Raw genomic sequence first — 144179 nt, forward strand, 5'->3', positions numbered from 1 at the left:
CATTTTAGTGGCTTGCTGATTTAAAAAAATGGCAAGAAAACTGTGCTGATTTTTATGTATGGTTAAAGCTATTGAGACAGACTACTGAAGCATTAAGGTTTTAACTTCCTTTCCTAAATATCTCTTCAAGAAAATTGTCCAGTTTTGATAGAGATTGGTCATGCCAAAATCCAAAGGGATATGTTATGTAATGGAAAATAGACTAAAAGGGAGTCAGAAAACATGGATTTTGGTCCCAACTCTGTCTCTAAACTTACTAAGTAACCTTGAGAAATTCTCTTAGAATGATGGGATCTAAAACTGGAAATGACCTTAGAAATAATCTAGTTCAGTGGTTCCTGACTTCTGGCTGTAGACCCCTGCGGTGGAAGGGGTGTGGGATGAAGTCATTGCAAGGACATCACAAATTCACGTATACACCAAGCATTTTAATTTTGATCTTTACTTAGATTCACCAAAATATGCATTGTGCTTCAGCCTAATAAATCAGCAAACATATCTTCAGTAGACTGATTCAACAATGTCTTGCACTCATGAATATTACTAATTTTCAAATGTATATAGATGCTGTTGTGTTTAACAAAAGAGAAACTCATTTTAAAATGTTGCTGGATTGGTGATAACTCTTTGTCGGTCAAAAAGGATTTATTATGCACTTACTATGTGGCCAGGTCTGCCATCATATGCTTTCTCAATCAATAGATACCAATAAAATTATTATAATGGGGGAGTGACATTTTTTCATGTGAAGATCATCCTCAGAGGCTATTAGAAAAGGTTTGGAATCAGTGGTCCAATCCCACTTCTTCACTTCAGAAATGAGGAAACTGAGACCAGGGAGATGAAGCAATTTGTCTAAGGTCAGGTACTGAATGTTGGTATCAGAGGCAGAATTGGAACAGAGGGTCCTTTTGACTCCAAATCCATTGCTCTTCCCACTGTGCTATAGTCCTAAAGCTTTACTTTCCTCATCTTAAAAAGGAAGTTCCTTCCAAATCTAAATTTCTGTGATTCTATGAATAGGATAATCTCCAAAGGGCATACTTTCCTTAAGTATTATTGTGGTGTCCTCCCCCTTCACCATATGTCCAGCTGTTTCCTTTTTCCCAAGGATACCCTCTCTCTAGGCTGCACTTCTCTTTCACTTCTGTTGCTGCTTAAAGAGGCTCTTCTTAAGAGAGAAATTAGGATCTCGGAGGGAAAATAATCAGAAATTACAACTTGTTAAGGAAAGGCTTACCATCAAGTCTCTCATCTTGTATAATCAGAAGAAATCTGAAAAAGCCTGGAAGGTTGCTGTTTTAGCTAGAAACTGGGACAGCTGTTGGAAGCATTTTGTATGGGATAACAAATTCCCTTTTGCCCATAGGTCTTTACTGTCAGCACAATATGGTATTTACAGATTTCTCTGTTCACATAGATCTCTCTAGACTCTATCCTTGTGACTAGGGAGGCTACCTTTCTTTTCTTTGACCTCTCTCTCCCAAACCAACAAATAGAATACCAAAACTTTCAACCCTTTTCTTCTAGAGTTCTTAGTCTATTTCGTGAATTTTAGCCTGGCTAAGGTTACACAATCCTGTCAGTGATTGAACAGGACTTGGGCCCTCAGCCCGCAAGCTGCCAGGGAGCTACATTAGCTCTCTGAGCCTGAATGAAATGGAGGCCCTCACTCTGCTTGCAGGTCAGTTTCTTTAGGGGGAGTGGGGGAGGGTATGGTTCAAGAAGCTGGCTGTTTTGTATCTTCCATTTGTCTGTAGCTTCTATGTTCCCTGTTGTTATCTTTGGCTCTGTTGCTATGGGCGGTGGAGTATTTTTCGTCCTTACTTAATAATCGCTTGGCTGCTGGAGGACCTCATTTCTCATTGTATTGGTGGAGGATTAGCTGAAATGTTGGAGATATTTCCTGTATTAAGCAGGGGGTTGGGGGGGGGGGTTTGTTGGGCTTGTGCCTTCTTTTAACATAGCGTCATGCATTTTATTATTTTTTTTCCCCTTTCTCTCTTGGAATGTGCTGAGGCTGGTCATTTGCATCCAGAGAACCTAACCCCTCCCTGACACTTCACAGCTCCCCATCCCTGTTCCGGGTACCCTGGCCTAAGCCAAGTTCATTTCTTGGGAGAATTGGGCGGCTCCCCAGCTGTCAAATGTCTCAGATGCTTTTTAGAGTACTTGGGGCTCAGCAGAGAAAGTAGCTCCCCAACTTGCTTTCTGACTTGATTGCCAGCAAAGCAAAAAGGAGCTCAAGGGGAAATATCAAGCACATGTTTCAGATTCATGGCCACTTAACTCATCAGCCTTCTTTAGGAAGCATTACCTCAGCTCCAATTAGCTTTGAACCAAGAAGCCGATCTCGCCTAAATGTAACCCAATACCAAGTTCCAAGCTTTGGGCAACACTCTGAACCCTAGAAGGACCAAATCTAATTCTCTTCACTGAATTGTCCCTCCTGGTGACTCAAACTTCCAAGATCAAGTATCATCAACCAATAAAGAAGTTAAACTAGACAACTTCTCAAGTCCCACTTAGCTCTAACTCTCCATGATTCCATTATTATTTCCTAGTCCAGACTCAAGTAGAATCAGGGTACTCAGAGCCAGTTTCCCAACACCAACCCTGCAGTTTTGATCATTCCTTTTGTCAACTCAAACAATGGAGTCAACCATCAACTCTGGCCTTTTCAAAGAAAGAATCTTGATTCTAAATTTAAAATAGAGGTGGCATTAGAATATATAATCACATGAAAATGTTAACCAATATATTAGGGAAAAAAATTCAATGTAAGAGTCAGAAGGCAGCTTCTAATCCTGATGGAATCACCATTACCTGATTCTGAGGTCTTAGATAAGGAAGATTCTCAGTCTATCTGTATAAATCAGTTTATAAGCCATGTTCTATTGTTTTATTATCACACCACATTTTGGACCAAAAAATTATGTTCCTCAGCTTGCTTATGCACCATGTTTACCCAATTCAGCTCTGAATAACCTCCAAAAATCAAATCTAATTTCAAAGGATTTCATCTAATTTCATCTAATCTAATCAAATCTAATTTCAAAGATTTACCACCACTGAGCAATTAAAAAGCATGTACTCTAGGTTCTAAAGCCAATTTCAAAAAAGTTCTGATTGCTCGCAGTATATTTGAAAGAAGGATATATCTTTCTACAATGACTACTTTGAAGGGAAGATTTACAGTGTAAAAGAATATTCCGCTTAGTACCAGATGAGTTTTAAGTTCTGACTCCAACACTTGCTTCCTGTGTGTCCTTACCAAGATACTTATCTTCTCCAGGACTCAGTTGTAGTATCTGTAAGATGGAAGTAATAATATTTGACATTGCAATCATAGGAATGTTGTGAGTAAAGTACTCTGTATTTGTTCACATTGTATAAATGTGAACCGTTACTTGGATGTGACCCAATGGTGTGAAGTGGTATCCAAGAGAACTGACACAATCTTAGACTGTTTAAATAGAATTGCAACATTTAGAATCAAAGAGATAAGAGTTTTACTGTATTCTGCCCTGGTCAGATTATAGCTAGAGTATTGAATTCCGTTTTTGATTCCACAATTAGATAAGGACTATTGGTACACTGGAATGGGCCCAGATGATAGTACCTAGGAAGGTTAGGGAACTGGCCAGAGCAATGTGAGGACTGTTTGAAGCAAATCAGCATGTTTAGCCTAGCAAATAGAAGACTGTGAGGATAGGAGGAAGGAAAAAAATAATGGCTGCCTTTATTTGAATTGGTGTCATGTGGAAGAGAGATTAAATTACTTCTAACTAGCACCAGAGGACTGGTAAAAATGGGTCAAAGTTACAGAGAGGGAGATTTTTGGCCCAATACAGGGAAAAACTTCTAAATAATTAGAGTTACCCCCAAATGGCATAAACTCCTTCAGAATGTAGTGAGTGGATTCTCCATCACTGGAGGCCTTTGAGCCAAGACTGACGAACCATTTCTCGGGGATGTTGTAAAGGTGATTCCTGTTTGAGCATGGGTTGGAGTCAACGGCCTCTGAGGTACCTTCCAAATTTGAGGTTTCATGATTCTGTAAAGTTATGGGATTTTTTAAAACTTCAGTCACATTACACCTCATATAATGGGGATAATAACATTTGCCTTTCATTCTGCACAGGGTTGTTGCGAAGATGAAGTGAGATCCCAGATGTGAAAGAGTTTAACATGTAGAAGTATTATATCGATGCAAGGCACAAAGATCATAATTGTTGTTGTTAGTTGATAGATTAATACACTGCTTCTTCCCTCTTTGTCCCAAACTGCAGAGATCTTCTTCTCTAAGGTTTTAAAATTCTTTCTGTTTTCTTCTCCAGAAGTGGTAGGTGTGATTGCTGACTGAATTTCATACATTCATGCAAAGAAAAAAAAAACACATACAAGTGTAAGGTATTACTCATAGATTCACAGTGTGTTTTGTTACTATAAGTCCCACCCAAAATATGAAAACTAAATTTCACTCCAATTCTTATATCATCACCAACTTTGACATTAGCTGCAGAAAATAAAAATTAGTTGGAGGCTGAGGTCAGAGGTCAGAATTGAGAAGTTAGCAGTTTGTCTTCAGTATGTTCCACATCTCAGATAATCATCAAATCTTAGAACTGAGAGCACTGAAGAGGTGATCGAGTTCAATCTACCACTCCATGCAAGAATTCCCTCTACAGTATCACTGGGAGGTAGCCATCCATTCTCTTCTTGAAAATTTCCAGTTAGGAGGGCACTGATTGCCCATCAATAAGTTCAGTGCAAATGGGGACTGAACGTGGAGTCAGAGAACCCGAGTTGAAATCCTGGCCCCACCACTTATTACTTGAGCATCCTTGGCCAAGTTATTTCATCTCTCTGAGCTCCAGCTTCTGTAAAATAAGAAGATTAAACTAGATGTCTAATGCCCCTTTTATTTATTTTTTAGCATTTTATTTTTCCCTAGTTACATGTAAAAACAATTTTTAACATTCATTTTTAAAAGTTTGAGTTCCAAATTCTCTCCCTTTTTCTCTTCCCACCCCCCCCATTGAGAAGGCAAGCAATTTGATATAGGTTATACATGTGTAGCCATGCAAAACATATCCATAATAGTCATGTTGTGAAAGAAAACATAGACAAAAAAACTCAAGAAAAATAAAGTTAAAAAAAAAGTATGCTTCAATTTGTATTCAGGCACCATCAGTTCTTTCTCTAGGGATGGATAGTATTTTTCATCATAAGTCCTTCAGAGTTGTCTTGGATCGTTGTATTGCTGAGAATAGCTAATTTATTCACAGCTGATCATCTTACAATATTGCTGTTAAATTTGTACACAATACATTTCACTTTGCATCAGCCCATGAAAGTCTTTCCAGGTTTCTCTGAAAGTGTCCTGCTCATCATTTCTTTTAGTACAATAGTATTCCACCATAATCACATACCACAATTTGTTCAGCCATTCCCCAATTGATGGGCATCCCCTAAATTTCCTATTCTTTGCCCCCAGAAAAGAGCTGCTATAAATAGTTTTGTACATATAGTTCTTTTCCTTTTTGTTTTTTTTTAATCTCTTTTGGGATACAGATCAAGTAGTGGTATTGCTAGGTCACAGGGAATTAAAATTTCATTTTTCTCACATCCCCTTCAACATTAGTCATTTACCTTTTCTGTCCTATTAGCCAATCTAATAGGTATGAGGCAATACTTCAGAATTGTTTTAATTTACATTTCTCCACTTAATAGTGAGTTAAGAATATTTTTTTTCATATCACTATAGATAACTTGATTACTTCATCTGAAAACTGACCATATCTTTTGATCATTTATCAACTGGACTCATTTTTATAAATTTGACTCAGTTCTCTAAATGTCTGAGAAATGAGATCTAAGACCCCTTTTGACTCTAGCTCTATAATACCAAACCTAGCACTAGGTACATAGTAGGCACTTAACAAATGTTTGTTGAATGAAATCACTGCATTTTTGGACAGCTATAATTTTATAGCCAGAAGCTGAGTCTCTTATAACTATCACTGATCAGTCACAGTTCTGCCGCTTAGAGTTATACAGAAGTGATGATGATGATGATGACGATAACTTGCATTTATATCATGCTCTAAGGTTTGCAAAGCACTTTACAAATTTTAGCCTCACAACAACCCTGCTATTATTATCTCCATTTTACAGATAAGGAGACTGAGGCTAAGTGACTTGCCCAGACTCACAGAGTTAATAAGTATCTGAGGCCAGATTTAATCTCAGGTCTTACTGATTTTATGGCCAGTGCTCTATTCATTGAGCCACCTAGCTAAATAATAATTCTAATCATTCTTCTAGGTGATCACTATTATTTCTCCTCTAAATCTTACCCTATGTAAACACCTTTAGTTTCTTTATTCTTCATAATAAGCAGTTTCCAGGCCACCCCCTACCCTGTACCTCACCACTCTAGTCACCTTCTTATGGATATGCTCCAATTTCATCCATTCATTCATTCAAAAGCCCCTACAAAGTCATTCTTCAATGTTGAGCCAAGATGTGATCCAATCAGTTCAAAGTACCCTGTAACTGCCACATCCTTTCTTCTAAATGCTAGATATCTATTAATGTAGAACAACATAGAACTACCTTTTCTTTGTAGTCATACAAAACTTCCTAGAGGGGTTAGTCAAATAAACTCCCTAGGTATTTTTCAGTTAGACTACTGTTAATCAAGTTTTATCCATCTAACATTTCTGCAGTTGCTTCTAAAAGGAAGGGAAAAAACAAAACTAAGTACAGCTATCTGCATTTGTCCCTCTTAAATTTCATCTTAGTTATTCTAGGTCGTTCCAAACCATTGAATTCTTTATATGACAGATGGATGCAATGAGCATCCAAGGCATATTAGCTAGTCTCAGTTTTGTGTCATCTATAAATATGATATGTATAGTTTCTATGTATGCATCCAAGTCATTGAAAAATTGTCAAATAGGACTTGGCTAAGGATAGAATATAGTACTGTGTGTGACATTCCCCTAGTGTTCCTCTAGATTGATAATGTTCTTTGGGTAAGATCCTACAAATAGACATCAAGTGACTTAATTATATTACCCTTCAACTCACATTTGTCCATTTTGTGCATGGGAATATTATGGGATATTGTCAAATGCCTTGCTGAAAACCAAATACATTGTATCGGTGGCATTTTCCCTCATCTACCATTCAAATAATACTACCAAAGAAATGGGAATAGTTCGGCATGGCTTGTTCTTAGTGTGTCCATGCTGTTTTCTAATAATAATAATGGCTGATATTTTACATAGTGCTTTAATGTATGTATAGTGCTTTTGCATATATTATCTCATTTGCTCCTCACAACAACTCTGACAAATAGGTACTTCCTGTATATTGTGTGTATATATATATGAAAATATATTATGTAAAATATATAATATATTTTATATAATATATGAAACATAACTACTTCATTTTATTGTTCATTATTAATATAATTGATTATATATAATATAATATTTATATAATTATACATAATATTATATATGAAAATATATATTATATGAAAAAATTGACAGTGAAGTTGTGATTTGCACAACAGGGTCATATAACTAGCATCTAAGGTAGAATTCAAACTGAGGTCTCTCCTAACTGAGTGACCATTGCTTCCCTTTCTAAATACTCCCAAACTATCTACTTAGTAACTTGTACTCTAATTTTTCAAGAAATAGATGGAAAACTCATGATTCTATAGTTTCCTAAAATGGACTTTGACCTTATTAGTTGCTTGTTAGTTGTTGTCCCATGTGTGTGCGTATGCACACATACACACACATATAAACTTCAGGGTAGGGGAGTGCTAGAGTCAGATCAAACTGCCTCTCATGAGAGGCGATTTCTAAATTTTCAATGTGAGCATTTTCAGAAATTAGCAAATGTCAAATCAGGATTTAATTTATTGTTTTGATGACTAAAATGATAATAATGCAGATTAAGTTTTTAAATGTGTGATATGTATATTGGGGAGAGGGGAGAGAGCAAGATGTTAAATATTCACCAGCACAACTCTTATTTATCATCACCTTGCCCCAGAGTCTCAGTGCATTCACGTTGACCGGCAACATCTAAGCAGATAGCAAGCTCAATATTAGTTGAGTTTAACATGGCAACTCCAGAAACTAAACTAATTTCTGACCATATTAAGAAAGGTATAGTATCTACAGTGAAGGAGACAATCATATTCCTCTATACAGAATCAGAATAACTAGGATCTCAGAGCTGAAATGGTCCTACCGTGCAACCCCTAATTGAATAAGAATTCCCTCTAAAGCAATCCTGACAAAGGGTCATCCAATCTCTACTTAAATGTCTCTATGATGAAGACCCTACTAGCTCCCAAGAGAATTCATTAGTTTTTAGATAGCTCTAATTCTTAGGAATTAGTAATTGAGATGTGAACTTCTGTGTAAGAAAATGGTGTCTGAAAATGAGATTTGGATTTTTGAATCCCTTAAAGGATAGACTAGTAAGAAGGAATCTGTCCAAAAACTTGCAAATCCAATCAAAAAGACTTTATGCTAAAAAGGAAGGAGTAGAAGGAAAACTGTCTACCAGTTTTCCATCAAATTAGATATTGCAAAGAGTAGCTATAATTCAGGGAGAATGGCAGTAGAAGTGCTCAGTAATTCACAGGAGATTACAATTTTGCGTGACAAACTCCCAAAATGAGCCAGCAATAAAACCCATGGCTTTAGATGTCTATGTACAAAAATGTACAAAGTCTGCATACAAACAAGGGGAACTAGGGATCCAAATGAAAGGAGATAAATTTGACCTCATAAATATCACTAAAACTTCTTGGGATAAGGGTCATGACTGGAATATGGCTTTGGAAGAATATATCATATTCAAAAGAAATGTAAGTGGGAGTTTGGGGGGGAATAGGCTAAATAGCATTATATGTTAAAAAAGATTAATTGAAGGACAGTGATACAGTGATACTCTGACCTATTTTTATTAATTATTAATTGCATGCAAGTGATTAGTAGAAAACATACACAAATATAAGGGATAAATAGACTCATACAAGTATGCTTTACTGTCATATCAAATCTCCCTCTTTTCTCAGGCTCTCACCATGTCTGCCTTTCACACAAGCAATGAGCATTTAGGAATCAGTCTTTACCAATGAGAAGAGTCCCATACAAATTTACTTTCTATTGAGCAGATGAGGGAGGAATTCTCTAAAGAGGCCAAGCTGGTTACACTGGGACCTCATCAATCCACTTATTTTTAATGATTTTTATGGAAAGTGGAAGCAAGGGCAAATAATAATGCACAAAACTAAAGTATAGCAAGGTCCTTTAATAATGTTAAGAGTACTATAACTCAGTGGGGGCTGAGCCTGGCAAAGAATGCCAAAGAATTCTAAAGACAAAAACAAGTTCTTATCAAAGCTATTTTGGGCAAAAGAGGAAAATCAGGAAAGAGATAAGACAATTATTCAGATGATAATGGGATTAAGGCAATTGCTCAACTTTAATTTTGCTCTCTTCTTTGTAGAGGAAAGAGCAAAATTAAAGTTGAGCAAAGCCCAAAGAAACTACCTCCTAGGATCTCAAAAGAGCAGACAGAGGAAATATGGATCCCTTTTCAGTGATCTCTAAAAGATTATAGGGGAAAAGGAGATGTGTGGCAAAAATGAACAAGGGCAAATGCACTGATTTTCAAGAAAGGGTAAAAAGTGATGTCTACAGATTACAGACCAATGAGCTTTACCTCAATTCCTGACAAAATTTTAGAGCATTATTACAAGAATGGTTAGTGAATATCCCCCAGCTATCAGGGCTTCTCTGAACCACTACCACTATCCCTGCTATCATGCAGAAATTACTTTGTAATTTTGTGTTTACTTTTCCATATACATGGTTTTTTTTTCCCACCCCACCCCCAATGGGATGCAAGCTCCTTGTGGGCAGACACTGATTTGTTTTTGTCCTTATATCCCCACTACTTGGCATACTGCCTGGCACATAGGAGGTACATAATAAATACATTTTGAATTGAATCTAGAAATAGAAGTGGTAATCAAAGCGTCTTCACGACTTCATCAAGAATAGGTCATGGTTGTTTAATATCACTTCATTTTTCTACAGAGTTACTAGACTGGTTGATTAGGGGAATACTCTAGATATCATTAGATTTTAGCAAAGCATCTGACAAATTTTCTCATGTTATTCTAGTGGAAAAGGTAGAGAGACCTAGGATAGCAATAATAGAGTTAGATAGATTTGGAATTTATTGAATGACTGGGCCCAAAGAGTCATTCATAGTTTTGTGTCAATTCAGAGCCACATTTTGGGAGGAAGGCTGATAAACTGGAGTGACCAGACTAGAACTACCATGATAATAAAGAGCCTTGATAGCATGCCATTATGGGAAGCAGCTGAAAGAACTGAAGATGCTTAGCCTAGAAAAGAGAATATTTGGGGCAAACATCATAGCTGCCTCCAAGTAGTTAATAGGGTGTCCAATCAAAGATTTTGACTTTTCTGATTTGATCTAGAAAGTAGAACTAGAAACAATGGATCAAAGATGCAAAAAGGCAGACTAAGATTTAATGTAAAGAAAAAAGAACCTAATAGTTACAGGTGAAGTCAAGCATTTTGGCACGGTGGAAAAAATGCTGGGCCTGGAGTCAGGAAAACTTTTCTTGAGTTCAAATCTGGCCTCAGACACTTAGCAGCTGTGTGACCCTGGGCAAGTCACTTAACTCATTATGCCTCAGTTTTCTCACCTGTAAAATGAGCTAGAGAAGGAAATGGCAAACTACTCCAATATCTTCGCCAAGAGAATCCCAAATGGAGTCACAAAGAGTAGGATGCAACTAAAAAACAACTGAACAACATGTATGTCCTAAGCTAGGCTCTGAGGATACAGAGAAAGGCAAAAGACAGTCCCTGCCCTCAAGGACTTTACCCTCTAATGAGGAAGACAACATGCAAACAAGTATGTACAAACAAGATACATTCAGGATAAATTAGGGGTAATCTCAGAAGAAAGGCATTAACATTAAGGAGGCCTATGAAAGACTTCCTGAAGGAGGTCAAATGTTATCTGAGGCTTGGGAGAAACCAAGGAAGCCAGGAGATAGAGATTAGGACGAAAAGAATTCCAGGCATGGGGGACAGCCAGTGAAAATTCCTTGAGTTGGAAGATGGAGTGTCTTGTTTGAGGAACAATGGCTAGAGTCACTGAATCACAGAGTACTTGGAGAAGAGGTGATAAGGTGTAATAAGGTTGGAAGGGGGGGCATAGTTAGGAATAGCTGTGACTGCCATGCACAGGATTTTCTTTTTGATCCTGGAGCAATAGTGAACTACTGGAATTCATTGAATTGGGGGGGGGGGTCACATGGTCAGACTTTTAATTTAGGAAGACCAATTTGACAGCTGAGCAGACGGTGACCTGGAGGAGAGAGTTCTGAAGCACAAAAAAAAATCCCCAGAAGGCTGTTACAATATTCCACGCATGAGGAGATGAAGGACTAAAACAGGTGATGGTAGTGTCAAAGTAGAAAAGGAAGCACACCGAAGAGATATTACAGAGGTAAAATCAATAGAAATAGGCAACAGATTGGATATGGAGAGGAGAGAGAGAGAGAGAGAGAGAACTAGAAGATGATATCTAGATTGTGAACCTAGGTGACTGGGAAGATGGCAGCACAGTACACAGTAATAGAGAAGACAGGAAGAGGAGAAGGCTTGAAAGGAAAGCTTATGAGTTCAATTTTGGAAATGTAGAGTTTAAGATGACTATGGGACATTCAGTTGGAGATGTCCAATACATTTGGAGATACAAGAATGGATGGAGATTAAAAGAGATGCTAGGTCTAGATAGCAGATCTGAAAATAATCAGCATAGAAATGATAATTGCATTCAAAGACATGGATGAGATCACCAAAAGAAATGGTATTAGGGGGAGAAGAAAAGAGGACCCAGGAAAAAGCCATGGAGATTCCCAGTTAATGGGCATGAATGATGGATGAAGATTCAGCAAAGGAGACTGATAAGGGACCAGGCAGGTAGAAAGAGAACCAGGAAAGAATAATGTCACAGAAATGTAGAAAGAAAAGGGTATCAAGAAGAAGGTGATAAGATAAAGGCTGCAAAGAGGTCAAAAAGGATGATTGAGAAGAGACCACGAAATTTGGCAGTTAGATCATTGGTAACTTTGAAGAGAACAGTTTCAGTTGATTGATAAGGTTGAAAGTCAGACTGTAGATAGTTAAGAAGAAAGTAAGAAGAAAGTGAAATGGGCTGTCTTGTTACATAGTGGGTTCTTTATCACCAGATCTCTCCACCTTTTCTGCTAAAATAACATGAGAAAATTTGTCAAATGCCTTGCTAAAATCTAGGTAAATGATATTTATCGTATGCCCCTGATCAACCAGTCTAGTTATTCTGTAGAAAAACAAAATGACAGTAAACTACCATGAGCTGTTCTTGTTAAGCCACATGCACTCTTTCATCACCACTTCTATTTCTAGATTCAATTCAAAATGCATGTATTATGTACCTTCTAAGTGCCAGGCAGTATGCTAGATAGTGGGAATATAAAGACATAAACAAATCAATATCGGCCCACAAGGAACTTGCATCATCAAGTAGAGGCTTGTTGATGATGTTTCATAGAGATTCCAACTCAGGTTTGGGCTGAACTAAATGACTCCTAAAAATGGCAAAATTCCAATGCTGAAATTCTGTAATTCTGAAAAAATCAGCCATTATAATTTTTTAATGATTGCATTGTTATCTTTTCTAGGAATATCTGCATTTAAAAAAAAAATACCAGTAGGAAAGGACCATGTTAAACACAAAATAATGAACTAGGGATTTTTGTTTGGGGTTGGGGAACACTTCCTAAAGGCTCTCAAATGAACCAATGTGAGTGAATAATGTACCCTTGAATACTTTAGGTCAGTCCTGGTGTGATCATGAAACCTCCCTGTGGTTCATCAGTCAGCTACTCTTGGGACCTTGGAAGGCAACAAATATCTTTTGCATGGTAAGCCAACTCTGAAGGACTCCCAAGATCACATCAAAATTCAGAAGAGAGAGACCAGAACACAGCTACAAAGAGAAAACCTCAGCAAGCCAGCTGATCAGAACTTGAGAAACAATGTGGCCTGGCTTAGTTCCAAGGCCAAGGAGCTCTCCAGCTAATCCTCCAAGACTCAGCTGATGTCCAGAAACTCCTCCAGTACAGGCTGGTTGCCTGTTTCTAGGCATGGACTCACCTCCCACACCCATCCTGATGGGATGCAGTGGGAAAAAGGTCAAGTAGAAATGGGAGGCAGTATGGAGCAATGGAAAGAACATCTGATTTCCCATTCCAGTGCTCTTTCCAGGAGACTTTGGAGACTTCCCAGTTCTACCACTAACTAGCTGTATGATCTTGGGCAGGTCATTTAGCATCTCTCGGTGTCATTTTCCACGTTCGCAAACTGAAAAGTTGGGACCAGATGATCTCCAAGGTCTTCTCCACCTCTAACATTTTATCATTTCAAATAAACAGCTGAACCTTCTGGATCTTCCCCAAAACCTGAGGTAACAGTGAATGGGAAATAGGATACCATTTTTTCTGGTCAATCAGTCAACAACATCTAATAATAGTTGCCATTTATACTTTTCTTCAAGATTAACAAAGGACTTTACTTCCATTATTCCCAAAAGATCTATAAGTAGCAAGTATTATTATCCTTGTTTTACAGATAAGGAAACTGAGACTCAAGAGAGATTAAAATGATTGACCTAAGGTCTCACAGTTACTAAGATTGTACATAGGCATGGACATACACAGGAAACCCAAAGAATACATACAGGAAAGATACATAGACAAGTGCCAACTAGGCAGCCCAGTATACGATAGAATATAGAATAGGGGTCCGTGGACCATGGAAAGATTTCAGGAAGCCCATGAATTTGAATGGGAGAAAAAAAATGCATCTTCATTTTTACTAACTTCTAACTGAAATTTAATATTCTTTTTGATTGTGAGTTTTAAAAACTATTCCAAAAAGGGGTCCATAGGCTTTGCCAAATCACCAAAGCAGTCCATGACACAAGAAAGATTGAGAGCCACTGCTGTTGAATGAAGCAGCAGAATGAGTATAGTGATAAAACTTTAGTGAGATTAGTCAGACACACCTCCTCAGAGCTGAGTCTCAGAAAGGATTCTCTCACAGGAAGGGACAGAATATAGATATGAGCAAGAAGGACAGGATGGCAACATAGAGAGATGTAAAGGCCTGGTTAGGTGCTGTCATAACTTTTCCTTTAAAATCCCAACTGTCTCTTCATAGTTGACAGGAACAATTCCATCCTGAATCTTGTTCCTTTGAGCCTAAATCTCCAAAAGTTTGTCCATGCCCATGATGAGATCATTACACTATTGGATTTCATGCTGGAAATCCTGATTTGCCAGAAACATACTCTCATACAGGTGAGAAACCTTGCTGAATACTGAGGGTCTCCAAATCGCTTACTCTTGCTTCCAAAAAAGAATGAGTTGCATCTTCTTTCATTGTCATGATATTACAAAAGTGAAGATGGACAGGCAACTTCAGCAGAAGTCTGCTTCTTTTCTGTGCTCAAAACCCCCCACCTTGTAAATCTACAGCTCCTCTACCAGGTGAAGAGGGGTCGGTACATTGAATCACACTTTTGCAGGACAGAGCAATTCCTTCTGGAATGGAGAGGAAGACTGAGTTAGTGGGCAAATATTCAAAGATACAGGGCCTTCAATCAAGGCACTTCTTTCCTTTTAAGCCAAGTTTCACTAAGAGTTTAAGGAACAAAATTAATTTATGTAAAGTTATTCAACTAAAACATTCAATGAGAAAGAAAAAAGTACTTCCCATATTTTCAGTATAGTGCAAACAACGCAGTGAGTCATGGAAATTTTTGCAGTTTGGGGCTGATCAGAGCTCTTTCCACCTTATAGTCCATCTTAGCCCTTGAATTTGCCACAGTGTATCAAGGAGGTGGCTGTCAATAACAATTTTTCCTCTGTGTATGGCATTCTCCCCATACATTCTCCCCACAAAAAAAAATCACATGTCTTATCATATCTTGGACTTATCACAAACTTGTGCTAAGAGGATAAGTTTGGATATTTGAAAGGTAAGAAACAATGCAACAACATGGCAAACATTTATTAAGCATCTACCATCTGCAGACAGCACTGTGCCAGATGTTGAAGGACCTACAAAGTTTAGATAAGATATGATTTCCTCCCTTAAAGAGCTAACAGTCCATAAGAGGGATAAGAAACATACACTGGTAGCTAAAAAATGTAATATTAAATGCAAAGTGAATTACAGAATTACATAATTGCTCTGTGAAATTGAAAGGGAAAGTTGATGAAGGGGGTGACTTTGATGGAAGGCTTCATATAGGAATTAATATTTGAGTTCAGCTTTGTAGAAATTCACCAGATAAAGAAACAGAGGTTGGTCCTTGTCAATGATAGATTGAGCAAACACATGGATCTGTATATCCAGCCCTAGACTCTCTCCTGAGTTGCAATCCAACATCACCGATTGTCTATTGAACTTTTTTTTTTTACTGGCTGTCCTGTAGTCACCTCAATTTCAACATTTTCAAAACGAAACTCATTATATTCCCCTCCTCCCAAAAAATACCCTTCTTTCAAACTTCCCTACTTCTGTCAAGGCACCACCATCTTTCCAGTCACCTAGGTTTATAAACCTGGAGTCACCTTGGACTCCTCAATTTTCCTAAATCCTCATATGCAATCAGTAGCCAAGTTTTATTGTCTATTTCCATAATACATCTTCCATCTATGCCTCTTCCTCTTCTCACACAGCCACCACCCAAGTTGATGCTCTTACCAATTCTCTCCTAGGCTGTTGTAATAATTTCCTAATTGACCTCCCTATCTCAAGTCTCACTCCACTCCAATCCATCCTCTAAACAGCTACCAGAGTAATACTCCTAAAGCACAAATCTGACAAGTCAGTCAATCATTGAGCACTCAGTAAATCCCTACTATTGGTCAGGCACTATGGTAAGTGCTAGGGAAACTAAGAAAGGAAAACAAAACAGTCCCTGCCCTCAAAACCTCATCGTCTAATGAGGGAGACAGCATGCAAAAAACTGTTTAAATAAGATAAGTACGGGACAAATTGGAGATACTCCAATGAGGAAAGATACTCATTTTAAGGGGGATTGGGAAAGATTTCTCATAGAAGGCAGGTTAGCTAGGTCTCAAAGAAAGCCAGGGAGGCCAGGAAACAGAGATGAGGAGGGAGAACACTATAGGCATAGACACTATAGAACCGAACAAATCATCCCACAACTCAAAAAGCTCTAACAACATGCCATTGCCTTGAAAGCAAGATACAAACTTCTCTCTGACATTTAAAGCCCTTCATAGTCTAGCTCCCCGCTAGCTCTCCAGACTTATTGAAACACTACTTCCCTTCATGCACCTTACATCCTAGACCAACTGGCCTCCTTGCTATTCCTTGTATGTATTTCCTTTCCCTCCCATTTTCCTTCTCTGGGGATTTCACCTTCTCCTCTTCTCTACCTCAAAGAATCTCTCGCTTCCCTCAAAGGTCAGCTCAAGTGATAATTCCTTCATGGGGCATTTCCTGATCTCCTTAATAACTAGGGCTGCTGCCGGAAATTATTTTATATTTATTTTTTATATACTTTGTATTTACTTATGTATGCATAGCAATTTCCTCCAGTAGAATGAATGTAAGCTCCTTAAAGGCAAAGACTGTTTTTATCTCTAGCACCTAACATGTTGTTTGGCACATAGCAGGAACTTAATAAATGCTTTATGGTTGCATGGAGTGGGGGACAGGATGAGCAGACCGAGGGATGGAAGGAGGGAGAAAGGATGAAGGGATGGAAGGATGATGGATATATGGAGGCATAAGAACATTATTCCCATTTTTAAGAGAAGGAAACTAAGAAGTTAGGTGAATTTCACCTTATGTCACATAAGCCCTCCTGATACTTGGCTTACAGTATTTTTTCACTATATAGCCACTCCACAGTCTGGAAAACTGTAGTAGGATAGGGTAGACAACTGACAACTTTGAGTGAAACCCAGGTCCTATCTGAATTTGCTTAACATAGATTTATTGGGATATTCAAATCAATTCAATTCAATGAGCATTTCATTAAGTACCTACTATAGGCCAGACACTATGGTAGGCACTAGAGATATGAAGATAAAAATGAAACAGTCCCTGCCCTCACGAAACTTCCATTCCATTAGGTGACAGCAATATGTACACAGATAAGTACATAGAGATTATAAAGGCAATCATAGGGAGTAGAGGAATAAAGAAAGCAAGTGTCTGCTACCAATTCAAGAGGAAAGAGAGGAACAGAATAAGCATTTACTTCATTAAACACTTTACAATATTATTTCATTTGATTATCACAACAACACTAGGAAGTAGGTACTGGTATTGTGCCTATTTTACAGTTGAGGGAATTAAGGCAGAGGTTAGGTGACTTGCTCAGGGCCAAATTTGAACTCAGGTCTTCCTGATTCTAGGTCCAGCATTCTAACCACTGTGCCATCAGCTACCTAAAGGAAGGGCCAAAACGTATCATCCACTCCCATTTGACAAGCCCTAGGATACTCTTGTTGGGGAACTCAGAGTCCCTTCTTTTCCACCTACCTCCCACCCTGGTTAATCTCCTTCAATCAATCTATCAAACTTTTATTAAGTGATGACTACAATATATGGCTGGCAATGGAGATACAAAAGCAAAAGTGTCTACCCTAAAGAAGTTTACATCTTAATGGTATGTAATGGTCTGTGGGTATGTGGGTCTATATTAAACACATACAAAGAAAGCATAAACAGTTGGAGGGACCAAGAAAGGCCTCTTGCAGAAGATGGTGCTTGAGTAAAGTCTTGAAGGAAGCTAGAGATACCAAGAGGTGTGAGAGGAAGGAGATCATTACAGGCATAGGAGACAACCACTGCAAGGCGATGGAGAAGGGACATGGAGTATCATGTTTAGGCAACTTCAAAGAGGACAATATGGCTAGACCATAGAACATTTGGAGGGGGTAATATTTAAAAAGGCTAGAAAAGTGGAATGGGAGCAAGTTGGGATGAGCTGAAAATGCACAACAGTGTAGTTTATATATGATCCTATAGGCTACAAGGAGCCACAGAAGTTTATTGGGTAGGGGGATGACATTCCTGTGCTTTATGAAAATCACTTTGCTGACCATTGGAAGGATAGATTGGAATGAGGAGAGAGACTCAAGGCATGAATAGCAATTAGGAGGCTATTGAAATAATCCAGTCAAGAGGTGATAAGGACCTGGAAAACAGTGGGGTCTGGGTGACTAGAGAGAATGGTATGTGTGTAAGAGGTATTATAGAGATAGAAATAATGAGATCTGGCAATCTATTAGTTTTGCCAGGTAAGAATGAGTAATGGTGGATTGCACTGAAATTGAAAACCTGGATGACTGGAAGGGTGATGATTACCAGGACAGAAAAAGGGTGAGTTCTAGGGAAAAGATAACGAGTTCTATTTTGGATATGTTGAGTTTGAGATGCTTGTGCAATATTCATTTTGAAATGTCCAAGGAGCAATTAGTGATATGCAAGTGGAGCTTGGGAGAGAGACTAGGGTTTGATATATACAGGATCTATATATCCAGGAGATCTGGGAATCATAAGCATAGGCGTATGGGCAATTTAACCCATAGAAACTTTTTTCAAGTAAAAGGGTATAGGGAGAAAAAAAAGAAGGGGCCCAGGTGAGAGTTTGGGCATAACGTGGATGATGAATAAGTGAAGGAACCCAAGGAGTGTTCAGACAGGTAGGAGGAAGACCAGGAAAGAACAGTTACAAAGACCAAGACAGAAGAAAAACCAGGAGGTGAGGATGATCAGCAGTATTTGATGCTGCAGAAAGGTCAAAAGTAGGAATCTTGAGAACAGGCCATCAGATCTAGTGATCAAGAGATCCCGGATAACTTGGTAGAGAGCAATTTCAGCTGGGCAATGATGTCAAAAATCAGATTAAAGAGGGTTTAGAAGAGAATTAGAAGAATGGAAGTAAGGACACCAAATATAGGCAGCTTCTACAAGGAGTTTGGCTTAGAAAGGCAGAAAAAGTCTGGGATGATGGCTAGCAAGAATGATGGGATCTAGGGGGGATTTTGTTGTTGTTGTTTGTTTTGTTTTATTTTGCTTTATTTTGTTTTGTTTTGTTTTTAAGGATGGGAAAAATCTGGCCAAACTTGAAGGCAGCAAGAGAGAGCCAGTAGCTATGGAGAGAATGAAGAATAGATAAAAAGAGGATCAGTTGAAGGAACTGGAGTTGTTTGGCTTGAAGGAAAGACTCGGTAAGGACACGATAGCTGTCTTCAAGGGCTGACGTGAAGGAGGGATTAAACTTGTTCTTCTTTGTCTTAAAGGGTAGAACTAGGAGAACTTGGTGGAAATTGCAGTGATGTAGACTTAGGATCAATGTAAGCAGAAAACTTCTAACAGTGTAATGGGTTAAAAGTACAATAGATTGGTGAGGTGGTCCATTGCTAAGGCTAAAGGGAACTTCATTGAAGAATTAGATGGGGCAGTAATAATAATCACAATAAGCTTTTTTATTTGAAGTGTTTTAAAATGGACGGGCCCAAAGGTATGAGGAAAGTAAACGAGGGATATAAGCAGAACCTAGAAGGAACAAGGGCTAACAGGGTTTGGTCACAGTCCCTGGCAAGATAAGGGGTGGAACCAGAATCTGGATTGATGTGAGGTGCTAGGGCAAGAAGAGAGAGTCCATCATGGACTTTCCATAGACTGCCACAGGAGTTAGTCCATCATCACACCAAGTTAGCAATACTTCTATTATCTGTCTACTAACTGCATCTTGTTATTTCTATCTCTATAATACCTCTTACACACATACCATTCTCTCTAGTCACCCAGACCCCAATGTTTTCCAGGTCCTCACCTCTTGACTCTGCTAGGCAGAAACTAAAGAGAGACATATGTTTGATAAAAAGGGGAAGAGTCTGATTCAAGTCTACTTGGCTTTCCCATCACTGAGGTCACAGGCAAGGAGGCACAAGTCAGGCTGCATGAGAAATGGATGGTTCTAGAATGAAGCTTCTTGGTGATTCCAGAAAGTGCCAGGCAGAAAGAAGAAGAAGGAAGAAGCAAAAAAAAAAAAGACTGCCTTCAAAATTGGACCGAGGCCAGTTCAAAAGTATATCATTTCCTCAATGTGCCATATGCTTCTATTCTGGCTACTTTAGTAATATTAACAACAATAGCTAGTATTCATACAGTGTTTTAAGTTTCACAAAGTGCTTACATTTTACCTCTTTTTATCCTTAACAACCCTGGGAGGTAGATGCTATTATTATCCCAATTTACAGAGGAGAAAACGGAGGCAGACATAGGTTAAGTAACTTGCCCAGGGTCACATAACTAGTGACTGAGGCTATATTTGAATTCAGGTCTTCCTGACTTCAGGTCCAGCACTCTATCCACTTTACCACCTAACTACCTCACTTTCTGACAACCAACCCCCAAAGATCAGCAATCAGGCAATCTCTCTGGAGATCTTCTCACAGATAGGGCAACATGTGTGTCTGTCTTCCAGGCCCAGCTCCAGAATGTCCCAAGTTCCTAACAACTTTCCTTTCTGGGTGAGAAGTTGGACACTCTTCTCCCCTGCATATGAACCCAAGAAACTTCAGCAATATTCTTGCACATTTGGTTTGTGTCTGATGTGTATCTTAGTGCTCTCTCAAGTCAGAATCAATTTCAGGAAATATTGTCCATGCTACTAGCCAGAATGCAAGAAATTGTCCTACATGTACATTCTGACACACACACACAGTCTCTAAGCATACACACACATACACAAACATACACACAGGCACTCTCTCTTACATTCTGTTTACCTGAGTGGTGCACAAAAAGGTAATTGATAAATGAAAATGAAAATTTTAAACCCTTGTGATTATCTGGATATTTCCAAGTGTCCAGATGTTTGGCTTTGTATAAATAAAGATACCTGTATATGTGTCTGAGTCTTTCTGTTATTATCCTGATGGCTGACATCCAGATTGAAAGGATGGCCTCTCAGTCTTCTCATCTCTCCAGAGACATAATAAATAGATGATTTCTGGTCTTTGGCTTCCATCTGACTACCTCTCTTATCTTGATAGGTAGTACACTTAAACCTCCCTGAGTTTCAGTTCCCTCATCTGGAAAAGGGCGTTAATAAGAGAGGCAGCCTGATGCAGTGGAAAGCATGTTGAGTTTGGAGTTAGAGGCCTTGGATTCACATCCTGGCCTGGCAACTTACCTGGGGGACCCTTGGCAAATGCTTTAACCTCTCTGAGGCTCAGTATCCTCAGCTATAAAATAAAGGGGTTTGACTAGATAATCTCAAAGGTTCCTTCCATTTCCAAATCTTAAATTCCACATATCCATAACCTCTCTCCTAGAGGCCCCCTTCTTTCCTTTGACACTACAGTGACTCTGGTGTAGGCCTTTATCACCTCATGCCTGGACTATTGCAATAGCTTGCTGGTTGGGTTCCCTGCCTTAAGCTTTTCCTCACTCCAGTCCATCCAACATAATTGCCAAATTAAACATCCTAAAACATAAGTCTGACCATGTCACTACCACCTCCCCTATTCAGTCAGTTCCAGTGGCTCCCTATAAGTTCCAGGATAAAATATAAAACCTTCTGTTTGGTAGTCAAAAGCCTTCATAACCTTACCCCTACCCCCCATAGACCTTGGAAGTCTTCTTACATCTTACTCCTCCAGTGTCCTCTGTAACCCAGCAATAAGGCCCCTTGCTCTTTGTCAATCAGGATACTCCATCTCCTGCCTCTGAACACTGTCCCCCTGTCTAAAATTCTTCCCCTACTCATCTCTACATCTGGCTCTCCTGGCTTCTTTCTAGTCCCGGATAAAATCCTACCTGCTACAAAAAGTCTTTCTCCATGCTCCTTAATGCTAATACCTTACCTAATTGATTATCTACAATTTATCATATATGTATATATATATATATAATATGTGTGTATGTGTATGTATACATGTGTGTATATACATATATGTGTGTGTATATGTGTGTGTGTGTGTGTATATATATATATATATATACACACATACATACATATATATTTGTACAAAGACGTTTCCAGGCTATCTCCCCCATTAGGCTATGAGCTCCTTTTTTCCCCCATATCCCCACTACTTAGCACAACACATGGTGCTTTTGTTGTTGTTTAGTTATTCATATCCACCTCTTCAAGACTTCATTTGGGGTTTTCTTGGCAAAAATACTGGGAGTGGTTTGCCATTTCCTTCTCCAGCTCATTTTACAGATGAGGAAACCAAGGCAAACAGGGTTAAGTGACTTGCCCAGAGTCACACAGCTAGTGTCTGAGGCCAGACTTAAACTCAGGTCCTCCTAACTCCAGGGCCAACACTCTATCCACTGTGCAACCTAGCTGCCCTGTATGGTGCTTAATAAATGCTGATTGATTGGATGGTTCTAAATCCATCACCCTATGAATACGTGCATTATTAACCTCACAATGTGTGTGAATCACATGAGATCACCTAGGTGAAGTACCTTGTAACTGGAAAAACAATATACAAGTGAAAACACATACTTGCCCATGTTAAGGACAGATGGATGATTGACTAACCTCAGGGAACTCATGATATAAGGACTCCATTCCCCAATGAATGATAACCAATTAAAAATCCCAAGGAGTTGCCTTCCACACATAGAGGTTAAGTGATTAGCCCAGTGTAACATGGCTAGTACCAGATCTCCCTGAAACCACATCCAAACCTCTATTTGCTATGTTCTGCTTCCTCTTGCTACTCCAACGTAAGTCTTTTTGTTAAGAAAACTCAGGGTCAAAGAGTCTTAGGGCTGGAGGTACCTTGAAAGGTATGGTTTCCTGCTTCCCAGGGGAACTACCCTTAAGTCATACCAGACACATAAAAATTCCACAACTTGCCTTGTTCATCTCCCTTTCTTTGAAGAGCCCTGATGGTAAAGAGATCCTTTGAATCTTCTAATTTTTTTTAATGAAGGCACTTTGGTTTTATCTGTAGTCTCATAAGATATTCAAATAGGACCTTTTCCTACTAAAGTAGTCTAAGGACACCAGGCATTAGATACCTATTCCACTTGCCAAGGAAACAAACTTTTTCTTTCCCTTAACCTTTGGCTTGTGGACAAAGCAAACATTTATTCCAATCTCTCTATGTACTTACTCTTGTACTCTTGTGTTTATTATTCAGTTGTCTGTATTTCTTCTTGATGTACATCTGTACCTGTGTTATTCATTTTAGATTATAAAACCTAGAAGAGAAGGAACTATACCTAAGTTACAGGTAGCATAGCATACTGTGAAATTAGATCATTAATCAGCATGTTTTGATGATAATAACAGTGATGATGACAAAGACTTGTCCTGCCTCTCCATCTGCCTTATAAGTTTGTGGGAAGGATAAAATGAGATAATTTTTGTCTAGCACTTCTATAAATCATAAAATATTCTCTAAATATCAATTATTGTTATCATCATTAGTGGCCATAGTTAGTAGTGATAGTATAGGCAGACATATAAAAAGCTTTGTTTCCACACCACTGCTTCTTTTCAGACAAGCTGAGACAGCAATATGTAAGGTAGGCTGCTGTGCTACATCTATCTCAGCTGGATGAAACACATTTAAAAAAATACCAGGACAAAGTGATTTCTTCTGATATTTCAAGGCTGATTTTGTAAAATCAGCTTTGGGAAAAGAAATGAAATCCCATCTTATCATATGGTCTTCATCACCACACCACAACACTAGGGATAAGAAGCAGATGTTCATCTTCCTGGTAGGGTGATAACAGGCAGGGGTGTGCTAATAAACATTTAACAGCCGGCTTTTCATAAAAAATAAAAAAGTATGCAGGGCACACTTAAGTTTAATCTGAATTATTAACATTTTCTCTATCAACCTAAATAATCAATGAAACAGTGAATCAAACCTGAATTGTGGCCTTTCTTGATTTCCAAAGTGTAAACATGCATACTGAAACTATAACCATCGGCTCTCTCGAGCCCATTCGAGCTGGCTTCAGCACATTATTAACAGGGATCTTAGTACCTAGGTGAGACACAACATCCTGAGATGCTCTATACTTCATAGAGGAGTGCTGAGGCAATGAGAGGCTACAGACGTTGAGGACTTTGAAATCAGAAACCAGCTGTGTTGTATTCACCCCCAGATTATTACAAGGCTTCTTATTTATTTTAACACTTAAGAGTTCTTTGCTTTTCCTACCCCTTTAGTTTGAGTATTTCATTGAATTCTTCTCCATATAAAATATCATGATAGTGAAAATACAGAAAGGAGAGAAGAGGAGAAGAGATGAGGCAAGATTAGATGAAACAAAAGGAAAGTCAAGCAAATATATTTCCACATTGGTCACATCCAAAAATAAACTTCTCTTTCTGCACATTAGTTCATTATCTCTCTGTCACAAGGTAGGTAGCCTTCTTCTTAATCAGACCTCTGGTATCACAGCTGATCCTTTAGCTGATCAAACTTCTTAAGTCTTTCAAAATTTTTCATTTTTACCTATTGATATTATAGTATAAATTATTCTGATGCTGCTAATCACTTCACTGTGTTACTTATTTGTCTTTCCATGTCTCTTTGAAATCTTTTTTTCCTCATTCCTTACAACCCAATAGTATTATAGTATTCACCAACCCGATAGTATTAATAGTATTCATATACCACCATTTGTTATAGCCATTTCCCAATAGATGGGTATCCACTTAGTTTCTAGCTCTTTGCCACCACAAAAAAAAGAGCTGCTATAAATATTTTTGTATAGATAGGACCTATTCTTCTTTCTTTGATCTCTGGGAAATAAACCTGCCAGTTTGATCACTTTTTTTGTGCATGAGTAGGTAATTCCCTTGGGTTCTAGTCTAACAGCTCTCCTCTGATTTCACTTGCTTCAGTATGCCCAATACTTTGTACAAATAGGTGTTAAAATATATATATGTATACACTTACATGAATATATAGGGTATATGTATATGACTATATGCATATATGTGTGTATGAGTATATATGTATATGTGTGCACGCATATATGTGTATACATGTGTATCTATCTATCTATCTATATATATATATATTTATATGTTTGTGTGATAGTCTTGCAATCTGAATGCCACAGTTAGCAATTCAAGTGTAGCTTTCCTAAGACTATAGAATTCCTCATCTATTTGGTGGTCTTCAACATCAGCCTTGGTACCTCAAAACTACACTTTTTCCACTCTCATTTACAAACTAGTGAAGGTAATGAACTATGTGAAATGGGCCCACTCCAAACTCATGCTATTCAACCAACAGTCTTTGTTGCTACTGGACCATCTCAACAACCCCTTATCACGTTGCTCAGAGCAACTGTTCTAAATCTTTTCCATTACCTTCAACCTTCACCCAACCCTCTCATTCGACTCCTCCTTATCTCAGAACTCTGAATCTTCACTCAAACTTCCTTCCTCCCTCAAAGAAAAAGATGTCCCCTCCTTATAAAGGTGAAACTCTCTATTTATGATCTTTTCTTTTCCCACCTGTCTCTCTTGCATCTTCAATCTTTTCATCTCCACTGGATCCTTCCGCATTCCTGCAAGCATGCTCAGATCTCCTTTATCCTTAAAGAAAAAAAACAAAACAAAACACCTTCTCTGGACCTTCCTAAACCAACCCCTGCCACACCTCCTCACTATTGACCTATTTCTATATTTTTTTTTGCTAACAACTTCTAGAAAAAAAAGTCTACAGTCCTCTCTTCTTTATTATTCCCTCCCTTTGAAAACCATTGTATCCCCAAATGAAACTTGTCTCAAAGGTCTACTAAAACCTCTTAATCATTTTTTTCCAGAAAAAAAATAATATTTAACCATTTCTCCCTCATTCTATTCTTGTGAAGTTGATTTCTGAACCCAGGTAAAATAATCTCATAACTGACAAATTCACTTTAATCAATCCTCATACTCCATGATCCTTTCAGAGCATTTGATCGCCTTCTCCTTCATGATTGGTAATCTATCATCTCTTAGTTTCTTGACACCATTCTCACATTTCCTTGAGAGACACCATGGTGAAGTGGATAAAGTCTGGACTTGGAGTCAGGAAACCCTGTGTTTAAATCCCACCTCAGACACTTCCTAGCTATGTGGTACTGGATACTGAAACTTTCTGTACTTCAGTTTCCTTATCTGTAAAATGAGGTGTTTGGATTCAATGAACTCTCAGGTCCCTTGCCATTCTAAATGTTTGATTCTTTACCTCTACACTGCTCCTTCTCTGTCTCCTTCCCTGTCTCCTCTTATTTCTTCTTTACCCAAAATGTATCTCCTACAGGGTGCTCTTTCCAACTTAGCTACTCTGAGCAAGACAATTCCAACAGAGAACTAATGAACTCTGAATGCAGATTGAAGCATACTTTTTTTACTTTATTTTTTCTTGGGTTGGGTTTTTTGGTCTGTATTTTCTTTTGCAACACAGCTAATATGTTTTGCATGATTTCTCATGGATAATCCATATCAAATTGTTTGCCTTCTTAAGGAGGGGGGAGGGGTGGGAAGGAGAGAATTTGGAACTTAAAATTTTTAAATTGAATGTTGACATTTTGATGTGTAATTGGGAAATATTTAACTAATAAAACATATTTTTTAAAAGAAGGCTCTGTCCTTGATTCTTTTATTCTTTCTTTATGCTCTCCCTTGGTCATCTTATCCTTTCCAACAACTCTAATTATCACTATTCAGACTTTAAATCTCCAACGACAATCTCTTTCACAGAATCACATAATTTGAGAGTTGGAAAGGACCTCAATAGCCATCTAATCCAATCCATTGTCAAAAAAAAAAAGTCTTACTAAAACACACATGAAAAGTGGTCAACCAGCCTCCGCTTTAAGACTTCTAATGGAGGGGGAAAGGGTGCACAAACTAATTGCTACAAAGTTGTTTGGTTTGTTTTGTTTGCTCAATAGCAAACTTAAATTTGGGCAACTTCCACCCACTCCTCCTAATTCTGCCCACCAGGGCCAAGCAGACCAATTCTAATCCCTCTACTAGCCCTTCAAATCCTTAAACACTTGAACAAATACTTCCTCCTCCCTTCCCATAAGTCTCCTATCCTCAATATACCCAGTTATTTCAATTGATCTTCATATAACAATAACTCAGGGCACTTCACCAACCTGGCTGTTCCCCTAACCCCTGCTGTCCTGCTTATCAATGCCTTGCCTCTCTGTGGTACCCAGAACTGATCACAGTACTCTAGCTGTGATCAGGGAAGAGCAGGACACAGAGAGACTATGATGTCCTCATTCCTGGAAGTTATGCTCTCATAATGTGGCCTAAGATTTCATTAGCTTTTTTTGGCTACTACATCATACTTAAGATTTTTATTGAGTTTACAATCTACTTAAAACCCCTGATTTTTTTTTTCAGAAAACTTGCTATTTAACCATCTCTCCCTCATCCAATTCTGGTGAAGTTGATTTGTTGAACCCAAGTCAAATAGTCCATTTCTACCTACTGAATTCCATCTTATTAGATTCAACCCAGTGCTCTAATCTGTCAAGATAATTCTAGATCCTGACTCCACCATCCAGCATGTCAGGGATTTCTCCCAGTTTTCTGTTATCAACAAATTTGAGCATGGCATTTATGCCCTTATCCAGGTTACTGCTAAAAATGCTAAACAGCTCAGGACCAAGTGCAGATCTCTAAGGCCCTTCACTAAAGACCTCCCTTTATTGTTGACATTGAAGAACTTCTTTTTGAGTGCAGCTATTAAACCCGTACTGAATACATTTAACTTTATTTATTACTGAATACATTTAACTAGTCAATATTTCTCCATCTTTTCCATAAAAACAATATAAGACATTTTACCAAAACCTTTAGTTAAAATCTAAGTAAATGATATCTACAGTTTTCCCTTCATCTGCAGGTTTAGAAGACTGCAAGTAAATGAAACTCATATGAGTTTGGCATGAGATCTTTTTTTTGTATGAAGTCTTGCTCATCCCCTGTTTCTCTTTCTTGATATTCACTAATAATCCATTCCAGGAATTGAAGTCAAGCTCACTGGCTTATAGAGTCTTTTCTCTTCCCTTTTTGGAAAACCAGAACATTTGCCCTTACCCCAATTTTATGGTGCTGCTCTCATTTTCCACACTATTTAAAGATCACTGACAATGGTTCAGCAATCACATCTGCTGTCTTTCAGTACCTAAGGACGTATATAGTTCATCTTAACCAGGATAAATGAATTCATTAATATCAACTTGATGATGTCCTACCATCTCCATCTTTATCTTTGTTACCAACTCCGTTACACATTTTCTCAGTAATTTGTTCAGTAATTTCCAATGTAAGAGTCATTCTCCTTGGCAAAGAAAGCAGAAGCCAAAAAACCCAACTCTGCCTTCTCTCCATTATTAGTTAATTCTCAACAGAAGTCCTAGCCATTATTTGATACTCTTTTTCTCCAAGATAGCCACACACACGTACACTTTTGTTGTCCTTAGTTTCCTTTACTAGCCTTAGCTCATTCCAAGTTTCAATATTTCTGACACCATTTACTGAGTTCCTGCCCCACATTTCCAACTGCCTGCTGGGCATACTGGGCATCTCCATTTGGATGTATGGATGTTATCTCAAACACAGCAGGTCTAAACCCAAGCTTATCATTTCCTCCTCCTCCAACCAAAAAGGAAGAACAAAAACAAGAATACAAGTCACTCCCCAACTGATAAATAGATGAACAGGTAGTTTTCATTATTTTTAAGGCAATTTGGGGTTAAGTGACTTGCCTAGGGTCACACAGCTAGTAAAAGTCAACAAGCATTTTTTTTGGTGAGGCATTTGGGGTTAATGATTTACCCAGGGTCACACAGCTAGTAAATGTCAAGTATCTGAGGCTGGATCCGAACTCAGGTCATCCTGATTCTAAGGCTGGAGCTTTATCCACTGTACCACCTAGCTGCCCCAAACAGGTAGTTTTCAGATGAAGTAATCAAAGCTATCTATAGTCATATGAAAAAAAATGCTCTAAATCACTATTGATTACAAAGATGCAGATTAAAACAACTCTGAGGTAACACCTCACTCCTATCAAATTGGCTAATATGACAAAAAAGGAAAATGACAAATGTTGGACAAGATGTGGAAAAATTGAGATACTAGTATATTGTTAGTGGAATTGTGAACTGATTCAACCATTCTGGAGAACAATTCCAAACTATACCCAAAGGGATATAAAACCATGTATGCCTTTGACTCTGTAATACCACTACTAGGTCTGTATCCTAAAAGAGATGAAAAACAAAAAGGAAAGCTCCCATACGTACAAAAATATTTGTAGTAGTTCTTTTTGTGGCAGCAAAGAATTAGAAACTGAGAGGATGTCCAACAATTTGGAATAGCTAAAAAAGTGATATATGGTTGTGATGGGATACTATTGTGCTATAAGAAATGATGAGCAGGATGATTTCAAAAAACTTGAAAAGAGTTACATGAACTGATGCAAAGTGAAATGAGCAGAACCAGGAGTATATTGTACGTGGTAGCAACAAACTCGTATAATGAAAAACTGTGAATGATTTAGCTATTCTCAACAATACAATGATCCAAGATAATTACCAAGGACTTATGATGAAAAAATGCTATCCAACTCCAGAGAAAGAACTGATAGAGTCTGAATGCAAATCAAAGCATATTTTTTAACTTCAGGTTTTTTGGGGGGTGGGAAACGCAATTGGGGTTAAGTGACTTGCCCAGCGTCACACAGCTAGTAAGTGTTATGTGTCTGAGGTCATATTTGAACTCAGGTCCTCCTGACTCCACAGCTGGTGCTGTAACCACTATGCCACCTAGCTACCCCTTTAACTTTACTTTTTTACAACAAAAGGGTTTTTTTTGTCTGTGTTTTCTTTCACAACATGACTAATATGGAAATATGTTTTGCATGATTACACATATTTAACTTATATTAAATTGCTTGCCTTCTCAATGATGGGGTTGGGAAGGAGGGAGGAAAGAAGGAAGAGGATTTGAAACTCAAAATTTTAGAGACAACAAATGTTAAAAATTATTTCTATATGTAATTGGGGAAAATAATTTTTAAACGACAAAACTAAAAAAAAAAAAACAATCTGCTACTCTTCCTTACTCTTCCTTTATTGTCTATCCCAGAGAAACGTATTACCCATGGGCCAAACCTCAATGCTATTTTTTATTTATCCTTTGCTTTCCCATTCAATCGCTAAGTAGTGTTAAATCTACCTCAACCTTATCTCAGTTCTGTCTTTCTACTCTCACTGCCATTATTACAAGCTTTCATCACTACCTGAACTAGTGAAACAACCACTTAACTGATCTCTTTGCTTCCAGTTTCTTCCCCTCTCTCCTTGTTACAGTGTCAGAGTGATGTGTGTCTAATAGATCAGAACTCAAAAATAATCAATGCCTCCGCATTGCCCACCAAATAACACCCAAACTCATGAGCCTAGAATTCAAGGCTTTCTACAACTTAGCTTCATCAACATTAATTCCCTTTTTATACTATACACTCTATCCCAACCTACTCCCTGAGTCATGATCTGTACCTTTGGTCACAGTATTCTCTCTTCCTGGAGTGCTTTTTTCCCGACTCCATACACTGAAATCATATATATCTGTCAAGATTGAGTTCAGTTACCATCTCCTCCATGAAGTCCTGATTGCCCTGGCTGGAAATGACATCTCTTCTCTGAAAAGTTTTTTGCTAACTTTTTTAATTAAGTGCATTTATTACACTCTGTTACATTTATTTGTGTACATGTCTTATCTCTTTGACCAGATTATAAGCTCCTTGAAGGGATAGTGCTATCAACCTTGGAGTTCCCTCCATATCTCCTTTAATTCTGCTCACTCTAGGTTAAGTGCTAGGATATAGAACAACTCACTAAAATAGCGCACTGCACATAGTAGGCATTTAATAAATGTTTGATAAATGAGTTAAATACAATTGCTTGCATTTATTCTTTGTGGTTTACAAAGCCTGTAAGATATATTATTTCAATTCCTCTTCATTATAACCTTGGATGTATGTAGTGCATAGATTATGATCCCTCACAGTTACAAATGAAGCAATTGAGTCTCAGAGAGGTTAAGCAACTTGCTAAACACACACACACACACACACACACACACACACACACACACATATTACAAATAACAGTTTCTGGATTAGAGCCCAGGTCTCCTACCTCTGAATCCAGGGTTTTTTCTACTCCACCTTGCTACCTTTCTTTACATACAGGCTTCTTTCTGTCAGATGAAAGAGTACACAAGTAAATCAGTTGACTACCCCTAACTAAACTTGTCTTCTTATTTGCTAACTCTGAGGCAAAGATCTTGCTTAAGTGATCACCCCTTTTCTGTCTGGCTCCTGATTCATATACCCCTAGAACACTGTAGAGAGACAGTAGAATGGAACAATTATTAAGCACTTACTATGTGCAAGACTGTGCTAAGTGCTTTACAAATACTATCTCATTTGAGGGAACAATCCCAGGACCAATTGACACCATGCTGAATGCTCAAGTCTGTGCAACTGTTTTTCCAAATGTTTTTTTTTGACTGAAGTGCCTTCCACAACAAAGTAAATACAACTCACTTCTTTGTGGCTTTATTTGACATCAGTCTTAACTTCTTCCCATATAGACCAGAATCCTCCAATGTTGAAGGAGTTGCCTAAAGCTGTACACTAACTCCAGAACCAGAGAGTAAAACTAGCTTGGGATCCAGGAGCTCCGAATATCCGGTTGTTTGGAAAACCTTACTCACACTCTCCTTCTCTACAGCAACATCTAGATTGGGAATATTTTATGCAAAAGAACAGAAAATTGAAATAGGGAGGTGTGAATCTCATGCTTACATGTCCTGTTTGTTTGCAAATTAGGAATGTCAAAGTCATCTGTCCTAATCTTTCATAAACTGAGAAATCCCCCTGGATATACCTGGCACAAGACACTAGTTCATGTCCCCTTTGTTCCAATTACAGTGTTATTTCTGGGTGAGTTTCTGTATTCTTTTCCCTCAGGTATTATCGAGATAGTTAGCATAAATGTTTGAATTTAAAAGGGGAAAGCCATCAAACAAAGGAAGAGAGAACTGTATCCAGGGAACAAGAGTGACCCAGGGAAAAAAAAAAAAGAAAGAAAACCAAACAGAGACATATGGAGTTCATCACAACTGAAGCACAACTCCCTAAGCCATGGAAATGTGTGTGAGTGTGGGGGGCACATCTGAAGCAACTGTTTTTCTATGTGCCTTGCAAATTATTTTGTGGTTTCTGTAGAGTTCCTTTTGGGTGATTGCTTTTAAGCACCACCTAAACCCAGCCCAGTCCAGAGTTACAGCTCAGCTCTTGCTTAGTGATATTTGAAGCACCTTCTGCATACTAGGACAGTTTCTTTAAAGCCTGGAGGTTTGTTTGTTGTGTTTTTAGGTTTTTTATTTTTTTTTTTTTGGTTTTTTGGTTTTTGGTTTTTCCCAAGAGATAACTGAAGAGACAATTCCCACATACGGACAATGGAAGTTTACCTCCCAGTTAGGGTCTACAATGATTATCTGCAATGTCATTGAGGCAGGCATCCCTCTCCTCCAGTAATGTAGATCACAACCCATCTAAGCCAGTCCATCCCAACCAACTCTCCTCTATGTCATCATAGAAGTTCAACGGAGAGGTGATATCCACTTAGTGGAGCTGGTGGCCTTCTTCCTACTCTCTTAATATCAGAAAAACCTACACATAGCATATCAAACTGGCAATTCGGTTTCAGATCCCTCACACTGGTTGGTTGACAGTTTGTAGACAAAACTATACTATGGGCTAAGTGTTCTTGTTTTAATGAGTTAGCTTAACCCATAGCCACAGACATAGCATAATGGATAAGAAAACCCCTTTGGAATCAGGAAGACTTAAGTTCAAGCCCCACTTATGGCATGTCCTGGCCGTGTGACTCTGAGAAAGTCACATCTCAATACCCCAGGTCACTTTCTATGACTTTAAGTCACATAATAGTTGCTGATCTGCATTGATAGAAGGAGTTTCTTGGTTAGGAGTTCCCAATGCCCATGAAATCACAGATCAGAACAACAACCACAAAAAACAGACTTAGTAAGAAAATATTTACTGATTGACTACAGGTTGCATAAAAGAGTGCTTGATCCCTGCCCCCAAGGAAATTGGATTCTGATGGGGGAGATGGAATAGTCACTTCAGAGACACAGACATACAGACATAATACCATAATTACAACTGTATGTTAGGGGTGGTGTCAAGGATCATACTCATGGATACTTTCTGGTTCTTTCCTTAAGTAAGAATTAATCAAAAGCCTGTGGGCTGCAAGTCAAGAAACAGGAGACAAAGAGCATTGGGAGAGAGTACACCAACGCCCAACATTTTTCCTTTGATGTCAAAGCTCCTTTGACCCTACTAAATGTTGATGTGCTGTCAGACCATAGAGGTGTCAGAAAAGGATCAGCAGAGAAGATCCAAGGGAATTATTTCCTTGCTTTTTGTTTTTAACAAGGACATGCTATACTGCCCTCCTGCCTTTACCTGAGCCTTCCTCATCTCTGAAACTAAACATGTCTAAGGGAATTGGGGAATAGAGGTTTAGTGGGAAAGCTTATATTTCAGGTTTGGAGTGCACATTATATCTTTTTAGCAAAGACAAAAACAGAAGTCTACATATTTTTAAAACATATATGTAGGGGAAGTGAATATATATTCAAAATATTAGAGAGGTTTTGTTGGAGGTTAAACTATGTTATTGTTCAATCTGACACAGCTTACTCAGGAATAAAGAATAAATTCAATATAAGGGGTTGGGAAGACATTAAGAAGAGATTTTTTAAAAATCAAGTGAGTTAAGAAGACAAAAGGAATGTTGTACTAACAGGGCTGTGACTGTGCATAGGATAGATGAAGAGTCTTTGACTTGAAGGAACCCAGGGAATGAAGAGAGTCCTGGCTAGCCATTAGCAGAATTCTGAATCCTAAGTTTCTCTATAAGAAAGAACTAGAACCCATGAACAAAACTCAGCATCCAAAATAGAAAGGGCTGAAACAGAAAAGACCCAAAAAAGACCCTCACATTTTTTACTGTTTCTATGGACAAAAAATATATACATTTCTCAGATATCAACTCAACAGCTCAACTCAACCCAATTCAATAATTATTTATAATTTCTACTGCATCTTACTTCTGCTAGATGGTGTGGGGGATTCAAAGAAAATGGAAGACAGGTGCTTCTCCTCCATGAAGCATATCATCTACTTCCCAAACAGGTTTACTGTGTCAGGAATTTTTGCCCATTTGTTTTGGACCTGTCATTTATTGGTATAGGGAACTCCCAATCAGTCCACCAATAAGAATGTATTAAGCCTCTACTACGTGCCAGACACTGCACTAAGTGCTGCCGATACAAAGTCAAAAGTGAAATGTTCCCTGCCTTCAGGATCTTTCATTCCAGTGAGGAAATACACATGTGCTCCCCATTAAAATGTTTAGCACAGTGCCTAACATGTACTAGGCACTTAATAATTAATGTTTATTGATTGATTGATATTTAATTGTAATGTTGGAACAGGCTAATGAAGACCCAGTCCTTAGAGCACGTGCAATATCCATGTGGAAGCATGGTGAGTCTGCTTTCTGAAATGGAGTATCCTTTTCTTCTCTTTTTCAAAGCACACACAGGTATCTTCTTCATTGTTTCCTACTGATTTACTGTATAGTGAGGAAAAAATCTTTTTAATTGACCACCAAGCTAGAACTTTGTGTGAATACAAAAAGGCTCAAACAGACCAAATCTCTCTTCCCTAATGGATAGTGAACCGGGAACTTCTGTAGGCCTCTAAGTATAGGGATGACAGGAGGCCTTAAATTTTCTTTCCCTTACCTAGCCACCATGTAGCCATGAACATATATATATATATATATGTATGTATATATATAGATAGATAGATATAGATAGATAGATATAGATATATATTGCTTCTGTTTCTTCCATCCCTATTCAGTTTCATTCTTTTCTGATCTTAATTGAATAGTGTTAGAGACAGAGCAGGCTAGGTTATGACCTTGTGGGCTCCAAATTGTTGAGAAAACCTTCAGAAATACAACTAGAACGAATAACAGAGTCTATAGGTAGCTGTAGCAACTGAGTCTGGCGAGGAATCAGCCCAGAAGAGCAACTTATTTGAGCCAGCCCAACAGTGAATCAACCTAGCAGCAAATTTACCATGTCCTATAAGCAAGAGAATGACTCACCCATCAGCTATGCCACACCCAGAAGTGAACTTAGTGGTAATAAGCAATGTTTTGTAGCAACCGCTTTATGTTTGAGCCCACTCTCCCCAGGGACCAGGGTGGTAGAGGAAAGTGTGGCACCAGTTTGAGAGATTGTTGTAATTTAGTCTGGCCATGACTTCTCAGCAAATATTCCTTTGCAAAAGTTAATTGATATTAACTGGTTAAATGATAATAGGGAAATATTAACTAGTAATTGATATGGAGGAAACACACCAGATAGGGGCTCAGGAGTGACAGTTTTAGACACTCTGGTTCCTGATGCCTCTCATGCTCTCTGACCTAAGCACCAACATAATGATGAACCTGCCTTTATATGTCATTGTATCCCGTAATTCTGATGTGTTTTGCCAGCACATAGCACAGTGCTAGACACATTGCAAATGCTTAGTAAATGCTCTCTTTCATTCTTTCATCTGTATGAATTTGTAGACTCCTTACAGTCACTTCTCCTCCACAAACTGGTCCATGGGTTGGGAATTACTGCATTAAATGGAATAATCCCAAAATAATGCCTTCCACAGACCATATGAGTCTATGGGTTTCCTTTTAGTCTCATGTTAAGAGATGTTTGCTTTTGTTGGGTAAAATTCAATGATTAAAATTCCTTTTGTTTCCTCCAAGTTTGTTTCAGTTTTTGGTTTTTGTTGTTGTTTGTTTGTTTAATGATCAAGGTTTTCAAAATCCCCGACTTGGATATGATGCACAAGAGAGGGCACCATTGTTCTATTCCCAGTTCCATATCATGGAATAAAAGCAAAACATATTACTTTTTTAACCAAAAAACAAACTGGGAAAAAATTAGCCCTCTCTCCTTCCCTAGGGAGATGGTGAGTTCAGGGTTGTGAATTAAATCCCATATGGGCCTGCTAGATTTGCACAGAGAAAAACTTGGTTCCACAGTCACAGATTTCACACCCTGCCACCCCCTCCTCTAACTGCCTGGAATCACAAGGGGTACTGGGTGAAGAGTGTGGATGACTCAGCATATCCCACCATCATTCCTGGAAAAACAATCCAAAGCTCATAATCTAGAGACTATGGGTCAGTAGCATTATTCTGTGATCTGTGAGATTCTGTGATCTTCACAGACAAAGGACAGGCCATGGGCTTAGTCAGTCAGTCTAGTTCTTGCTCCTCTGGATAAAGGGGACAAAAGCCACGGTGGAAGGCCTCTGGCAGGAAGCTGTGCCTATCCACCAATTAACAGGGCTTGGCACATCAGTCAACAGTAAAAGGAATGCAGCATCAGTCCCGGAGAGTCAGACTGATTGACTCCAAACCTGTACCATGTTCTTGGAGATGCATGAGTTCTAAAAACCCCAACCCATCAGCTTTGATACTGTATTGTTTTAAAACCACACACCTTGAAGCTTAATTTTCCCCCGGGGGGAAAACATAAGGGAAAAACAAAACCAGGTGTGGGAGCAGCATGGACATTCTGCATGTCTCATTTCTGTGGGTGACCTGAGATTGGATATGGCCAGGTTTCCACCTGCATGCCAAAGGAGGAGATCCACAGGTAAAACAGACTGTTCCCACAAGGGTTGAGACAGCTGCACAAACACCATGGCCTTGTCCACCTCCATGTGCCTGGAGAAAGTAAACTGATGAAGTCATGCTGGCGAGCCTGGGGTCTTGTGTCACCTTCAAGTCATTAGGACCCCTGCCCAAGCAGCCCACCAGTCCAGGTTCAGCATGCCCACAGGTGTGTTGATCTTCACCAGCTGGCATAACAGGGCTGTGACAGCTCTGAAACCCAAACGGACTGAACCCATCCAAAACTAATACAGGCAAGCCCAGGGAAACCAACCAAGTGGGAGAAGGGCAGGCTGTTTTCCCTTCAAAATGAAAAATAAATTGCAAAAAACTTAAAATATATAAGTGGGGCTGGTGTCATTGTAGGAGGGCAGGGGAGATGTGGAAGGGGGAAAGGGAAGAGGAGGAGAGGAGAGACAGATGGAGGGGGCTAGAGAGAGGAGAGATGCAGGGAGTGAGGTAAAGAAGATGGGAGAGGGAAACATTGGAGAGAAGGGGAAAGTGAGAGAAAGAGATGGGGAAAAGAAAGACAAAGGGAGGGAAGGAAAGACAGAGAGGGGAGGAAAAGAAAGAAAAAGAGAGGAGGGAGGGAGAAAGGAAAAGAGAGAAAAATAGAAAAGAAAGGAAGAAGGGGGAGGGGAGAATACATGGAGAGGAGTAAAAATAGAAGCATCTGCAAAACTTCATCAAGGTGAAGTAATTTCATAGGCCCATTTCTGCTCTTGCCCGGTCTGATAGTCAAGGGAAACAAGTATCAAGAATGAATTTAACTACTGAGTAAGGTTTGAAGCCAAAAACAGAGATCAGGTCCCTACTTTTGCACAGGCCTCATGTTCCTAAGCAAAGGTAGACTATATCATCAGGTCATCAGGGAGGTATAAGCTCTACAGTATTGTGTTTTTCTAGCTTTTGAGTGCCTAAAGTCCTTTAGGAAACATACCACTGCATGGCTATGATATGCCACAGAGAGAAAAATAAAACACCACTCCCTGGCAGGTCAACGGGATGGCATTCTCTTGCCCACTCTTGTCTCCCCACTAACAGTCATTTAATACTATATCAGGAAAGAAAGCAGAGGAAAAGATGCAGGCAGTCTGGGGAAGGGGCAAGGTGAGTAATTCAGGAGATTGATACCAGATGTGGTTTCCTTTGGCAAGCCTTTCTTCACCTTTCATTCCCCACATTCCTATCCTTGGGGTGGCATAACACTTTGTTTTTCTAGGCTCCTGGAGGCTGAAGTGAATACCAACAAAATACACCATTATTATCAAAAGATATATAGAACAACCACAGCCACCTGAAATCCTTAAGAATGAATTGCTCTGGATGTCTAAGTTTGCCAGAAAACTGAGACTATACAAAAATGGTTTTTGGAAATCTGTCTTTTTTTTTTAATCCTAGGAACATCCCTGCTCTGTTTATTGTGCCTCTGTGGGTACTATTAAGGTACACATAAGCAAGATGTTGTCAACTCCTCCAACCACAGATAATCAAAGATGCTTTCAAAGTTATTGAGATGCAACGTAGGTGGCTTTTTGCCCTCCACTGCAACATTAACCTCCTCTGCTCCTTGCCTTCTTACCATTCTCTTTTTTCATTTCTTTGATTGGGGTCACAGATTTAAAACTGGAAAGAATCTTAGAACCCATCTATTCTGACCCCTTCATTTTACAGATGAGATAACTGAGGCCTAGAGGGGTGAAGTGACTGGCCCAAAGTCACACTTGTAGAAGGCCCTTTTAATTAATTGATTTTCTACTGTAGCATGTTCTCTTCTATCTCCTATCGTATCTCCCAAACTTTCTTCAAATGCTATCTTTTCCAGAATAGTTGTTAGTTATGCACACACACTAGAGCACTCCATTTGGCTGGCATTCTCCAGAACTCATCAACCAATTCCAGTATCCTTTTTTTTTTTTTTGCATGGGGACCTGAGAAGGTCCCACCATGAGTCAGGCATCATATTTGGGCCTTCAGCTCTCCCAGACTGTGCTGGATGCCAGGTGGTCAATGTTGAGTGCTGAGTGGTAGCTTCTTCTATCTCAAAGGGCATTTTCTTTTTCTTTCTTAAAAAAAAAAATTACTTGCAGGCCAGAGTCATCGTGGCTGTCACATGATGCTGCTGACTCGTAGGAACCTTGTCATCTTCTTAAACCCTGAAGTCTTTTTTTTTAACACAAACTATTTTATAACAACATCTCCCCTATCCTCTACTCAAATAATTTATTGTTTAATCCCCATGCAGGTCTTTATATTTATCCTAATTATATTCAAATTCACTAACTTTGGATTCTAATTCAGTCACCAACATATTAGCTATTCTTCTCAGCTTCCTGTCACCTGGAAATTTGACTAGCATAACATTTCCTTTATCCAAATCATGAACAAAATGTTGTACAGAACAGGCTCAGGCCATTACTCCTACAACAGTGTCTGTCACCATTTCCACTTTTCATTGCCCCTTAACAACTCATCTCAAATAATTTCGTCCTCTAGACCCTGACTAGAATTCTCCACCATATCCGTTAAAGGCCAATGTTCTCTTTAACTGGGAAATCTTTTTTCAAATGGTCATATAGACTTTCAGCAGGCCAAACCCCAAAAGAAAGGGAGAGTGATATTTAATGAGCACTTTCAGGGAAATTTCTAAGTCAGTATAAACTTATGAATCCATTAAAAATTACTTCTATAAATTGATAATGGAATCCTCAATAATGACCCTAAAATATGATATAAAATTCTCAGCCTCATGCTACATCAGCAGGGTCTTTGCTTGTTTGGACGTTTGGATATTACTAGGACATTTCCTCCCACTTCAGCCTCATGCAGCCCTGGTACTGATGCACATGAGTAAATTTGACTTCCCTGTGAATTTGATGCTACCTCAACTGTCCATAACCCATTCCCAGCAGACCACACTAACAGCTTAGAGTAGAACTAGCTAAATGAAGGATCAACCATCCCTTGAAGATTGGCAGCTAGGTAATGAAGTGGATAGAGCACCACACCTGTAATCAGAAAGATGCACCTTCATGAATTCAAATGCAGCCTCAGATACTTATTAACTGTGTGACCTTGGGCAAGTCACTTAACCCTGTTTGCCTCTGTTTCCTCATCTGTAAAATGAGCTGGAGAAGGAATGGTAAACCACTCCACTATCTTTGCCAAGAAAATCCCAAATGGGATCACAAAGAGTTGGACGTGACTGAAATGACTGAACAGAAAAATTCTATGTAAGTGGCAGGCCAGACAAGTTAATTTTTTTCAACTTTTCTGGGCCTCAGTTTCATTATCTTGAAATGAAGGGATTAAATTAGATGGTCCCCAAAGTATCTTTCTATTCCAGTATTTGAAGGTAGAAGCAAAGGCAGCCTTCTGTGGGGAGACCTAGACAATGAATGACTTTCTATCTATCTTTTATCACATACAGATTGCAGATAACATCACTGACAGGAAGATGAACATTTAAAAGGAGATATAAACCAGATTGGGAGGGTGACCAAAAGGGAACTATTTAAGGGACTTTGGCCTCAGTCATTTAGCACCAATCAACAAAATGAAGGGAAAGGTCCATGAAAGACATTCTGAATGATTAGTCAAGCAAGTAAATAAATGGATGAATGAATGAGTCATTAGCTCTAACTTCTCCTGAATCTAACAAAAACTGGTGCCCCAACAAGATGATCTTGATTAGGGAAACAAACCCCAGTCAAACATGGGGAATAAACTGACACACATCAGACAACCCTCATTAGGTAAGTCACTTGTCTCTGGGCCTCAGTTTTCACACGTAGAAAATGGGGCTGATAATACAGGGGGTGGGGGAATGGAGGAGGGAATAAGTATTTATATAGTACTTACTATGTGCCAGGCACTTTGCTAAGCACATAAAAAGTATTACCTCATTTGATCCTCATAACAACCCTAGGAGGTAGGTGTTGTTATTACACCTTCTTCCCTACCCTGCAAATTACAGTTGAGAAAACTCAGGCAAACAAGTTAACTGACTTATACAGGATCACACATCTGGTAAGTGTGTGTTTAAGGCTGGATTTGAGCTCAGGTCTTCATGAATCCAGTCCCAGTGCTCTATCCACTGTGCCACCTCACTGCCTTAGTACCTAAACTACCTACTTTTCAGGTTTATTGGAATATTATGTTCAGTTCTGGACAATTTGGGGTGAGACATTAAAAAGGTAGAGCTTGTCCATAGGAAGCCAACCAGGATAGAGCAAGTCAAGAAATGAAGATGTTAACTTGGAGAAGGAAGACTCTCTCTAGTTGGCCTCAGAGAGCATAAGTAAGAAGAGCAGTGGATGGATAATGCAGAGGGAAATGCCAGCTTGCTATAAGAAAAGAAATACTAACCATTAAACTACCCAAAGGTAGAATAGTAGAAGAGGGGACAGGTAGAATCTAAAGAAATAGTGAGGTCCCTCCATGCCTGAAAGTCCCCGAGCAAAGGCTGTGTAGCTCCTTCTCAGAGTTGCTATAAAGCAATGTCCTACTCAAATAAGAGCTATACAGAATGATCCCTTCCAACTCCAAAAGTCTGTGAGTGCATTGAAAGGACTTTGTAAATCATGAAATGAATCAAGTAGTGCTGCAGAGTTGACATTCGCATGAACCCAACCAATATGTCAACAATGAAGATCTGTGTCACGCAAAATTCATTTGTAGAAATGGAGGAGTTTACGTTATTCAGACTCAGGTCATTGCCACCAGAATTTACAGAATAGATTCCTTACATTGATCAATGTAGGTTATTCAGTGAAGTCGTGGAACCTGGGTGCCATCTTACTGCAGACTGCAAAATGTTGAAGTTGACTGAATACCTTGGAAGATAGAATCATATCCCAGAAACTATCTTTTTTTTTTTAACTAACAGATGACAAATTGCTGCCTTACAAATACAAACGGCAAAATGTCCTAGAGAGTTCAAGAAACAAACTGTATTGAAACTGGAGTATCATTTTAAGAAAGGTAACATGCATTTCTAAAATTCCTACTCTATCCAGGCATTATGAATGCTTTATCAACATCATCTATTTTAATCCTCACAACCATCCTTGGGAGTTGCTGTACTTTACAAGTGAAGAAACTGAGACACAGACATATTTAATTGACTTGCCCAGAATCACTAAGCTAGTGTCTGATGCTGGATTTGAACTCCAGGCCCAGCATTCTATCCACTTCATGTCACCTAGCTGCCTCAAAATTAATGCCTACAACCTCTCAGAAATATCATTGCCCCATAAAAATTTAAGAATAATTCTTTTAATAAATGGCACCATGCTAAATACTCATAATCTCCAAACTACATTGGATGAAAGTTTTTAAAATATAGGCACAGTGGGAAAAGTTCTGGTTGTGGAGTCAGGAAGATCTAAGTTCAAATCCAGCCTCAGATGCTTACTAGCTGGATGACCCTGCACAGGTCACTGAATCCTGTTTACCTCAGTTTCCTTATCTATCTACAGAAGGAAATAACACACCACTCCAGTGACTCTGCTAAAAAATGGGGAGGGGGGTCACTAAGAGTCAGGCATGACTGAAAATGACTAAACAACAAAACAGAAGAGATTAAGATCATGCAGGAACAGGACATGGTCCATGTCATTTCTATCATCCTGTCTTCTCTTGGAGATGTCCTAAAGATTCTTTCAGTGAGTCTACAGGAGATAAGCTTACCTCCTGATATTTTTATTGAATTGTAAAAATCAGTCATTTTATCTATCTGCTCTGTAGTTACAGATAATTAGGTCCAAAAAGAAAAGGCGCAATATGGCAGCTTGCCCTTTGACAGTTTCTATCTGCACTCTCTCCCGAAAGATAAGAAGAATGAATATAATAATAATAATGATAATGATAATAATAATAATAACAAATCCCCCACAGCACAGTGTGGTGTAATGGAAAGAACAATGACCTAGACACCCTGATTGCTCTACAATTCACTGTATCTCTGACCTCTGCCATGCTGTTTAATCGTTCTAGACCTTATCACCCCCCAACTATAAAATGGCTGGGTAGGACTGACTGGTTTCCAAGGCAGTACCTTAAGAGAAATTAGACTAGAGAAAAAATGTTCATAAAAATTGTTCTGAAATTCTCTGTATTTCCTTTGGAGGATCCAGAGGATGTCTTAAGGGTAGACGAAGAAGAAAGAAGCTGTGTTCCAGGCAGCTACAGTCTAAGATAGCTATAAAGTTACTGTCACAAATGGATGTACCATCAGTACCATCAACCAATGAAGATCACAACAGATCTATGACTTAGTAGTTAAACCCTAGGGAACAACTTGATGTATATAGAAGTTAAGTCACTTTTCCAAGGTCATGCAGCTAAAGATTTGAACAAAGATCGTTGTCTTCTAAATCTAAGTTCAGGATACTGTCTCTTAAGCATTATATATGGCACACCTTTTTAAGAACTTACATTCAGGATTTAATGATTTTGTATGTATTATGATATCTAGGTATACAGGACATCATGCTAATCTGGGAAAAGTGATTCACAATAATAAAAAAAAAAGCCAGTGTGTGGTGGCAGACAGGGTGGAGGAAGGAGAGAAAAAACAGGACCCCATCAAACACCTGTGGGTCTAATGAAACAGATTTTGTAGTAAGGTGAAAGGAGATACACAGAGGTGGTTAAGGCCCTATGTAAATGAAAACTTAAAGGAAGCAGAGTTATTTCGTTAAGAAAAGTAAAGGTTGGGGGCAGCTAGGTGGTGCACTGGATAGAGCACTGGCCCTGGAGTCAGGAGGACCTGAGTTCAAATCCAGCCTCAGACACATAACACTTACTAGCGGTATGACTCTGGACAAGTCACTTAACCCCAATTGTCAAAAAAAAAAAAAACAAGCAAAGGTTCAGGAGTAATTTGATAATGGTCTTCAAGCAAAGATTACTATACCAACTCTATCAATAAACATTAATGAAGTGCTTACTATGTCCCAGGCGCTGCACTAAGCCCTGGGAATACAAAAAAAAAACACAAAAGACAGTCTTTGCCCTCAAGAATGTTACATAAAAGATTATGACAAGTTCCATTTTCTTTTTCACTAAAGAAAAAAACAAGGATTTTTTTTAAGATCATAGTTCCCTCGAGGTTTTATCCCTCCCCCATGAATACACAAGTATTTTGCATTCCTCAAATTTGCTTATTATGTACAATAATTCTCTGCTTATGTATGTTACACCTCTGCTAGGCTATAAGCTCCATGAGGGCAGGAATGCTATCTTATTTAAACTTCATATCTTCCCTAGTGCCACGTATATATAATGAGCAGGTGTCACTGAGAAGGATGAAGTCTAGTTGAAAAGGGCTTTTCCTTTTCCCAAGTAGAAATAGAAATTGCTTATTCCTCCTAACCCTGTCACTGGGCCAGCTCAGTGACCTTCCGTTTAGACACCACCAGCTTCATCCCTGCCTCCCTTTTGTTCAAGTCAGAGGCCTTGCCAACATGTTTAAAACTATTGGGCTTTGAATGCAAACAAAGGACTTAATGGTTTTTAGCCTAGGGGCAATGATCCTGTGGTCCACTTAGATCACTTTTCTGTTATTTTAGAGAGCTGGTAAATACAGGCTGTAATGAAAATCATAATCAGAGAAATTATCCTATACCACATAATTCATTATGACCCCAGTTAGGGATTACCCTACATTTAGCTGGAGATTTAGGTCCCTAACTATTTAAATTCAATATATTTCCTGGCTAGCCACTGGTATTTTCCATCACACTCTTCCTCTATCCCCCCCAATACACAAATATACAAATATGCAGTACACAACATTCATAACCAATCATGGATTTTTATGAAGCAAAATTAGAGTAAAATGATTAGCAAAAAAGATCATCCTGTAAGAGAACATTATATAAGGGTGCCTGTTAGCAAAATAGGCATGAAAAGAGACAGTCAAGAAGGATTTAAAACCTTTTCTCATTTTTCCTCAGTTCTTAAAGGGATGATCACGAAACAGGAACAGACTGAAATCTTTGTCTCATAAAGTGGAGGCTTGACTCTAAGTACAACCTACTTCATTTAGCATCTGGTCCCCACTGTTGCCCTACCTTCTCCTCAAATGCCAAGGTCGGGGGATGACACCACTAACACTGTTGCCACCATTCCGGCTGGTTAAGTCACAGGCCCAGGGACACTGGCACCTCAAAAAAAAAATTCCTACTCAAAACTCACAATAGGTTTGCCCTTCCAGGATAGGGAGAAAACAATGCTCTCTCTTTAAGACATACATCCTCCTCTTCCATTCATGGCAAAAATGAGAGATTTTGATCCAAACTGCATGCTTAGAAAACGGCCTCAGAAAATGGGGTACTTTTTGGCAGAGATCATTGTCAAGTAGCAAATGAGCTTACTCATAGAAAACAGTCGACATTTAACAAAAATTTTAATTGAATTATTAAATTTAACTTTTTCAGTCACCTCTTTCATGTCCAACACAGGGCAAGACCAGGTCACCTCTACCTCATCTAAAAGAAAAAAGTATAAGACATGATCATTGCCCTCAAGGAGCTTACAATCTGGTTGGCAAGGTAAGACCAACAAAAGTGAAACATTTAGGAGATGAAAATATATTTAAAAGTGTCAAATTTGTGGGATATAGAGTATGTACACAACAGAGGTTCAAGAGATAAGGAGATGAGTACGGAATCAAATTGTCATAGGAATTGAGCTGGGCCTTGAAGCATAGGATGTATTTATTTGGAAAAGGAATGAATGAATGAATGAAAAAATTATTAAATGGTTACTATTTGCAAATCACTGTGCTAAGTTCTAGAGATACAAATAGTAAAGTAAGATAGTGCAGTAAGAAATCAAAAGAGACTGTTTCAGAGAAACTCAGAAAAATTTGTATGAACTGATGCAGAGTGAAGTGATCAGAACCAGGAAAACAATGTATAATATAACAAAAAAACTATTTTAAGAACTCTGATCAATGCAATGATCAACCATGATTCCAAATGACTGATGATTGCTACCAATCTCATGACAGAAAGGTGATGGGTTAAATGTGCAGAATGACATATATTTTTGGACTTAATACCTTGAAGGCAGGGCTGTTTTTGCCTCTTTTCATATGCCCAGCTCTTAGCACAGTGCATGGCACATGATAGTAGCTTAATTAATATATTTCAAATTAAATTGGGAATATGGGGATTTGTTTTGCTTGATCATCCATGTTTGTTTCAAGGGTTTGATTTTCCTCTTTCTTTTCCAGTGGGGGAAGAGAAAGATGGGAGGGAAAAATGTTTCATAATTTTTTTTAAAAAGATTTATATTTTTTTTAAGAAGTAAAGCAAGGCAATACCTACTCTCAAGGAGCTCACATTCCAGCAACAGAAAACACAACATGTAAACTATTTCAGTTTCAAGTCAGATGGAAGGGAAGCATGGTCAATGGCAATACATCTTCTTTACTATTATTTCCACTGAAAAAACACATTAATTTCTGATGTTGAACCAATTAACAGTGCCAAAGACTTTGGTGACAAAAGCCTTCTTTTCCCAATCTTAAGTAGCTTTGGATACTGAGGAAGCAGGAGTTGTAGTACCTAAGAGCAGCAGTTGCCAAGTAATCTCCACAAGGTTTATTATCCTGATGATGGCTACCATAGCTGAGCTGGAAGAAGGACCATTGATCTGAAGGATATTATTCCTGGCCTCTTGGGCTTGACACCCACTGTCGGTGGTTGGACAGAGGTTGGTGATGGCATTAGTGAGGCTGGCAAGCCCGTTCTGAAAGAGGTTGTTCCTCTCAATGTTGGCTTTGGAGACAGGGTGAAGACAGGACCAGTGGAGTGGGGAGAAGTGTGGATAGTGATATTCCCAAGGCTCTTCAGTACAAGGTTCTAGACTATGTCAGTTCTGGTCCAAGGAGTGATGGTTATTGGAGCAATGGTAGTGGTCTGACTTGCCTAACATATATCACCAGTAGCCTTTACCTGAGAATGTCTTGATGCTTCAGTTAGGCTGCTCTGTGGGTGGCAGCTGGTCAGCAGTCAGGGGGATGGCCGACCCCCTTCTCCACTCTTCTTGGTGATATCTGCAGGGACCATACTGGAAGCAGGGATAGTAGTCTGAAGGTAAAGGGTAAAGCGACTAATCCTGGGAGAGGAGAAAGTGGCAAACATTCCAGGAATGAAGAACACCATACGGAAAGACAAAGGGGGGAATGAACTTGATGTGTGCAAGGGATAAAGACGAGACCACCTTGACTGACAATTATTCTGAAAGTGACATGCCAGATAACCCAGGGTAGACAGCTATGGTCAAGAGACATAACCTCCCATGCTCAGCCCAACCTGTGGTTCTATCCTGCCTTCTATTGAGACGTATACCTGCTGTTGTTGTTTTTGTTGTTTTTCAGCACAGCCTTCTTACAGCTTAAAAACTAGAAATGCAAAAGCTGGAGGCAGGTCTCTGGGTGGTATGATGTCCTAAGTGATGGACATTAGAAGACCCTTCTTGACCTTCCAAATTCTATAACAACAGTTAGTTGGGTGTAGTTTATTTTCTCTGTAATTCATGCATATTTGTTTTCCTCACACTGGAAACCTTCATGAAAAAGCGTCTCATAACTCATGGGGGTGTGAGGTCACCTGGCTCTGGTGAATTATGAGCCTGAAGCGATTTCAGTCTAAAAAACAGCAAACACAGTTACAAGGAGCAGTGAGAGGCAGGGCCAGGGAGGAATTTATGTCAATCTGTTACTCCCCACAGAAAGCCAAACTGAGCTGCCAAATGAGGTCACAGCAGCAAAGTGGGAAGGAGTGAGAGAGAAACAGGAGGAGGTAGGGGGATGGGAAATTGACCAAGACTTTCCCACAACCCCCCTTCCCCTGCCCTCTAACTCCCAACCCAGATTCGATGGATCTGCTGCTGCACAGTGTAAACATTTGTGGATTCTCCTCTTGATCTCAGTCCCAAACTATCGTATATTTTCAATTTACTGTAGCTTATTGTACTGTGTGATTGTAAGCTCTTGAGGTTAGGAATTATTTCTCTTCTGTCTTTGCATCTCCAAGGCATAACACAAAGTGCCCAGCACACAGTAAATGTATATTAAATGTTTGTTGATTGACTGATTGATATGTCTTTGCATCTCTTTGGTTCTCTCTGTATCTCTTTTGCCTTCTTTTGATTGAAAGCTCCTAAAGAGCAGGGATACTTCAATACTTCCTGGGTACAAATTGGGGTATAGTATAGAAGACAGATTTGGATACAAAGGACCTAGGTTCAAACCCTTTCTCCTACTGCTTATGTGAACTTGGGTAAAACATTTAACCAAACTCAGCTTTGCAAAAATCAGAAGGATGGACCAGATGGTCTCCTTAAGGTCCCTCACAGCTCAAAATCCCAGCATCCTCTGCCATAGCCAAAAAAATCCACCCCCCTACAGTCAGTCTTCAAGTAACAAGCCACCCCAAATTCCACTAGTATCTGACAAGAGAAATGAAATCTGTTGCCAGGAGTGGAGTCAAAGCCATTCCAGTTAGTGGACACGCCAGCTGGCTGTGCATAGCACTCAAGAAGGAAAGGCAGGGGTCATCTCTACAACCATAGTGAGGCCTCAGAGTAGGACTTCAGTGGAGGGTAGGCATGTATCTATTTAATTCCATCGGGACCATACCCACCCCAGCACCATGCCCCATTAATAAATTATAATCAGACAGCAAATGATAAGAAGTATATCAGAGAGTCATTGCTATTACAGAGGAATAAGAGGTCATAAGATCATAGTTTTTGAGTTGGGCAGGACTGCAGAGAGTATTTTGTTCAACTCCCCTTCCCCCATTCTGCCTCCTCGTTTAACTTATTGGAAAACCAAGACCCAGAGAGGTTAGATGATTTGTCTCAGGGTAACATAGTTTGAGTCATAGGATTTAAAGATGGAAGGGACTTTTGAGTCATAATTATAGGCCAAGAACTAGCAGGAACCTCAGAGATCATTGAATCAAACTGCCTCTTTTTACAAATGAGGAAACAGAGGCCCAGAGAGATTGAGTAACTTATCCAAGTTGACAGAGAACTAGTAAGTGGCAAAGTCAGGATTTGAACACTGGTCCTCTGATTCTAAATTCATTGGTCTTCCCCAAGAAGACCATCTCTCTCTAGTAAACTACTTGTAGGACATTACTGTCAGACTTCTTCCCTAACTCAAAGTTAAGGTAAGTTGTTTTTTTTTTCCTTTCCCCAAATAGGTCCATGATGAATTATGGGGGCTGTAATTCTATCTTGGGAATCATTTGTGGTTCATGCTTCACTTCTTGTGGTTTATGACTTCAGCCACTGCCCTCCATGGGATTATAGCTCTGACAGTCACAATCACTGCCATTTGCCCTCTATTTATTTTACTGCTGGGCACCAAGTGTATTTTAATTTCATGCTCATGAAGAACTGAAGGGAAAAAAAAAACAGTCTGCCTTAGACTCAGACCATATCTATAGGGTATCAAGCATCCAGACAAGAGCTGAAGAAGGCAGAGGGGCCAGCTAACTCCCAGCACTTTGATGTTGAGGAGGTACTCTCCTCAAAAGTAACCCTGTGAGGTAGATTGTGGGAATAGCGTTATCTCCATTTTACAGGTGAGGAAACTGAGAGTCAGAGAAGTTATGAGATTCCCCCAGGATCACACAGCTAATAAGTAGCAGAGCCAGGATGGGGGCTCTCCATCTATCTCTACAAAAAATTTGGGTATAGTATAGAATTTTAGTATTTTAATTCTAGTATTTTAACTTCACCTAGAATTTTTGCCTTCATGATACCAAAATTCTGATCATATGGAAATTTCCACTGTTTGTTGTGCCAATCAATCAACCAGCAGTTATTAAGCTCCTACTATGTGCCCAGGTGCTATGTTAGAAGATGGGAACACAAAGACAAAAATAAAAGTGATCTTCTCAGTCAAGGGAGAACCACATGATTGGAAAGACTACTGGATTACATATAAGTATACTGACATACATCCTAGACAATTTAAGGTGGGGGAGGTACATTAGCAGCTGAGGAGGGCTCAGGAAATGCATCATGCCCAAGATGTTTGAGCAGCGTTTTGAAGAAAACAAGGGATTCTAAAAAGTGGAGATGAGGAGGGAGAACATTCCAGGCATCGAAGATAGACAGTGCAAAGGCAGATACTGGAGATGGATTGCTGCATTTAACAAAGAACCAACAGTCCAGTTTGGCTGAACCATACGCTGGAGTGGATTTTGCACCTTTCTTCAGGGCATGTTGAAGTAAGCACTTTCTGAGAAAGGGTACCAGACCAGAGAGGTACCCACAGAAAGGAGACAGTCCCTTTCCTGCCCTAGTGACTTAATTTCTTGCCAATAACTGTACTCTCCCGACCCTCAATGGTACTTCAAAGAACTCTGTCAGATATCCAGAAGGCCCATTGCATGCTCCAGTACAAAACTCCATCCCCAATTCCCTACAGTGTCTTGGATGGGACACTTTTCAATCTATCAATGCTGTCACTGAGTTCCACAGTACAGTTGGCACCCAGCCTTTGCAAATACACCAAATTGATGCATAATTAATAGAACCCTGATTCAAGGGTCAGAGGCTTCTGGGACTAATTAACTCCCTGACTCTCCATGGTAGCCTGTGTTCTGTTCTTATCAGTACCGGGAAGAACTGCATTCTCAAAAATAATCAGTCTCCCACTTTTTCGTTCGATTCAGCCAAAAGGCAGAGCTCCTCTTTCAGTCCAGAGTGCAGGCATTCCATTAATGTGTAATCACTTCCCCCAAGGACAAAGAATTTCCCTTGGAAGAGTTTCACGGAACTAGTCCTTCATGAACTTTTCTGTTTCCATCTGGACTTGGGAGGAACTTATTCCGGGTAAGAAAAAAAAATGAAAAGTCCCTCAGTAAGTACTGATTTTGCAACTGGAAAGCTTCATATAAAAAAGACATAGTCCTTCCCTCAAGGAGGATGCAATCTAATGGAATACTGAGTGTTCAAATGAATGAGTCATTTGTCCCTTTCTTTAACAGACTGTATGCAACCTTACCTCTGCAGAATCTGTCTCAGAGTCTGAGAAGACGAAAGTGATAAGATAGCAGAGGAGACAAGAGGTGTTGGTGACAAAAGGAAAAGGGGAAGGGAGGAAAGTGTATCCAACCTCCCTTCACCACCACCCCAACCCCATGCAACTATTGCCTCCTTCTTGTCCCTGTTCCATACTCTCAGCAACAATCCCTTTCCAGCCCTACTTATTCTGGCCTCTGAACTCACTTCAATCAGCTGGTCACTGACATCCAACTTGAAGAGATTTAGTGGGGAGAGGGTCTGGGAAGGAGTCCTAAAGATGCCAGAGCCAAAACAAGAAGTTATATATGGGAATTTCTTATTGGGATGAAGTCAGAGAGTCATAGCATGTTAGAAGTTAGTTAGAAGGTACTATCTAGACTATCTAGTGTAGGGGTGCAGAGGTCCTTAACCATTGTTGTGTGTCTTAAACCCTTTTTGGTTGTCTGGGGAAGCCTATAGATGCCTCCTCAGAATAATTGTTTTCTTTTCTTTTCTTTTTTTTTTGCAGGGGGAGGGGCTAGGCAATGGGGTTAAGTGACTTGTCCAGGGTCACACAGTCAGTAAGTGTTATGTGTCTGAGGCTGAATTTGAACTCAGGTTCTCCTGAATCCAGGGCCAGTGCTCTATCCATTGCACCATCTAGCTGCCCCCAGAATAATTGTTTTAAATGCATACAATAAAATGCATAGGGTTTCAAAAGAAAACAATTATATTGAAATCATTAACAAAATATATTTTTAAAAATAAGTTCAAGGCCCTCAGGCTAAGAAGTCTTGGTCAAGTCAAATGTCCTACTCAGTAAAGACCATCTTCTACAGCATCATTAGCAGATGTTATCCTGGCTTTGTTTAAATACTTCCAACAGCAAAGAACTCACTGGCTAACCAGGCAGCCTATTTCAGTGTCAGATGGTAGTGTTGGAAGAATATTTTTCCGTCTTTGGAGCTGATAGCTGCTGCTTTGAAATTTCCAAGCAATTGTTCTGGATCAGCCTTTCATGGAGACTCACTGGAGACCAATGGGTCTCCTACATGACAACCCTTCAAATATCCAATGATATCAATCACTTATCTCCTGTGTCTCTCTTCTATATGATAAACATAATTAGTTCTTTCAACCATTCCACAGGCTACATGGCTTCCAGACATGGTTCTCAGGCACCCTAGACACACTCCAGTTTCTCAAGGTCTCTTAAAATGGACATCCAGATATGGCCAAAGTACTCCAGATATAGTCTAATCAGTTCAGGGTAGAGTGACATTAGTACTTCCCACAATCTGAACACAACTTCTACTAATAAATTACACAATTGCATTAGCATTTCTAGCATTATTAATTCATTGTAAGTGCTGTCAACTAAAAACCCCCTTTTTCACATATACTACCTTTGAAGCCAGGCCTGCCACATTTTGCTTCCACAAAGAATTGTTTCAGTCTAACTGTAGGAATTTATATTGACCCTGATAGCTAGACATCTCATGTTCCTCCAAGTATATGAACAGATATCCCTATCAAAAAGAAACATCTTCTAAGAAATCTGTCCACAAATGATAGGTAGCCCAGACTCAAGCAAACTAGACCTAACGTTGAATCAATCTAGATGGGAATTTTCCCAGATCAGATAAATATGTCCTTCCTTAGATACTCTATACATCTGGAATGTCCAGAGATAGGATGAACAGAAACTATGAAGGTGATAGCTCCACCTCATAAGAAATTAAAGTGAGAAACCCATAGCCTTAATGAAATGCAAATAACTGCCAGATACAATCATTTGGTAAGATTTTAGTGAAATCCTTGCTGCTATATATTTTTTGGTTATTCCTTCTATTGCCAGACCCAGAGGAGTCTTCAAAACATACCATCAAACATGAATTTATAGACAAAATAGAAATTGATTTTTATCAATTCTCCAAGCCTTGGTAAACTGCCCAGCTCCAAATCTGCTTCCAAATTCTTCTAGCCTCTATAGGTATACAGAGATGAGCAGAGACTTATAAAAGAACTCTACTTTGATAGATGGCACAAAGGCCCAGACCTGTCCTCTTTAGACAGGTAGTCCAGACCTAAAACTGCCTTGCCTAACATAGAATGTCTGGTCTGACCTATTCCTTTGCACAACAATCTTTGCTGATACCCAGAAAGCAACATATTCATACATCAAGAAAAAAGAAGCCCAACACCAGACATTACAAGGTAATGTTCTATAACAAAATGTACACTTTCTTCATGCTTTATTTCCCATAGAGTACATAACTATAGTATGTTCCAACAAAGTGAAGAGAGGCAGCAGGCTCTTAGTCAATAGCACAGGAGGATTTTTCGTTGTTGGTTTTCATGGCTACTGCCACCCCAACACTTTATGATGGGAGGGGTGACTTCCTTGAGCTATGGCTGCAAGCCTGGTCTTTGGGCCTCTATGGAGTATCGGCCGCTGTGTCAGCAATTATTCCCAAGTCCCCTAGCTGCTTCCAGTTCCATTTGTCTCTCTGGCAGATGCACGGGGAAGAAGATGTGACAGTTCTGACTCATTCTCAGATGTCTCACAGAATGAGAGATTTTGCTGAAGTGGTAGAACATCTAATATGAATATATTGTAATGATGTAAGATGTGAGCCGAAAGATCCTGAACCAGAGCAAATACCCAGGTTGGTCATGCCCATTGCAGAAACCTAACGCAGACCCCAGGCTAGAAGCTGGAGAAACTGGGGTAATAGGGCTGGGGTCAAGCTTGCCTTTGTCTCTTCCCACAACCCTGGCTCCCACAGTAAAAATAAAAAATAAACTGGCTCTTCCAAAAGTGAATCATTCTGATAATAATCTCATGACATAGTTGTCATCCTGAGGAACAAGTCTTTTCCATCCCCACCCCCCCATCCCAATTCTGACCAAATTTCATTTGGCAATATCCACACTTGGCTTCACCTATTGCTGCACAAGAATTGTAGCCTGAGGATGAGCTCTATCAGTCAACAGTAAAAAACATTGTTCAAGGGGGAACAACCAGCCAGAAAAGGGGGAGGGTAACCAATCATTCAGCCCACAGTTCCTAGGGAGGACATTTTAGACTCAAATGTGCCGAAACATTGGCCAGAACTTGGAGTCAAAAGCCACAAAAACCACGTAGACAGCGTTCCAAATACAAGAAATGGGGTTGGCGAAAAGCAAATGGGAGACTCTGGGCCCCAGATGTCAAGCAAGGTGCTTTTCCAAAAGTCAAAAATGATGCCATATGTATAAAGGATATTAACAAGACGATATTCATTCAGAGATTCCCAGTATAACATAGCTGGCTACGTATGCATTCGGGCAAATGGCAGGTCAAATCCTTTCCCCAAAAACAAAACTGTAAGCAGCAAAAGGCTAACATGACCAGTGGCACTTCATTCTCCAGAATTCTAAGGGAATAAAGAGTTGACAGACTAGTGGAATCCATTTACTCCTTTTACTAGTAAATTGAGAGACTCAGTTTAGAATTTTGCATATATGATCAGATGCAGTCACTATGTTGATTGATTCTGCTTAACTGATTATCTTACTTACAAAACAGGAATCTCTGGGGAGGGTGGGGTGAAGATCTATAAAGCAATGACTGTGGTATAAAGCAAAAGGCATCAATAAAACTTTATATTAAAATAATCATTTAAAGTGCAGATAATCAGTAATTAACTGTTATGATATAAACACCTAGCATTTACATAGCATCTACTATGTGCCAGACACTGCACTAAACCATTTACAAATATTTTATTTGATCCTTATGACAACCCTGGGAGGTAGGTACCATTATTATCCCCCATTTTTCAGTTGAGGAAACTGAGGCAAATAGAAATTAAGTGACTTCAGCTAGTAAATATCTGAGGCTGGATTTGACATGCCACCAGACTAGCAGCTCATTTAATAAGTCCATCAATTTATATACACATCTATATGCATGTATATATATATAGTGTATATATCTGTATATATATATGTGTGTGTGTGTATATATGCTATTTTAGAGCTAAAAGGTACTATCACCTATTCACTTATTTTATAGTTACTGAAGTTCAAAGAGACAAAGTGGTTTGAAAATGGTTTAGTGGATAGAGAGGCAGACTTGAAATAAAGAAGATCTGAGTTTAAGTTGTTTCTCTGACGCTTACTGGCTGTGTGACCTTGGGCATGTCACTTAACCTCTAAGTACCTGAGGAAGTTTTCTAAGACTATCAGCTAGAATGCAGTGGTCAAGCGATCTTCCCCATCCTGGAGTTCTCTTGCCTAATGAAATCACAGGTACAGTTCTTACCTCCACCACACAGCTCTTAAGTTGCAGAGCCAAAGTTCAAACCTAGATCTTCTGATTCCAAACCCACTATACCACGTTGCCCTCTTTTCCCACACACATGAGAGAAAGAAAAATATGGGAGGAGAAGAAAAGCAAGCATTTATTAGGGACCTACTATGCACTAGGCATTGTGCTAAGCACTTTTACAAATATCTCATTCAATCCTCACAAGAACCCTAGGATGTAGATGCTATTAATAGTCCCATTTTATAGTTGCAGAAACTGAGGCCGACAGAGATTAAATGGCTTGTCCAGGTCACACAGCTAGTAAGTGGCTGAGGATAAATTTGATCTCAGGCAGGTTTTCCTGATTCTAGGTTCTACTGCACCACCTCGCTATATAGGACAGAGGAACATAGAAGAGAGGGACAGCATAGTAGATTGGATTTAGGGTCAGCAGGTCTGGGTCTGATCCCTAGATATTACATTGTCTCTCCATCTATCTGCCTACATACACGTTAACACACATATACCCATACTATGTGTACAAATACCTATATATCTACATCTCTATTTTTCTATATATGTGACTATAGTTTTATAAATATACTTTTATAAATATTTATATTTATACAAATAAATAAGAACTATATAAGTGTTTGTGAGTGATTGCATGTTGGGATATTGTATAGAGCTTTCAACGATCCTAAACTGCTCACTTCCACAAACACCCATTTCTTTGACACCAACATTCTCCCAGTGATACCATCTGACTGCCAACTATGGAATACAACACCCTCAGAAGTATCAGAGTTACCCACAACCCAATTGACCTATGTAGACTGTAGCACATTCTGAACAAGGACTTGCATACAAGAAGTGGTCCCAGCACCATCAATGAAGATCCATATACAGGTCAAGGTGAATCAGCAATGTGTCAGAAATGAGAGGCACAATATGAACTGAGGTCCACTGGCAGAAAGAACCAGAGGAAGGCCTCTAGGGCATTGACTATATCATAGAAAGAGGTTTTATAGAAAGATAAGGACAAGAATTCCATAGAATATGTATGAATTAGGCAGTAGATTGTAAACTCCCTGAAATTAGATAGTGTCTTATGTAAATTGGGTGCTAAATAAATGTTCATTTAATTGATTTTTTTTTCTTATTATACACACTGGTAGAAGTGCACATAACACATAGGCATATGAGATACGTATAGATATGTAGCGTGGTAGTAGGGTCTGTGTGAGTGTGTATGTGTTCCTACAACTCAATCATCAGAAATGTAACATTGGCATGCCTATTGTACAGGTCCTAAAAATGATCAAATGTCCTAAATACCAACAATATAATTCCTCAGTAGTCTTCCATTCTGTTTTGTGTCTTCGTCACCTCTGGCTTGGCCAGTCTTTTACGGGCTGTAGCAACTCAGGAGGATTTTGTAAGCAAAAGGTTATCAGGGTCACCTCAGAAGCTAATTCCAGATCCTCCAGACTCCATAGATCTGCCTTCTTGCTTCCCAGAGACTGGAAACAGAAAGGACTTACTCACTAGATTATTCTTTGGGGAGAGGGTGGGGGAGGAATGGAAGGGAGGGGAGGGGAGAAAGAAGGAAGGGAAACATAACTAGGCATTCCCAGAGATAAACCAATCAAGTGAAAGGCAGGATTATGATAGTACCAGCCCCTGATGCTAGCATTAGAGAACTGGATTGTTTACATACAGTCTCATTTCCTCCTTATTCATGTAGAGGCAATATCTATTCAAGAAATCATTAAAGAAACAAGAGTAAACCACATAGAAAATGCACCAAGCTGCCCTTCTGGGACCACTCAAGCTAGATGGGTTGGGGTGGGGATAGGGGGTGGAGTACAAGGATGGAAGGGGAATATGGGAGACAGAATGGTAAACGTGGTCACAGATAGTATAGGAAGGAAGAATCTAGTACATGTTAATGCTTTAATCATTTTAACCATGACCCCATTCATATTGAAGGAGAGTCTAAAATTCCCATCCAAAAACAAACAACTTATTTTTTTCTCTTATTTTAAAATGGCAGGGTAGGGAGGACTCAAATAACAAACCCAAAATACATTATTTTCTTTAAAGGCTCAAGTGGAATTTGAGACTGAGAAATGGGGTGAGTACAGGCTGAGGATCAGTTACCATGGAGACCACTGCCTCCTGCTTTCAGATTCTGAACGATCCATTGAAATTCTACACCACCTCACAGTCCTCATACCAGCTTGCAACCATTTCTCCTGTTTTTATTAAGAGATGACGAAAGGAAAGATGATAGCAAGAGAGACGGATTTAGAAAGAGAGGAAAATATAAGCAAAGAGTGGAAAAGATAAAAGCAGTGGAAAGGGAGGAGGAAAAAGTGGAGAGAAGGAAGCAGAGAGACAATGAAAGGTCATGGGTCTTATATCCCTGGGCAACCTGTCAGGACCTGAACAATTGCATCCTTCCTTAACGCCAACACTGCAACAATTCCCTGTGACTTCATCCTGCAATGGAGAACACATAATGCTAAGTACTCACCATTCTGCAAGCAACTACTGAAAGGCTAAGGACAGAGTGGCTTTGCCTCCATGGCCTACACTTGGACATGTGGATATAGGTGATTCATGGCCTCACCTTCTATTACCTCTCTCTGATGAATCTATGCTATTGTCTCAAATCTTTAGTCTGTATGCATAGCAAGAGGCCCCCAACTATGTCATACAGAGCTTAGCTACTATCACATGGACCAGTTAATTCTCACCTCCATGGCAGCTAAAGTAACCCCAAGGATAATAGAGAGGTAGTAAGTTCCTACAGGGGTAGGGGCTTGGTGCTAATGGTCTGGTTGCCTTTCCAAATGTTGTAGCTTGAGAGCATACACTTGTAATTGTAGCAAGAATCATGTCTCCATGGAACCCAAAGTTTTAAAAACCCATGTTTAAAAAAAATGTTTTCACATGCAACTGGGAAATAAGAAATACAGGAAATGGGGTACAAAAATATATCCTGCCCTACAGGAAAATGGAAGGGGAAGGGGTTAAGAGAACGGGGAAGAGATAGAAAGGAAGGCAGACTTGGGGAAGGGGTATTCAGAATGCATGCCATCTTGGGGTAGGGGGAGGGGCGAGATGGGGTGAAAATTTGGAACTCAAAATCTTGTGGAAGTAAATGTTGAAAACTAAAAATAAATAAATTTATTAATAAAAAAAAAGAATTATGTCTCCAACCAGTCAAAACCCAAAGTTTTCCTCCAAATCCTTCTCAACATGGCCTAATTTTCCTAGAACACTCCCCATCCCACTCTTATGCCAGACATCTTTGACCCCACCACTAAGGTATAGCAATTCAAGAAAGCTAATGAAACTAGAGATACCAGGTCTTTTCTCTATTTTCCCTCTTCTTCAACACTCTGTGACTACTGTTGAACTTTTTTCACTTGTGATCTTTAAGAAGCCAACATCCTAACAAAGATACGGCCCTTTCAAGAGGATGTATAAGTGAGCTGGGACCTTGGTGAAAGCCAGTCCACTAGAGCCATGATGTGTGTGGAGCTAGTCCCATGAAACCCTGCTTCAAAGCCCACAGAACGGCACTCACAGGTACAGGGCTAAGTTGGAGCTGGCCCGTACCAGCTCCTTTGGCCTACTTGTTAAAGTTTCAGTGTGAGCATTTAAACCTTGGAAATTAGCAGATACCACAAATCAGGCCTTGACATTGTTTTGATGATTGTCTAGACTTAAGAAAATGATGAGGAAAATGTTAATGCAGATTAAACTTAAAAAGTATGTACACTTTTTTGAGAGAAGCAATTGTTAGACATTTACCAGTAGACCCCTGAAAAGGCTCCTGATGACAAATGTAACAAGTCCTTTAAATAACTTACTACCCTTCTATTGTATATATTCAGTTTACTGACCCCAGCTTGAAGTCTAAATTTTTGTTTCTGTTTCTGCCCTCTCCTGTACCACATATATACAACATATTCCTTTGCTTCTGGCCCTTTTCAAACTTTGTACTTAAAACCTGTGTTGTTCTTCTCTTTTACCTCACACAAGTACCTTGTATGAACCTCCCTTTGTCTGTGGCCCTAGTTATTTCACCCTCACTCCTGAGGGACGGGTTGCTCAGCCCTGCACCCACAGGTACATCATGCACCATAAGTTCTCAGTAGGTACCTTGGGAGAATCCCATCCACCCTGTACCTTGAGTCCTGCTTTTTGGTGGAGTCAGGACAAACAGGCACACATTCCCACCTCCTGCCCCTTCAAATATCGCTCCATAAGTCTCAAGAAACCCATAATCATTCACAGAATGGCATACTTGGCTATAGCTAAAAGCCAGGAACTTGATCTCAATCTCCTGGTCCAACCTCCTAAATTAGATCCAATTTAAGTACCTATTATGACTTGCGATTATAAAGTGAGACATTTTTAATGGGTATAGGAAACTTTATTCACCCAAATGATTGTTTTTCCTTAAATTGTCCCCAGAAGAGGACATACAGTTACCCTAGTGAGGCTAATCACTGGTCAAAACCATTGAGCTGGAAATTTTCTTGGAAGGAATGGAAAAGTATTTATTAAGCATTTATGTAATGGGGGAGGGGGAGAGAGAGGGGATGGTAAGCATGTGTAGCATTCTTGGCTGATGTAAGCCCCACAAGTACTTTGGGGCATGTCCAGACATTCTGTAACTGGTTCTAGAGTCTCTAACCACATGATGAAGAGGAGCTTTGTTTATTGGCTTTAGAGTCAAGAGTACCCTTCTCCCCTTAACTCCTCCCAGCCCATCTGAGGACCCACCAACCAGGTTGCCCTCCTCTCTTGTCTTCCCCTTAGCTACAGCCATGTGACTGGTCACAGGGATTGGATGAGTTGGAAGAATCAATAACTCTTATTTGTTCCAATGGGATGGTAGAGGTCCAGGCTCTGCCATCTACAATGCCACAGACTCCAAAGTTGCTCCAAGCTTTACCATCTGCCTTGCAGTCTTCTAACACTGTTATCTGACTACATAACCTAAGGACCTCTGAGCCTTTCCTTCCTTCCCACTGCTGCATCCTTAGGAATCTTCCAGGCAACTGAACTTTCTTTTATGTGTTCTCTCCCTCAACTAGAATGTGAGCTCTTTGAGATTGGGTACTGTCTCAATTTTTCTATTTGTATCCCCAGGGATTAGCACAGTGCTTGGCACATAGCAATTGCTTAATAAATTCTTTTTTATTCATTCACTCAAGCACTGTGCTAAACACTGAGGATACAAATAGAAAATCAAAACACTCCCTGCTGGGGGAAATAACATACACAGGGGAGGGGATTTGTGTTTATGTTCAGTTAATGGCAAATGGAAAGGCAAAGTAGTACTTAAGCAGGAAAAGCAGCAGGATAAATGGCAAAGCCCAGAGGACCTTGGGGAATAATGGCAGGGCAGATTGTCCCCAAGCAAAAGGATAGTGGATTTAAGAGTTAGAGTTGAGGAGGATTCTGCAATATCTCCAGCCAAAGTAAGGATTTAGGGGTCAGCATTCACTGAGACAACGAGAGTTGGTTGGGGAAGGGACAAGTCTATGGCTTCCATCAGTGCCAACAGGTTTCACTGATCTATCTTCCTGCTGCCCATTGCCATGTTGGGGTGAGTAAAGGGAAGATCTCCAGCTCCCCACAATGGAGCTATTAGAGGTGGCTGGTCTCAGTAGGTCTAGCTGTTGGTGGGCTGAGGCAAAGGAGGGGAAAATTCATGGTAATTTACACACCATGCAAGAAATCAGTCATCAATCTTATTACTTAATAGTCATGATTCATCTTTGACACCAAACAACTTTCCCCGACTTGATCACTCCCCAGACTTAGCTCTAAATAACCCACTTAGTTCAATTGACCTTATGGTCAATTTCCAAAAATCATATCCTCCCCTAGAAGCATAAAGATTGGTTACCACTAAGGATAGTCCAAAAGTGCACACCAAATTCTGCCACCTGTTCCAGAAGAGGATTTCCTTAAAAAAAAAAAGCTGCAAGTTACAAGTTAAAGTCACAAAAATCAGCAGCATAGATAATAAAACTCAGGAGGTGATAATGTAAAGAGAAGTCCCATTCAAAATAACTATAAAATATGTAAAATATCTGGAAATCAAAGCATAGATAATGTCAATTTCATGAAATTGAAAAGCTTTTGCATGAAATAGATGTAGCTAGAAAATAATGTAGCTAGACCAAGAACAGAAGTGGTAGACTGGGGAAAAATCTTTGCATCGACTACTTCTGATAAAGACCTGATATACAAGATATATAAACAACTAACAAATAGATAAGACCAAAAAAAACCATTTCTCAATAGAGAGTTCATCAAAGGTTATTGACAGTTCCCAAGAGTGAAATTATAAACTATTAACAACAATATGAAATAATGTTTCAAAACACTAATAATAAGAAAAATGCAAATCAAAACAACTCCAAGGTTTTGCCTCATACTCAGAAAACTGGCAAAGATAAACAAAGATGGGAATTGTCTGTATTTTAAGAGTTATGGAAAGATGGGCATGCTAATGCATTGTAGGTAGAGTTGTGGATTCCTACCATTCTGGAAAGTAATTTGTAATTATGCAAAAAGTGCACCTAAAATATCCATACCCTTTGACCCATAGATTCCCCAAGGAGGTCAAAGACACAAAGAAAGGCTCCATATATACCAAAATATTTATAGCAGCACTTTTTGTGATAGCCAAGAATGGAAACAAAGGAAATGTCCATTCACTAAAGAACTAAACAAATTACTACATTATCGTTTAAAAAAATAAAATTGTTCTGTAAGAAATAATGAATATAATTAATAAATTAGGCCTTGGGAAGGCTTACATGAACTAATACAAAGTGAATAAGTAGAATCTGGGGGGGTGGGGATCACACACACAAACTATTACAATGTAGATGGCAACAGCAACAGCAAGAACAAATCTGAACTAAATGTTGCAAAATTATAATGACCGAGCTTGATTCCAAAGAAAAGATATGGAAAGAAGGTATTTTAATCTATTTCTCTGCAGTAGTGGGGAACTGTGGGTATGGAACACTAGTTAATGTCAGATTTTTTCAATATATCAGTTAGTTTCGCTGAACTTGATTTTTCTTTTTCATCCTTTTTATTTGTCATTATAAGGGCCATAGCTTTCTGGGAGGTGGAGGGAGGAGAGGTCCATTGGGAAATGTAGGTAGTATAAAAAATAAAAGGCATCAATAAAATTTTTATTTTAAAAAATGTGAGCGATTACAGCATCCTTGGAAACAGGGGATAGCTTCCTAAGGGAACTACTTTGAAAGGGAAAGTATTTATTTGGATTTATAAATACTGGTTTTTTTTTAAACTGTAACATTAATTACTTCATATCCCATCTCATACTGCCCTGAACTGTGGTAGGCACTTTGGGAGATAAAAGATTGGTCTCTGGACCCAAGGATCTCATGATTTCATTGAAGAAACAAATCATACGCACAAACAATATAGAGCAGCTCGAGATCAGAGATTGTTTTTTGCCTTTCTATCCCCAACACAGCACAGTGCCTGGCACATAATAGGTGCTTAATAAATGCTAATTGACTGACTAAACAAAATCAAACAGTTAATTCATGCAATTTTTAAATGTAACTCATGTCTTAGTCCCTCCCTGCTTCTCCACACACAAATACTCAAAGTTCTCTGTGCTCACACATACTCAATTCCATCCCTGAGGCCTTGACCAAAGGAGGGTTAGTTTATCTCTCTGGTTTATTGCCCCTAGTTGGAGTGCCCCAGGAAAATTTCTAAATATATTCATAATGTAGCTTGTGTTGTTTCCCTAAATTTGAGTAACAAGACCTCCAACTCCCACACAGGCATTAAAGGTACTAAATACATATCACATAGGAGATGGTCTTTATTTCACCCTCACAGAAAATGCAAAGGATTCACAAGAACCTATGAACAGATATAGAAATATATAAAGTACTCAAATAACGAATTAGACCACCCCTTGGAAGGAGGCACTACTAAACAAGCAATTCCTTTAATTAAACTACACTGTCCCAAGCAACTCACAGCAATTGTATGAAGGAATGGCAAAGTCCATATTTCCTGGCCCCATGATGTGGATCCAGTCCTCCAGCTTCAGGGGACATAATAGAAATCTCATTCCTTTTTCAAGAAACATGATATTAAGAAAATCTTTTCTTTCTAGGAAGCTAGAGCTCAAATCTTCAAATTTGGAATTGCTCATGAGATAACCAAAAAGGTTGGGAAATTCCACTCCCAGGTTCTCTTCTCTCATGTATACAAGCATACATCTACTTATCCCATGAGCTTCTGCAAGAACTCTGTCAATACTTCTGCTGCCGCCATGTCTTGGACAGGCAAAGAGCATTCTCAGGAATTCTAAGTCTCTGGTTTATAGGTCCAAATGGAAATAGAAAGGTAAGATCTTGAGACCAGGAACTATCCTATCAGTCTGCTCAAGCACTTGTAGCTTACCATGAGAGGGAGCATAGATTATAATGGGAAAAGCACTGGCTTTGGACTCAAGTTCAAATTTGTCTTTGTCACAAACTTGTAACCTTAAATCAGTCACTTAACCTCCATGGGCCTCAGAGTCCTCATCTGTAAAATAAAGAGATTGAACTAAATTTCCTCTAATGTACCTTCTAGCTTTGTCTGTAACCTACAAACACTTATTAACTATTTCTTGGGGGAAGAGAAGTGCAGTGATGGGTTGGGGAGGTCAGAGAGGGAGAAATTCCTTACCCTAGCTTTGTTTCACTCTGGAAGGGCCAAAAGAAAAGGTCAAGAAATCCTGAAGAGACAGTGAAAGGCTGCCAACTTACATCATGTGAACTATGAAGAGAGGGGCAGTTCCTACAATAAGTATCCTTGCCCCTGACACCAGGGTCAACAATTGTCTTGGAGATAGCACTAGTCAATGAAGACAAATCAGAGGAGTTTTCTGTGTCTTTTCAGTAAGATGCCAATACAAATGCCTACCTTGAAGGAAGGGTGCCTCTCAGATGACTCCAAATAAAGGACATTTGTGGTCAATTTGACTTCAGAACTCAACAACTTGGATTGGGGCTTCCCTGCTCAACCCTCCTTCCTTAGAGCTCTGCATTTCAAAACCATAACAGCATTACAGAACCTCACAGTTGGAAGGGTAACCCTTGAAAAACAGTTCCTCTCACAGTACACCTTGCAAGTTCTTGAGCTTGGTAACAGGGTAAGTTCAAGCAAATGTAATATATGATAGAGAAGATGACCACACACAGAAGACCAAGTAGCAGTCCCTGGTTTTGATAATGTGCTATTAACAACATCAACAATAATAGAGTGTTTAACACATATAATTTTATTTGATCCTCAAGACAGGGTTGTGTAGTGGGGCAACAGGTATTATTATCCATGTTTTACAGGTAAGGAAACTGAGGTAAGAAAAAATGGTTATATGACCTGTCCATCCACGGTCACATAGTTCTTATCAGAGACAGGATTCCAATCCAGGTCTCTGCTGACTCCCCATCATCGTCCATTCTTTCCTCTAAGCTGCCTCCTAATAATTGTTTCATATTTATGCACTTCAAACATTCTATATCAGTCAAACTGGCTACTTGTTCTCCATACATGATATCCCATTTCCTGCCTTCATGCATTTGCATAAGAGGGCCCCTAAGTCTGGAATGTCCTCTCTCCTTACCTCTGCTGCCTAGAATCTCTGCCTTCTTTCAAAGCACAGCTCAGATGACACCTCCTACTTAAAGTCTTTATTCAAATTATTTTGCATTAGTTTTTTAAAAATAATTTCAACTTCCCTATGTACAATTTGTTTGTGCCTAGGCTTAGTAGAACATATGCTCCTAGCCAAGGTAGCCCTACCACACATATAGTAGGTACTTAATAAAGTCTGTTGAATTGTTCTGAATTGAATAATAACAGCTCATTTACATAGTGCTCTGTGTCCTAAGAAACCCTTTCCTCATGGCCACCATGTGAGGGAGGTAAGAGGAAGTATTTTTATCTCCATTTTACACATAAGGAGACTGAGTCTCAGAGAGATCAAGTGCCTTGCCCATGTGAGTTTGACTGTGTGCACTAGATACACGGATGCATGAAGCCTGCCCTTTCTGGCCCTGCAGCTGGGCCGTCCCTACTCTGCACCAAGGCCTTGATTCCCATTTTCCCAGCTTTCTTCTGCTTTCACAGGCTCTGCTCTTTGTACCATTTTACGGGGCAATTACGCAGCTGTGGGCTGCCCAAGGCCAGTAAATTGCTCGGCTGGAATTACTGCCCTGCTACCTTTCTGACGAGCCTCAGGTTTTTACTGCTTTCCTTCAGCCAGGTTATCCCCTTAGGCCTTTTCACACCCCCACATGTCAGCATTTAGGCCGAGCTCCCAGGGCTTCAAGGGCCCCCTTTGTTTTCCTTCCAAGGCACCTAGCAACTTTGGGGGCCATGGCAGGGAGCAGGGCCAGCAAGGACCAGCATCAGATTTCCAAAGAGAAACTCGCAAAGAGAGAGTTGCTTTAGATCAATAAATAGCTGAAAAGAAGGATAAAAAAGCAAAAGAAGAGCCAAGATGTTTGTGTCACTTCAGCTGGGTGAGGAGGGCTCTGAGCTGGGCTTCGCAGCACAAGTATTTCCACTCAGAGTGAATCACTCACCCACAGCTTGGCAGCCGGGGATGCTGGAAAACTTGGCAAATGGAAAACCAAAGGAATTGTCCAGGATGTATGTTTGTATACCCATCACCATGCATTTGGAGAGAGACTCTTCGCCCTGTCACAGGGACCACCCCACACTGCCCCCTCCACCTCGGTCCCACACACAAATATACACCCCTGCCCACACAAGAACAAATGCACACACACACACACACACACACACACACATGTATCCATACACATCTCCCTTCCCCCACACAGGCTCTCACACACACCCAACTACCTAATCCCAGGAATCTGACCATATGACATGATAAACTCTCTTGGGCAGCTGTCTCCCAGAAGAGCCAACTTTTGGGCTTCATGCATCAGAAAGGAGTCTGTGAGCACTCCCTCCCACCCCCCAGTTACCCTGGGTCCTAGGAGAAAGCAATCTTGATGCCAGCAAGGCCATATACAGGAATTTTATACTAATGGGGTCCTATAAATAGTTATGGGCACATGGAAATGTAAGGAACTGGTGTGGATGAGGGGGGAAGGGCTAGACTTCGCTGAGGCCCAGGCTTCCCCAAATGCCCCAGTTTAGTTAAGGACCTAGATGTCAGATTTAGTGTAAAGAACAATCAAATTCCATCAGAAATACTGATGGGAATTATGATTTCTCTTAACTATTCCCTACCTGAAGCTCTCCGGAGAGTTCAGGATCCTCTTCAGTCTTCTCATTATTTACGTATGGCATAACCTGATGGAGAGACGGGCAGGGAATATTAAATAGAGTCAAAAAGACCTGGGTTTAAGTCACATCTCTGGCACATACTGGCAGAGACACTATGGGCAACTCATTTAACCTGTCAAAGCTCTAAGCAATTAGGATTATAAATAATAGAACAGGTGCCAATATGAGAATAAAGAAAGAGGAGGGGAGGGGCAGCTAGGTGGTACAGTAGATAAAGCACTGACCTTAGAGTTTGGAGGACCTGAGTTCAAATCCAGCCTCAGACATTTGATACTTACTAGCTGTGTGACCCTGGGCAAGTCACTTAACCCCATTCCCTAGCAAAGAAAACAAAAAAGGGGAGGGGAGGGGAGGGGAGGGGAGGGGAGGGAATAAGTATTTACATAGCATCTACTACATGCCAAACACTGTGCTAAGTGCTATTTTTTTTTTTACAAATCCTCATTTTTTTACAAAAGTTATCTCATTTGTTTTCAGTGTGCATCAGGACACACACACACCCACACCAATGAAATCATATGTCTAATCAAAACAAATAACTGAAAATCAGTTTGACAGCTAAGGGGAGCATGGCCTGAAGTGGGGAAAGTCGTGAAGCAAGGAGACCAACCAATGAGCTACTCATTGTCTAAGCAGGAAGTGGTGAGAGCCTGAAACAGCATTAAGGCAGTATTAGGGGAGAGAAGGGGGTATATATGAAAGACGTTAAGAAGACAGATTTATCAGAACTTGGCAACAGATTGGATGTGGAAGGTGACAGAAAGTGAGGATTCAAGGATAACATCTAGGTTGCCGGTCAAGGTGACTGGGGGATAGTGGTACCCTTGGGAGAAAGGTTTGAAGGGGAAAAAACGAATTCGGTTTTAAACATGTTGAATTTAAAATGTCTACAGGATATTCTATTCAAGATGTCTACTAGGTAATTGGAGATGCAAGAATGGAGAAGAAAGGTTTGAGCTGGATGAGTAGATCAGAGAATTAATAGAGATAATAGAGATGAGAATAATAATAAATGAGAATAATAGAGATAATTAATAGAGATAATAATTTAATCCATGGAAGCTGTTGAGATCATCAAGCAAAACAGTATATAAGAAGAGGAGAGGTGGTCCCAAAACAGAGCCTTGAGATATGCCCACAGTTAGTGGATGTAATGGGAATGAAGATTTAGCAAAGGAAACTGAGAAGGAGTGAAAAGGTAAGTAGGAGGAGAGTCAAGAGAGAGTAGTGTCAGGAAAACTTAGAGAGAAGGGAGTATTAAAGAGAAGAGAAGGATCAACAGTGTCAAAGATGGGAGAGAGGTCAGGAGATATAAGAGGAGCGAGCTAAGACCACATACCTTTTAAGAGTAAAGAGATGGAAAGTTCACTGTTTAGGCAGGATGACAAGTAGCTATCTGTCTAACCCAAATACATCTTCTGACATGAGAGATTTTATATCTGATTCTAACTGCTGATAGTAATGATTTCAGATCCAATCATTTGCTTCTCTCTCAAGTTCCTCCACTTATCTCACAGGAAAGTATTGTAACTAATGTTCAGGACTTCATTAAGGCATCTTTGTGTGTATTTCAAAGCTAGAATTTGAATGATAAACACTCCATGATCAACAGAGGCAGTGTAGGGCATTGAAACTATAGAAGTAGACCAGGGTTTCAGAGTCAATCAGATCATCCATTCATAGGAGGGTCGGAAGGAACCTCAGAAGTCATCTAGGGCATCCTCTCTTTTTACAAGATGAGGAAACTGAGGTCCATGGAGATTAAATGACTTGTACAAGGTTACCTAGAATAAGTGTCAGAAATGGAATTTGTATCCAGGTCTTCTAGCTACAGAGATTTTTGCATTGTGCCATGCTATAGGTGCCAGGTTTAAATACCAGCTCTTCTACTCGCTACTTGTGTGCCATCGAGTAAATCACCACTTGAGCCTCCGTTTCCTCTTCATAAAATAAGGGGATTAAACTAGATAATTTCTAAAGTCTCTCTCAGCTATAAATCTAATTATAACCTGGAGCTCAAAGTACATTTGCATAATACTGTCCTCATTGGTGGAGACTGATTATTCAATGTTCCATGGTTGCATGAGGGACAAAGTTAGCTTGAGCTTAAGAGAAAAGAGATTCTGGTCTTCTGCCTTACAGCTTGAAGAAAGAAGATACACAGTTTCAAACTCTCTTCAGATCCCTGAAGGGAGAGAAAGACTCTGAAAAGAAGCCTACATGATCAAGGTGCACAGGTTACACTTCAATTCTATAATGGCAAGGGAGCTTAGGTTAGGTGGCCAAGAATGATCCTGCAGCCTCGTGTTCTTTCCTCCTGCTGGGCAGAAGCAGCTTGTCAAGAGAGGCTTGTTTATGGTCAATGAGCATGGAAGAACAATATGGTAAGACGGGAAGAGCACCAGATTGGTAAGAGGAAGTCCAGGTTTGATTCCTGCCTCTGCCACTCACTACCTAGGTGACATTGGTCAAATGTCTTCCCTGCTCTGGGCCTCACTTTCCTCTTTATAAAAGAGGAAGCTAGGTGACATAGTGGATAGAGTGCCAGGCCTGGAGTCAGGAAGATCTGAGTTCAAATGTGAACTCTGACACTTCCTACCTGTGTGACCCTGGGCAAGTCACTTAACATGGTTTGCCTCGATTTCCTCAACTGTAAAATGGGGATATGAATAACAACTTACTTTCCAGAGTTGTTGTGAGGGTCAAATAAAAAAATATTTGTGAAGTGTTTAGTTATGCAGTTCCCAGCATATAATAGGTGCCCTATAAATGCTTGTTTCCTTCCTTCCTAATATGAGGATTGGGCTAGATCATCTCCAATATTCCAGTCTATGGAATAGCCTCTGTTAAGAATTAAGCACTACCCTGAATCCTACATCACAGAACTGAGCCACTCACCTAACCTAGGTAGTTTGGATCAGCACTCGGTATTTCTCGGGCATAACCCTAACCATAGTAGATTTAGCTACTTTATCCCAGGTACTCAGTCCCTTTTCCCCATACTTAACTCTTGCCCTAAGGGCTAGAAACATTTTAAAATGTTTCCAGTTGAGGGATCAGAATAAATCCCTGTATACATTTTTCAAAACCACTGGGTTAAACTCTCCCACCCCTACTTAGCCCAGGGACACAACAGCCACACCCTTGGCAAGGTCTTGTTTTGAAAGGCCTTGTACTCCATGAGCAATTTGAAAGCCAGACTCCCAGCTTATTATTGTTCAATGTGATGTAAGTGAAGACATTTAAGCAGCCACATCATATGCACGTGCTATTTAGTTGGTAAGCTAACTTCTAGAATGCAACAAATATTCCGCATGGCAGTCAGTCAAGTAAGTATCTTATGTGCCCCGTAACAACCATAAAGATGCTCCATCCAGGAGATAGATGTCATTGTTCACCTCCAGATGGTTTGGGTCATTTTGACAGACTTTTAGTGAAAGACAATTCTGCCCATTTCCATGGGTGAGCACACTCATGAATTTTCTCAAGGTTGTCAAACTCAGGGGGGTAGGAAATGTAAAGCCTCTCCCATATGTTGCTTTCTTGCAGCTAAAAAAGCAGGACAGTGGGATACAAAAATCCCTAACCTAGGGGACAGAAAACTGGAGTTCAGGTGCTGGGTCTATAATTTACTGGATTTAATATTTTAGGCAAGTCACTTTAGCTGCTTTGACCCTTGGTGCACTCATCTGTAAAATGTGGACAGTGATGCCTGCCCTCCCTACCTCACAAGTAAGAGGGGAGACTCAAAAGTTGAAATGAGATGATGAATGTGAAAGTGTTTTGTCAGCTGCCCATAGATCATATGATTATAGACTCAGAGGGGAAGAGACCTTAGAGGGCAGCATCAAAGCCAACCTTCTCATTTTACAGATGAGGAAACTGAGGACCTGGAAAGTTAAATGATCTGCCTAGAGTTGCAGAGACGGAAAATAACACAGCCAAAGTCTGAACCCAAGTCCTCAGACTCCAAATTCAGCACTTACCCCACTATACCAGGCTGACTGGGAAGAAGAGCAAGATTAGCATTCTATATAAAGGATGCTTATTTCTCACCTACCCCTTTATCCCAACCCCACCCCTAGTGCCCCTAAGGAGTGCGACTAGCTCCCAGATTCCTTTTTTCAACTGCCTGGATTACTTGACATCAAAGGGTCCTTAATGTGAGGCTGGGGCTTATTCAAAACTCTTCCCCTTAGCATATCTTCCCTCCTCCCTTCCTTTATATCCCCAACAAGATTTATGGCTCATTTGCCCCCAAATTTAGAAAATTTGGTAGGCATTTTGCTGGCTGGAAAATTGACAAGCTAGGCATAAGAAGAGAGAATGGGCTAGAGTCTATGCCACATTTTCCCTAGGCAGCCAGTCCATTTTCTCTTCTTAAGCCTAGCTTGCCAATAACCGCTAGAGTAAAGCCCTCTAAATACCCTGTGGGATCCAATCATGGGGCAGAACATTTCAAGGTGGGATCCAAAATTATTCACTGTGGATCAAGGATACTCAGAAAATGCAGTCTTCAAACACAAGAGTAGACAAGGAATCCACCTCAAGCCTCAAGCTCTGCAAACCCTAGACCAAACACCTCAAATTAGAGCTTACCCACCTAATGGAAAACTGTTCAGAGAGATGGGGATAATTGATTTCCCAGGACTGCCAGTTCTCCAGTCAACCTGAGAAGAAGAGGAAAGCAAAGGCCTAAGTGAAGCCCTTCCACATCCTCTTGTTGAGACAAAAACCTGAAAGACAAAGTTTCTGGGTAATTAATAATCAATTTATTAATTAGGCTAGAAAATAATCAATAAATGAATGGTCAGTGGTTTCTCTCAGTAACCAAAGACAAAACCACGGAGACACTGAATGCTTTTAAATACCTTTGGAAAAGGGGGCACCCCTGACATGTGAAAATCAACCCTGATCAGGGAACAATTAATGAAGCAGTGGACTTCTAAAGGAGGTGATAGGCTGAAAGTCTTTAGCTTCTCATGCTGAGAATGTGGCTTGATCATGAGACTCAGCCACCTCCAGCAATCTGGACAAAGAAATGCATCTCTAACCAGACCAGTCTGGCTGGTTTTCTCCTTCATAAGTTAGGTCACCCTAAACTCTAATGGAGGGGTGCAAGGGCATAGACTTAATGCTTTGGGACTGGAATTCACCTAGATTAGATTCTGTTTATATTTTAAATGGAAATAAATTCTCCTAATTGGGTAGGGTCCCACCCAAGATTGCAGAGCAATTTCCCAAGGATTTTAGGCAATCTCATCTATCAGCAATGTCCTTCGGGAGACTAACTGACTGGCTATAGGGGCTGGTCCTTGAATGAGGAAATAGAAAAAGAAAAGCCTGGATCTCAATTTAATAATTAGTTATTAATATAATAGGAAAAAATCACTTTTTTTTTGTTTCCAGACTTCCATTTTCGTCTTGCTACTTTGGCATCTCTGTCTCTAGCCCATAAAAAGAAAGGAGCTTGGAGGGGTTCAAGGGGTGGAGTATGAGCAATGAGTGAGAAACCTCTCTTCCCTCCCCCATCATTGCCCCTTCCCATACATTTGTCAAAAGTATCTTGCCAACTGCCTGTAGAATACGTCTCATTTCCATTAACTTGAAGAGTGAAATCCTTGGGTATTGGTCCCAGGCAGCTCTGAGAAAAGGAAGGGGGAACATACATTTATTAAGTGCCAGGCACTGTGCTAAGTGTTTTACAAATATTAACTCTTTTGATCCTCTGGAGTCACCAAATAGCAGGAGTTCAGACTAAAGAGTAAGGATGTTTCTCATCATATCAGTGTCAGCGCTAGAATAAGAGAAGTGACTGAACAACAAATCAATCAATAAACATTAAGCTCCTACTATGAGCCAGGCACTGCACTAAGCAATAAACAAATGATAATACCAAGGTCTGGTGCATCTCATCTACAGGGTAATGTAGCAGGACAGGCAACTAGGAAGCCTAGGAATGGGAGTAAGGGGGGCCAGGGCAGAGAGACTTTCTAGGGACATCAGAACTTGCCACCTGAACACCTTGCTTAGCACAGCAGGTACATTGCTATCTCCCCCTCCCCCCTCCAGTACTTTTCAACTAGCTGTTAGATTCCTTTAACTAATCATGGGACAAACCCTTTTAGCATGATGAGCATTATATTTACATGCTGAAGTACAAATGATTCAACTCTATAGAGAGCTATAGAGAAACGGAATGATATTATTTTAGAACTTAAGGAGAGCTTAGATTTTATCTAATGTGAGCCCCTGACTTTACAGAATTGGACACTGAGGCCTATAGGGGTTGACATGATATTCAAGTTCACATAGCTAATCTGCAGCAAAGCTTGGATGTCAATCTTCTAATATCCAGTTCTAGGCTATCAATAGATCAATCAACAAGCATTTATTAAACACCTACTATGTGTCAGGCACTCTATTAGGCACTGGGGAGACAATGGCAAACGTAAAAATCATCCTTTGTCTTGGCAGCACACATTCTAATGGAAATGACAGCATATATGGGTATTCACATAAAAGTCATAAAAACAGACACCAAGAAACTTTGGGGGATGAGGCACTTGCAACTCCGGGGATAGGATTTCTAGAGGCACCTAACTTGAGACACGCTATCATGTGAAATCAGAGGGTCTCATTCTGCTAGTGCCTACTGCTTTGCCCACCCATTCCCCCAAAACTTAAAGTGATAGGAAGACGTGGGAGGATCCTTCCCCATCGATCTCCTTTATAGCCCCTTCCCAGACTTACCTAGCCAAGCCTCTATACTCACCTGAGTAACACCTTCTCTTAGTCTTAGTCTTAGTGACAGTTAAGGCTTGAGAAACATTCTTATATCACCCCTAAGCGTGACACAAAAGGGCCCAGATTCCTACTGCAGCAGATACCTACCTTTCCCCACCTACCCTTCCCCACCAACTCCTGGATAGGGTCAGTCCTAGGCGAGTATGGAACTGGGGAAGAGGGAGGTTGAGGACCTCAGGGCACAAGGAAGTGTTCTTATTTAGTCTGACCACTTCATTCTAATGAGGACACTGAGGTCCAGAGAGGTTGTATGATGTGCCCAAGGTCATATAGCAAGTTAGTTGAACACCTAGAAGAGAAATCAGGTCTTGTACCTTTCATTATACAATGCTACCTTTCTAAATCAAATAAATATTTGTGCAGCCTATTCAAATTCTTTCTAACACATTGGCTTATGAGCTCACATATCTGAAAAAAGCAACTCAGCTTTACTCAGCATTGTTTGGGGTGGGAAAAGGAACAGAGTGCAACAAAGTGCAACCAGGAAATATGAAGGACATTCCTTTCTCATAGAATTGAAAAATTGCTTCCTAGCCACAGCAGATGATGGAGGGAAACTGTATTGGCTCCACCCTCTTATGACCTCTGGGTCATATTTTTGTGTCTCTTCATAGTTTGTCCTCTGCTTTCCCAACTCAACTGCTTCTCCCCCTCCTCTCCCCAGCCCCTAATATCTCATTCTGGATTCTGCACATAGGGTTATGGTTGTTGTTGTCTTTTGTTCTCAAAGAAGACCAAAATGACATCAGTATGCCGGGTCAAGATACAGTGTGTCCAGCTGTGGTTGGTCAGACTACAAGCTTAGAAGTTTCTACCACAGGTCAGGCACAAATTGTCCATATGAACATCTGGAGTGAAGATAGGTCTAGATTTTCACATCTCACATTTCTTTTGGTACTGTAGGAGCACATAGGGTACCCATTACTGGACATTATTGACAGACTGACTATCAATTAAATGTAGGAAAGGGGACTTCATGGACTCACAGAATCTCAGAATCGGAAGGAACCTTAGGGGAACAGGAATCCCTCTATAACATCCCTACAACAAATGGTCATCAAGTTTCCCACATGTGATGTGATGTGATGTAATGGAAAGAGCTCTAGATTTGGAGTTCAAGGACCTGGATTCAAATCCTGCTCTTCATACTTAATGCCTGTGTGACTGGAAGCAAATCACTTAACCTCCCTGGGTCTCAATTTCCTCATCTATAAAATGGTGGGGTTGAATGAGATAACTTCTAAGGTCCCTTCCACTTCAAAATCAATGCTCCTATGACTTCTAGAGGCATCCTGTTCTACTTTGGGGCAGCTCTAATTATTAGGAAGTTTTTTTCTTGCTTAAAACTAAAACCTGCACCTCTATAACTTTCACTTGGGGGTTAGGGAGGTACATTCCAAAAGATTGAAGAATCAGTTTTGTAAGTTCTGCATTTCCTGTTGCTTCACAATTTGTATACAAATTGTTGACCAACTAAGACTATATAACACTTTACACCAACAGATGGGATCCCTATTTTCAACAAAAGTAGTTGTCCACATACAAGAAAACAAAGTTTATTTCCCAAATCATTGTCAAAAAATTCTATTACATCAGAACATCATAAATATAAAACTAAATAGCACAGCTGGTGAATAATTTACCCACACTACTCTACAAAACGAAGATATTTCCACAAGCAGCACAAAAGCCTCACATAAAGCCACCATGCAAATTAGCATGGGCCCACCAGCCTCAGCATGAAAAGAGCTCTGGCTACAAGCCCATAAAAATTGAAATAAATACTCAGAGTTCCCAAGTACTCTCACCCCTCCAAGAAAGATGTTTCTCAAATACCACCATTACACATCACCCAGAAAATGTATTACTGAGATTGTTGTTGTTTGTCCTTCTTCTCAAAGAGGAACATAACATCAGGAAGGTGATGCCATGACTTGCAAGTGAATTGGATTTAAGTGAGGGAGGGCTGTGCAAAGTCATCAGTCTTACTTTCTCCTCTAGAACCATCTAGGTGCAGTGGCAAGATACAGATCAGGATGACTGGAGATGGCCCCCCATTACTGAGATAATGCACCTAGCACATAATAGGTACTTAAAAAATGCTTGTTGTTTGATTGACTGGTAAAGCCTAGACCTGAAGGAGAGAGTTGATGAATAGTCTACAAGCAAATAAATATTCTAATTACTGCTTGACGTTACATTCTGTCTGCAAAACTATGAGAGAAAGCAATATGTACCAGAACAGCATAAAGAGTACCCGGCACATAGTAGAGTTTAATAAATGCTCATTGACTGAATGATTGACTCTGATGGGGAATATGACTAACTGCCCCTGTACCTCATGTCCTCTGGAGTGACTAAGAAATTACTATGTACAGAGCTAAGCACAGCTGGAGCTCTTGGCTCTTAGTCCTCATCAAGGTGGGCTACAGCTAAAATAACATTGTGTCTGGACTCCTAGCCTTGTATTTTACTTTTTCCTTTAATTATTATAGGATTTCTTATTAGGAAGGAGATTGGTATGGTGGAAAGAGTGCAGTTTGACATCCTGGGTTCAAGTACCAGCTCTATCACTTACTATGTGACCTTGAACAAACTAGTCTGGGTCTCAGTTTCCTTATCTATAGAATAAGACAATTGAACTAAATAACCTCTAAGGTACCTTCCTCCTCTCTGTATGTGATCTTATGATATACATGCAAGTTTTTCAATACTTAAATGCCATGCCTTTCACCTCCCAAGTCTTCCCTTTCTAGTTTCTATAGTCTCTCTCCCTTTAACCTCTGCTCACAGGACTTGGTCTGCACTAATTCTACCTTCCTGGTCCCCCTTCTTTAGAAATTCTTCAATTTGTTAATATCCTTCCTAAAGATGATGGCCAGAAATGAATAGAATACACCAAATATCATCTAAGGAGGGCAAAATACAGCCTGACTATCTCCTCTCTAATTATGGACAGTTTCTCTTAATGTAGACTGAGATCACAGACTTTAGGGTTGCCATGTCACACTGTTGAGATCCATTGAATTTGAAGTCTGCTAAATAACTCAGGTATTTTCTACAAAAATTGCTCCCTAGACATGCCTATCAAAATCTATGTACTTGTACAAATGATCTTTTGAACGCTATTATTTTGTTCAGTTATTTCAGTCATGTCTGACTCTTCATGACCCTATTTGGGGTTTTCTTGGCAAAGATACTAGAGCGGTTTGCCATTTTCTTCTCCAGATCATTTTACAGATGAGGAAACTGAGGCTGACAGGGTTAAGTGACTTGCCCAGGGTCATAGAGCTAGTGTCTAAGGTTGGATTTGAACTCAGGCCTTCCTGACTCCAGCCTAGCACTCTATCCACTGTACCACCTAGCTGCCCTAAATACTATTATAGGACTTTACTGTTATCTCTTTTCAATTCCTTAGTTGTAGATCATCCCATCATGGTAGTCATTTGATCTTTTTTTGGATTCTATCATCCAGTGGTTTATCGCTCCCTCTCAGCTTTGTGTCATCAGCAAATTTGATGAAAACACCATCTATGCCTTCAATCACATCATTGATGAATATGTTGAATATCACAAGGTCAAACAAATCCCTGTGACACCCTATTGGAAAACTGTCTTTAGTCTAGGAGAAAGGTTCAAATCCTAGCTCTGATACTTATTAGCTATGTAACCATGGATAAGTCATTTCATTGCTACTTCAGGGAGTTGTTGTGAAGAGACTTCTACTATATTGATATCAGTTATTATTATTCCATAACAGCTCGATGCCTAAGTGGTCTCCATCTAGTAACTCAGGGATACTGAATTTCCTTCTGAGTCTCACGCATTGTGACAAGATACTCGAGAAGAAAGATACCAAAGTATGCAGAGTATAGTTATTATATCCATTGTGTGTTAACAGTAACAGAGTTAGAAAGAACCTCAGAAACTCTCTCATCTGAGAATTCACAATCTGGATTCCATGGTGGGACCAGGGGTAGATTTCAGGGAGTCTATGAACTTGGGTGAAGAAAACGCCTATCTTGATTTTCACTGTTTTAACTGAAATTTAGCACCTTCTTCAATTATTTAAAAAACATTCTTCTGAGAAGGGATCCAAAAGCTTCACCAGACTGCCAAAGGGGTCCGCAACATAGAAAAGGTTAAGAACTCCTGATCTAAGCCAACTTCTTTATTTTAGTGTTGAAGAAACGAAGGTCTGGAAAAGTTAAGTGACTTACCTAATTCCACACAGTGAATTAGTGGCAGAGCTAAAATTAGAATCCAGGCCTCCAAACTCCCCAGCTGAGCATTCATCCCACTACACACACTGTGTTGTAAATAGGTTACCAGCATATTGCTCAGGGTCCATCAGCTCTTTAGCTAATAGGCCACCTAGAGAGCCAGGGAAGGAATCTTCTACTGTTCCCTAGGGCAGTCCCGAATGCAAATTCAACACACAAATAAATGGCCACCGTAGGCTCTTTCCACACTCCTCACCTGCTATGGAACCCATGAACCCTGAGGTGAGGATGGGGGGAGTTGGGGTGGGGGGGAGAGAGGGAATTTAAAGTTCCCAACATTCCTTCCCTACCCGCTCCTGCACACGTGCAGCTGGAAAGCAGCTCCTGGCTCTAAACGGCCCGTGCTTTCAATTTCAGTTAAATACTCAAACTGTGATGTTGCTGTGGTAACAACTCAATGAGGTATTTCTCTGGCTAGGGCCCAGACTCAGGACCCAGAGTTCCACTCGAGGACAATCTCCTTGGAGCAAGAGGGAGTTTCAGTGATGATTGACCTTCCCACAGTCCACCAAGTCCCATTACCTAGGCCTTGGTGTGGCTGTTGATGTCCACATCTATGTACATCAGCACACACGCATGTTTTGTTTACTTTTAGCCCAGTTCATTCCAGCACACAAAAGGCACATTCTTGAAAACACACACACACAAACACACACCCAAAAAAAAAAAAAAACCTATTTTTTTCTGCATTCCAGCTGCCTGAGGTAAGCGGAGGAATGAACGGTTTGGGAAAAATCTCACACAGGAATAAATTTACAAGGGACAGCTGAGCGGATAAAGCCAGTCCCCAAAGAGGGGCATTACGAGGGCTTTTGGCAGGAGCCCTGCCCCTTGTGCAAAGTTGTCTAAAAAGAAAAACAGAAAGAAAGAAGGAGCATTTTCAAGCCCTCCCCAAAATAAACCTTTCAGAATTCCTTTTAACTCCCTCTAGCATTTCAAGACAGAAGGAGGCCCATTAACCAGAGCAAATAAATCTTTACCAGGTGGACTGCCTTGGTCTTTAGCCTTGGTTCTCATATCTACTATTTCTCCTCTTTCTACTCTTCAAGCCAACCCTGGTTTCTTTAATTCAATTTGTTGTCCACTTGCTAGGCACCAGTATCAGAGAAGTGGAGCTGACCCAGTGAGAGCCTGGCAAATAGTTGGTGTATGTCCACATGCTTCCATCTAAATTGGCAAGTTATCTATGGGGATCTTCCATGGGCCAAGTAGGTTAAGGTGAAAGAGACTGTGACCACTGGGTACAAGCCAGGAAATGAAGCTTCAATGCTAGGCAAATCCTCCAATAATAACTTGGGGCTCTTAGGGAAGAGTTAACCTCCATTAGCTCCTTTTCCTTAGAAACAAACTCCTAAAAATGTTGCTTTATAAGTGATCTCAACTTGCTTGCTACCCAAGTTAGCAGCTTAAGTGGCCTAATGAATAGAGCACTGAGATCGGAATCAGGAAAACTTGAGTTCAAATGCAGCTTTGAACACTGACCTTGTGACTCTGGGGAAGTCACTTAACCTCTGTCTGCCTCAGTTTTCTCATTCTAAAATGGACATAATCATAGCTCCTACCTCTCAGTATTGTTGTTGAGGATCAAATAAGATAATATTTCTAAAGTGCTTAAGACCATATCTGGAACCTAGTAGGCGCTTAATAAATGCTTGTTTCCTTCCTCAGCTTTCTCCAAGTTATCTGAGCCAAGGACAGCCTATATCTTTAAGCCTAGCTATCTGACCTCGCCCAGAAAAATGGAACTACCAGTCATCAAATGCTACTTTCATTGCCAAGACACGGAGCAAAATCCTGTTGTCCCTTCAATGCTGATATGCTCGTTAAAAGGCGTTCTTCTTCATCAGGCAACAGATACTGATTGAACACCTAATGTGAGTTCAGTATGTGTTAAATGTGCACTGGGAGGGAGAAACAGGAGAAATAATAGTAAGAGCAAACATTTACATGGGATTATAGACCAGTACTAGAAGGGACCTTAATGGCAATCTAGTACAATCTCATCATTTTACAAATGAGGAAACTGAGGTCCAGAAGGATTAAATGATTGGCCCAAAGTCACAAAGGTGGCAAGTGGTAGAGCTAGTATTTGAACTCAGGTCTTCTGACTCCAGATCCATTTTTTTTTTTTTTTGCATTGCACCATGCTGCCTTTCTTTTCTAAACTTTTTACACACTTCTTAAACCTCAATAGGGCAGGTAGGTGGCACAGTGGATAGAGCACAGGGCCTGGAGTCAATAAGACTCATCTTCCTGAGTTCAAATATGGCCTCAAGCATTAGCAGTATGACCTTGGGTAGCTCAATTAACCCCTTTTGCCTCAGTTCCCTCATCTATAAAATGACCTAGAGAAGGAAATGGCAAACCATTCCAGTATCTTTGCCAAGAAAACCCCAAATGGGGTCAGGAAGAGTTAGTTGGACATGACTGAAACAACCAAACAACAACAGTTACAACAACAAAACCCAAATAACCATCCGGACATTCTTAATTCCCAAACGGCAGTGAAAGTAGGATATCATCACCTCCCAGATGGCCTGTCTGCCACGCTGGCCTGGACACCAGATATACTGGTCATGAAAGGGTGACATGTTCTCCTTCCCTAGTTAGTTAGCACCCAAACCCTTCCAAGGACAGCAACCTTCGCCTTCAATCACTATATGTATAACAGCCTCCCAGATGCTGGAGGTTGGAACCCCAGGTAAAATGATAAAAACTGAATGCAATCTCCTAGGAAAAACTCAGAGAATTTGTGACGACGTTAGCAACCTGCTGGCTTCCAATGACAAATCCTCAGCTATAGCCCTCAAATGTCAAAGGATTTCATGACTCCTCCTTCCTTACTCTTCTTTCTTCTTTATAGGCCTCCTCAAAAAGCTTTGTTAAACACCTAATTAACCATGACACTGTCCTCCAGACATCCTTCTTTAGGAATACAGTCTTAAAGCCAAGGCTTATGAGAGTGACCACTTGTGAGGACAAAGGTGAATAGGTTGTATAGCAGAATCAAAGCATTTAATGGATACATGAATGTCTAACAAAGGATTTCTAATCTGTGACTGTTTCAGGAGAGCAAAACAGCTCTATGTGCATCACTAGAACGAAAATCAGAGAGAGTTGCTCTGGGTGTGTCCTTTACCTGAAATAAACAGCAGTGAACAAAATCTCCTTTGGAGACACCTAAACAATATGGGTTGTCAGGAAGGAGGTGGAGGTGGGAACCGCCGGGGCCCCAGCGCTCTCAGCCTACACACCCAGCCAAAAACATGCTTTTAATAAGCAGCTATTAACAAATGGACAATCGTTGCTTTATTAAATCTAAATTAAATGCATATTTGAGAACTTTAAGTGATCCTGAGGGAGGGAAGTCATCGATAATTTCTTGTTGCAACCTGTTTCTAAGGAAATGTCAGTGATCTGTTTTGCCTGGGAGAAAGTTTTGGCATCCAGAAGAACCTGAGACTCAAGTGAGAGATGAACCTGACTGATCTGGGGCACCTCTGTAGAGACTGGGGTTGGGAAAAGACTCAATAGGTGAAGTTAATAGAACTGCAGCTCTGGGAAGAAGAGAATCATTGCCTTTCTGATGCTGTTGATGGTGTCCATGGAATTCTTGCTTTTATTTGGACCAATGAGTGAATGAATGAAAAAGATTTCATCAAGTGTTTATTATGTGTCCAGTGCTAAGCTAAATGCTAGGGATACAATGTGAAAGTGAGACAATCTCTGCTCTGCAGGAACTCGCATAATAATGGGGTGAGATAAAACACATAGGAAGGGACAGCTCCACAATAGAGAGCCAGGGCTAAAGCTTCCACAGCAAGAGCTTACAACTCGTGTGTGTGTGTGTGTGTGTGTGTGTGTGTGTGTGTGTGTGATGGACCCCCTTTAGTAGTCTGGAGAAGTCTTTCTCAAAATCCCTGTCTCAAAATAATGTTTTCAAACACACAGAATAAAACATATAAGATCACAAAAGTAACCAGTTACATTGAAATGTAGTTATCAAAATGTTTTAGAAAAGCAAGTTAATGGACCTCAGGTTAAGAATTCTTTGTCTAAAGCAAACATCTTTCTTTTTTTTCTCCCAGGCCTCATGATATCAGATTCACATCCACCCTCTCCCTATTTTTTTGGCATTGTTCTCATCTCTTCTCTGCGTCTTCTCTCCCTTTCAAAGTTTTAATTTAAAATTCCTCAACTCACACAAGTTCCCATTCCGTGAGATGCCAGGTAGGGAGGGGCAGAAAAGCTATCTAGAGTCAAGTCCAGGAACCTCTAGGAGAGCCAAGGCATTGCTAGGAAGAAGTGGACACCCTTTTTTTGGGGCACTGCTTTTGGGACAGAGTGTCAGGGAGGGCCTGGATCCATCCATCTGAGGCTTTTTGTGGGCACTCGGCCTCCCTCACCCCTTATGAGGCAGAGCAAGAGTCTTGCCAATTGGAATTTTCTTTCCAAGAAAATAAAAACGAGTCATCCTGTTTCTTCTTTTCTGCCGTCATTCTCTAAAAGAAAAAGGTCCATGATGTGACTTTCTTAGAGCCTTTGCCTGCTATTAAGTCCCAACTGGTGCCAGTTTCCAGGATGGCACTGAGCCAGGCTCAGAACTGGACTTCTGGACTGTGAGGCAGGTTCCTCCCCAGAATGCGTAATCCCTACAAAGCTGCTTATCTTCCAGGGAAGATCCAGCTGTTTGTAGCCACAAGGGCTTGGGGGATGATTCCCACCCTCAGTGCTGCTTTCCACACATGTGCTTCTTGAGTTCCTGCCTAAGGGAAAAACCAAACTTTCCAATGCCCTGCCCCTGATCCCCCTGAAAACAAGAGGCTGAGTGGACCAGAGTTTTATAAAGAGACTGTCATCCTTTTCCTCATCCCTCAACTTTAAGATTTTAGTGAAGATCTATTCACACATGACGCTGCTCAGTATCCTGAAGAGAATCTCGGATTCTCTTAGCCCTGTCCTGCAGGAGGCTACAATCCTCTTCACAAGTTTGTTGTTTGCTTCTCCTCCATTCTCGAAAAGGATCATGACATCAGGAAGGTGAAGTCATGACTTGTGAATGAACTGGATTTAGGTGAAGCAGGGCTGTGCAAAGTCACCAGCCTTACTGTCTCCTCCAGAGCCATCTAGGTCCAGGAGCAAGATATAGATCAGAATGACTGGAGATGGCCATGGGGGACCTTGACCTTTTTAAGCTAAGGTGTTTCCCAGGTCTCAGTTCGTCTGAGGCAATGCCCATTCAGTGAGAAATGAGGCAAAGAATAGCCTCTTTTACCTAGTCAAAAATATGAAATCTATCTGAGAGGGGAGGACCCTCGGGGTTTCTGACCAAAACAGAAACAAATGCTATTTACACTTGCTAGGAGCCATCTGGGCCCAAACAGTGACCAGGTGGGGCTTGGGCTGGGACCTATTGTTGGCCAATCAATGAGAGCCAAAGGATTTGGGTTTAAGGCCTGGTCCTTAAAAAAGAAATGTAGCCTGTAAACCCCAAGATATCTTTCAAGGTTTCAGCGATCAAAATTTATATTGCTTTGGGCAGAACACCAGCAGGTAAGAGTAAGAGTATGAATCCCTATGTGGACAGAGGTAGAGGAAAAATGGAGAAGAGGGAAGGAAGGAAGGAAGGAAGGAAGGAAGGAAGGAAGGAAGGAAGGATGGATCTGCATTGCCCAACTGGAACTGGCCAGTTGGGTCCCCAGTGGAGCACAAGTTTAAGGTAAAGAAGAAGCTACTTCTTCCTCTCAGTAGCTAGGTGGTACAGTGGCTAGAGCACAGGGCCTGGAATCAGGAGAACCTGAGTTTGAATCCAGCTCAGATATTTACTAGCTGTGTGACCCTGGGCAAGTCTCTTAACCCTGTTTGCCTCCATTTCCTCATCTATAAAACAAGCTGGAGAAGGAAATGGTATCTGCCAAGAAAACCCCAAGTGAGGTCACAAAGAGTCAGACATGACTGAAAACAACTGAATAAAACCTACCTTACAGAATTGTTGTGAAAATTAAATGAGATTGACATAATCTTAAAGTTATAAAAATGTTAGTTATCATATATGCACATCTTTAAGGAGAGCTCATTAGTGGGAAAAATTAGTGAGAAGATGAAAGTAAAATAATATTATACTCCCTATATCTACTCTTGCTTAGATGCCACCCTTTCCCTTAGTAAGTAATGCCACCTATTCCCTATTGGAGGTTATTAATAAAAAGAAAAGCCAGTATGTTTATAGTAACCCTTTTTGTGGTAGCAAAGAACTGGGAACAAAGCAGATGTCCATCATTTGGGGAATGACTGTAACCACTGTGCCTCCTAGCTTCTGAGGGTAAGAGGGGAATCCATTTCCACTTTTGAAGTAGCAAGTTCCACTTTTAAAGAGCTCACCTGGCATGAGTTTTCCATTGTGCTCTGTTGAAATCCGACTCTGTACCCATCTCCTGATTATTCCAAGTTCTTCTCTCTGTGGGGAAGCAGAAAAAATGTAATCCTTCTTCCCCAGGACAGCCTTTCAAATATTTGAAGACAGTTATCATGTCCCTCCCTCTGCTCAGTGTCCTCTCATCTAAATGTCCCCATGTGGTATGATCTCCATTTCCCTTCCCTTCTTGGTCACTCTCCTTTGGATACTCTCCAGCATGTCAATGAGCTCTGTGTACTCTGGTGCCCAAATCCAAATGCAATATTCCATCCGTGATATGACAGCAGAAGTATCGCCTGGATACCATGCCTCTCTTAAACTCAGCCATCCTATAGTCATAGAAGCTTTTTAGTCTGCCATGATATAATCTAGATCCCGAATAATCTTGCAATCCATTTGGACCCTCAAATCTTCATATCGACTACCATCTAGCCACTTCTCTCCCCTATTGTAGTTATAAAGCTGATTTTTAAAAAAAAATTGTAAGAGGTTATGTTTATCCCAATTAAATATCATTAGAGCCAGTATTGCCTAGTGAATAAAGAGTTGGCTTTGGATACAGGTTGTTATGTAGGTAGAAGTCATTTAACTTTTCAATGCACACATGTAAGTTTCAGAGCAAATACCTACCTGTATTGGTAGAGGGAGTTCCCTAAGTGGAAATTCCTTATGTTAATAAAATCACAGATCCAATTCCCCAGCTGCTGCTACTTTATCTTACTATATTTGGTTGATTTTTCTAATCTGCCAAAATAGGTCAAAGAGTCAGTGCATCAGGTGTTAGACTTGGGGTCCAGAATTCGTGAGTTCAAATCAAACCTCAGACACTTACTATCTTTGTGACCCTGGTCAAGTCACTTAACTTCTGTCTGCCTCAGTTTCCTAATTTACACAATGAGAACAATAATAACACGTAACGCCAAGAATTGCTATGAAGATAAAATGAGATAATACTTGTTTTGTTTTGTTTTTGGAGGTGGGGCTAGGCAATGGGGTTAAGTGACTTGCCCAGGGTCACACAGCTAGTAAGTATTAAGTGTCTGAGGCCAGATTTGAACTCAGGTCCTCCTGACTCCAAGGCCAGAGCCCTATCCATTGTAGCTTCCCTTAGATAATACTTGTAAAAATGCTTTGCAAACTTTAAAGCACCATATTCATGCTAGCAATTATTTTGTACCATGATTTTGTAATCTAATGTATTAGCTATGCCTTCTAGCTTGATGTCATCCGCAAATTTGATAAACTTGCCATCTACACCTTCATCTAAGTCACTGATAAACATGTCAAATAGTGCAGGGCTACAAAATACACTAGTGATTTCCCTGCAAGTTGACATCAAGACTTTAGTGACCATTCTTTGGGTATGGGCTTTCAACCAGTTCTTAATTCATCTAACTATACTATCACCTAGGCCACATTTCTTTATCTTCCCCACAAGGATAAGATATTTAATAAAGTGATTTACCAAAAAAAAATAGATAACCTGCATCATTCCCTGATTCATTAGTCTAAGAATTATTTAAATAAAAGAAGTTATATTAATATGGCATCATATGTTCTTGATGAAACCATACCAGCCCTAAGTAATCACAGCTTCCTTTCCCACATGTTAACTTACCATCTCTTTAATGATTCATTCAATAATTTTCCCAAGAGTAGAAGTACTTTGCAAAATCCATTCTCTTACCTCTTTGGAAAATTAGGACATTTGCTCTTCTCCAATACTGAGGAACCTTTCCTTTCTCTCCATGATGTTTCAAAGATTAAAAATATTAATTAATACCAATATGAAGTAGATAATAATAATATAGCTAACATTTCTATAGTACCTACTCTGTGCCAAGAACTGCGCTAAGTGGTTTATAAATATCTCATTTGATCCTCACAACAACCCTGAGAGGTAAGTGCTATTATTATCTTCAATTTAAAAATAAGGAGACTGAGGCAGACAGAGATTAAGTGACATATTCCAGGTCACATAGTAAGCATCTCAATATGGATTTGAACTCAGATCTTTCCTGACTCCAGCCAGTTGTCCTGACCTATGTCTTGCCACTGGACTCCAGTGACTTTGGAGGACAGAGTGAGGCTGAAGACTTTGCACAGCCCTGCCTCACTTAAATCCAATTCACTTCCAAGTCAAGACATCACCCTCCTGATGTCACTGGTCCTTTTGAGAATAAAGGAACAACAGCCCAGAACTCTATCCACTCTACCACCTAGCTCTCTGATAATGACTCAATACATCACATCTGCCAGCTCTTTCAATCCTCTAAAATGTACTTTAATCTGGATTAGTTGTTTTTTTAAGTCATTTCAGTCAGGTTTGACTCTCTGTAACACCATGTGGCATTTTCTTGGCAAAGATACTAGGGTGGCTTGCTACTTCCTTCTCCAGGTCATTTTAAAGATGAGGAAACTGAGGCAAACAGGGTTAAATGGCTTGCCCAGTGTCACACAGCTAGTAAGTGAGGTGATATTTGAACTCGTGAAGATGAGGCTTCCTGATTCCAAGCCCAGTGCTCTATCCACTGCACCACGTAGCTGCCTCTTAATCTGGATTAGGGGATTTCAATTCATCAGAGTAGCCAGGTGCTCACCTATTATCTCTTTGCTTATCTTGTTTTTCAACTTCCTACTGACTATTTTTGTCATGTTCTTTATGATCCAAATGGTGCCGTCCTTGGCAGAGAAAGGAGAAATGAGAGAAGAGTTAAAAACTCTGCCTTCTCTCCACCAGCCAATATTATTGCTTTATTCACCCGGAGCCACAAGGACCATCATTCTCCTCTTTTCCCAACATGGGTAAAAAAAAAAAAAATATCCTCTTTTTGTCGTCTTCAGCTTTCCTTGTCAGCCTCAGCTCATTCTGAGTTTTAGCATTAGGGGTATTCTTATTCTTCTATTGGCTATGCTATGCTTTTGTATTTCTTCCTCCATTTCCTGCATTTGTTACCATCTTCTATGCCAATTGATTGTTTTGGCTTTGGTTTTGTTTTTTTTTTTTAAAACACATTGGTCTATGAGTTCCCCTTGCATCCACATCAATCTTGTTAAATAACTCCCCCTTCTCTTTCTTAGCAGAATTGTGTCTGTGCTTTCAGAATTTCATTCTTGAGGGCCTCCCATTTCTTGTGGGTTGACTTTCCCTAAGGATCATAGGCCTTGATAGTCTATCTAACCTGCTTCTGAACCCTGAAATCTACTCTTCCCACATCCCATTATGGAGTGAGAACTCTCCTCCAATGACCCTTTTGGTTTTACTCCAGCAACCTGCTGCTTCCCATTGATTAGAATCAAGCTAAGAATATCAGTTTCCCTTTTCGTTTTCTTCACCTCTTGAAGAGTAAAATTTATCCAAGAATTTATTAGCTACTACTTTTTTGAAGAGAGTAAGCTTCGACTGATCCCATATTATTTATGAATTTATGTCTCTCAGTGTTATCAATCAATAAGTATTTATTAAGCACCTACTAGCTCCAAACACTGTGCTTGGTACTGGGGATACAAATACAAAAGACAATCCCAACACTCAAGGAGGTTGCATTCTATATATGCCATGCCTCTGTAATGGGTTTTGATCTGTTTCTCAAACCCCTCACCTATTTCCTCCTTCTATCTGGGTTGTCTATAATATACTGATAGATAGATAGATAGATAGATAGAAAGAAAGAAAGAATAGACTATGTGGGATAGAGAAATAGAGATGATAGACATAGAGAGAGATGACAGACATAGAGATGTATGATAAAATAAATCTATGCAATAGATAGATGAGATAAACAGATTGAAATGTAGATGGGAAATGAGATTGATAACAGACTTAGATGATACTTAGAATAGATAGACTACATGGGATAGAGAAAAAAAGAGAGATGACACACATAGAGAGATGATAGAGAGATATGATAGAGATAGATGATAAAGAGAGATGATGGAGATAGGTGTTAGATAATAAATGTGTATGATAGATTAATGAGATGAATTGAAATGTAGATGATAGATAGCTAGACAGATAGGATGCTTATTAAGTGCTTGCTATGTGCCAGGCTAAGCACTTAGAATATAAATAAAATAAAAAAGAGCAGTCTTTATCCTCAAGGAGCTAACATTCCAATGGAGGAAGATAGCATATAAAGGGGGGAATAGAAAGTATAGAGGGAGGATAATGTTGGTCGACAAATAGATGCCTCAGCACCCCTTAAAGATAGTTACCAACCACCACTACTTTTTTTCTAGTTGTGAAGGCTATGGAGAAGTATGAAGAACAAGGAATGGAATCAGTGGTGAGATGAGGTTGGCCTAGGACCCTCAAGAAATGGTGGGCCAGGGGCAGGTGAGTGGCACAGTGGATAAAGCTCCAGGTTTGGAGTCAGTACCCGAGTTCAAATCCAGCCTCAGACACATGAAATGTACTAGCTGTGTGACCCTGGGCAAGTCACTTAGCCTCGATTGCCTCACCAAAAAAAAAAAAGAAAAAAAAAAAGAAATGGTGGACCAGACCAGAGATTCACCAATTAGAAGACAAGGGCTACGGAACAGAGGCATCTCTAGGGTGAGAAGGCTTCTATCAGGGAAATCTTCATTCAAATGCTCTCCATCATGCTTCTTTCCTCTGATTTCTGGATTTTCTAGAATGAGTATCTATTCTTTAAGCAATATTACTCTGCCTCACTTACCCTTTTATTTGTTCTCTTCTTTTTTTATTTTTTTTCTTTTGGCCATATTCCAGTCATAAGTCCAATTCCACTCAGTCCCAGTAACATCTCTAAGGTCAATTTTTTTTTTCTTACATTAGGATTCCTAGCTCACTTTGCTTATCACCTACACTTTGTGCATTTGTGTCTAACCAACTAAGGCCTTGGGTTTTATTCTTAACTCCTTTCTTGGATTTTAAGTCCTATAAACCACTGGACATCATTATTGCTATTCTTCTTTATACATTGTAGCTGCTATCCTATTCAGCTTTGGTGTTTATGGTATTGTAGCTCTATAGTATTTAACTTTGCAGATAAATGCAAGCTGTTTCCCCCTCCCCACCTCTTTTGATTAGATTTTAAATCTTTTAGGCAAATATACTTGCACTAGCCTTCATCTGGTGCACTCCCACACTGACCAAGAAGCTATCTTTCTTACGATTTAAGCCAGGTCCAAAAATCCAAATCCTATTCTCAGACACCATCTTATTAATCAAGTTTTCGTTTCCTAAATCAGCCTTTCTCTTCTGAATGTGTTTTTAATTAGTAGCAGTGATAAAAACATCATTTGTGGCCCTTAAGATCTTCAGTCTCTTTGCCAAGAATTAATAATTCACATGGATACTTTCTAAATTCTTTCTGGTAGTATCATTTATCCCCATGTGAATTACCACAAGGGGGTAATGTTTGTCAGGGCTGACAAATTTGGAGAGGCCATCTGACACGCTGGAAAAACAATAAACCTCTTAGCTATTAATGTTGGTTGACAAATAGATGCCTCAGCACCCCTTAAAGATAGTTACCAACCACCACTACTTTTTTCTATTGTGATTAAATTATAGATTCAGAGCTAGAAGGAACCTTATATATGTCCTAATGGTACCTGCGGAATTACACAATAATTCCTTGGAGTCCAAACAGCTGCTTCTTCCTCAGGGGGTCCAGTTTCCCCTTTTATGGGACAAGCCTCATATCTTTTACTTAGCTTCAAATGTTCTGTGGTCCTTCATCTTCCCTTCTTTCTTTTGGCTGTCAGGTGATGCAATGGAGTCAGAAAGAACTAAGTTCAAATCTGGCCTCAGACACTTATTAATTGCCTGACCCTAAGCAAATCTCTTAACTTCTGTTTGCCTCAGATTTAAATTGGGATAATAACAGCACCTACCTCTCAAGGTTGCTATGAAGATTAAATGAGAAAAGATGTAGTAGGTGCTATATAAATGTTTCTTTCCTTCCCTTTCCCTTCCTCCTCAGTATTATATCCTACCAACCTCTAACCTCATTAAACAGTTCAGGACTCTTCTCTACCTCTTTATATCTTTTTTGCTTTTAAACTTCAGTCAATCAATTGACCAGTATTTATTAAGTGCTGGCCTTGTGTTTTTGCCTAGGGTCACACATCTAGTAGGTGTCAAGTGTCTGAAGCCAGATTTGAACTCCAGGTACTACTGACTCCAGGGCAGGTACTCTATCCACTGTGCCACCTACTGCCCCACCTCCTTCAATTTTTAAAGGAATTTTTCTGCTTTCTTGGAAAATAAAAAGACGTTCATCTAACCTTTTTCTTCCTTCTCAAGAGAAAGATCAACATTGACTATAAGTGAAGATAGCAGTTATTTGGCTATTTTGGAAAAGCACGTGTTTGATACTTGCTTAAAAAAAAAAGTCCAACCACAGTCAATTGAGGGAAGGCTAGATAATGGGGTCGCCTCATAGACTTGGCATGACGAAACCTACAAATACACAGCATGTTATGTGAGTTCTTTGTAGAACTGAGATCTCTTCTGCTATACTATCAACCCTTCCACCAGCTGACACCCAGACCACTACTCTTCACTTGCTCCCTCAATTCCAATTGTTCAAGTACAAATTTTTGCTTCTGTGTAGGCTCCACTCTGTGTCTCTCAGTATCCTTTTTCTCTGACGACCAACTCCTGTTTTCAAAGGATCCTTCCAATGCTTCTGGTTTTTCTCTGGGGAAAAACCTTTCATCTCAAGTCTTTCCTCATTCCTCAGACTGGAAGGCTTCAGACTACACCATGAAAGATTCACAACCCTCTGCCATTACACAACAAGAGGCACAGAACAAAACTCAGCTTGGAAATCAAAGAAATAACAGTACAAAAATAGAGACTGGAGGTGGGAAAGATACTAATTCTAAGCTTTTGAGAATTAAATTTCATTTGGATAAGCAAATTCCTGTGAAAGATAATTTTTCTCTCCATTATTTGTGTTTTAGAAGTCTCCTATGGACTGGGTCCAGTCTTAAAGGCTTCTAAATGATAGTTCCACTATAAACTATGCCCAAACTGTGCATAACCTTTAACCCAGCAATCTCACCACTAGGCCTGTATCCCAAAGAAATCAAAGAAAAAGGAAAAGGGCCTATATGTGCAAAAATTTTTATAGCAGCTTTTTTGTGGTGGCAAAAAACTGGAAATTGAAGCGATGCCCATCAACCGGAGAATAGCTCAACAAGTTGTGACATATGATTACGATGGAACGCTATTGTGCTATAAGAAATGATGAGCAGGGTGGTTTCAGGAAAACCTGGGAAGACCTGTGTGAACTGAGGCAAAGTGAAGTGAGAAGAGCAAGATCATTGTACATAGTAACAGCAATATTGTGCAATGATCAACTGTGAATGACTTAGCTATTCTCAGCAATGCAATAATATAAGACAATTCCAAAGGACTTATGATGAAAAATGTCATCTACCTCCAAAGACATAACTGATGGAGTCTAAATGCAAATTGAAGCATACTTTTTTAACCTTCTTTATTTTTCTTGTTTTTCTCTCTGTGTCTCTGTGTCTCTCTGTCTCTCTCTGTCTTTCCCTCTCATGATCTTTTTTGCAACATGGCTAATACAGAAATATGGTTTGTATGACTGCATATGTATAATCTACATCAAAGTTCTTGCTTTCTCAAGAAGGGTGGTAGGGGAAGGAGAGAGGGAGAGAATTTTGAACTAAAAATTATTTTTAAAATGAATGTTAAAATTGTTTTTATATGTAGTTAAGAAAAAATAAAAACATTATTTAAAAAAAATAATAGCTCTTTGGCTCATTTGTGCCCTTTCAGAAGTCACTCTGGAGATAACTGAATTTGTCTTGTTTCTATTATAAACTAGGTATATTCCAGTTATGCTGCAAGCATCCAGCTAACAAGACAATAAACATTGAAAAAAAAAAACTTCATTAAAAGACTTGTGAAGAAGGCCCTGCCTCTTACTGTGTGCTCTTGGGAAAGTCACTTGATTTCTCTAGTCCTTAGTTGCCAACTCTTATCATTTCTACCTTTACAACATTTCTCACATCTGACCCCCTTCTCTCCACACACATGGCTACCACCTTAGTTCAAGCTCTCATTACTTCTTACCTAGATTATTGCTACTGACTCCTACTTGGTTTTCCTGCCTCAAGTCTCTCACTACTCTTTTAAAACTTTTCCTTAAGCACAGGTCTACCTGTGTGACTCCTCTGTTCAGTCAACCCCAGTGGCTGCCTATTGCCTCTAGGATCAGATATAAATAAGCTTTTCCTTTAAGCTCTTGAAGCCCTGCACAACCTAATCTTAACCTCTCTCTGCAGTCTCACTGGATATTTCTCCCCCTCCCTGTCTCTGCTCTGCAGCCAAACTAGTCTTCTTTCTGTTTCTCACAACAATATTCCATTTCCTGTTTCCATTCTTTTGCACTGGAATGACCTCCCTCTTTGTCTTCATAGATCTCTCTCTTTAAAACATAGCTCCCCCCTCCCAAAAAAAAAAAAAAAAAACACCTGCTGGTGTCCTCCCTTCCAGATTAACTTGCATTTAACTACTGTGTATTTATTTGTATGTATTCACTTTATATTTCTGCTATATGCATTTATGTATGTACTTGTTACCCCCATTAAAATGCAAACTCACTCTCTGTACTTATGCTCTCAGTGCCTAGCACAGAGCAGAGACTTAATAAATATTATTATTCACTAATTGAATTATAAAATTAGGATTTTCTATAATACAGGGTTTTCAAGTGGAGAAGTGACTTGATCAGGGCACCTTGATCTGTAAAATAAGGAAGGGCAGCTAGGTGGCCCAGTGGATAGAGCACAGGGTTTGGAATCAGGAAGACCTGAATTCAAATGTGACCTCAGATACATACTAGTATGTGTGTGACCCTAGGCAAGTCACTTAACTCTGTTTGCCTCAGCTTTCTCATCTGCAAAATGAGCTTGAGAAAGAAATGGCAAACCACTCCAGTGTCTTTGCCAAGAACACCTCAAATGGGGTCATGGAGAGTTGGACACAACTGAACAACAACAACAACAACAAAATAAGAAAGTTGACATGATTACCTCTGAGGTCCCTTCTGGTTTTAAATCTATTTTCCAAGAACAGAGAAGTGACTATTAACTTAGTATGATTAGTAAAGGAATAGTTCTAGCCCACCATCCAATGTGTGCCATTCCACTCTTCCCTCCTTTCAATCCTTTCAAAATAAAATTACAATACTAATAAAGTCCTGCTAGGGAGAGTGGAGTTGAGGACTTTGGGGGAAAGCAGTGTTAGTGTCTCTCCACTTGTTTGCTCTTCTTTGGAGTACCACCTCCCTTGCTAGCTCTTGGGTTCACGTGCTCAGTGTACACCATATCCCTCTCAGCTCTCAGGTCTTTGACCCTGCAGACCTCTGCATGGCACTGCCATCTCATCGTGGTTTCCCAGCTCCCAGGTTGGCTCAGGAATCCTTGGTGCTCACCCAGAAATCATTGCTTTTGTTGCTGACACTTCTCTTCCCTTTCACCACCATAACCTAGTGGCCCCTTTTCCCTGGAGACACTCTCTTCCTCCCAGCAGCCCCTGGTAAAGCTTTTTTTAAGAGTATGTATACTCTAGGGATTTTCTTCTATCCCATGCATGGGAGGAGCAAAAGGGCCAAATCCCCTTTGAACTTCTCAGATTCTTTGAGCATGAATCCTCCCTGTGCACATCTGCTACCGAAGTCCCCATATTTCTTTTGAGGACAAAAGTTCTATTTGATTTTCACCAAATCAACACATATTTATGAGGCATCTTCTATTGTAATGACCTGTTAGGTCTATTAATGCTGTAATAGATACTACTGCTTTTAAGTAGCTTATAATCTTCAGTTGGGAAATCATTGAAGACATCATAGATGATGTGACACCTGAATGGGGCTCTAAAGGAATGGAATAACCTCAGCTTACAAGTACACATACACATACCTGCATGTATATATGCATACACAATACACACATACATATATACATACACCTAGATACACATACATATACACATATACCTACATATACACAACATGCATGAACATATATACATATACACACATGCATGTGTGTGTGTTCAAGCTAAACACCAGGGTCAGGAATTTATACTTAATACTATAAGCAATGAAAAGCCTCTGAAGACTTTCAAGTAGAGAACTGACTTGATATGGAAACCTTGTATAGGTAACAGCATGAAGGATAAAATCAAGGAGACAGGCTAGACCAGTAGCGCAAAGATGAGTTATTACAATGGTCTAGGCAAGAGCAAATGGAGACTTGGACTTGCACGGTTCTGAAGAGAATAGAAAGTAGGGGGCAAATGTGAGGTTTTGCATATGTAAAACAGATAGGAATTGACAACTTAGATGGGTTGATGTCAACTTCAGTTGTTGAAATCAATCATCAAGTTGTTGGGTTTTTTTTTTGTATCAAGGAGTTCGATCCTATTAATGGCAGAGATGTGTCTCTTCAATCAAGCTGCCCCCTTTTCCAAGAGCTGTTGTTGGACGTGTATCAAACTGGGAAAGGGACAAGTTATAGTAATAAACCCTCTCTTCCATATTCCCAGTAGCTAGAAGGTAACAAGATGTCAGAGGATAATTGTCACATTAATAAGATCTACACAGAAAGGTTTGTGACACATTATATTTAAATGTAAGTTTTGAAGATGGTAAGTTTGTTCCAAGTGGAATGATTGGAGTAGAATAACGAGAAGAGATTTGAATGCACTGGGGAAGGAAGAAGTGTGCTAGAAGGCAAGACCTGACTGGTAGAAGCAGGAATACTTGGGCAAATGATCTATTGAGAAACAGGAAAGGGACAGGTAGAAATGAGACAATCATAGCTATGGTAAATAAGTAAATAAGTAAAAAAGCATCACGTATAGAACCTGGCCCAGGCTAGGAAGACTAGAAAAAGAAAAGATCAGGAGGACCTGGGGGTGAGATCCAGAAAACTAAGAAATCCATGCAGATGTCTAGTCTTTGAAGGAAAATAGTGATGACCTGAATCCAGGTTCTCCCTCCAGATGTGAAATTGGAGGGTGCTGCCTTAGGAGATACTGGATTTTCTTATACTGGAAATCTTCAAGCAAAGGAGACTGTAAAGCCCTGTTGTCTCCCCCATTAGAATGTAAGCTCCTTTTGAGTAAGAATTGTGTCATTCATTGTATGTATATCCCCAGGATTTAGCATAGTGCCTGGCACATATTGTTTTGTTTTTGTTGCATCCTATCAGTAGAGTCTGACTTTTAAGTAACCCCATTTGGGATTTTATTGGCAAAAATATTGAAGTGGTTTGCCATTTCCTTCCCCATGCCATTTGACAGATGAGGAACTGAGGCAAACAGGGTTAAATGACTTGCCCAGGGTCACACAAATAGTAAGTGTCTGAGGCCACATTTGAACTAATGAAGATGAGTCTTCCTGACTCCAGGTCTGGCATTCTATCCACTGCACTACCTAGCTGCCCATAGTAAATGTTTAATAAATACAGATTGATTGATTGACTGATTGCTATTCAGTTATAAATTGGACTAGATGACCTCTATGGTCCATTCCAATTCTGAGATTCAGAACTAACATATTAAGTTTTTATCAGTTGGACTCTGTCACTAAGTTCCGTATCTATGATTCGTATACCCTGAATAGAATTGGTACCCTGAAATTCCACACATTATAATAGAGTAGATGTCACATTGTAAATGGTGAGCTGAGAGTTTTCTAACTTTAATAACTTACTATGGAGGAATAGCATGGAAAGGTCCAAGAACATATGGTCCCAGGGTCTTCTTGGAGTCAGAGGAGGGGAGGAAAACCCTTTAATTCTTTGGATAGCATCAACAGAATTGATGAGCAGTGAACTAGCTTTCTTTTTGAAAGGATGTCAAGTGGTTTCAGCACAAAGCCCAAATGTGAACTCTTGCCCAACCCTCAAACTTTAACAAATGTTGAGGAATATTCCCTTTCCCATGAAATCCTCACATCAAAGGAATAAGTGGTTTACGTTCAACAAAAGCCCTGACACATCTGAGCCTAAACTAAATGATGGTTTGGCCCAGACTCCCTGGAAGAAGGTACATGTAGCTTACCTGCAGGCAATGGGCCCAAGTCATCAACCAGGTAAGTTCCTTCTCCAAGAATTCCCAGATTAGAGTAACAGACCTAACTCAGTCTTGAAGCAGTGTAACTGAATTATATGTGTGTGTGTGTTATATTATATATTAATTAATATTGATTTTGTTAGTTTTAATATATTTTGTATTAATTTTAATATCCTATTAGTATATTATCTATAAATATATATCTAGACAGAGAGAAAGAGAGATAGAGAGAGAAAATTAGATCAGTCCTTGGTTAAAGGGACTCCCAGTAAGGATGATCCCTCTATTAATGTAAATCAGCACTTGTTCTAATACTTACCATTTTAAAGAGCTGTCTTGGGTACTAAGAGGTTAAGTGATTTGCATAGGATAGCACTTAAACAAAAGTCTTTCTGACACCAAAGACAGCACTCTCTCTCTCTCTCTCTCTCTCTCTCTCTCTTTCCTCTATGCCATGCTGACTCTCATTATTAGAAAATGGTCTAGAAATCATCAGGCTACAAAATCCTTACCTTACAAAAGTAGATTAACGCAATGACCATCCATGATTCAAGAAGAACATGCTTGCTACCTCTTGACGGAGAGGTGATAGATTCAGGATACAGAATGGGATGTGGTTTAACATAATCAATGAGGGAATTTGTTTTGTTTGACTCAGCATATTTGCTGCAAGGAACTTGTTTTTCTTCTTTTTCCCAGTGGGGTGGGAATGAGGAGCAGAGAAAATAGATTTGTGTTAATTTTTTTAAATTTAATGTTCACTGGTCATTAATGCCAGTTATATTGACACTGTATATTGCATACATACAGCACACTATACTAACTAGCCACATTGTACTCTGGATGCCTGGTGGAGTGACATTATTTTTAGATGGGGATGCTGGGGCCAGGAGAGGTGAAGCTGCCTAGCATTTCATTCACATCATCTTCCCCAGAAGAAACCAAGTTTCCTTTCCTCTGTCTGGAGCTGATCACTCTTCATGCAAAAGCACAAAGTGTCCAAGCTGAAAGGGACTTCAAAGGTCATCTAGACCAAACCATATATAAGCAAAAATCTCAAGAATTAGAAAGTCACTGGGGAATAGGAAATGGGAAAGACATTGGTATCATGGGAAAAACAGAAAATGCAGCACTACACTGCCAAGTCTGTAGACCTTCCCAGTTTGTGACGTCTGCAGGGATCCAGGGTATTGAGTGGACCCAAGTAACCTCAGGACACACACACACACACACACACACACACACACACACACACACACACACAGAGCTCTTGCTTTATTTCACAATCCAGCCTCAGATGAGCATGGACAACCAGCAACATTTGTCCTACTCAAAAGATAATCCAGATAATCCCAAAGATTCCAGCTTCTGGGATAAGAACTCATTATTTAACAAAAACTGCTAGGAAAACTGGAAAATAGTATGGCAGAAACTAAGCATAGACCAACATCTTACACTGTATAGCAAGACAAAATTAAAATGGGTACATGATTTAGATAAATAAGCAAACTAGGAGAGCAAGGAATAGTTTACCTGTCAGATTTATGGAGAAGGCAAGAATTTATGACCAAACAAGAGATAGAGAACATTATGAAATGCAAAATGGATGATTTTGATTTTATTAAATTGAAAAGTTTTTGCACAAAGCCAATGCAACCAAAATTAGAAGGGAAACAGAAAGCTGGGAAACAATTTTTACAGCCAGTGTCTCTGATAAAGGCCTCATTTCTCAAATATATAGAGAACTGAATGAAATTTATAAGAATACAAGTCATTCCCCAAGTTATAAATGGTTAAAGGATATGAACAGGCAGTTCTCAGATGAAGAAATTAGATCCATCTATAGTCATATGGACAAAAGCTCTAAATCACTACTGATTAGAATAATGCAAATCAAAATAACTCTGAAGTACCACATCACACCTATCAGATTGGCTAACATGACAAAATAGGAAAATGATAAATGTTGGAGAAGACATGGGAAAATTGAACACTGATGCAATGTTAGTGGAGTTGTGAACGGATCCAACCATTCTGGAGAACAATTTGGAACTTTGCTCAAAGAGCTATAAAATTGTGCCTACCTTTTGACCCAGCAATATCCCAAAGAGATCATGAAAATGGAAAAAGGACCCACATGTACAAAAATACTTATAGCAGCTCTTTTTGTGGTGGCAAAGAATTGGAAATTGAGGGGATGCCCATTGCTTGGGGAATGGTTTAACAAGTTGTGGTATACGAATGTAATGGAATACTATTGTGCGATAAGAAATGATGAGCAGACAGATTTCAGAAAAACCTGGAAAGACAATATGAACTGATGTTGAATAAAGTTAGCAGAACCAGGAGAACATTGTACACAGTAACAGCCATATTGTGCGATGACTGACTTTGATAGACTTAGCCATTCTCAACAATGCAAAGATCTAAGACAACTCCAAAAGACTCATGATGGAAAATGCTATCCACATCCAGAGAAAGAACTCTGGAATCTGAATGAAGATGGAAGCATACTATTTGATCTCTTTTTTTATTGTTTTGTTTAGTTTCTTCTTTCTCGTGGTTCCTCCAATTGGTTCTAATTCTTCTTTACATCATGACTAATGTAAAAATATGTTTAATATGAATGTATATGTAGAGCCTATATCTGATTGCATGCCATCTTGAGGAGGAAGGAGGAGAGGGAGGGGGAGAAAATTCAAAACTCAAAATCTTATGGAAGTGAATGTTGAAAACTAAAAATAAACAAATTTTAAAAAAAAAGATAATCCAAGATATCTGATCTATTGTCAAGTCTTGTCATTTCTACCTTTACAATATCTCACACATACGTCCCCTTCTCTCCACTCACACAAACACCACCCTTGCACAGGCTTGCATCACATCGTACCTGGACTATTGAAATAGTCTAACAGTTGATTTCCTTGCCTCAATTTTCTCTCCACTCCAATCCATATTCCACTTAGCTGTCATAGGTCCAACTACGTCATCTCTTACTCAATAAACTCTTGTGGCTCCCTATTACCTCCAGGATCAAATGTAAAATCATTAGTTTGGCTTTTAAAGCCCTTCACAACCTGGCTTCTTCCTACCTTTGATCTTCTTTCACTTTTCTCTCATCCATGTTCTCTGCAATAGAGTGACACCAGCCTTCTTGCTATTCCTGGTAAATAACATCTTATCTTTCAACTCCATTCCCCTTCACTCGCTATCCCCCATACCTGGAACTCTCTTTTCCTCTTTGTCTCTCCATCCCGGCTTCAGCTCAAATCCCACCTTCTGCAGAAGCTCCACTGCTAGTGCCTTCCCTCTGAGATTACATTCTACCTATGAAATATAGATGTGTATATATGTGTGCATATATATACACATACATTATACATATACATACATATGTCTAAATTCATAATGTGTGGACATAGTTGTTTGCATGCTTTCTCTCTCATTAGAATGTGACTTTTTAAAGGGCTGGGACCATGTTTTTACCTTTGTTTGTACTCTGTGTTTAGTCCAGTGCTTGGCACACAGGAGGCACTTAATGAGGGCTGTTGACTGACTGACTGACTGACTGACTGATTTTGCAAAGCGAAGTAAAACCTACTCTGCTCTCTGACAGGGCCGCAGGCTCCTGAGAACAGAGATTAGTTCCTCCATCTCTCTTCATCCTTTGTGATACTGACAGTAATGCTTTGGTCGCTCAGTATGGATGGATAATCTCGCATCTAGTTAACCAATCTCTGTAGAGAGAGAAAGGACCATGGCAAAGGAGAGAGAAACATGGAAGAGAAATCTGAATCTGAGACATGGGCATAAGAGCTGATTTCACAGCCTGTCTGATCAGGGCAGCTTATTCCCTTCATATACTGGCTGGACTATGACTCACTCATCACTCTGACTCACCAGCTGATGAAATGGGAAGTAAGTTATGAGTCAAGATGGGTAACGAGAAATGTGGATATGCGTCTGTGTGTGTGCATGTGTATATTTATGTGTGTTTATGTGCGCACATGGCTGGCTTTCCACGAGGAATACAGGTCATAGGATCATAGATTTGGAGATGAAAGGGAACTTAGGGATCGTTTAGTTGAATTCCCTCATTTTACAAGTGAAGAAAATGAGGCTTTGGCCCAAGGTCTCACAGTTAATAAACAGCAGACCTGGGATTCAAATCCAAGTCTTCTAGTTCCAACTTCAGCGTTCTTTCTCCTTGATTCTACAGGTTTTCCATGCTGCTTGGTGCTTGCCAGAGCCCTGTTGGATTTCAAGAGAGAAAGGGTAGGAAAGAGACAAATAGAAACTTCCCCTAAGTGATGGGCAACTTAGAAAAGGATGCTCAGAGATTAATTCAGTTGGTTAATGTTTTTATCATAGTACCCTTATCATAAATGAAATTCCTTCTCAGGAACTAAGTGACACAGTAGATAGAACACTGGACCTGGAGTCAGGAAGACCTAAGTTCAAATCCTACTTCAGACACTTACTAACTGTATGACCCCAGATAATTCACTTAACCTCTGTCAGCCTCCGCTTTCTCAACTGTAAAATGGGGATAATAATAGCACTTATCTCACAGCGTTGTTGTGAGAATCATATACACAATACATAGCACAATGCTTAATAAATACTTGTTTCCTTCCTTCTTTTCTTCCTTTTCGTGTGTCCCATGACAAAAATACCTTTGTCCTTCTGCATGGCCCAGATTGGGACTATTTAACATGGCTGCTAAGCTAGGCCATTCCTATGTTAAGCTTCATAAGCTCCTGGCCTTACAAACTGGGTACATGTGACCCATCCAGCATTATTTTTTAACACAATAAGGAGAGAATACGTATATATGATAGAACAGCTCACTTGGAAGAAGAGGGAAAGATTTTTTAAAATTGGGGTAAATAGAGTAGGGTTGGCTCATACTTTGGAATGTGGATTTTGCAAGGGAATCATAAAATGTTAGATCAGTTAGTCCAGGAGTTCTTAACTTTTCTTGTGTCATGGACCCCTCTGGCAGTCCGGTGAAAACTATGGATGCTTCCTTAGAAGATAATGTTTTTAAATGGACAAAAACATAGGATTACAAAGAAAACTAAAGAGTAATGAAAATAAAGATGTAATTTTTCCCACTCAGGTTCATAGATCCCCTGAAATCTATCCATGGACAGCCCCTCCTTCCCAGATTAAGAACCACTCATCTAGCCCAAGTCTAAGGAAACTAAGGATCACAGAGAATGCCCTACAAATGGGCACTGTCATCTCTGTTTCTTAGCTTCTCTAGGGAAAGGGCTGTGATATTCTCAATATCTACCACAATGCTTAATAGTCAATCAATAAGCATTTTTGAAAGCACCTAATTATTATAAGTGAGGAGGTTTCAAGGACAGAAATGAAACAGACCTCAAGGAACTTACATTGCAATGAAAGAGACAACATGTGTATATACAGATATATACACATATACATGAAAGTATACATACATATGAGTATATGTACACATGTATGTATATGCATGTGTGTGTACGTGTGTGTGTGTGTGTGTGTGTGTGTGTGTGTAGCAGCTAGGAAGTTAGGTGGCACAATGGATAGAATGCCAACCCTGGAGTCAGGAGGACCCAAGTTCAAATATGACCTCAGACAAATATTAGCTGTGTTACCCTGGGCAAGTCACTTAACTCTGTTTGCCTTAGTTCCTCATCTGTAAAATGAGCTAGAAAAGGAAATGGTAAACCACTCTAGTATCTCTAGTATCAAGAAAACCCCAAATGGGGTCACAGAAAGTTGGACTCGACTGAAACAACACAACAATTACAATATATGTGAGTAAGTGTATGTATATATATGTATATATTGTGTTATGTATATATACATATATACATACACGTAAGCATATATAAGCAAAATTAATATCATCATAGGTGCTCAATAAAAGCTTACTGAATTGAATAATAAGAACTCAATAGATGTTTATTGAAAGAATGTTGCATGAATCAATCCTCACACAAAGTATATGATGTATTTGGATATGAACTCACTCAAGTATACACAGAGAAGAGTGGAAAATGCAGAGAAAGCTGTGAGTCTTCCAAACCTAAGTCGACAGGCTCCCATATGGCTCTGCTCTCTTCTATGTAAGAGGTTGTAACAACACATGGGGGAATAAAGGGGGGGGGACCCAGTAAATATAATCAAGAAGCAAAAAATTATCCTTTTCCCTTATTCTTGCTACCATGGCCCTCATCAAGGTCTTCAGCAAAGCACATCCTGCGTTCTTAGTGAGCCCTTTAGTGCTGGGCTCTCTCACCCCTTCCTGAAGTCATCCTTCAGAATGGAAGGCATCACCTCTCTTTAATGCTGATTTCATCACATCACTCCCTATGGGTTTCAAAAATGCATAGTGGTTTTCTTTAGATATAACCAGCAGTGTGCACACATGTACACACACACACATACCCCTATCCCAACTTTATTTCACACTATTTTCCCCGGTGAAGTAATTCTGTCCTTGTCCCACTAGACAGCGGGAAAATGTACAATACTACACTCTTTTAAATTTAATCTGAATTATTACCATCTCCTCTATTACTTCCTTATATCTAGACAATCAACTCAACAGTAAGTCAGGTCTTGATTTGTAGCATTTGCCTCTGCTCACACTGAAAATTTAATAAATTTAAATTTTAAAATTTAATTCATTTAAAAATGAAACAACCCCTACCCTTGAGGACGTTATATTCCCAGGATGAACAATATGAACACATATAAGCATATGTAAAACAAAGAAAGTAGATATAACTTCAGCACAGATATTGGCAGCTGAAGGCATCAAAGGCTGCAGGTAAGAGGTATTTCAACGGAGTTCTGAAGGAAACCAGGGGTTTTAAGAGGTGGAGGTGAAAAGACAACTCTTCTATAGGCTGTCCCAGAGATCAGAAAACTTACCAGTGACATAAATCCCTCTTGTCTCATCTAGAAAAGAGAGAAGTCCAGGTTCTTTAGCCCAAAGCTAAAGGCCAAAGTCACTGGAGAACTTGAGGAAATGTTTCCCCTTCTTCTCCCAATGCTGCCAAGCAGAGTTATAGTCAAGATGGGGACCCCAAACAGAAAATATTTTCCAGGCTGGGTTAGCTTAGTCTCGTTTAACAAGAATCAAACAATTTGACAAGGAAAAGGAAATACCATGTGGCATTGAGGGATGGGAGGAAGATTAGGAACTTTGGGGAAGGGAGCCCAAGCCAGAAGGGCTTTCTTAGTGTCTTTTCTCTTAACATAAAATGAGTAACATGAAGACAATACTCACATTCATTACAGAGACAAGCTCATTAGCATGTATCATATACAAACCCATCATCACACACTGGTTTGGGAGTTAACAACTCCAGCATTCATAGTAATGGGATTGCAGCCTTGCCACTGGCATAACCAACAACCAGATCCTTCTGAACACACATCCCCCCCACGCACACACACACACAGAACTGTTTGATGGAGCAGAGAGAAGAGGGGAAGAAGGCAGTCTCCGAAAACTCTTCAGCTGCAAATTTAGTGACTCAGAGGCAACCCGAGAAGAGCCAGGCTTCATTCTAGAAGGAATGGCAAGAAACTCTACAATGATAGTGGAGCACGCTTTGGAAGAGGGGAGCGATGTCAATTTCTGGCTGCCCACGTGGAGTGGTGACAAGTTAATTACCTACCGTAGATGTTTTGTGGCAACTGTGGGCAACCCCACCAAGACCTGGGAGAATTATGTGGTGCCAGATGTTTCTCCAGCACTGAGTGACATCTCAGATGTGTCAAATAAACACCCTGGCTGTGTCTGCCCGCTGCCATAACAACGGGTCAATTTAGCGTTTAAAAAAATTAATAGACATTTGGTTCAAAAGTAATCACATCAGTTATTTGGAACTTTATAGAGAAAACAGCAGATTTGTTGCCTGATTTTTTCTATTCTTTTCTTTTTGCTTTTCAGACATCTGTTTCAATGTGCAGAAAGGTATTCAGAATCTAAAGAAATAGACTCATTTGAATAAGTGAGCAAATATATAATATTTTTGGCAGTTAGATGTGGGCCCAAGCCGGGGGACTTTCTGATGCATGTCTTAGAGGAGGTAAATACTTCCAAAACTTTTGCCCTATTTTCCATCTTATCCTTTTTTTTTAAGTGAGTTCTTATTATCCTAGGCTCTGCCCATAGTTGGGAAGCTCTGCGTATATGACATGCCTATTGAGTCTCAATTTCCCCATCTGTAAAATGGGCATTTTTACAGATGTATTTTAAAGGAAGGACTTTTGTAAAAATTTAAAGCACTATATACATATGTATATATGTATATAAACCTAAATGAACTACATAAAAGCATTACATAAAATTCCTGTTATTAACTATCTCCAATGAATTTTATGCCACCACCCCTCAACAAGTATGTATATTTATATCACACTAGATTAATTTTTTCTTATTTCCTCTGTAGACATATCATCACCAAAGCACTTATACAGTACTTTGAGGTTTGCAAAGCACTTTCCACATATTATCCCACTTTATCCTCATAACAACTCTAATAGGTAGGTGCTATTATCATCATCCTTATTTTATAGTTGAGAGAATTGAGGCAGACAGAGGTTAAGTGATTTGTTCAGGGTCATACGGTTAGTAAGTATCAGAGGCAGGATTTAAACCCACATTGTCCTGACTATTATTGATTGACTGAATCCAGGTCCAGTGCTCTATCCGCTGCACTATCTAGCTGCCATGTCTGATTTATGCAGAAACTCTTCTCTGGTTGCCATTGTTACCCTTGAACCCAAGTACCTCCATCTATCTATCAAATGCACATCATCAATATGAATCATTCAGTAACAAGGGAGCAGGCACCAAGCAAATGAGGAACTGGATAGGCTCAACACCAGCCCAGGAAAATAACTTCCAATGAATCTTCTCCAATGTCACTTTCAATACAGATCTCATGAAATAGAGCTATCAGTTTGTATCAATCATCTGCGTTATAAATCATCAGTAATTCAACATTGCCAACAATATTGAGTATAAATTTCCAAACCTGACATTCACATAATTTGACCCTAATCTACCTTTTGTCAGAATTCCCTGACCTCTGACACTGATGTCTTCTAGAGCAGGAATTCTTAACTTTTTTTGCATGTCTGGAGAAGTCTATAGACCCCCTTCTCAGAATAGTAGTTTTAAAATTCATTAATAAAATAAATAGGATTACAAAGGAAATGAATTATGTTGAAATAGTTATAAAAAAAATTTTAATTTCAAGATCTTCAAGACATTGGCCTAGGGAAAATGAAAGGGTTCAGAATGTCTTTTCAAGGACGTGGACTATGATACAGATTCCTCGCTGCCAAGACATTTGGTGTAATACTCTATGACTCAGACCACAGGCAGTTCATCATGGATTTCACCTGGCCAGATAAGACTTCCTTGGGAAACATGGACCAAGGTTAGTCTTTTACCAGAGTGGTCTGCCCTTACCTATCATTAAGCTTTAAGAAATACATGGCCTGGGAGTCAACCAGGGCTTATTCCACCTGCCCTAGGAAAACATTTTGAGGGGAATGACTACTGGAAGTAACTTCATGCCCCAGTGCTTTTTTCCGTGCTTCTTGCAGGACTCCTTCCCTGACAGGCATGCTGCCCAGACCACTGGGTTGCGCAACGGGGGACCCCACATCAGAAGATTTGGCTCTCATAAATTCATTATGACCATATCCTGGGAGGCTCAGTTCTCTGATGAGCCTCTACTTTCCTAGTCTTTTTTTACTAGGAGCTTGTTAATTTTTTTTAGCTCTCCTGCACTGCTAAGACCCTAGGCACACCAACACAGTCAGACCAAATGATCAAAGGAGACTCCAATCTTGGATTGACCCATAGCTGCAAGGACCCAGAACTGTGCTTCTATCTCAGCAATTTCATGTCCTCTTTCCAGTTCCAAGTCCATTTGGCCCCCTCCCCTCAACCTTCCTGTCTTCAAGGCAAGAAGTCCTATTAGTCAAAGCCACCAAATTCCTAAGGACAAAGTACCCGACTAAGCAAACTTTTAAATCCTTGTGCAAGCTTCCCTTAGCTTCTCCCTCTAGCAAAATCACCTCCTGGAAGGCCCAAATGGTCCATAATTGGCTACTTTTATTGCAACATTCTATCCATAGTCATCCTCCCTGCCAGATACCCACCATCACCATGTGCTTTGTGCTTGTGAGGGAAACCACCAACCCTAAGTAACTCTACTTTACAATTCCTTAAAACATCAGGCATCTCCCTCCTATAAGACGTCTCTAGTCCTGAGCACTCCTATCCCCTTAATCTTCCATGAGAAGCTATCTTAGTTGGGACCATAGCATACTTATGTAGTTGGAACTTAACGATGAGCTTCCCTTGACCACCAAGCAGGTAAGTATCTGTCCAAACTGCTTCTGGGACATGGGTGACCAACAAAGGTGAATTGAAGCAGCAACAAAGCCAAAGAATCCAGAGGCACTGGCAGAGAGGTAACTAATACCTATGGGATGTTCCTACTGACCCCACAAACCTGGTCTCTGGCACCTACAGCTCTTTACGTTGTTCACTGGGACTTTGGCTAACCTCCACCAGACCCTTTATGATTTGTAAAATAGTGAAGAAGGTAATCTCCATAATGCTGTTGTTATGGTCAAGGTCCCTCCACCTCTGACTGCCAGGTGACTCTTATGACCTTGGACCCAAACGCATCATAAGAAACAGAAAAGGGCTCAGAAAGTGCTGCCCAAACCTTTGCCATTGCTGACTTTGTGACACAGATTACTGCCAAACACTTAGGTGTTTTTGGTGCCTCAGGCTTCAGATAATCCCACAGCATGGCCTGGAACCCAAAACTTAACCAGATGGCACACACAGGTGGAGCACACACAACTTCACTCTTTAGGTGCATTACTACAAGAAGGTCCTACCTGTATCTGTCCTCTTTCTTGCATCACAATAAAGTTCTGAACCAATAGTACAATAATAACAATAGCTAGCATTTATGTAACACTTCAAGGTCTGTTGAGCACTTTATAAACACTATCTTATTTGATCCTCACAACCACTCTGGGAAGTAGTTGCTATTATTATCACCATTTTACAGTTGAGAAAACTGAGGTAGACAGAGATTAAGTGACTTGTCCAGAGTCACACAGCTAGTAAATGTCTGAAGCTAGATTTGAACTCAGGTCTTCCTGACTCCAGACCCTGTGCTGTATCCACTGTGCCCCCTAGCTGCCTCAGTAGTATAAGGACTAGGCTTAAATGTCAGCAATGGATCTCTGCTTCCTCCTGGTTTTATTTGCTGGCTACCAGTAGTCCCAGTGTGGAAAAGAGGTAGTGCTCTCCCCAAGGCTGTTGCTTGCAGTGGTTGCTTTCCACATCTCACAGCTCCACCCTCCATGTTCTAACATGTTTTACTTCTCTGGTACAGGTCTACTCTGGGCAGACTAGCATACTCAATCCACCACAGATGCCTCACGCATTCCCACTTCTAACATTTTTTCATGTCACTTCCCCCATTGGAATACCCTCACCACCTCCCTTCTACCCTCCTCTCTAGCTGACTAATGTATTTCCATCTTTCAAGCTTCAATCCTTCTGCGAAATGTTCTGGGACAGCCCAATCCTACAGTGATGCCTCCACACAGTGAATTCCTATAGCCCTTTGCACTCAGACCACTCATTCCACAACTACCTTATACAAACTATGCATGCTAAGAGATGGTATTTGAAGAGCAGGCTGCAGGGATGACTAGCTACTTAAGCTATACCTCAGAAAGTATTCATCTACTTCTTCAACTCCAGGATCTAGTCTTCAGCTTTGTAGATTCAGAAATTTGATTTTTTTCTTAATTTACCCAGAGGCAATTAGAACCTGGAAATAGATCCATGATAATGAAATTCCTAAGAATCTAATTCATAAACCAGAATGCCTATGTAGTAGTTTACAACAGGAGATATACCTGACATAAAGACCCATATTCCTGGAGCATTTCTTGATAATGGAAAGGTCATTTATGCATTTAACACTTATTTATTAAGGGCCTACTCTCTGCCAGTAGGCACAAAGGGGAAAAAAAACAGTTCTTGCCCTCGAGGTGCTTACATTCTATTGGAAACCTGTAAGAATACTTTTAAGAACAACTATAACAATCCTGAAGACTACTTGGCCGGGGAAGGGGCGAGTGTACATGAGACAAACTTTTAAGTTTGATTGGCTTTATCCTTAAGACTAGAGAACCAAAAATAACATATCAAGCCCTGATTTGTAACATTCACCTGTTTCTGAGGTGTAAAAGTTCACACTGAAAATTTAACAATTAGCTTTCAAGAGCACAGTACAAGGCAGCTCCAGCATATCACCAGTCATGTCCCTCTACCAGATTATAAACTCCATGAAGGCAGGGACTGAGTCTTATCAAAAATCTTTTCTCTCTCTCAGAATTTAGCATAGTTCTCCAAACAATAAGCAATTAATAAATGTTCATTAAACTGAATTGAAAGCACAGAGAGTTATTTGGGTGTTCTTTCCCTCACCCAGGGAATAACTGGGGACATTAAAAGTATTCTTACAGAAGGAGTTTGACAATATATGACCTTGAACTGTTGATAGTCACATGGGATGAAACTGCGGCAGAAAATTACCAAATCTCAAGAATTTGGGGAATTCAGAACCAGAACATGCCTGGAACCTTGGCCCTTCCTGTCTAAGATCTGTTTGACAAGTTGTGGGGAATAATATCTACAGGCAGATCAGCCCAGCAGCAATCTGAGGTCAGACAATTTGAACCTGGTGAGTGGGTACAAAGGTAAAACTGGCAGAGGATCTGCCTGGTCATTCAGTGCTTTGAGAGAGCCAGGGTGCCTCCTTGAACCCAGAGCCTACAATCTGAGTGAAGCACCCAAAATCCATCCCCATTGCCATTTGGGATTTCCAATCGACAAGTCACTTGAGTCACATGACTGGAGAACACAACTCAGGAATGTCACCTCCTTAACTGAACCACTAGCCAGCAGGGAAGGATCACAAGCTGTGGGTGGGAGCCAGAGTCTGCAGTCAACCACCCAGACCTGCCTGCAGCTGCATCTGGGCCCTCAGGGCAGCTGTCCCATCCCCCTCCTCTTCCCTCAGCCCTCCCAAGCTGGAAATGACTGTGCAGTCTCAGCAGTAAAACTCAGTACATGCTGGTTATCTTGAGCCAGCCGCTTTGTTGGAGGATTATTTGCAGGGCATTGCCTCAGAGTAAGACAGTGCTATGTGAATTCATCCTATGTAGTGCTACCATGCTAGACTTGGAGTTAGGAAGAATTCATTAACATGCAAGTTCCTTGAAGGCACAGGAGTGTTTCACTTTGTCTGTACCCCCAGCACCTAACAGTACCTGGCACACAGTAGGTACACTTAATAAATGCACTTAATAGATACTTGACTTATTGATGGAGGAAGATCAATGTTCAAATCCCACCTCTGACACTTACTAGTTGCTTGTTCCTGAGCAAGTCACTCAGCTTCGGTCTCCACATTAAATAGAATTAATAATACTTACACTACCTGCTTCATGGAGTTGTTACGAAGATAAAATGAAATACATGTGAAGTATTAGAAAATGAATTACATATATTATTAGTATTAGTATTATATTCATCTGGAAGATAAGATTCTCTAAATTAAATTAGTATATGCCTTAAAACAATTATTTTCATACAGAAGCAGGTGCAGAGGAAGACCATGAAAATGATATTGGAAAACATGGTTTAGGACCAAGAAATGAGAGAGATCAAAAGCTTAGGAGAATACTCATAGATTCATTCTTTTTTTTTTGTGAGGCAATGGAGTTAAGTGACTTGCCCAGGATCACACAACTAGTTAAGTGTCAAGTATCTGAGGTCAGATTCAAACTCAGGTCCTCCTAACTCCAAGGCTGGATTGTGCCACCTAGCTGCCCCCAGATTCATTCTTTAAGAAGAGATTTGGAAGAGGATAGACATGATGAGCAGTATATAGCATCAAAAAGAATGAAATTGACAACATCTTCACAAACAAGAAATATCTGGTTATAGGCATTGATGATGATGATGATGATGAAGGTAGGCAGATAGATAAGCACTTATTAAGATAGACTATAGATAGATAGATAAGCCCTTACTTATTAAGCACTATCTACCATGCCCCGCATAAAGCATCGAAAATATAAATATGAGCAAAAAGCAAGATAGTCCCTGCCCATAAGGAGATAATATCCTACTGTGTAAAGGCAACACACAAAAGGAAGCAAGGGAGAAAAGGATATGAAGAAGGTACCCAAGTGAGGAGCAAGGTCGAGAATGATTCTAGGGAGTCATGGAATGAACTAGATTCAGAGTAAGCATGATTGGCATGGGAACTCTCTCAAATGGAGGTTTGAGGACAAATGCACCAATCAAAAGAGGAGACTAGAGGTAGAGATGTTGCTAGAGTGAAGATGGCTGCTTGGGCAGAGGTCCAGAAGGAGGTGGGGAGTCATGGGCTGAACCAGGTTTAGAGCAAGTATATCTGGCATGGGCAGGCATTTCAGAATAAGTCTTTATGCAGTCATATCATTAACTAGTTGGAGCTGAGGTCAAAGTAAAAACCAAATTAAAAAGAAAGTACAAAGTTGAAAAGATATTGAATGCAATAGCAACAACTTCAACCCAACTGACTTTAGCAAGCTATCAACTCAATAAAATTGAGAATGACAAAAATTAAAATGTTCATTCTGACTTGCATCATTCCTTAGAGAATTGACCCAAGGCAAAACAGTCACCACAAAAAGAAGGACAATGGAGCTTGGAAAATGTTTTGGCAGCATAAATTGATTCCCTTGCCAAGTGGAATCCAAGGGAAACATGAGCTTAGAGTACAAGCACATTAGCAAAGCAATATAGAACAAAGTAATGGAAAATAATAAGCCATACCAGCTCACCAAAAAGCAAACAGAGTTTCATTAAGCAAAAAATTCAACAAATTTGTATTAAATACCTTCTGTGTTCAAATTTCTAGTCACTGGTGATATAAAGATAAAACAAGGAAAAACAGTCCCTAACCTCCATAAGTCTCAAAGAAAGATTTTTCTAGTTTGTGGAATGATCTGAGACTCTGTAGGCAACAGAAAAGGAGACATAAAAGTAGAAGTGGTTGAAGATAAGATAGAAATAGAGTGATGGAGAACAGTCCAGGAGAAGATGCAAGGAAATAAAGAAATAAAAGTGTTTTTCTTAGCAAGCAAAACCACATTATCCTCTGAGAATAGAAAGAAGAAAAAAATAGAATGGGTAGACAAACCAAGAAGAGACAAGATGAGGGCACTCAGGACAGATATACTTCTCAGTAATACATGAGGTAAGGTCATTTTTCTGAGAGAGGGTTAAGTGGAATTGAAGTTTTAAGGAGAGAGAATGTTTAAAAACAGTCAGTGGGGGAATGTGGTAGAGCTGATCGAAGATGCCTAACAGGTGTGCTATGTGGCAGTAAGGGGCCAGTTAAGATTAGATAATGACTCTTTAGTGGATCCAATTAGCAGGATTCAATAGTTCAGGAAATGGAGTGGAAAAACTGAGTGGGGCAGGAGTAACCCAGAGTTCAGGATCTTCTGGCACAGTGAAGTAAGAACAAAGAGGCTAGGATGGAGGACAGCTCCTTGCTGAAATAGTTTACTACAGAGTCAAGACCCTGAAGGGAGAAAAATGAAGCCAAAACAAGAATGACGGAGTGTGAGAACAGTATGTAGGTATGTTTGTATGTGTGTATAAGTATGTATGTATGTGTGTATGTATGTATGTACATATATACATATTTCTATATACATACATATATTTTTATTTGTATCTGGTAAATTTCCTTGGTGTTAAATATCCCTTCGACCAATTCAAATAAACAACTCATCTAATTTATGGTCTTAGTTGCCTGAGGCAACGAGAGGATAGGTGATTTGCCAATGGTCACATATCTAGTATTTGTACAAGATATGATTTAATATCAGCTCTTACTGGATGCAGCTCTTACTGGATCAACTCTACCATACTTCTCATATCGGTACATGCTTACATAAATTAACATGTTAAATAGGTGCTACAGATGAACAGTGAGCTGGACCTAGACCTGAGGAGGAAAAAAAAATCAGACTGGATCCCAGTTATGAACCCATAGCCTACTTTCAATGATTCCAAAGTATTTATAGCCACAAAAGTCCATCTCTTTAATATCAGTGTTCTCCCAGGGATATTAGATGGCTGCAATTCATGGAACACAATAATCTTAAAACAATCAGAATTACTGGTAACCCAAAATGCACTCTGAATAAGTGGGCTACAAAATGTTACCAATAATGATTTGCATATGACATTACCAATAATGATTGCATGTGATAAAAAATACATTATCAGGGAAAAGTGTAACTTAAAAAATGAAGTGACCTTGTTAGATAGTGAGAATGGGTAACACAGCACTTAATAAATATTTATTGATTGATTGGATTAATTGATGAGAGTAGAAAGAATGATAGACAATCCAAGAGCTAACACTGGAAGACCTGAGATTTTTAATGTAACCCGTGGATTTTGGAGGGGATGCGGGAAAACTGGGATACTAATGCACATTGGTGGAGTTGTGAACTGATCCAACCATTGTGGCAAGCAATTTGGAATTATGCTCAAAGGGCTATAAAAGTCTGCTTACCCTTTTCCCTAGCAATACCACTACTAGGTCTGTATCTCAAAGACATTACAAAAGGGTGTGGGGGAGGGACCTATTCAAAGAAAAATATTTATAGCAGCTCTTTTTGTGGTGGCTAAGAATTGGAAATCAAAGGGATGTCCATCAATTGGGGAACAGCTAAACAAGCTGTGATATATGATTGTAATGGAATATTATTAAGCTATAAGAAATGACAAGAATAATTTCAGAAAAACCTGGACTTACATGAACTGATATATAGTGAAGTGAACAGAGCTAGGAGAACATTGCACATACACAATAATAGCAATATTGTTTGATGAAGAACTGTGAATGACTTAGCCCAGGATTGGGGAACCTTTGACCTCGAGGCCACATATGGCCTCTAGGTCCTCAAGTGCAACCCTTTGACTGAATCCAAACTTCACGGAACAAATCCCCTTGATAAAAGGATTTGTTCTGTAAAACTTGGACTCATTCAAAAGACCACACCCAACAACCTAGAAGGCCCCATGTGGCCTTGAGGCTGTAGGTTCCCTACCCCCAATTTAGCTATTGTCAGCAATACAATGATCCAAGACAATGCCAAAGGAATAATGATGAAGCATGCTATCTGCCTCCAGAGAAAGAACTGATATTGTTTGAATACAGACTGAAGCATGCCATTTTTTGCTTTCTTTTTTTTTTCTTTTATTCAAGTCTTCTTATACAAAGTGACTCATATGGAAATGTTCTACAAAATTGCACATGTATAACCTATATCTGAGTGTTTACCATTTCAGGGAAGGGAGGGAAAAGAGGGAGTGAGGGATAGAATTTGAAACTCAAAACTTTAAATAAAAAATGTTTAAAAAAAAAGGAATAGCAAATTGTGCATAATAGATTTGCAATTTCACATGCAATCATCTTTTTTATTATATTATGTTATGGAAACATTTGTTTTGTTCCAGAAATTAAAAATAAAATAATTTTTAAAATGCAACCCATGGTTCATGCCCTACCCACTCTAATGAGTCTGGGCTCAGATGGAGCAGGTTCAATCCTGGGGGCCAGTTTCTCTCTTTGACTTCTTGGCCCCCACCTGGAGTTAATCCAGGAAAATCTCCAAGAATAAAGTTAGGTATAACTTAAATCTCAATTTCCCCAAATGTAGGTAACAAGGTTTCCATGTCCTGGAACTCCTCATATGTACAATATGAATATTGTTTATGAGACAGCCTTTATTTTGTCCCACAGAAGATGTCTAAGCTGCTCAAGACTCATAGGAGCCCAGGAACAGGTAAAGTTACAACAAAAAAAGCATTCAAATAACTGCACCAAAAAGGGAATTGAACTGCAGTGAGCCTCAGTGACACGGTAGAATGTGTGCTGAATTTGGAGTCAGAAGATGTGGGTTTAAATCCTGGCTTCGCTACATGGGTGACATTGGGAAGTCATTTAACCTCCTCTGAGCCTCTATCTTCTCATCTGTAAAATGGGGGGAGGGGGTGTGGATAAATGGCCTCTGAAGTCCCTTAACAGCTCTAAGTCTATAATCTCATGATTTTTTCTACCACAGTCTTCCTAAGACTCAAAATACTACTTAGTGACTTTGTAACCATATTTGTGGAGTTGCTAAACAAGCAAACTCCTTCCCATCAGAAGCACCTTGTCCAGGTAACTCACTGGCTTTGTTGTCCAAATAGGATGCTATACGGGAATGCCAAGGAGGAGGTAGAAGAAGTGTCAAACTCACAGGCGGCATGCTGCCCCATCCTAAGGTAGCCAGAAAGATATTAACATGGAATTGGGAAATGTTTAACAAAATTAATAAAAATACAATGCAATATAGATAATGTCAATCTGTGGTTTTCTCAGTCAATAGATAGCAGGGATCAGTTTCTATTCTCTCTCTAAAGAGCACCTTGAATCTGGAAATCCCTCTCTAGAACTTCCATTGCCCAAACTCTCAGGAACTCTCTCTCAAACATTAGAACTCTCAAGCTTAGCATCCTCATGAAAAAATAGCCAAGGCTTGGAAAGTCTATTCTCAAGAATTCTAGAGTCTGATCTGTACACAGCCAGGAAACTGCAGGTGCTGGAACTTCCTTCTCAAGTTTGATATATATTTCTCCTACAAATCACCATGTTCTACTCCTTGGAAGTCAGGGGAAGAAGAGAAAGGAATTCCAGCAATATCTCCACCGCCAGCTGCCTGGAGGTATTTAGGTAGCACAGTGGATAGAGAGCTGAAACTAGAGTCAGGAAGATCTGAATTCAAATCAGCATCCTCAGACACTTACTAGCTGTGTAACCCTGAACAAGTCACTTAACCTCTGCCTGTCTCAGTTTCCTCAAATGTAAAATGGGGAAAATAATAGCACCCACCTCACCAGTGAGAATCAAACAAGGTGATATTTGTAAAAAAAAAATAATAATAATAATAACTTAGCACATTGCCAGGCACGTAGTAATAATAATAATAGCTAACATTCATATATCACACTTACTACGTGACAAGGAGACAGCTCCAGTCACTGGGAACCAGTCAGAAGAGTTCCCAGTATCCTCTCAACAAAATGTCAGGGTATATAGGTCTGCCCCCATTGGTGGTACCCTTCAGACAAAGGTCCATGCAAGCTCTGCAATCTCAGCAGGATGATTAGAAAATGTACTAAATTGATCAGAGTTTACCCTGACTAACACTAAAAATGAAAAGAAAGTTCCCAATATTTTGAACAGACCTTCAATAAGATTTCAACATGGACAAGATTGGTGCAAGAAGGCTTGAAAGAGTTGTGATTTTCAATGGAAAAGGGAGTATCCACATTGGTGAAATCTCAAATCCATCCATGTAAAATATTATTATCATTGTTATCACATACAAGTCAAATGGGAAAATCAATACTAATAGCTAGAACATGGGTTCTTAACCCGGAATCTGTGAACTTGGAAGAGGGAAATGTACATTTCTAGTTTCACTACCTTCTAAACTGAAATTTAGTATTTCTTTCAAGGATGAATTTAAAAAAAAAAAAGCTTTATTCTGAGAAGAGTTCCATAGATGCTACCCTATTGCTTAAAGGGTCCATGACACAAAAAAGGATTATATGCACCTTAGTGAACCAGTGGATAAAATGCTGAGTCTGATGTCAAGAAGATCTGAGCTCAAATCCAGCCTCAGATATTTATTATATTTTTGACCTTGGGCAAGTCATGTGATTTCTATCTGCCTCAGTTTTTTTGTCTGTAAAATGGGGATAATAATCACATATATCTTCCAGAGTTGAGGATAAAATGAGAAATTTGCAAAGTACTTTGTAAACCTTAAAGCTAGATTTTATCAAAAGAATCCCTGCTCTAGAGGCATCTGTCTACTAAGAAATATAAGCAAAGACATAGAGACCCCAAACATAGATGATCTCATAGAGGCAAGAAGAGAAGGAATTAAACCCAAGAGGCATACTGGGTGATTAAGAGGTCTTTGTTTCTGAGATCTTCTTTCTGGGAAGGTTAGGAAGCCTGGGGATGGGGAGCATGGAATAGTTTCACCTTAACTCTTCAACCTTTGTACCTACACTTTGCATCTGCAAACCTGACTTTCCCCAGAGTTCTCCCTCAGAACCTATCAGGAACCTGTTCTCAGCAGCTACAGTCCTGAGCCAGGGCCAGAGTACTTAAATGTGAAGCAATATGTTAAAACAGAAAAGCTGGTCAGAAGGAAAAAACAAAGTCGACATTGCAAATGTTCCTCAAGGGGCTCAGAAGGTCCTAACATGAATTCATCATCCCCCAGATCCTCTGCAGCCCTAATGTCTGAATGCAAATGTTTAAGTGATAATGAAACCCCATCTGACACATACAGACTTGTCCTGCTTGGTCCCAGGAGCTGAAAGGCTGAACTTGGAGCCAAGGGGGAGAAGTTTCAGAGAAGCAGACTTCAACCAAGTATAATTATGGGAAAACTTTCTAACAATTACAGCTGACAAAGTGGAATATGCTACCTCTTATGGTGGTGAGTTCCCCATCTCTGAAGGTGTTCGAGCAGAGAGACCAGATAACTACTTGGGAATATCATAGAGGGTTTCCTATATAGGAATGGATTGGACTAAATGACATGTAAAGTTCTTTCCTACTCTGAGATTCTGGGATTCTGGAATCTCTAAGGTCCCTTCCATTTCTATGACCGGCGACATACATGTTCATTGTTTTAACATGAGTGAAGGGAAAAAAAGAAAGGAGAGAAAAAGGGAGCAGAGGAGAGAAGAAGAAAAGAGAAGTGAAGAGAAGAGAGGAGAGGAGAAAAGATGGGGATAAAGGGAAGAAAGACAGAGAAAGAAAAAAGAAAGTCTAAGGAATGTATTCCAGGACTTGCAATAACAGAACTTCCCTCTGCCGGAGTGCTAAGCAAGGGGGAGGAAGCCGGGTGGAGTGCAGGGGTCTGTATGGCCAATATAAGAGCACTCTGAATGCTGAGCTCACATGTTCATACCAGATTGGAAACACATGCACTGTCAGGCAAGGCAGGAACCAGAAATCAACAACATATGAAAATATTTCCTTCTATAGACACTTTTCCCTTCGTGATCTTGGTCTTCTCCCTGCCCCCATCCCTGCCCTCCAGCCCCCTCCTCTCACTCTATTCCTTTAGTGGGGATGGGGGTGGGGGTGTGAGCGGGCTCTCATGCCTCATAAATAACATGAGTGGAGGTTTTACACATGGTATGTGTCTCTAGTTCTGAGTTATTCCAAATGCACCTGAAGCCATAACTACAACAGCCAAGGATGACATTTCCAGTGGCACACAAAGCCAGCTTTGAAAAGTGGGAAAGGGGCATTTCTCTTTCTTCACCAAGAAGAATTTTATTTAATAACTTCTCCTGCTGCCTTGCAGAGGTCTTATGCCAGCACCTGCCCTATGGCCAGGGTGGAGAGACCAAGTCCTCCAAAGCAGGTGGTTGGTCATGGGACAAAGCCTTTCTAATAGATTTAAGAGGTGCCAGGGCCTGTGGCTTCTGGCCTTGTCTGAGAACTCAGTGCTCCCTCTAAGAAGGTTCTTAAGAAATACTTTAAAGTAGTGAACCCAATTTTTCTCTATTCTGAAGGGCATTAAAAAAATCAGAAGAGTTTGTACCTCTGGACCATGCAAACTTGCAAAACCAAACAATGCTACTCTCTGATACAAGGAAGAATGGAGTTTACCACTCAACAGGAAAGAGTACAACAATAATAATCACAGACTTTGAAAGTTGGCAAAGCACTTTGCATGCATCATCCTATTTGAGGAGAACAACAAATCTATACGGGAGGTAACACTGGCATTATTGTACCCATTTTACAAATAAGGAATGGAGATTATGGCAACACCTAGCTGGTCCTTTCCAGCAGTGCACTTCCCTCATTTTTTGACACGGTACATGCTATGCTTGTGAAATAACCTTATCAGAGAAATGCTGAATGGCATCTTTCCAACGAGGATACTAAGGCCCAGAAAGATTAAGAGACTCATTCCAGCTCACAAACTAGAGTTAATGGCAGATCTAGGAAACTAGGATGATAACCTAGTTCTTCTTACTCCCAGAACATTGTGTTCTGGAATGCCATCTTAATGGAATCATAAGATCACAGATTTAGAGATTTAGAGTGAGGTTGTTGTTATTGTTATTGTTATTCACTCTTCTTCTTGAAGAGGACCAATGACAGCACAAGTGTGATTTCTTGATTTGTGAGTGAGTTGAATTTAAGTGAGACAGAGCTGCGCAAAGTCATCAACCTCATTCTCTCCTCCAGAGTCGTCAGAGTCCAGTGGAAAGATAAATAAGCAAAAATGAACTGTCTTATCTCATGAGGTGGTGAGTTTCCTGTCCCTGAATATATTCAAGCAAAGACCAGATCTTCAAGTAAAAGCTCAATGGCAAATGGTTGGAGACATCCCTACCATTCCAATGAATAAAGCACACATTTCTAGATACTAGGGATGCCAAAATAGAAACAAAACAGTCTCTACCTTAAAGGAACTTACATTTTACTGGGGGTGGGGGAGGGAGAAGACATTAATCAAGCTGAGGTTTGGATCTAGTCCTTTTTAAGATCCCTTCTACCTCTGAGATTGATGGTTATGAAGACCAAGCATCCTAGGACTACACCCAACCTGCACTGGTGAGACTGTTTGAATTTGCTCCAGGACCAACTAGACAGCACCATACAAATCACCCAGAGAGTAAAAATGACAGCCGTAAAGGTCACAACCACTGAGCTACATCTCCTTGACACCCTCTTTTGAATTACTGGATATGGTTCTTCAGTTGTATCCAACTCTTCATGACCCTATTTTGGGGGTTTTCTTGGCAAAGATGCTGGACTGGTTTGTCATTTCCTTCTCCAGCTCATTGAATACATGAGCAAGCTGAGGCAAACAGGGTGAAGTGACTTGCCCAGGGTCACAGAGCTAGCAAGTATCTGAGGCTGGATTTGAACTCAAGTCTTCTTAGGCCCAACACTCTATCCACTGTGCCACCTCACTGCCTCAATTGCTGGACGGGCCCCTGCCAAATGAAATCTCAAAAGCTGGTTGACTAGAGCAAGAAGTCCCTTTATCTGTGAATGGTGGAAGTTGAAGTAAATGGTTTTAAGATCCCTTCCAGCTCTAAATCTTATGATTTTATACTTCTATAATTGTCACATGAGTCATATGATGTTCATTTATTCAACAAACTTTTATTTAGTGCCTGCTGTATACAATGTACTCGGGTAATTAGTTGGGGAAACACAAAATCAAATAAGACAGAATTTATAATCTAGAGTTTCCAATCAAAGAGTTTACAATTAGTATGGCAGAATGAGCCACGTACATAGATAATTGCAATACAAATTAGAATATAATGTGAATGAGCCATGTACACAGATAATTACACTACAAATTAGAATAGAATTTTAGAATAGAATAGAACACCTGTGGTAGAGCCTTCTGAACATGTATTAGTATGATCAGCCATGATCCATCACGAGCAGCCCGATCCACTGCACATTGACCCAGACATCATGATGTCATTTTGGTCTTCTTTAGGCACGAAGGACAAACAACAAGGATATAATGAGTGTATAAAAGGAATATAAAGTGCTTTGAGAGCAAAGAATTACAGCGTGGCAGAGTTGGAAGCCAGCTCTGTGGCCATGTAATCCAACTCATACCCAAAAAAGAATTTTCACTAAAATACGATGACCAATAAATGGTCGTTTCCTGCCTTTTGTTGAAGACCTCTGGGGATGGGGAACTCACTATATCCTGAAGCATCCCATTCCACTTTTGCATAGCTGTGCTTGTTAGGAAATGCTGTATGATTTTTTTTTCTTACCTCAGGCCTAATTTGTTTCTTTATAGTTTCTAATCATTGCTCTCTACCTTCTGTGACCAGGTAGAACAAGTTAAATGCCGCTTCCCTGGGAAAGCCTTTCAAATACTTGAACATGAGATCAGATAAAAGGGAATCTGTTTATCCATTTATTTTTATGAGCCTACTTTTTCTCTGGTCTCCTTGCTGATTCTCACACAAGAAACTCCATTTTCTGACTCCGGGCATTTTCTCTGGCTGTCCCCCATGCCTGGAATGATCACCCTCCTCATCTCTGCCCCCTGGCTTCCCTGGCTTCTTTCAAGTCTTATCTAAAACCTCACCTTCTACAAGAAGCTCTTCCTGATCTCCCTTAATTCCTTCTTTTTGTTTATTATCTCCAAGTTATCCTGTTGATAAATTGTTTATGCATAGTTCTTTGCATGCTGTCTCCCTTATTAAACTGTGAGCTGTTTGAGAGCGGGACTGTCTTTTGCCTTTCTTTATATCCCCAGCACTTAACACAGCACCTGGCACATAATTGGAACTTAAATGTTTATGGACTGACCACCAGCCAAATTCTAAGAGATCCCCAAGTAGTCGAAACAGTTCAGCTAGCATTTTCTAATCCTCCCCATGAACACAAGAAAGAAAGGGGATAAGTTTTATTAGGTTGATTCATTTTTTTTATCTATAAGGTGGGGTCAGTATCCTTTCTTATCAGGTTGACATGAGACCAGCAGCAACTCTTTTCTCCTTTAAAAGTGGATGGGGAATAATGACCAGTCCCAGATAGAAACCAGAATCTATTTAATTCTCATATTTGGTGAGAGATTGGAATAAACGACTTCTAAAGTCATTCCCAATTTTAAGATTTTATAATCCTTCCAATAGTAATAATAGTTAGTATTGATATAGTGCTTTAAGGTTTGCAAAGCACTTTATAAATAATTTCTCACCTTGTCCTCATATCAACCCTGGGAAGTAGGTACTATTACTGCCCATATATTACAGATGAAGAAACCGAGGCAGACGGTGGTTAAGTGACTGGTCCAGGGTCACACAGTTATTGAGTGTTTGAGGCCATATTTGAACTCAGGACATCCTGATTCCAGATCCAAAGCCCACTGTAGCATGTGTTCTTAAATCTTTTTTTTCACATGTGTATAATATCTTAAATAGGTACTAGATAAGGACTTGAGGGTAAATACTTAATCATCATGATGTAATGGAAAGAGCCCTGGACTTGACATCAAAAGAGACATGGGTTCAAATCCTAGATCTGACACATAGTAGTTGTGTGATCCTATGCATGTCACATCTCAATTTTCTCATTTGTGAAATACGGGGATAATGATACTTAAAATACCTCCCTCATTGGGTTAATGCAATTTTGTAAATCTTAGAGTACTGTCTAAACATGAGTTGTTATTATTTTATGTCAGAGGACCTTAGTTTTAATCCTAGATCATTATTTCCTGCTTCCATCGCTTCACCTTTGTGTACCTCAGTTTCCTCACTTATAAAATGCCAAAACTACACAAGATGATAAATAAGTTTCCTTCCAGCTCTAAATCCTAAGACCTATGATCCTTCGTGTCTAACCACAACCAATGCATAACTATGCATGCCATATGTTGTTGACTGACAATCAGCTTCATTTCCAAAGTGCACACGCTTGTACATCTGTATATATTTTTCTGGGACCCCAGTATGTTGATCCATTATGCCCAGTCTAACACATATTCCTCAAGTTACAACTGCATTTATCCCCTCCCCCAACCAACAATTGCTGCTCTAACCCCTTCTGCTGCCCACCAACTCAGCTCCCTTCCCCCATGTTCCATATCATTCCACTTTCAAGGATAGAGATTAGGGGAAATTCAGCCCTCTGGACACTAGAGTGATTTATAGTTTGGGAATCCCAGACTATCCCTGTCTTTGGGGGGCCAGCTTCCCAAGCACAGCAGGCTAGGCTTTGGGAGGGAAAATTACCCAAGAACCTGTCCTTGGGAACATTTGCTATTCCTGATTTATTGCCTCCACACTCTCAATAAACATCCATAGAGCACCTACTTTGAGTAAGGTGCTAAGGACTGTATAAGGTATTGAGAATGCAAAGACAAAAATGAAACAGTCCCTGCTGGCCCCAACAAGCTTACATTCCAGTTGTTGAGTAGGACAGATACACAAATAAGCAAATATAAGTTAATTTGAAGGAATAGAGACTGTGAATGACTTGGGGGAATTAGGGAACACTGCAGAGGAAGTGATATCTGAGAGGTAGAGATGAAAAGGGAATCCATTCCAGGAACAAGGGAAAGCTTGTGAAAATACATAGAGGTGGGAAATATAATATCAAACTTGAAGAACCCCTAGTAGGATAAACTGACTTCAATATCAAGTAAGTAAAGGGAAGTAATGCGAGATAAGACTGTAACCATAGGTTGGAGCCAGACTGTAGATGGCTTTAAATTCCATGCTGAGAAGTTTGTGTTTTATTCTGAGACAACAGGGAATAACTGACAGTTTTTGTGCAGGGAAGAGAGATGGTCAGACCAGTGTCTTGGGAGGATTATTCCAGGATCTGTGTGGAGGAGGGATTGGAGTGGGGAGAGCCTGGAATCAGGGAGACCAATGAGAAGGCTATTAACCATAGTCCAAGTGAAAGGTGATTAACTAGGGTAGTATGTGAGATGTTATGGTGGTAGAATCAACAAGACTTGGTAACTGATTAAATGCAGGGAGTAAGGGAGTATAAAATGTCAAGGATTCCTCTGAGTTAGAAACTTGGGTGACTAAGAGGTTAGTAAGTACCTTTGATAGAAAGATTGAGTGAGAGAGGGAGCTGAAAAGGGAGAAGAATATGAACTAAAGGCTTTGTAAATACGAAAGCCAGAGATGGAATTTATGGGAGGGAAATTTGGAAAGACGCGAAGAGAAGTTATAGGACAAAATGGAGACAGAGAAAGACTCAAGCTGAAGGAAGAGAAGAATTTGGGATACAGGAGAAGGATTCAAGGAGAAGAAAACTGGGGCTTTGGGAGCTAACTTCCCCATGATCACAGTTAAGGGTCTGAGGTGGGATCCAAACCCAGGTCTTTTGACACCAAGTCCACTGATCAGAGCAGCTAAGTAGTGCAGTAAATAGAGTGCCCATTCTATCTGAGACATGAAAGGTGCAACCCTTCAAGTTTCAAAGACAGTCAGGTTTCCATGTGCATTAGGAAGATAGAAAGGATAAGAGATTAGATTGAGTGGGAACCTCAAGTAGCAGTACACAATAGAATGAAGGGAAGGGGGAGAATATAAATTGTGCAGGGAAAGGTTGAGATGAATCAGAATGAGAGTTCTATAACAAATAGTTGGGAAAAGGGATTTTGACCTCAACAGTAGGCAGTTCTGAATCAGAGCTATGAGGGAAACAGGAGGTAGTTTTCAAGCCACAGAACATGGAAAGAACTAACTGGTCAGGGCCCCCACCTTCCAGAATCCTGCAATGACTGATCATGGCATCAGTGTGGGGGCAGAAGCATCAGTTTCCAGGAACTGGAGCCTCCATCCAAACACTGGGGAGATGAGGGTGAAAGGGACAGGCAGGTCTAGCAATCATACCTGATTAGATCCCTTGGGCCAAAGTGAACTTGCATTTGGTACTGGCCCCCTAACTTCATCCCAGGATGGCAAGGATTGAGTAACACCACAAGATACCCAGCATTAGGAACAATCATTCAGCACTTTCTCTCTGAGGCCCAAACAAGACTTCTTGCTCTTTGGGAACCTCCAGGCTCAGGATCTCTGAAGGTTGTGAGGTTTTGATCCAGACCCTCTGATGCCTCAGCCTCCTGTACACCCTCCAGGGATGGAGAAGGAACTTCATTTCCTACCATACTTTCTCTATTCCCAGAATTAAAGGGAAGGGATGATTCCCTCAAATTTAGAAATTCCCCCACCTCCAAGCTTCTTTGCCACGTGGGAACTCTGAATCCAAAATTCAGAAATTGCTTCCACCTCCATGATCCCCGTGGGATCATAGATCTAGAGTAGGGAGGGTCCTCAGAAGACATCCAATCCAACCCCCTCATTTCACAGATGAGGAAATTGGAGCTAGCAAAGTTTGAGTGACTGGCACAAGGTCATATGAGCAGTAAGCTTCAGAAATGGGATGAGTCTTCTTAGTTTGGAGGGACGGCTTTTTTCACCATATCATGTTACTCTTGCATTTGCTAGGAGGTTGGAGTAAATGACCCCTAAGGCCCCTCTTACCTAAGATTCTTTGATCCAAAGAATTTTTTTTTTGGAAATTTGGTCTCCCTATGTCACCCAGGCTAGAAGTACAGTAGCTACTGACAGGTTCAGTCCTACTAAGGATTGGCGACCAGGAGCCTTAACCAGCTCCATTTATGACCTGGCTCAGTTCTCTTCTCCTTAGGCAGCCTGGTATAGTGAGCTACCCTCCCCATCCCCACCCCCTTTCCACCCCTTTCCTCAGGCTTCACTATACTTGGCTCAGACTTACTGAAGACACCCAAACAGCTTAAGCCACAGCATCTTGAAACTCCCAAACTTACCCTATCCACCAGCCTCGACCTCTATAGGAGTAGATGTTACAGGTGTGCACGGTAACACTTGGTGATGCAAAGAATTTTTGAAAAATGTTTAAGGAATTTGAACATGGATTTCTAGAATATGGTATCTTGTGAATACTAATTGAAGAAATTACCATTGCAAAAGATCTAGGGCTCAGTTCCCAGAGTTTAGTCATTCCCCTCACAGAGGTGTCTTTATTCAGCTACAGGTATTCTTCAATTAGCAAATCTTCTGAGACCAAAATTCTTTTTAGGGAAGCACCACAGGCCTGAGTACAGAAGAGGTATGGTAGAATCCCATTCTCCTTAGCACTAAGTCTGTAGTAATAAGAAGCAAGGACTCATGATCCTGCCTCAGGGCTAGGTTTCTAAGATGTGGGCCAGGGCCTGGGCCATTTGAAGATAGGCTGATCTACATGCAGATAGGTTAGACATAGTCTAACCTACACTTCCTCTCCTAGTACATTCATTCATTCATTCAATAAACATTTGTTAAGCACCTACTATATGCCAGGTACTATGCTAAGCACTGGGGTTACAAAAAGAGACAAAAGATAGTCCCTGCCCTCAAGGAGCTTACAGACTAATGGAGGAGACAACATATATGTGTGTGCATATATATATATGTGTGTGTGTGTGTGTGTGTGTGTGTGTGTGTACACACATACACCCACATATATATATATATACACACCCATATATATACATATATACATAAACACACACACATATATACATATATACATAAACACACACACATATATATACATATATACATGCATATACATATATGTGTATATACATATGTGCGTGTATACATATGTGTGTGTGTGTATGTATGTGTATATATACACACACACACACATATGAAGCAAGCTATATACAGGCTAAATAAGAAATAGTTAACAGAGGGAAGGCATGGGCAGCTAGGTGCCGCAGTGGATAGAGGACCAGCCCTGGAGTGAGGAGGACCTGTGCTCAAATTCAGGTTGGCCATAGGTCAATGAACCTACACAACTCTCCAAGACTTTAATTAAGTTATAGAGAGTTTACAATCTACATCAACGGGGAAAGAACTAAGTTTCCTTAGTAAACTAAGTAAAAGGAGTAAACTAAGGAAATCATAAACATTATTGAGAACTTATTATGTACCAAACACTGTCCTGGAATTTAAGTGCTAAATCTGTCTTATCTAATGGAAGAGACAACATGCAAATGACCACGTGCAAACAAGATACTCAGGATATCTTGGGGTTATAAATTGAGGGTAATCTCAGAGGGAAGGCCTTAAGATTAAGGAGGACTGAGAATGACCTCTAGCAAAAGGTGGGACTTCAGATGAAACCTGAAAGAAGCCAGGGAAGAGAGGGGGCAGAGACAAGGATGAAGAGTATTCCAGGCTCGGGGCAAAGCCAATGAAAATGATTAGAGCAGGGGGTTGCTCTTCCTCTGGTTTGAGTAAAAGCAAAGAGGCCAGTGTGACTAATCACAGAGGATGTGAATGGGAGTAAATTGTAAAATGAGTAAAAAGATAGGAAAGGGTCAGGTTATGAGGAGTTTTTATGTTTGATCTTGGAGACAAGCCAATAGCAGTAATAATTCACCTTTCTTTAGTACTTTCCTCACAACCCTGTGAGAGGCATCATGAAATATTATCATCTCCATATTCAGAGATGACAAAGATCAGAGTGCTCAGATGACTCACCCAGGATCACACAATTAGTAAATTTCAAAGCTAAGACTCAAACTCAGAACTTCTAGCTCTAAAATCAATATCTTTTCCCTTATACCACACTACTGAAGGTTCTAACCATAAAAGATGTCATTAGAGCTTATACTCTTCCTCTGAAGAAGACTTATTATACCTCAGTAGAGTAAAATGATGATCTCTGGGCCTGGAGATTCCTGGTGGAAATAAAATGGGCAATCAATTTTCAATTATCTGTGCTAACGAAGTAGAAAAGAGACATGGATTATGCCAAACAACAGGTAATCCAAAAAACAATTTCAATTTGGATTTGACTCTGAAATACAACCAGAAGCATACTCAAAAACACATAGTCATACAAGAGAGATATTTCACTGATCTTTCTAGGACCTAGTCCCCATCTCTTCTGGTTTGACCCTACTATCGCCAAACCAAAGTGACATGTATAATCCACGGAGCAGATAATTCAAAATGGACAGTAGACAGAAGTAAGATATAAGCCCAGGTATAATATAAGGTGAATAAATCTATTTAATTCCCCATTTTCGTTCTTATTCCAGTGGACTCCCTTTGTCCATTAATGCAGCCACAACTTGGCAGGTTGGGTGGAACAGAGAATTGCACATCTTCCAGTGCCCCAAACCTTGCATTCCATCCCTAAATCCAGTGGCAGTAGGGCCAGGGGGTGAGATTAAGTCTGAGGCAATGAGTATATTTCACATGGTTCCCTTGGGTCCACTAACCAAGATGCCAACAAGGCTGATGTCATCAACAGCTTAAAGGGGACATGAGAAAAAGTCTGAGCCAAAGGAGAGCAAATCCTAATGGAGGGAATGCAAGGTCATGGAGATAAGTCAGAGCCAGAAGCAAACCGCTCTTAAATAAGCAAAGGAAAGTCATAACCAAAATTTGGTCAGTGGTTGGTTGGGTTATACTAGGGATAGCAGAGACCTGGAAAACAAATAGACCCACAAGGCAAGACTAATAATCAGGAAAGATTTAGCATTGGGAAAGAGCTAGAAGTCCAAGAAAGAAGGCAATGAATATCAGGGAGGTCCTGATGGATCATAGCATCAGGAAGTCCAGCCAGTAATAAGTTGGCTGAGGTCCAGAGAGGTGGGCGGTCAGCATGGGGGAGGACTGCCTTGAGGTACAGGCCTACCATGGGTAAGATTCCATTTCTTAGCAAGGGATTGGTCCAAGGTCACACAGCTGGATAGTCAAGGAGTCAGAGTAAGAATCCAGGACAAAATATCTTCCTAGATCTTAAACTGGAAAAGACTTTAGAGTCCTTCTAGTCCAAAGGTTTCTTGACCTGGGGTCTATGGACTTCCGAGGGGATTGCTGTTGTTATTTAGTCATTCTTTCAATCATGTCTGACTCTACATGACCCCATTTGGGGTTTTTTTGGCAAAGATACTGAAGTGGTTTGCTGCTTCCTTCCCCAGCTCATTTTACAGATAAAGAAACTGAGGCAAACAGGCTTAAGTGACTTGCCCAGGGTCACACAGTCAGTAAGATTCTGAAGCTAGATTTGAACTCAGGAAGATGAGTTTTTTCTGACTTCAGGCCCCGTACTCTATCCACTGTGCCACCTCAGGTGTATGTGGATAGATTTCAAGGGTCTGTGAACTTGTAAGGGAAAAAAGTATTACATCTTTATTTTTACTAACTCCTAATTGAAATTTAGCATTTCCTTCAATTACGATTTTTAAAAAGTATTCTGAGGAGGGATTCATAGGCTTTACCAGACTGCCAAAGAGATTCATGATGCAAAGAAAGTTTGAGTGCCTGATATAGTCCCACCTCCTCATTTTATAGATGAGGAAACTGAGGCCCAGGAAGCTTAAATGACGGTCACACAGGTAATAATCATCAGGGTTAGGACTGAAACTCAAGTCATCTGATTCCAGTGCCAGTTTCTTTCCTACCTCATTCCCAGATTCTGTATTTGTGGTTTTTAATAGTCACTGTGCCAACCCACACACCCTGCTACTGGGGAGGCTGAAGCTGGTGGATCTCTTGAGCTTGAGAATTCTGAACTGCAGCAGAGCTAAAGCCCACTGGTGGTGGGAATGGGGGTCACCTGAATGCCTAAGGAGGGGTGAACTCTCCCAGGGTATAAAAGGAGGAAGCCCAAGCTTCTGGACCCACCAGTGGTGGGGTTAGCCAGACAGGAAGGCCCAGCATCCAAAAATCAAAACAAAACAGAGGGGTTAAGGTTAGGCTTGAGAGCTACACAGTGGATAGAGCATGGGTCTGGAGTCAGGAAGACCCAAGTTCAAATCCAGCCTCAAACACTTCCTAGTTGTATGACCCTGGGCAAGTCACTTTGCCTCAGTTTCCTCATCTGTAAAATCAGCTGGAGAAAGAAATGACAAAGCACTCCACTATCTCTGCCAAGAAAACACCAAATGGGGGCATGGCAGGAAGAGTAGGACACCACTGAAAGTGACTGAACAACAAGATTAGGCTGCCTTCAGGAAGCTTGCATACTGCTGGATTTATTGTCCTGGAGAACCACTGGTGGCTCAGGGTCATACAGCCAGTATGCATCAGAAGTAGGACTTGAAACCAAGTGTTTCTGATTTGAAGGGCTGAACCTCTGTCCTCTATACTACACCGCCTCTCTCAACAAACATTTATGAATCAAAATACAAAGCCAGAGGACGCTGGCTGTGAGATGGGGCAAGATTTAACTGCTGCTTTAGGATGCCTTAGAACCTGTCTGCCTAGGAATTGGATGCCAACATCTGGGCCAGGGATAAAACCATATGTAGGAGTTAAGGGATCTGAGCTTCAAAGATTAGAGGGTTAAACAAACAGGGTATGGCTGAGATGCCTTGGAATTTGCCTGAGTTCAGAAAGGGGAAAGGGTGATGGTTAACCTTTGCTCTGAAAAGCTGGGGAGATGAGGAAAAGGAAACAGCATTAGACCCAACAACTATAAACTAACCCCAGGAAACAATGGCACCTGGGGGGTTTGCCTGCTTTAGGGAACTTGTCCAACTCTAGACACAGCTCCATCAGTGATCAATGGAGACTCTGAGAACACTAAACCGGGCAGCTCTCTGAGTCATTGTGGAGGGCCTCTGAAAGCTAATGGATGGAGAAGCCAGATGATGGGTGGCCTAACTATACAAGGGGAAAATGTGGGAGCTGTAAACTGTCACATATTGGAGGAAAAACCAGCACAAGTCCAACTTTTCTTCCTGCCAGCAAGTTATTTAACTCACTAACCTCCAGTGAATAGTACTGCTGATGGTCAAACCATGGAAAAGGGAAAATCAGGTTTCTAGCTGCGGGACCTTTGTCAGCTCCACTCTAGACCCCACAGCCAGTTCCAGTGGATCAAGACCACTCACGTGCTACCCCAAGTTATGAGACTCTAGAGACAGACTCAAGGTACCAGCCAGAATCACAAATTAATGAATTAAAACTGTCCTTTGAGTCTTCCCAATGGCCCATTCATTTAAAATAAATCAAGAAAACAAAAAAGGAGCTTTGAATTAATATGTTCCCCCTCAAATGAGCAAATATTCTTGATAGAGAACAAATCACAGAACTTTTGGCGGAGGTAGGGGAAGGAGCTTCTTGTAATTAAGTGTTATTTTGAATAACCCAATATCAAATTTAACAAGGTTTTACTATCTTGGCAAAATCATCACTATCATCATAATCATTAATAATAATGTATGTCATCAGTGTACGTTTGCACAAGGATCCCCCCCGAGAGACAATACTCTTTTCTTCCAAGGAGCTCAGGTATCTTTCCAAACAACCTCTGACCTATTTATGCGGGTCTCCAGTTCACAGATAGAGGTGGGATAGAAGAGAGGGAAGGACTTGAGGAGCTGAGAAAGCTTTTCTCATAAAACCATCACTCAAAATCCCCCAGGCCATATTCCCTAGATCACCCTATTCTCGTATCTCAGTAACAGCCTCTGATCCCTGCTATTCCATCCTGCTATTTACCCCATGTAAGAAGAACATTAGGACTCCCTTCCTTAATAGCCACACATATTCACTCACCTATCAGAGCTAAATGTACAGCCAGACAAGCCAGTTCTTCATTTGTCCTAGGACTCACCATGGCATTCTCCATCTCTCTCTTCCAAATATACTCACTAAATCTTCTCACTCGTTCCTTCCAAGTTCCTAGGTCCTCTCTTGAAGTCCTTCGGTAGGGATCAGCAAGGGAGCTTAATCCAGGCTGGAGGTTAAGTCCTAAGGAAAACATAGACAAGGTTAAGTCTGGACTTGGACTTCCTTTTGTTCTTCCCTCTCTCACATTATCTACTTCTTTATAGCATACACTCAGAATGTGATATTAAAAAAAAAATCAGCTTGTCTTTGTTTGGAGACAACACCCTTTATAAAAGTATGGGTGAGAAAGAAATAAGGGCTTAAATAGAACAGAAAATCCCCAAGTGTCAAAATGCCAACTGGCCAGGCAGCCAACACAAGGATGAGAACATTTAGAGGGGATAACTTCACCATGTCCCATAGCGCAGGAAACAGGTACATCTGGGCAAACAGCAAATTCTCTGCAGGCAGATAATTCCTTAAGTGGGTCAGCCACAGAAAGCTCCAACTGTCCATGATTAACTTCTCTTGTAGGTAGCAGTACTTTTCCTCTCCATTGGCTCAAGTCTCCCTTCTCTAACCATTCCTATTGTCTCAAGAGACTTCTACTTTCCATGACCCTTGAGTCCCTCTTCCAACTGTGAAAAAAATTCATTCCCCCATCAGCCTTCTTGTTGATAAGGAAATGGCTTCACCACTTACTAGCTCTAGGGTCTTGAGTAAGCCCCTTCATCTCTCAGATCTTCACTTTCCTTACCTGTAAAATAGGATTAATCTTACCCAGAGACAGGGATATCATAGACCAACTCTGTAGGGTTGTTATGAAGCTCAAATGAAATCATATATGTAAAGTACTTTGCAAATCTGAAAGCTATCATCACCTATCATGAAGGAGACAAGTGCCTTACCTGAAAAAAAAAGACAACTAAAGACTAAATTATGTGGTATTAACTGGAAACACAATGGGAATCATAGAAGGTATCCTCTTAAGGGTGGAGTATGAGCTGGAATTTGAAAGATTAGGGGGGCAGAGTTTGAGACAGAAATAAACAGAAGGGTGGAGAATGATCCTAGAGCCTAAAGCAAAGAGGTAGGAATGAGCATATAAGACAGAATTGCTGGAAATCCTGCCTGCAGCAAAAGGTGTGTGTTGGGGTGGAGTGTGGAAAGGAAGGTTGGCTACTTGGGACAGTGCCGGATAATAGAAGTCTTGAAAGCTAAGCAAAGGAGTTTGGATTTTGTGCCTTAGGCAGCCATTGTATGCTTTTAAGTAAGGGGTATGATGAAATCAGTATGTCAGGAAAATTCAGGGCAACTGAGGGCAGACTGCTATTCTGTTCCATCCTGCTCCAGGGCAATGGCTCAGGGAGGCAGCCTAGTAAGAGAAGTATATGAATCAGCCTGATAGCTAGTACTAAAAGAATAAAACAAATCCAAAACTCCAACCCTTAGGATTCTATAGTTTCTCCTTCCATTGCTCCTGTAAAGCTGGTAGCTCTTCTTTCCCTCCCTACCCGCATCCCACCCAGTAGAGATACACACACACACATACACACACACACTCACCCCATATACATACACAGCAGCTGTTGACCTTTTGTAACTCTTTTTCCCCTTCAGAGCTGCCTTTCTTGTTCTTTTTTTAATATCATTCCACCTGGATAAAAATATATGGAAGGGAACTCTGCAGCATTATTTGCTCTTAGCCTTGAATTCTTCAGTTCATCCCTAGGAAGACAGTCAGTCTGAAAGCGGTAGGGAGGATGGATGGGGGTAAGGAGTAGGAGAGAAGACTAGCAGGGATGCCATAGAATGATAGGAGCATAGATTTAGAACTGAAAGAGAGCTGAGGGGCCAAGTCCAGCCCCCTTATTTTATAAATTAGGCAAACTGAGGCACAGAATTTCTTCATGCATAAAATGATAGGGTTGAAGGCTATTACAGTAATTCATATGCAGGGACATGAAAGGATTGGCCAGAGTGGCTTCACTGGGAACAAAGAGGAAAAACTGAATCCAAGGGACATTTTAAAAGGGAAATGACAGGATGACAAAAGGGTCGATTTAATAATGAAGTTTTCAGAGATCACACAATTTTAGAGCTGGAAAACAAATGGCATGTGTAAGGAGCATTAGGATGATGGATTCCATGACCTCTAAGGTCCTTTACAATTCTAAATTTATGATTCTATGATCCCTTTATTTTACAGATGGGGAAACTGATTACCAAAGAGTGTAAGTCAATATATGAAGAGTTATTATCATTTACATTAATAATAATAATAATAATTTATTTGTCTCCTGAACCTACATTAATTTATTTTATTTTATTATTTTTTCAATTAACAAGAATCTATCTCCTGGATGTTGTCCTTCATACTTCAAGAGGACCAAAATGACATCATTGTGCTTGGGTAAAGGTACAGTGTGTCCAACTGTGGCTGATCAGACCAATACTAGCTTGGAAGGCTCATTTGGAGTAGAGATGTCTCTAAATTTGTGCATCTCATGTTTCTTTTGAGCTACTGCAATTCTGCTTTGCTCATAAAGCACAGCACCTTCTTTGATACAGGCCCACCATGATGGGCAGGAGGTCCTGTGCTAATATCTCCCATGTCTTACAATCGATTCCAAAGTTCTTCAGAGAAAACTTAAGAGTGTCCTTGTATCACTTCTTCTGATCCCCATGTAAGTACTTGCCTTGGGTTCTCCGTAAAATAGTCTTTTAGGCAAAGGTATGTTTGGCATTCAAATGATATGGTCAGCCCATTAGAGTTGCGCTCTCTGAAGTAGAACTCAAGTGCTTGGCAGTTTAGCTTTAGAAAGGATCTCAGTGTCTGGCACCTTATCTTGCCAGGTGATCTTCAGAATCGTTGTAAGACAATTCAAATGAAAGTCTTGGCTCATAGCCTTTTCAAATTAACTAATTTACCATCAGTGTGGTAGCTGATGTTGATGCCATTTTCATCTTCATGGAAGGTATCCAACAACATCACTGAAAACATCATGCTAAAAAGCATGGGAACAAGCACACAACCCTGCTCCACTCCACTGGTGACTGGGAAAGCATGAGAACATCGTCCATTATCCAGAATCCATGCAAGCATACCATTATGAAATTAGTGTACCATACTGATGAACTTCTCCAGGCAACCAATCTTGCCATGATCTTCCACAAGCCCTCATGACTGACAGTATCAAAGGCCTTGGTCAGATCTACAAATGTTTTGAACAGACCTCTGTTCTGTTCCTGGCATTTCTCCTGGAGTTGTTGGACAGCAAACACATATCAATCATTCTTCAGCACTTTCTGAAGCCACACTGGCTCTCAGGTAGATGACCATCTTCCAGGTGAAGGATCGATTGATTAAGGAGGACTCAGGCAAGAATCTTGCCACCAATGACTAAGAGAGAGATGACACACACACCCCCCCCAATGCCATGATTGTCACAGGACAACCTAATACCTTTTCCTTTATAGAGATAGACAATAGAGGCATCCTTGAACTCCTGGGGGATAACCTCTTCTTGACATATAACCTAGAAGATTTCAGTCAGCTTCTGTATGTACAGTAGATCCTCTGCATTATAGATCTCTGCTAGAATGGAATCCGTACCAGGTGCTTTGCCACACAAGAGGAACCTGGCAGCATTCCAAACCTCTTCTTCAGTTGAAAGTTTGGCTAGAGAGTGATTGACTTAAACCTATGGTAAACAGTCAACAGCTTCAGCATTAGTTGATAACAGTTTGTTGAGAATGCTATGGAAGTGTTCAGCCCATCTCTCCAGAATCACGTCCTTATCACTAATCAATGTGTCTCCGTCAGCACTGAGTAGTTAAGATACACCATAGGTCTTTGGCCCATAAACAGCAACCAGGACATCATAAAAGTGGTTTGGAGTACTACTATCAGCATAAAACAGAATTTCATCTACCTTCTTACTGAGCTAAGAATCCTGCATCTCTCTAAGCTTCACTTGCACTTTACTTTTGATGGAGTTAAATGCTGCCTTATTAGAGACAGATGAACTATCCTGCTGGTAACCGCTGTGGAGTTCTCATTTTTTTGTTTAGCAGCTTCTGAATTTCCCCATCATTTTATCAAACCAGTCTTGACGTTTACAAGTGTTCTGGCCCAGACAAGTAAATGCGGTTCTGTACACCAAAATTCTACCCATTCCTTTTCTGCTCCACTGCTGCTAACAGTGTGGTGGCTCAGTTTTCCCTCCAACTTAGCACTGAACTCTTCATGCTGAAGAAGAGCCCTCATCTATTGACATTAAGTCTTCCGGTAGTTGTCTTGCCTTAGGGCCAACACTTTTGTTGAATTAACAAGAATCTATTTTCTCTCCCTCCTGCTTCCCCCAAAAAAATGAACAAATTTTTTTTAAAAGAAAAGGAAAACCCTCATAACAAATATACAGTCAAGCAAATCAGAATTTCTCATTGGCCATAGCCAAAAATCATTCTACATTTTAAGCCCATTACTTCACTGTCAGGAGGTGGGTAGCTTAATTCATTTTCAGTCCTCTGGAACCATGGTTTGTCATTGCATTGATAAGAGTTGTCAAGTCTTTCAAAGTTGTTTTGCTTTTTTTTGGGGGGGGGTGAGGCCATTGGAGTTAAGTGACTTGCCCAGGGTCACACAACTAGTAAGTTTCAAGTGTCTGAGGTCAGATTTGAACCCAGGTCCTCCTGACTCCAAGCCGGAGTTTTATCTACTGTGCCACCTAACTGCCCCAAAAGTTGTTTTTCTTTATAATTCATCATTGTTCAAATTATTCTCCTAGTTCTTTTCTTTTTACTTTGTATCAATTCATAGAGTCTTCATTGTTTCCTCTGAAACTATCCATTTTGTCATTTATGATGCACTATTTCATTATATTCCTATATCACAATATGTTTAGATATTCCCCAATAGATGGGCATCCCCTTAGTTTTCAAGGTTTTGCTACTATAAAAATAGTTGGTATAAATATTTTTTTTTTACACATAGATTTCTTTTCCATATAGGTTTTCTTTCTCTTTGATTTCCTTGGGATATATACCTAGTGGAGGAATCACTGACTCAAAGGGTACACATTCTGGGGGCAAAAGTTTGGTGACATTTGGAGCACAGTTCCAAATTGCTTTCCAGAATAGCTGGACCAGTTAACAGCTCTACCAACAATGCACTGGTGTGCTTGTTTTCCCTGCAACCCCTCCAACATTTCTCGTTTTCCTCTTTTGCCATCTTCGCCAATCTTAAAAGTATGAAGTAAAACCCCAGAGATGCTTTACTGTGCATTTGTCTAATCATTAGTGATCTGGAGCATTTTTTTCTTATGGTTGTTGAAAGTCTGAATTTCTTCCTCTGAAAACTTCTTATATGTAACCTTTGACCATTTATCTATAAATCTATATATAAATAATTATATGTAAATCTATATTGAACAGAAAAGGTTTCCAGAGTACTCGAAGAAGTAACTTGTTCATTTTAATTCACTTAATTAAGATCAAACCTTTGGGTCTTTAGTTTATTTCAGAACATAATAAGATGAAAAGAAAGGAGGAGATTATGTGTGACTATTAGATTGGGGAAGAGGAAGAGAAGACAGTCAAGGGATACTGTAATCATAGATATAGAACTAGAGGCCCACTAGTAGACGTCTTTCATTTTACAGATGAGAAAACCGAGGCCCAGAGAAGTGAAGGTTATATAAGTAGTATCATAAGGCAGGATTTAAACTGAGGTCTTTCGACTCCAAAGCAAGTGTTCACTCCAGTATATCACACTGTCTACTATTTGTGAGCATATGTGAGAAGTAGGGGCAGAGAGAGGAATAAGGGATGGGAGAGAGATGTGAGAACATGTGTGAGGGTTGGGTGATGAGACAGGCTGTTTGTGGAAGTTTTTATAAGAAAAGGTTTCCGTTCTAACAAAGGATCATAGAGGAAAGATATTATCTCATACCTTTTCATATGCACATATCTGGTCCCAGAGTCACCATGGTGATGCTGTATATGTTTGCAGAGCTGGAAGGATCTCGAGATGGAAAATGAAGCCAGGGAGTGGACCAAGGCAGGGAGTCCAGCAGGAATTTTCCTCTGATCCTCAGCAGGCCATTAGTTAACAGAAATCTTGCAGGCTCTTCTGGGGTTAGTCATCAAACCTGCTATTTCCAACAGCTCAAAAAAATAAAATAAAATAAACCACAACAGTTGCTCTTGGGAATGTCAATGCAGTCTCTCTACTCCTAGCAGAAGTCTAATAGATAGGAATTCAGTCATGGGATTCACAGTACAAGAGGAACCTTAAGACAATAAAAGGCCAAGGCCCCATCTCAGTGCACCAAACACAGCAAGGAAGTGGGGAGGCTAATTCTTGAGACTGGGCCAACGAAACCACTTTATCACTTTCTTTTATTCAGGAAATCCACCATTCCCCTCTTATTATTGCTAAACCTCTTGCCTATCCTTGATAGAATTGGAAAACAGCTGCCCCTCAACATCTGTAGGCTATTCACTCCTATAAGGGACTGATGCAAGGAAAAATTTCCTAACAATTACAGTGATGCAAAAATGGGTTTGGCCATCTAGGGATATAGTGGTTTCCCCGTCATTAGAAGTATTTAAACAATGGTTGAATGACCACACGGCCACACCACTTCTCAAGTATGTTGCAGAGAGGAGTCTTGGGGCAGGAATGGGTTGGATTAGATGATGAGATAGCCACTGAGGTGTCTTCCAACTCTGAAAGCCTGTGATTCTGTGTCTTTCCTCCTTAGCCCTCTCTTCTCCTAAGACAGGTTCTTTTTGATCCTGTTATGGTACCTTGCTGGAACTCAAAGGGCTCCACCAAACAATCAGAAGGGCCAGTCAATGCTAAAGCAAGAGGCTCTTTTATTTAGTGTTCAAATGAAGACCACATGGGACACCAAAGGTAGCGTGTAGGGGTGGGGAGGAGGGAGCATAGTTATTAAGGGAAGGGTAATAAGGCAACCCTTTGATCCCCATACACAATGCAGCTGAGACTGACACATCCAAATTGAAATTGGGAACATCAGGTAAAAGTAGTGTTGCTCCATTTGGAGTCAGAAAGACATGGATTCAAATCCTACCCCAGACACTCACTAGCTCTATGACTCTGGGCAAGTCATTTAACCTTCCTGAGCCTCAGTTTCCTTATCTATAAAATGAGGGGTTGTACTTGATAACCTACAAGTTTCCTTCAAGTTTTAAATTGATGATCCTACAAATCATAGGACCTGAAATTCAAATCTTAATTCTTCCACTTAAAATGAGGGAGTTGGACTGTACGGCCTTTGAGGTCCTTAGCTGAAATCCTCTTCTCAACAACAGGGAGAGGAAAGGAGGGAGTTTCCTACACAAGAGACCATCTCTCTCTCAATCTCTCTCTCTCTCTCTCTCTCTCTCTCTCATCTTTTCTGCATACAGGTCCCATAACAGAAACAGGATATAGTTACTTTGGGCCAGGTGATTTGAGATAGTTAAGTGCCATTACAATCCCCTCTTATCACGAATTTCAATGTCCTGTCACACATTTTTGCTCTAACTTCTATTGCCTAAAGATCACTCTCCTCGTTAAAGAAAGCAGGAGCAAAGAAAGCATTGAACAATTTCACCTTCCTTCTAGAGTCTGTCATCATCTTACGTTCAAGTTAACCAAAGTCTTACGCTTTCATTGTTTTTCTTCTTTCCTCCAACATAGCTGAAAACAAAAACAACAGCCCTTATGAAGGAGAAGCTGACATTTATATAGTGCTTTTTCTCCGTGCTAAGCACTTTACAATTATGATCCCATTTGATCCTCACAACCCTGGGAGGTAGGTGTGATTATTATCCTCATTTTACAGATGAGAAAACTGAGGCAAACAGAGGTCAAGTGACTTGTCCAGGGCCATACAGCTAGTGTCTGAAGCTGGATTTAAACTCAGGTCTTTCTCACTTCAGAACCAGTGCTCTATCCACTACCTAACTACCTCAAATGAGGCAGTTAAGCTCAGAGTTGCTAAATGAGTCATTGAAGATCCAAAAAGAAAGAGGCTAGAGAGAAACCTATAAAGTATTTTAGTACTGTTATTCAGGTATCTCTTATACCTGATAATAAACTTTGGTCAGGAAGACAAGCAGATGGAACAGGGATCAAAGGACAAGAGTCCTGGCTTGATGCAGATCCAGCCTTAATGTTCCAATCCCTTTATCTATCTATAGCTGAGTTATGAGGAACATAGATGGGAGATGAAAGGATCACCTGGTACTCTATTTGATGCCCTTCCACTCACACTCTGTTTGTTGTATGTCCCTGCCAAACTCCAAAGCCCTGAAGCTCTTTGGCAAGACCCATGCATTTCCTTAAAGCCCATTTCCAGATTAGATAAATAAAAAAGACAGAAACAAGCTAAGCAGTGCTGGGCAGTGAGCTGTGAGTTTGAGTATGGGGATAATGGGTCCCTATACCCTGGAAATCTGGCACCACTGGACTGTGCTAAATTAGGTGCAAAGAACCCATCTGGTCAATTTAGTTTTAATCCCATCAAGTTTTTTTTCTTTATTTCTGGGATTAATTTTTTTTTTTTGTAACATTTGCCATTGGGTTGGGAGTAAAGGAGAACTTAAAAATAGTCTAATTAGAAGCTATGCCATACGGCCTTGTCACATGCCATCCAAGCAGTCAGGAAGGAAAATAAAGAAGAAATTGTAAATACAATTAAATAAATATACCAAAATAAATTATAATAAACCCAAGCAGGCCTTGGCCCCAGCCCCTGAATTCTCCTAGGCAGTTCTCAGTGATGTGTGTGTGCAGAGCTACTTGGCAGGCTGAACTCAGCTGGGTTTGGTTCAGCAGTTCTCAGGAATGTGTGTGGGAACCAAGTGCCAGGCAGAGCTGCCCGGGCGAGGTGTCACTGAGAGGCTAGATGGGACAGCACTGACAGGGACTAGGTAGTGTCCACTCCCCTGGCTCTCAAATGGTCTCACCTCTGCCTGGCCGCCTCGAGCATGAAGAATCTCACCTCCTCCACTGCTCTAAAGGAAAGTGTGTCTGACAGCCAACCAAAGCAGAAATCAAGTCAAAGTGGGGATTGTGCTCTATCCAAATTGATCTGTGCCTGATAGACCACCAAATGCTAATAGGACAGGGCGTCTAGGTATCAAAATGAATTGACTATTGGACTTTAAGTCAGAAAGGCCTGAGTTGGAATCCTGCCTCAGACACTTACTGTGTGACCTTGGGCAAGGCATTTTAATTCTCTCTGCCTCAATTTCCTCATCTGTAAAATGGGGATAGGTGACTCAGTGGATAGAGGGTCAGACCTGGAGTCAAGAAGACTCATCTTCCAAGTTCCAATCTGGCTTCAGACATTTACTAGCTGTGTGACCCTAGACAAGTCACTTAACCCTGTTTGCCTCAGTTTCCTCATCTATAAAATGAACTGGAAAAGGAAATGGCAAACCACTCCATTATCTTTGCCAAGAAAACCCCAAATTGGCTCACAAAGTGTCAGACACAACTGAATAACAACAACAAAATGGTGATAATGACAGAATTTGCCTCAAACGGTTGTTATGAGGACCAAATGAGACAATCTACATAAAGTGCTTTGAAAAGCCTTAAAGTGATATATAAATGTGAGATATTATTAATATATGCCATTTAAGTGATTTGGTGGCAATAATTTTAATGACAAATATCAGGATAACTCTTTGTTCTTCAGAGTTTCAACAAGCTAAAGACCCACGGTATACTAGAATTGGGAAACCTAGGGAGACAATACCATATGATAAAATGGTAAGGAGATTTGTCTTGAGAAACAGAAGACCTGATTTCAGTTTCTGGCATTGATAAATACTAGTTGTGTGCACCTGAGCAAGTCAATTAAGTTCTCTGAGATTCAATTTCCTCACTAACAAAATAGAGACGCTTTACTTAGCTAGCTGGCACAGTGGATATAGCACTGAGACGGCAATCAAAAAGACCCGAGTTCAAATTCTATCTCAGACACATACTGTGTGACCCTGAGCAAGTCACTTAACCTCTGCTGCAGTTTTCTCAACTGTAAAATTAGGATAATAATAACACCTACCTCCCAGGGTTATTGTAAGAATTAAATGAGATATTATTTGTAAAGTGTCTGATATATAATAGTTATTTAATAAATGCATAATTAATAAATAATATAATAAATTTCTTCCTTTTCACCTCATAATTATAAAGAAAGTGCTTTGTAAACCTTAAAATTCTATATGAATATATAGCATTTTGATATATAAATATATTAATAAATAAGGTTGTTGTTATTAGTCCTAGTCTGACAGTAGCTGTCCAACCTTGCACAAGTGACTTCAGTTTGGGGGAGCCTCAGTTTTCTCATCTGTAGAATGAGGGAATTGGAATAAATGATCCCTAAGGCCCCTTACATCTGGAATGCACTGTAAGTATATACAAATTCATGGCACATTATTTACATTACTAAATAACATTTGTTTATATATATTAACAAACAAAAATTACTTTTTCTATTGATTTTTAAAGAATGTCCAATAATAAATGACAGTAGCTTATATGATCAACTTACTTCAACATCCATACTTTTAAAAAGCTGTGATTTTCTTTTTGAGGATATTCCCAATAATTCAGATCACAATAATTCCCTGATTTATGACCCTTGCAAAGTACCTGGCACATAGGTGTTCAATAACATCTTGTCAATCGATTGATTGATTTAATAGGCCTTTATGAATTACTGTGACCCCCCCAAAAAAATTTTCGCCTAGTAGCCAAGCTTCTAGTGATGAGCTAGGCCCTCATACGACCTAGCTACACACAGTAGAGTTGCTGGGCCCGTACTCAAAATCCGCTCACACACATTTAATTATATGAGTCTGTAATATATACCTTTCCAGTATTCTTACATCTTACTACCCAATACATACTCTTCAACCCAATGACATTGGTCTCCTGGCTACTGTACAAACAAGACAGTACATCTCTTGGCTCTGGGCATTTTCTCTGCCCTGCCCTCCATGCCTGGAACACTCTCCCTCCTCCATTCTGACTACTGACCTCTCTGGTTTTCTTTAAGTCCCAATTAAAATCCAGCCTTCTACAAGACTCCTGTGCCTTCCCTCTGTTTATTATTATCTCCTGTATATAGTTTGCTTTGTGTATATCTTTTGGCATGTTGTTGTCCCATTAGATTATAAGTTCCTGAAGGGCAGGGGCTATCTTTTGCCTCTTTTTGTATCCCCAGTGTTTAGCACAGTACCTGGGGCACATAGTAGGTATATTTAACAAATTTTATTTATAAACATGGGTGCATATGTGTAAATGTATATGCATAGTATCATTCTTACAAATTCATTAGTACAGGATTTCCCAGTGAGGAGACTCCCTATATCAATATCGACCAGCAACTATATTGTTGTACAAAATTTGTACATATTGTTATATCAAAGTATTCTGATAACACGTGTAACTGAAATATATACAGCTAAAGCATATATAGGCTTTAATGTGTTATGCTTCATTCTGTTGTGTCTACATATCCAAGTGAATATGAGGGGATCCAAAATTCAAGGTCATTGGATGTAAAATCACAGAGTCATAGAATTTAGGGTTATAATGGGCCTTAGAGGTCATCTGGGGTGGAAACCATCAGCCTCAAGGCTACAGGTGGCCTTCTAGGTCCTCAAGTGCAGCCCTTCGACTGAATCACTGTAAAACTTTGACTCAGTCAAAAGTCTGCCGCACCCAAGGACCTGTGACCTCAAGGCCTCAAGGCCTCAAGGTCTCAAGGCCATAGGTGCCCCAGCCCCCGACAATTCTCCTCATTGTACAAATGAGAAAACTAAGGCCTAGAGAAGTGAAGGAATTTTCCCAAGGTCATTAGTAAGTATCAGGGTAGAACTTAAACTCACGTCCTCTGACTCCAGATGCAGAGCCCTTTATACCTAGAATTCTGAGTTTGCAGTTATTTGTGGTCATGTGGTGAGGAGGTCATGGCACTGATGTGTATGTGCCTGAGTTGATGTGTGTGTGTGTGTGTGTGTGTGTGTGTGTGTGTGTGTGTGTGTGTGATTATCATTTTCTGTAACTGGATGAAAGTACATGGCACCTTTTTCTCAGCATTGAAACTCAGCGCCTGGTAAATAATAACAGCATAATCTGTAACATGCTGCCTCTCACATCCCAAACCACGGGCCACACAGAGTCACTTTTGATGAGAGAGCCTGAGGGCTGGTGTCCCTCCAGACCTCAGTGTTCCTGAGAAGCTGTGATTCATAGCTCCTTGGTGGGGAGGCCTGCAGGGGTTGGACAGGCAAGGTGGGCTTAACCCATTTACTCCCCTATTCATCTCTGTCCCACGGCCTGCTACATTGTGTGCTGAAGAGCAAAAAGGGGGCTGGAGGGTGGATTTCCATGTCTTCTCTAGATCTATGCTCAGAGGGCCAGAAGCTGCTTCAGTAACAGGGAGTGTGACCCCTGGGAGGTGAGGCTAATTGGCCAATAAACTGAAAGGTTTCCATGCATCCAAATGAACATTGCATAGGAAGGCAATCAGCAGTGCTCACAAGAAAGTCAAGGGTAAACATGCCAGAGTCCTAATAAATTCCAAGTGGCATTGAAAATGACAATAATGATAATAATATAATGATGATAATAATAGCTAGCACTTATATAGTATGTATTGTATGCCAGGCACTGTGCTAAATGCTTTACAATTATTTTCTCATTTTATCCTCACAACAACCTCAAGAGGTAGGTGTGGTGTTATTATTACGCCCATTTTACAATTGAGGATACTGAAGCAGAAGGTGTTACACAGATAGTAAATGTCTAAGGTTAGATTTGAACTTGGGTCTTCCTAATTGAAAGCCCCAGTGATCTATCCACTGCACCACCGACCTATCTTTAATTTTTATATATATACAATATAAACATATATACACACATAAAATGTGTATAAATAGATATGTATATACATTTACATCTATATTTATATGAGAGATTGATGGATGGATAGATAGATTGTTGTTGTCTGACTCTTCATGACTCCATTTGCGGTTTTCTTGACAAAGATACTGGAGTGGTTTGTCGTTTCCTTCTCCAGACCATTTTACAGGTAAGGAAACTGAAGCAAACAGGGTTAAGTGACTTGAGCTCATGAAGATGAGTCTTCCTGTCTCCATGCCCAGTGCTCTATCCACTGTATCACCTAGCTGCAGATAGGTAGATAGATAGATAGATAGACAGACAGATAGATATGCATACATATATTAAGAGAAATGGAACTCCAGGGCATAGACACATGCTTAAACCATGTTTGGGGATTTTCTTTGCTACCCTTCCTCCCAGACACTCAGCCTTGGATTTCCCAAGGATCC

The 144179-nt window shown here is 40.1% G+C and overlaps 1 long non-coding RNA gene across 1 annotated transcript; it reads right to left on the reverse strand.

Moving 5' to 3' along the window:
- Positions 1-3817: 3817 nt before the first annotated feature.
- On the reverse strand, positions 3818-72431 carry LOC114054453. The gene is made up of 4 exons (XR_003570485.1): positions 72349-72431; positions 71402-71468; positions 66742-66804; positions 3818-4362 (listed from the first exon to the last, which is right to left on the reverse strand). It is a non-coding gene; the product is annotated as an uncharacterized LOC114054453 (long non-coding RNA).
- Positions 72432-144179: the final 71748 nt, after the last annotated feature.

Source organism: Vombatus ursinus, unplaced genomic scaffold (genome assembly GCF_900497805.2).
Source record: "Vombatus ursinus unplaced genomic scaffold, bare-nosed wombat genome assembly UNPS02014813.1, whole genome shotgun sequence".
In the NCBI taxonomy this organism is placed as follows: Eukaryota; Metazoa; Chordata; class Mammalia; order Diprotodontia; family Vombatidae; genus Vombatus; species Vombatus ursinus.